Source organism: Dendrobates tinctorius, unplaced genomic scaffold, assembly GCF_039654945.1.
Source record: "Dendrobates tinctorius isolate UK_male_01 unplaced genomic scaffold, ASM3965494v1 ptg000031l, whole genome shotgun sequence".
Taxonomy (NCBI): domain Eukaryota; kingdom Metazoa; phylum Chordata; class Amphibia; order Anura; family Dendrobatidae; genus Dendrobates; species Dendrobates tinctorius.
Window position 1 is genome coordinate 10,280,885 of NW_027361699.1, and position 144,179 is coordinate 10,425,063.

Here is a 144,179-nt window from a genome sequence, read left to right on the forward strand (position 1 = left end):
CAGCAGCAGACTGAGTGAGAATGTTGCTCAGTCAGCTTCCAATTGGTGGAGATGCCTTAAGTACCAGGTACTTCTTGGCAATAGACTGGGGACACATTAGGAATGTGCACAGTCTCTTTAAAACTCAGGGAGTGCAGGTGCCTACACAGCCAGGAAGTATGCACACAGCAAGCAGAAGACACTTGGTCTACAGCATAGAACAGGCAGAGGGCAGAACTCACAACATGGCCTGGAGTGGTACGTTGGTGGTGGAGTACGCAGCATATCATCTGCAACCGCATGCTAATGTGTTTGCGTTCGATAGGCCAATGCTATTTCCAGGTGATTTTTTTTACGCAAGCCACACCTAATGGGCGTGGCTTATGTAAATTCTTGCGTATGCAAATGCAAAGCGTACGCATGTCACTGCGTATGCTTGTATTCCCATAGATAGTAATGCTTTTTTTTTACGCACTTCATCCGCAGTTATCCGCATGCAGATGACTGCGGATATTTGACGCCGCAAAAAATGCAACATTATGCGTTTGCCACGCCCCGCCACACACTGCAAAACGACGCAACCATACGCAAATGCATGTCCATGCGTACACCATGTTAAAGATAGGTACACGTGATGCATGCAGATGAAATGCTGCGGACACAACCGCAAATGTGAAACTGGCCTAAGGAGCGGGTGGAGGGCAGAACAGCATGGCCTGGAGTGATGAGTAAGTCTGTGTATCAACCTGATGGGAGATGGGAAGTCATGCAGTGATGCTGGCAGGGATGTTACAGGAGCTCTGTTGATGAGCTGTGTATAACCCCACCCACACCACAGTTTTCTGTGTTCACTATATAATGACAGGTAGCTGCTAATCAGTGTTGAGGGTGTGGTTGGACTAGGATGCACAAGGCCAGTTGTCCTTTAGTGATAATCTCCTGATGATAAAACACTGATTGTAGAAAAATGCAGCCCAGTAAGTGACACATCACTGGAATCAGGGTCTCTGTTCCTACATTTTGGTGCTCTCAGATTACATAGCAACAACCTGCTGACAGATTCCCTTTAATTAGATCTAGTAACATTGCAAAGTTTCTGCATTAAATGGCAGAGATGGGTGATTGATCCAGTGATGTATTTTCATTTGCATACAATTAAGGATTTTTCTCCTACTATGATACTGTGCTAAAATGTTAACATGAAACTTGTATTCCTGATATTTCTGCAAAGATGCCATTTGGAAGCCTTTTGCATTTTCTATTTCATGACAAATATATTGACACTATCTAATTATGAGCTTTTAGGCTATGGCACATGTTGAGGATTTGTTGCGGATCCGCAGCGTTTTTTCTGTTTTCTGTGCAGAATTGCACCAAATCCGCAAAGGAGTGCTCAAGCAATGTTAATCAGTGGGAATCCAGAATTGTGCACATGCTGCGGAAAATTCCGTCCTCATTCTCAGCGTTTTATTTTCCGCAGCATGTCAATTCTTTTTGCGGATCTGCAGCCTTTCTGCACCCATAGACTTACATTGAGTCAGTCAAATCTGCATCTAAACCGCAGGTGTAAAAAGGTTTGCGGATTGCCGTGCCAAAAATGCTGCAGAAAGGATGGAGGAAGAGTGTGCGGGCGAAGAATGTATGTGGGCGGATAATATGTGTGCGTGGAGAATATGTGTGTGTCTGTCTGGGTTGGTCTGCGGGTGTCTGTGTGTGTAGCCAGGCATCGTCTGATGTGACTACTACTCCCATCCGGCTATGTCTGCTGTTACATATAACAGTGACAGCATGAGCCGATGTAACCGATGCAGTAGTTCCATCATCCGGCGACTGAGTTCCATTGTAAAACAAAAAAATAGAATCTATACTCACCAAACACCTAATCCTCGACTCCCACGTCTCCTGCAGCAAAAATAAAATAATAAACCAACATATACAGTGGGGAAAAAAAGTATTTACTCAGTCACCAATTGTGCAAGTTCTCCCACTTAAAAAGATGATCGAGACTTGTAATTGACATCATAGGTAGACCACAGCTATGAGGCAAAATGAGAAAACAAATCCAGAAAATCACCTTGTCTGATTTGGCAAGATTTATTTTGCAAATTATGGTGCAAAATAAGTGTTTGGTCTCCTAAAAACATGCAAGTTTTTTGGCTCTCACAGACCTGTAACCTCTGTTCTCCACTCATTACCTGTAGTAATGGCACCTGTTTGAACTTGTTATCAATATAAAAGACACCTGTACACAACCTCAAACAGTCACACTCCAAACTCCACAATGGTGAAAACCAAAGAACTGTCGAAGGACACCACAAACAAAATTGTAGCCCTGCACCACGCTAGGAAGACTGAATCTGCAATAGGCAAGCAGCTTGGTGTGATGAAATCAACTGTGGGAGCAATAATAAGAAAATGGAAGACATACAAGACCATTGATAATCTCCCTCGATCTGGGGCTCCATGCAAGATTGACGTGGGATCACAATGATCACAAGAACGGTGAGCGAAAATCCCAGAACCACATGGGGGGACCTAGTGAATGACCTGCATAGAGCTGGGACCACCGTAACAAAGGCTACCATTAGTAACACATTATGCCGCCAGGGACTCAGATCCTGCAGTGCCAGATGTGTCTCCCTGCTTAAGCCAGTACATGTCCGGGCCCGTCTGAAGTTTGCTAGAGAGCATTTGGTTTATCCAGAAGAGTATTGGGAGAATGTTATATGGTCTGATGAAACTAAAGTAGAACTGTTTGGTAGAAAGAAAATGCGTCCGTGTTTGGAGAAGGCATAATGCTGAATTGCATCCAAAGAACACCATACCTACTGTAAAGTATGGGGGTGGCAACATCACGCTTTGGGGCTGTTTCTCTGCAAAGGGACCAGGATGACTGATCCATGTACATGAAACAATGAATGGGGCCATGTATCGTGAGATTTTGAGTGCAAACCTCCATCCATCAGCAAGGGCATTGAAGATGAAACGTGGTTGGGTCATTCAGCATGATAATGATCCCAACCACACTGCCAGGGCAGCGAAGGAGTGGCTTCGTAAGAAGCATATGAAGGTCCTGGAGTGGCCTAGCCAATCTCCAGATCTCAACCCCATAGAAAACCTTTGGAGTTATTTGAGTCTGTGTTGCCCAGCAACAGGCCCAAAACATCACTGCTCTAGAGGAAATCTGCATGGAGGATTGGGTCAACATACCACCAACAGTGTGTGCCAACCTTGTGAAGACTTACAGAAAACTTTTGACTTCTGCCATTGCCAACAAAGGGTATATAACAAAATATTGAGATGAACTTTTGTTAATGATCAAATACTTATTTTTCACCATAATTTGAAAAATAAATCTTGCCAAATCAGGCAAGGTGATTTTCTGGATTTGTTTTCTCATTTTGACTCTCAAAGATGTGGTCTACCTATGATGTCAATTACAGGCCTCTCTCATTTTGACTCTCATAGTTGTGGTCTACCTATGATGTCAATTACAGGACTCTCTTCTTCTTAAGTTGGAGAACTTGCATAATTGGTGGCTGACTAAATACTTTTTTCCCCACTGTACTTACCTTTCCGCCACAGTCCATTTAATAATGAGTGTCCCATGACGATCTCATGTGTAGAACAGTCACATCGGGAGATGTGACTGCTCTACCTGGGCTCCTGTGATCCACTGACAGGAGGTACACCTCCAGTAGTGTATCCCTGCGCCGCCATTAGAGTTCACCGGAGTTCGTGCTGTCACTTGTGGCACCGCTGTGTGAGAAATTTCTCACGCAATGGTGCCGTGAGAGCACGAACTCCGGTGAACTCTACGTGATATACTGCAGGAGCGATGATCTCCTGTCAGGGTATCACCAGAGGCCGGGTAGTCCCTATATAACTGTTCTACACGTGAGATCGTCGTGGGACACTCGGTAAATGGACAACATTGGACAGGGAGTATTTATGTTGGTTTATTATTTTTTTTGCTGCAGGAGATCAAGGGATTCAGGGATTAGGCAATGCAGGAAGTATGGTAAATTAAGATTCAATAAAGGAGTCTGCGTGATTATTTCAATTAAAGGACTTTATTCTGGCTGTGTCTTTACCATATCACTATAGGATTAGTATTGTCTTCTCCATTACTAAGCCGTGGGCTTGATGTCACTGGACAATACAAAGGTGACATCAACCGCACAAATATTACCCACTTGCCACCGCTACAAGGCAAGTGGGAAGAGCAAGGCTAAGTGCCAGAATTGACGCATCTATAAGATGCATCATTTATGGGGCGACTGAGAGCTGATGTTTTTAGCCTGGGAGGGTGCTAATATACATGGCCCCTTCACAGGCTATTAATATCAGCCCGCAGCATTCTGCCTAGCCTTTGCTGGTTCGATTTTAAAGGGGGACCGCATGTAAATTTTTTTTCTGGGGTTCCCCTGTAAACTGGCCAGTAAAGGCTAAGCAAACATCCGTGAGATGATGTTAATAGCCTGGGAACCTTTATGGCTATTGGCTCCTTCCCAGAATATTAACATCAGCCCTCAGCCATCGGCTTTCTTTCTGCTGGTTATGAAAATTACGCGGGAGCCCATGCAATTTTTTTTCAAATTTTTTGAAAAATAACCAGATATTGTGTTTCACGCAAATTTCGTATGTGTGTGTGTCTTTTATTTAACTCTTTATCTACCATTTTATTAATGAGGGTATCTGGCTGACACATATATATGTATACTAGCTGAAGAGCCTGGCGCTGCCCGGGCATAGTAACTAACTGTGGTTAGTTGTAGCAAATTATAATTATCCTCCATCCCATAGTCCCGTGCCCATATACCCATCACACATCCTCCATCCCATAGTCCCATGCCCATATACCCATCACACATCCTCCATCCCATAGTCCCATGCCCATACACCCATCATACATATTCGCCATCCCATAGTCGAGTGCCCATATACCCATCATACATATCCGCCATCCCATAGGCCCGTGCCCATATACCCATCATACATATCCTCCATCCCATAGTCCAGTGCCCATATACCCATCACACATCCTCCATCCCATAGTCCCATGACCATATACCCATCATACATATTCTCCATCCCATAGTCCCATGCGCATATACCCATCATACATATTCTCCATCCCATAGTCCCATGCCCATATACCCATCATACATATTCGCCATCCCATAGTCGAGTGCCCATATACCCATCACACATCCTTCATCTCATAGTCCCATGCCCATATACCCATCATACATATCCTCCATCCCATAGTCCCGTGCCCATATACCCATCATACATATCCACCATCTCATAGTCCCGTGCCCATATACCCATCATACATATCCTCCATCCCATAGTCCCGTGCCCATATACCATACATATCCACCATCTCATAGTCCCGTGCCCATATACCCGTCATACATATCCTCCATCCCATAGTCCAATGCCCATATACCCATCACACATCCTCCATCCCATAGTCCCGTGCCCATATAAATATCCGCCATCCCATAGTCCCGTGCCAATATACCCGTCATACATATCCTCCATCCCATAGTCCAGTGCCCATATACCCATCACACATCCTCCATCCCATAGTCAACCATTATGACATCATAATGAGTGGCGGCGGGGCTTGCGACCTATGATGACATCAGCTTCGCCATGGCAACCGTTGTGACATCATAATGAGGGGCGGGGCTTGATGACACACTGCTTCCCCAGTATGCAAATAGGGGCATTATGACATCACAATAAGGGGCAGGGCTTAACACGCACACACTTTTCCCCCCAGTATGTAGATAGGGGCAAAATTGTTTGGTGAATTGGCACGCGCGGGGTTAAAATTTCGCCTCACAACATAGCTTAGGACACTCGGGGTCCAGACGTGGGACTGTGCCAAATTTTGTGGCTGTAGCTGCGACGGTGCGGATACCTATCCCGGACATACACACATACATACATACACACACACATACATACATACATACACACTTTGAGCTTTATATATTAGATAATATGTATATACTGTACATATATATAATATATTCACTTATATTTGTTTTGTGTGTGTAAACATTATATTTGAACATGGTATGTAATGATATTACGGTCTTCAATGGAGAATGAAAAAGAAGAGGTTGGGCGAGGAAAGGACATCACAATTCTTTTTTTTGTGTTAAATAATATATCTTTATTTTGCAATCAAAACGCATACAAATCCGCATGGAAATCCGCATCAAATCTGCACGGAATTTCAACTACGTTTTCTGCCAAGAAAGGCAGAATCCGCGCAGAATTTTACAAAAGCAAATCTGCAACATGTGCACATACCCTTATACCGCCGTGACTATGCATGCAGGAAAAAAAACATGTGACATGTACTGTACTTAGTGACACTGTGCTTTATTTTGTTAAATACAGATAGAAAACACAAAACAATTCAAAATAGCGTAAAAAGTGGTGGCAGTTTAAAGGTAATGCATAACCCTTTCCCTGACTTATTATGAAACAGATTATTAATATTGCAGTCTTCAATCAAGAACATTATAAATATGGAAAATTCCAAGTCATTTAATAAATAGCACCTGAACGTGTGGAAAAAGAGGGTAGCAAACACATATACAGCTTCTCAAAACTCGTGTACATCATAGTTGTCTTATTTCTGATCTGTTAGAACAATGAAGAAAATATGTGGTCTGTCCAATATGGACATACGTGATAGAGTAATCCTATCTAAAGCAATAATATTCATCGTATTGATGGCTGGAATCATTGCATAGTGGTTGGAAGTCGTCAGGGTTCTGTTGTACGTCATTATACTGGTCAAAATCTGGGGTACAATGTCCAGGGACAATATCTGCTAGTGTATCCAAGTAGCTGCCCACCGATATGTCATCCATGCCATCACTATAGCCATGTAAACTGGTGTAGCTTCCTTGCAATGAACTATCCCGACTCTCGAGTAAACTACAAAGGCTTCCACTTAGGCTGCTGCCCTGGCTGGTGACGATGTCCTTTTCTTCCATCATATACTTGATAGATTCAATGTTTTCATTGATAATGAGCAACTGCCTCATCAATTTCACATCAGTAGCGCGAAGATAGATCTGTAAGGAAAAGGAAACAAAACAAAATTCTGGATAAAATATCATTTGCTCCATGTAAAAAAAGTGCAGAATAAATGCTCAATAAAGATGCAGTTACTGTAAAGAAGAGACAATTCATTATTTACATAGTGGTACCATACTAAGAATATACTCAGACAACAACGGCGCCAAAAATCTTGTAACCATATAATGGGTTTGTATGGTCAATGCCCTGGGCTTATTTAGCAAGAGTTTAGAAACACTTTACAAAAATTGTAATGCTGCCATGTTCTTCAGAGATCACAGATTTTCCCCCAAAAGTCAGCTGTTCACTGGGCAGGGGTTTTCAAAATCAAAATCCCTTTTACTTTTAGAGGTGGTCCACTACTTTTTCATTGATGACCGATACTTAGGATATGTCATCAATGTCTGATTGGTTGGGATCTGACACCTGGCACCCCTGCCAATCAGCTGTTCTCGTTGTCATCTGCCGCCAGCTGGAACTTCTCGACTGCGAAGCTTTTCCGTTTTCTGGCAGGGTACTACACATCCGCCTCCTGTTCAATTCAATAGGAGGCGGATGTGTAGTACCCTTCTGCTGCCACTATCAGAAGATGGAGCAGTTCTGCAAGAGGGCAGTTTTCATCATATTTCCCTTTTAACTGTTGCTGGGGTATTAGCCCCAGTTACAAAGGAAGTGCTGTCTCCTGGCGGCATAGCAGAGCTATTTTTGTTTCCTATGTCCCAGCAGCTCCTGTTCGCTCCTTATACACAGCGATCACATGACCGATGTGTATGGAGGAGGCAGCGCCATCAGTGCTTCCTATTACTGCATACACAATGCTTCTTTAGCGCTGTGTATACAGGAAATGAGACGGCACAGATGGCAAGAAAAGGTCTCTGCCTTCGCTATGTGGACTTGGCTCTCTTTGACATTTGGATACTCACTCCCACAGAGATGCGGCATTTGATACCAGAAGTTTTAACTAATTTCACTAGATCAATATCCTAAACCTTCTCACCGATCTTTAGTACACGCCATCCTTTCCTCCTTCCACTGGTCTACTTACATAGGTGCATGGTTGAGTAAAAGACAACCTTGCAAGTTCTCCTAAATGAAGGAAAATGTAAGAAACTGGAGAAAAACAAAACCAGATACCATTCATCAAAAGAAAAATGAACAACCTCTAGAAAAACCTAGGCCAAGTTGTCCTAAAAGGGAAAAATTCCTTGCTGAGCCGAGTGGTTGAACTACATTTAAGGGAACTTGTCAGATCATCCAATGCTAAAAACCACCACTATGACTTTTTAGAGCCCTCTCTCTGCATGAAAATTATTCTTTTGATATTCACTACAAAAGTAAATTTGTGCCAGTCATTTCATAGAGGTTGCCCGGTGACGCATGCGTCACATCCAGTCCGCGGCTCCACCACTTCCGGTCCGGCGGGTATGTAAACCCCTCAGTTTCTTTTGCCTATCATGCCCCTGATGAAGGACTAGCTCCAAAACGTACGTCGAGTGGACGCCCTGACCCTGACGCCCCTGCATAGGATCCACACTTCAGGTATTACTTATTCCTTCCTAACTATGTATAATATGCTATGAGGTGCCATTGATGTTTAGCATCACCTGATAAATCAGGTTCAATTGATATGGGTCTAAATTTTCTAATCCTCACAATTGTCAGTTTTTTCTTGTTACCGACCATATATGGAGATATTTTTATCAGTACTGGGTCAGATATCCTTGTGTTGTTTTTACAGCGCCTAAGGCTGGTTTCACATTTGCGTTTTTTAGCGCTGGAAAAAAACGCTAACCTGCGCATGCGTTTTTTCCCCTATCTTTAACATGGGTGCGCATACTTGCGCGCTTGTAAGCGCATGTATGCGATTTTCATGCGCTGCGTTTTTTTGGGGTGTGCGATTGGATTTTCCAGACGCATCATGTTGCATTTTTTGGCCCTGCAAAAAAGCGCATGCGCACATATGCGCACGTTTTGCGCTAAAAAGGGCCATTATAGCCTATGGATGCGCATATGTGCGCACTGGCATGCTCATGTAAGCGTTTTTTTGCATATGCGTTTTTTTTTTTTAACCATGGAATTTAGGGGTTTGAGTTAGAGTTAGGGTTAGTTAAGGGGGTTTAGGGTTAGGGTTAGGGTCAGGGTTAGGGTTGGGTTTTGGGTCAGGGTTAGGGTTTAGTATGGTTTGGTTAAGGGTTAGGGTCAGGGTTAGGGTCAGGATTAGGGTTAAGTATGGTTTTGTTAAGGGTTAGGGTCAGGGTTAGGGTTAGGGTCAGGGTTAGGGTCAGGGTTAGGGTTAAGTATGGTTTTGTTAAGGATTAGGGTCAGGGTTAGGGTCAGGATTAGGGTTAAGTATGGTTTTGTTAAGGGTTAGGGTCAGGGTTAGGGTTAGGGTCAGGGTTAGGGTTAGGGTCAGGGTTAGGGTTAGGGTCAGGGTTAGGGTTAAGTATGGTTTTGTTAAGGATTAGGGTCAGGGTTAGGGTCAGGATTAGGGTTAAGTATGGTTTTGTTAAGGGTTAGGGTCAGGGTTAGGGTTAGGGTCAGGGTTAGGGTTAGGGTCAGGGTTAAGTATGGTTTTGTTAAGGATTAGGGTCAGGGTTAGGGTCAGGATTAGGGTTAAGTATGGTTTTGTTAAGGGTTAGGGTCAGGGTTAGGGTTAGGGTTAGGGTTAAGTATGGTTTTGTTAAGGATTAGGGTCAGGGTTAGGGTCAGGATTAGGGTTAAGTATGGTTTTGTTAAGGATTAGGGTCAGGGTTAGGGTTAGGGTCAGGGTTAGGGTTAGGGTCAGGGTTAGGGTTAAGTATGGTTTTGTTAAGGGTTAGGGTCAGGGTTAGGGTTAGGGTCAGGGTTAGGGTCAGGGTTAGGGTCAGGGTTAGGGTTAGTTAGGGTTTAGGGTTTGGGTTAGGGTTAAGTATGATTTGGTTAAGGGTTAGGGTCAGGGTTAGGGTTAGGGTCAGGGTTAGGGTTAGGGTCAGGGTTAGGGTTAGTAAAGTCATGGTTTGGGTAGTGTAAGAGGGGCCACCTAAAAATGTTGGAAAAAAACGCAAACGCGGTAAAAACGCGCTAAAAACGCATACAAACGCATAAAAACGCTGCGTTTTTTTCATGCATGCTCATAAAAATGCTTGAAAAAACGCAGCAGTTGTATGCTTATGTATGCGTTTTTTCAATGCGTTTTTTTGCGGGAAAAACGCGCTGCAAAAAAAAGCAAGTGTGAAACTAGCCTTAGTGCCTAGTGGTTGTACCCACTTTCACCTTTTCCTGTGCATATTTGTTTAATAAAGATTTGTATTTTAATGGACTTCTGGACGTATTTGTGGTCCTTCACAGATCACTCCCCCTTTTGTCTGAGTATTTAGAACCGACTAGTCCACATTTAGTCCCTGATTCGCAGCAATTATTTTCCTTTGATTATGAGTTTTGACTTTATTTCTACTTTATCAGCATTGCTGCCTTTGATCATCGGTTTGTGGTTTCATTGTAGGCAAATTAAGCAGGACTGGCCCATAGGGGTGTCCGACAAGCTAGTCCTGCCTTAATTTCCACAATCACAACCCCCTGATTAATGTTCTCTACTGTCCCATTCTTTTGAGACCCATGAATTTGGTGCTTCTGATGTCTTTGGGGCCTAGGCAAGCTCAGAGGCTTCTAAAGCACAGATGTAGGACTGTAAACCCATCTTATTTGAGCATGTTCAATCAATAAAGATGCCATGCACAAGGGAAAGATTCATGGGTCTGGAAAAATTTGCGAGAACTTAAATAACACCTTTGGGGTAAGACCAATCTGTTGACATGCTAATAGACTAGTCCTTTATTTTAATGCAGGAATAAGGTCCTAACATGTATTAGAGGTTTAAATGTTATGGGGGACCTGGCATGTTCCCTAAAGAAATGGCATATATAATATTTTTATACATGTACATCTATATTTTTGCATATTTACTGATATATTTTTATACATTTACATTTTTTGTAAATAATGTTATTCTTTTTCCATGAAAACAATTAGCAGATGTAGGGTGACATTACAGCTTTCAATGTCCTCCTAGACGAGAAATTGCTTTACATCTTAGGACTGAACTTTTACCCTCTTATCTTCTAAAATGTCTTCAAAATCTTTCCTTGAAACCAGAATTCACCATGCCTCTTATTACAAATATTATTAAACTGATTTACATTAACATTTATCAATACTTCTTTGTTTATAAAGTTAAACAATAATATTAAAACTGAACGATGAGGTAACCCCCATACCAGTGGATCAAAGTATAAATGATTGCCCACAGCTATAGTCTTGGAGTTACTTCAATCCAATATCAAAGTAAATTATCCCCTTTTATGTACAGAAATACTTTAAAATTTCTTTTCACTTTCTCAATCTACTTACAAGTATATCTGTCATTTGAGAGTCTGTAAAGAGTTAAAATGGATGTAAAGAAATAGATGAACTGAGCTCTTTGAGCACTCTGTGATGTAACTATTTGCTTTATATCCATTTGTCTAAACATCATTCTTTCCAAAAATAAGGAATGCAAAGAAAATATTCCCAAATATTCCTCTTCTTCTTTGTACTGGGAAGTAGACTTAAAGATGTTGTCCACTACTTTTACATTGATGATGTATCCTTAGGATAGGTCAATGTCTGACAGGCCGGGGTCCGACACAGCACCCCTGCCGAACAGCTGTTATTGGTGTTGGCGACTGGAAGAACTTACTTGCTGAGTTGCTTCTATTCAAACCAATAGGAGGCGGATATGTAGTTCTGCAGTGGCCAGTAGGAGTAGACGGAGTTGCTTGACAAGTGAGCACTTCCGGCTGGCGGCTGCCGATAACAGCTGATCGGCGGAGGGTGCAGGCCGATCAGACATTGATGACCTATCCTAAGGATAGGCCATCATTGTAAAAGTAGTGGCCAACCACTTTAAGGTGCCTTTATACTCCACAATTATCATGATCGAGCATTCCTAGGAACATTAGTTTCAGGATAATCATATAATATAAACAGGCTGCTGATCACTCGACAAATGAGCAAAATGCTCATTCGTTGGGCAAAATAATCTTATGGTCTACTTAAAAGATCATTGTTCTTGGTAGCACATCATCCTGGGTAAACAAGGCATGTGCTGCCGTGAACAGTGCTGCACACAGAATAACCCATTACTGATCGCTCTGTGTGCATATTAAATGTGGTCAACTTGTCTAAACAGCCCATTAATCAAATAGAAACAAACATGTAGCAGATCGGTTGTTATTTAATGCTGCCGTTCAGGTAGTATAAATCAAGCCTTAGGCCTGGAGTTAGAAAAGGATTCAATGGGCTACTAAAGATTGAAACCACAATACTCTTCCATCATAGATGCCAATTGGATCACCAAAATGGATTCTGAAGAGGGCTGGACTGGCCATCTGGCAAATGCCAAAAGGGCCTGTCTGGTCGTGGCCACCTTGTCTGCTACGTTGTTAATAGAATCGGTGTTCTCATGACACTTATACTATTAAGAGTTGTGACGAAGCACAAAGTTGAAAATTGCAGACTCCATCACTTACCCCAGGAGGTCACAGGTATCATTAGAAATATTGGTCTTGTAGTAAATCTTGCTTTCCTCCATCCAAGGTAATATTAGTAATATATCCCATCTGGTGCTTGGGGACAGAGACAGCATGGGCCGGTGTGATTTCAAATGCCAGGGCTGAATTTCAGTACCAGTCTATACCTGATTCTGAATCACTAGTTTGCAACAACAGTTATATGGACTGAAGAGCCACATGTGGCTCCAAGTCAAAGTTTTGGAAATACAGTTGTGGCCAAAAGTACTGACACCCCTGCAATTCTGTCAGATAATACTTAGTTTCTTCCTGAAAATGATTGCAAACACAAATTCTTTGGTATTACTATCTTCATTTAATTTGTCTTAAATGAAAAAACACAAAAGAGAATGAAGCAAAAAGCAAAACATTGATCATTTCACACAAAACTCCACAAATGGGCCAGACAAAAGTATTGGCACCCTCAGCCTAATACTTGGTTGCACAACCTTTAGCCAAAATAACTGCGACCAACCGCTTCCGGTAACCATCAATGAGTTTCTTACAATGCTCTGCTGGAATTTTAGACCATTCTACTTTGGCAAACTGCTCCAGGTCCCTGATATTTGAAGGGTGCCTTCTCCAAACTGCCATTTTTAGATCTCTCCACAGGTGTTCTATGGGATTCAGGTCTGGACTCATTGCTGGCCACCTTAGAAGTCTCCAGTGCTTTCTCTCAAACCATTTTCTAGTGCTTTTTGAAGTGTGTTTTGGGTCATTGTCCTGCTGGAAGACCCATGACCTCTGAGGGAGACCCAGCTTTCTCACACTGGGCCCTACATTATGCTGCAAAATTTGTTGGTAGTCTTCAGACTTCATAATGCCATGCACACGGTCAAGCAGTCCAGTGCCAGAGGCAGCAAAGCAACCCCAAAACATCAGGGAACCTCCGCCATGTTTGACTGTAGGGACTGTGTTCTTTTCTTTGAATACCTCTTTTTTTCTCCTGTAAACTCTATGTTGATGCCTTTGCCCAAAAAGCTCTACTTTTGTCTCATCTGACCAGAGAACATTCTTCCAAAACGTTTTAGGCTTTTTCAGGTAAGTTTTGGCAAACTCCAGCCTGGCTTTTTTATGTCTCGGGGTAAGAAGTGGGGTCTTCCCGGGTCTCCTACCATACAGTCCCTTTTCATTCAGACGCCGACGGATAGTGTGGGTTGACAATGTTGTTCCCTCGGACTGCAGGGCATCTTGAACTTGTTTGGATGTTAGTCGAGGTTCTTTATCCAACATCCGCACAATCTTGTGTTGAAATCTCTTGTCAATTTTTCTTTTCCGTCCACATCTAGGGAGGTTAGCCACAGTGCCATGGGCTTTAAACATCTTGATGACACTGCGCACGGTAGACACAGGAACATTCAGGTCTTTGGAGATGGACTTGTAGCCTTGAGATTGCTCATGCTTCCTCACAATTTGGTTTCTCAAGTCCTCAGACAGTTCTTTGGTCTTCTTTCTTTTCTCCATGCTCAATGTGGTACACACAAGGACACAGGACAGAGGTTGCGTCAACTTTAATCCATGTCAACTGGCTGCAAGTGTGATTTAGTTATTGCCAACACCTGTTAGGTGCCACAGGTAAGTTACAGGTGCTGTTAATTACACAAATTAGAGAAGCATCACATGATTTTTCGAACAGTGCGAATACTTTTGTCCACCCTATTTTTTATGTTTGGTGTGGAATTATATCCAATTTGGCTTTAGGACAATTCTTTTTGTGTTTTTTCATTTAAGACAAATTAAATGAAGATAATAATACCAAAGAATTTGCGTTTGCAACCATTTTCAGGAAGAAACTGAGTATTATCTGACAGAATTGCAGGGGTGTCAATACTTTTGGCCACAACTGTAGCTTAAATCTACCTAAAAACTGATTGTTATACTAGCTATATTTTAATAGTTAAAGGACTGTAAAACAATGAAAACAAACAAAACACTTTTTATGATTGATTTTCAGATTTGATTAATGTTATAATCTACAGAAAGTCCTTCACCTACCAGCCTTGTAGAATGGATACAAAGCATGGTACTGCAAGCAGCCTACAGAGAAAAGCATCGGTATTCTCCGTATAAACAATTAAATCCAAGCATCAGACAGTATTGTCCTGTACCAGGAAGCATGCGAGTACAAAAATCCCAGTCTGACAAAAGACATTTGTTGCTGGCCTTGTTATGAGTGATTTGTGCTTACCACAGACACATCTGAAGACATTGCTTATACAGAGGGGTTTTTCTGTACAGCTCAGAGTTGTGTCTTTTTTTAATCTTATTATTAAACTTGTTCTTCGAGTAATTTGACACGGAAAATGTTATTTGTATTCAGAAATCAAAACCTGTATCATTGGCTATAAATTCCATTTTTCAGGTCACTGACCTAAATAAGTGACTGGTCTGAAATGTCCCTAATATGTGGGCTCTTAGGCCGGGGTCACACTACCGTAGAATACGGCCACGTGCTATGTGAGAAAACATCGCCTAGTACTCGGCCTAGTGTTATTCTATGGGGCAGCTCACATCAGCGTTTGTTTCTCAGGCGTATTTGGCGTGAGTGTAAAATTGCAGCATGCTACGATTGACACCAAGACTCGCCTATGGATGTAATAAAAAAAAAATCAATCACACAGCACTCAAACCATGTGAATGCTGTCCGATTTTTACTCACCGATCTCCTAAATGTCAGTGACACACACACGCACTCATATATATATATATATATATATATATATATACTACTCCAAAAAATAAAGGGAACACTAAAAAATAGAATTATTGTTTAGTGTTCCCTTTATTTTTTAGAGCAGTATATATACAGGGTGAGCCATTGATATGGATACACCTAAATAAAATAGGAATGGTTGGTGATATCAACTTCCTGTTTGTGGTACATTGGTATATAGGAGGAAGGAAACTTTTCAATATGGGTGGTGACCATGGCGGCCATTTTGAAATCGGCTATTTTGGATTCAACTTTATTTTTTCCAATGGGAAGAGGGTCATGTGACACATCAAACTTATTGAGAATTTCACAAGAAAAACAATGGTGTGCTTGGTTTTAACATAACTTTATTCTTTCATGAGTTATTTACAAGTTTATGACCACGTATAAAATATGTTCAAAGTGCTGCCCATTGTGTTGGATTGTCAATGCAACCCTCTTCTCCCACTCTAGACACACTGATTTTTCATCCAATCATTCTCAAACATGAAAAGGGGAAAACAAGAACCAAGATACCCAACTAAGAAAAATAATTTCAATTGCTTCCTCAGCTGACGTACATTTACGCAGAGTCTGGTACGTTCAACAATTCATTTTTTGTCAGATTAAACCCTATTCTGTAATGTAAACCAAGGTGTAAAAACTCTATTGTTAAAAAGTCTGTCCTGCTGTGGACTTTCACATCTGGAAAAAGATCGAAATTGGTGCCAACTTTGGGCTATAGAGGTTACTTTACAAATGTTTTCAAAAGATCTAGTGAGAATGTATGCCAAAGCCGCTGTCATGCAAACCCTAGCTCATGGACAGGAATTCTGCCCTCTACTGATTAACAGCCTTCTTCAGATTTATCAAATTTCCTGAAATGCATCTGTATTGACATCTACATTACCAGGAATTATTTCACGGCCCATGCTCTTACATGGTTATTGTGTGACTTGTGTGACAGTAAGGGTACTCAGATTCTACTTTAAAACAAATGGGAAGCTAATGGCAATGTGGCCTGTCAGCACTGGCTTCACTTTCCTCTGCTCCAGCTTAGGTTGGGTACAAGTAACGTATAGTCAGAACACAGCAATCCCATCCAATACTTTGAGGTTGTTTCTGAGCACTGCTGTTTATCTCCTATTTAAACTTCTACAGAAGATTTCGGCTGATCCCCACCGATGTTATACTGTTGGCCTATATTAAAGCTGCTGAAACTGGACTTAGTTAGTAGCCATAAGAAATTGTAGCATTACATGTTCCATTAGAAATCATTATAAGTGAATGCACTGGGTCGCCCAGAGCAGAAAACAGAATTTTTCATCGCTCTTTGCACTTATAAAGTGTAGCAACCCATCTAATGGAAGCCTTGAAGCTGAATTCTGTACGGCATATGTTGAGTTTAAAGAAAACAAGTCAAGGGAATGTACCCCTATTATACATTAGATTGCTTTATGAGACCCTAATAACGGTTTAATCATGTCTTTATTACAAGTAACAGTTATTGCCATCTGTGAAATAGCAATGTTTGATCTTGTGTATCACGACATCTTATTCGGCATGACTGACAAACCAGGGAGAGCAGGGACAAGGAGAAGTCATCCAAATTCTCCTCGCCTCTTCTCACGCTGGTTTGTCAGCATTGGCACTAAGGACATGATACAAGTGAGATGTAGGAATGCGCCACAGCGCTCCTGGACTGGTCCGAGTGCATTAGCGTTGGGATTACGGTATATATTGTTTTTTTCACAAACATTTACCTGTATTACAAGCATGATTAAAAATGTTATTAGGAGCCTGATAAAGCACTCCTATTACATTATAGGATTAAATCTCCTTTTAAATGAGGACTCAAGCAAAATGTAGCATTACCATTACTCCTCCTAGATCCCCTTTTCGTCCCATAATGTAATAATATACAAGATAAACACATAAGAAGCCCTCTTCAGTACATGTAACTCTGGAAGCATTAAGCTTCCTAGAGAACTCTGATCGGATCTAAATCTGAGAAAGGTGCAGATTTCTGGAATAGCTGCCTGTTCTGAATTCGCTTTCTGGCCTACCTCTGGTTACTGCTGAAGGTGGTGGAGCTGGTCAGGTTGATGGAGGGGTTGCAAGTTCTCTTTCTGGGCTCCCTCTGGTGGTTACTGGAGGCAATGGAGCTGATCTGATTAACAGAGGCTTGCCACCTGATAATGAGGACGACGATTGGAGATCTGGGGTTTCAGACTGGATTTAAGACAGCCGACTCCATCTATCCCTGCTGGTGATTTTTTCCTGCCTCCTGAGGTCTTAGTTTCCAGCTCAGTCCCTGCATGCTCAGCTAAGTGTTCTTTTTCTATTCTGTTCACATTTGATCTGGTTTTGTCTATTTCAGTTTTGTGTGGTCAGCCAGCTCCGGCTGGGGCTGTGCTGAATCACCATCCATATGTTACTGCTTGTGCCAGTTTGTTTTTTGTCCCTTATTAGATTGGCCTCTTTTTGCTCTGCTTTCAGAATATACCAGAGTTCTGATATAGTGGGCGAAGTCGTGTGACTACAGTATTTTTACATCAGATGTGTTGGACCTTTTCGCAGGGTTTTTTGCGTGATTGCAGACAGTTTGTTTCCTTTCCTGTCCTGTCTAGTCAGTGTGGGCCCCATCGTTTGCTCAGTCTATTTTCCTGTCTGCGTTTGTGTTTTCATCTTGTCTCACCGACAATATATGTTTGGGGGCTATCTATTCCTTTGGGGTTTGCTCTGGGGCAGTTTAGATTTCCCCTTTCTTGCTTTAGGCTTAGCTAGCTCTTAGGCTGTCCCGAGGCATCTAGGATCATTGTAGGCACGCTCCACGGCTACTGCTAGTGTTGTGGATAGGATCAGGGGTCTGCAATCCGCTTAGTTATCAACCTCTCTGGTTTTCTGTGGCTTAGCTTGGGCTTGCTGTCCTCCTCGGTGACCCAATCATAACAGCTGCCCCACAGCCGAGTCTGCAACTGAGAACTAGGAAGGCATAGCCTCAACTTCTTTGGTCAATCATTTGCCATCACAAGGATGACTACTGTTCTCTAAGGAACTCTTGTTTCCACTGGTTACAAAAAATCTTACAGAATGAAAAAAAATATTTTTTTTTTTAAAAATAAGAAAACACTATAGATGCTTTAACTTGAACAGAAGTGTTTTGTCTTCTAAAAACTCTGAACGGTTTAATACTTTGCTTATGTTCTGCTGTTGACCGCGTACATTCCACTTAGTTTGGAAAGTTGCTGATGGGGCTGGTGAAGCCTGACAAGAGGTATGTGAGTCAATGAACAAGATAATGGGAAGAACAAGAGCTGACACCAAGAGCTTATTGTTCAGCTGTTGAAAGGACCTCCCTTCATACGAGACTGTATGTCCATAATTATGCAGATATTTTGTTAGCCGGAGAGTATGTTAGCATCGCCTGGGAAGAGTAACCCGAAAGAATAACACGGACTTTCATTGCAAAATGAAACAAAGATTGAAAGATTGGTGTGCTATCAAAACAAGATCTGGTCTTAAAGTTTGTGTATGTAAGTGATCTTGTTTTAGTGCCGAACCACAATAAAGCTGTTGTGTTTCACAAAGGATACAATAAAAAGACAGACATACCTCTAGGACAGGGAGTCACATCATAAACCATTCAAACAGGCAATCAAAATATAACCCATGAAGAATGTGTTTGCAGTTGTGTGCACGCATAGATCCAAAATGATAGAAGGAGGAAATTATAGAATGAAGCATACAATTATAATAGGACATGTAAGAGACACATAACAGATATTTAGGTTTATGATGCTTTTTGATGTCAAGTTCTAACAAGATATAAACAAGCCACTAATATTCCTCTCAACAGAACAATGCAGCACGTGTCAGAACACAAAAGCCTTGACTCATGGTAGATCTATTCTATCTTTTGTACATATTCCTATTTTCGACACTGCTTAACCCCTTTCCCCCCCAAGCCTGTTTTCACCTTCCTGACTGGCCCAAATGTTACAATTCTGATCACTGTCACGTTATGTGGTAATAACTCTGGAACGCTTCAACGGATCCCACTAATTCTGAGACTGCTTTTGTGACGTATTGTACTTCAATATAGTGGTAAAATGTCATTGATATGACTTGCGTTTATTTGTGAAAAACAAAGAAATTTGTCTATGCCCTTAAATCATAGTTACTGTATGTTACACAAAATAGTTAATAAATAACATTTCTCACATGTCTACTTTACATCAGTACAATTTTGGAAACTTATTTATTTTTTCTTAGGAAGCTATAAGGGCTAAAAGTTGACCAGCGATTTCTATTTTTTTCAACAAAATTTACAATAACATTTTTTTTAGGGACCATCTAACATTTGAAGTGAGTTTGAAGGGTCTATTTGACAGAAAATACCCAAAAGTTTCTAGAATGGTGTCACTTCACCCCTCATGGTGCTTAAAACCACATTCAAGAACTTTATTTTACCCCTTTAGGTGCAGGAATTTTTAGAATGTGGAAGGAAAAAAATGAACCTTTAACTTTTTTTCTAGAAAATGTTAAGTTGGACCTACATTTTTTTATTTTCACAAGGGTAACAGGAAAAAAAAAAATGGATCCAAAAATTTGTTGTGCAATTTATCCTGAACATGCCGATAGCCCATGTGTGGGGGAAAACCTACTGTTTGGATGCATGGCAAGGTTCAGAAAGGTAGGAGCGCCATTTGACTTTATGAATGCACTAGTGGCCAAGCTCCATGGAAACCAGCTGTACACTATGAAAGATAAAAGTTCTCATTGCAGGAGACTAGTAGATAGACAAAGCAAGTCAATTGGAAACTTGAATATTTTCATGCTGTCTAGTTAACGAAAGCAATTTAATAACATGAGAATACCCATTTAACAAGCTTAACGTGTAACCATCATTTTAATTTTTATTACACAAATCAATAGAACATGAGAAAATAAGCATCTTTGCAATCAAACAAAAAATCTGCTTCTTTCTGTGCCAGGTCTGATCATCCATTTTCAAAATTCTAATTCAGATGAACATAGACTTTCCTATTACTGAGATAAGAGATAATAACTGCTATTGATCAGATTCTATGTATATGGGAGGTGGAAGAGGAGGGCGGAGTTTTGCTTCTATCTCCTCCCTTCTCTTTCACCCTCTTCACAACATACAATCTTTCCAGTAGAAATAGATCACCTTGACAATCTGCCTCTAAACCTTATTTCAAATTAAAGTGGACGATGCCATTGTGAGACATGTAGTGACTTACACTTCATTTACATGTCTCACACTGGTAATGCACCGAGCTCATTTACATGTTAAGAAAAATATAGATTTCTATGGAAGAACACATTGAATTGCAGATATCAATGTATCATTTTATTCAACTTCCTAAGACCTACAAGTCCATATAGATGGCTTATGAAGGTTGATCCTACTGACAGAGTCCCTTTAAACCAACAGTGGACAAAACAGTAAACTCTTAGTCTCCGTTTTGGCTGTCTTCAGTCAAAATATTGAAAATAATAAAAGGTAAGAAACAGCACAGTAGACTTCACAATTCCACACAATGGTATCCAGTGAATGGGTTTTGATAGGTGACAGATGCCACTGTATGGCATCCGTAGGAGACATCCTTTTCATTTATGCATAAATCTGATGTAAACAGAGCCTAACAGGGGAATCTGACATTCCCTGGATAATAGATGTCTAGATGTCTAGGAAAATAAGATCCCATGTGTCCGATCCTTTATTCCACCAGGAGACTTGCACTGCCAGAGGTGTGTCTGATGGCGGATTATTTCTTTCACCATTAAAGTAAACTTACATAGTGAAAGGGGGATGAGTTTTCAGAGGGAAAGAGATATGTTAGTTGAGCAGGTGACAGCTACCCAATATAAACGGTTGGCACTAATACCCGGAATTATAACCAGATACTTGGAAACAATCCACTGATTTTACTTCCCTAAAAAGTTATTATGATATAGGTGCACTAACCATATGTATTTAACATAAAATTAAGGCAGGTGACTTTTGTTTTGATTTGTTAGACAAATGCTACAGATATGATGCATCAAACATTAGATTCCACAGAATTTCTCATTTAGCTGAAGGATTTAACTCTCACCCGAATAATAAGGGTTAAATGAAAGTCTGCACCAGTGCCAGGAATGTGACATTCGCTGCACTAACCCTGATGTGTATGTGTAAGGTTGAAGTTACTCAAACTGTTCAATGTTTGCTTTACCAAACAAGTTCCAGGATCAGCATTTACCCGTTACATGCTGCAGAGCTGGAACTTGTTCTGCGCCATCGGATCATCACATTCATACACTACGGTCTCTTCCTCACTGGCATATATTGGTCAGCATTTCACATCAGTATTTGTTAGCTAAAATCAGGAGTGGAACAATCAAAAAGAAAAATAATAATGGAAAGATTTGCACCTCTTCTGAACTTTGTACCTGGCTTTCATTTACAAATACTGATTCAAAATACTGCCAAAAATGGCCAAATGTGAAAGTGGAGGATGTCTCCTTTCTCAACTCAGGTGAACGAAGATGTCCCTTGCATCCTGAGCAGAGCCCCTTTCCAATTGTGCCCTAGCGATGTCTTGTTACATTCGTAATTCTAAGGCGCTCAACACATCATGGACCATCAGTGCTGTTCCTCTAGTTTTCTAGAGTAATTTGCCTCTTTTTCTTGGCATTAATATTTATGCTTTATTACTCACCGTGCAGTCAAAGACCCCGCTCCCAGAGAGTTCTGTAATCACTTTCCCCTAAATAAAAAGATCTACCGATATATCTCTTGAACTGTATGGCAGATATATATATTATAAAAACTTCCTTCTCACCCCCCAATGGGGGTGGTCTTTGTTTTCATTCTCGGGTCCTCTCTACCAGTGGCCTGGGTGTTTGAGGGTACTGCGCAGGATCTTAGCTTTTCCCATTATTGCGCTTTTCTGTAGAGTTCAGATGTTGCTCCTGGGATCTGTTGTAGCCATTTTCCCAACTTAGGGGGTCACTGCTCCAATCACCACTGAAATCACAGTTGCCTTCACCTTCCACATCTTCTCCAGTTCTCCTTTGAGGCCCTGGTATTTCTCCAGCTTCTCATATTTCTTCTTTCTGATCTTGCTGTCACTTGGCACTGCCACATCTATTATCATTGCTGTCTTCTGGTCCTTTTCTATGATCACAATGTCTGGTTGGTTAGCCAACACCTGTTTATCCGTCTGGATCTTGAAGTCCCACAGGATTTTAGCCCTTTCATTCTCCATCACTTTTTCTGGAGTCTCCCAGCTAAACTTAGGGGTATTTAGCCCATACGATGTGCAGATGTTCCTGTATACAATTCCCGCTACTTGGATGTGGCGTTCGTTGCATGGTTTCTGTGGTTTCTTTGCATAGTCTGCACCTTGGGTCTTGTCTTGTGTGGTAGATTCCTGCTTCTATGGATCTGGTACTTAGTGCTTGCTCTTGTGCTGCTATGATTACTGCCTTTGCGCTGTTTCGGAGTCCAGCTTTCTCCAGCCATTGGTAGGATTTCTCTATGTCAGCCACCTCCATTATCTGTCAATGATACATCCCATACAGCGGCTTGTCTTACCATGGCGCATCATGTTCCTGTTCTTCCATCCAGATCTGTTGTTGCTGCTGCCTAAGGATTTCTCTTAGCATCTCATTGTTTGGTGACATTTTTCTGATGTATTCCTGGATACTCCTTGTTTCATCCGTGATGTTGGCTTGGATGCCGATCAAGCCTCTACCACCCTCCTTTCTGTTGGTATACAATCTTTGGGTGTTAGACTTAGGGTTTAGACCTCCATGTGTATTGTGAGGAGCGTTCGTGTCTTCACATCTGCAGCTTCCATCTCTTCTTTTGACCAGCACACAATGCCAGCAGGGTATCTGATACCTGCCAGGGCACATGTATTGATGGCACGGATTATATTCTTCCCATTGAGCTGGCTCTTCAGGACCTGTCTTACCCTTTGATGGTATTTGGAAGATGCTGAATCACAGAAAAAAACCTTTACAAAAAACATTAAAATTCCACAAATGTTATTATATCATGTTAAAATACCTAAATAGGCCAAACACTATATAAATATTGCATCATACCACCACTAAAAAGAGATAAAGCACCATAGGAGGGTTTGCCTGCCCCTACACTGACCTACTTGCCACTACCTAACAGCAGGTTGGAGTCCTATAACCTGCGCCTTGGCCCCCCCGCTCCTCGGCAGCTCTCCCTGCTCACCCTATAGGACCCTTATGATGACAGGGGTGTGAAAAAGGTGTGAACAAGTAGGTGAGAAAGTATAAGAGGTTGCTATGTAATCTTCCACATAGATGGAATCAGATACATCAATGTTGCTTTAGTGGTTCTTGATGTTAAACCTATATAAGCTCCTTTCTGACCAGTTCTTCTTTATCTTGAGATACTACATTAAGTAGATGACAATCAATGCTAGTGTCTAGATGACAATGGGTGCTGATGGTAAAGCTCCTGTCAGTAGGAATAAACCCTTCTTAACAGAGTTATTCTCAAGAAAAGTGTATAATGAGTAAGATAGCCTCCTGGGACCATATAGATAGAGGCTTTGACAATCCCTAGTGGGTTTCTGTGAGACAGAAAGGAGTCTAGAAAATCACATAAATAGCAAACTAAGTCATATTAACTCTTCATAATGTTGTGATGTATAGAACCTCAAGCCTCCTTATATTTAGAACTTAGATGAAATCATGTGATGTAAACTGAAAAATATCAAGTATCATAGGTCTTATTAATCAAATATCCAGGGTATCCCTCAATAGGGACAGATGATATCCCCAAACACTTTAGCAAATCCCAAAAATCAGCATACAGTCATGGCCAAAAGTTTTGAGAATGACACAAATATTAATTTTTACAAAGTCTACTGCTTCATTTTTTCTAATGGCAATTTGCATATACTCCAGAATGTTATAAAGAGTGATCAGCTTAACAGCAATTACTTGCAAAGTCAATATTTGCCTAGAAAATTAACTTTATCCCCCAAAACACATTTCAACATCATTGTAGCCCTGCCTTAAAAGGACCAGCTAACATCGTTTCAGTGATTGCTCCATTAACACAGGTGTGGGTGTTGATGAGGACAGGGCTGGAGATCAATCTGTCATGATTAAGTAAGAATGACACCACTGGACACTTTAAAAGGAGGCTGGTGCTTGGCATCATTGTTTCTCTTCTGTTAACCATGGTTATCTCTAAAGAAACACGTGCAGTCATCATTGCACTGCACAAAAATGGCCTAACAGGGAAGAGTATCGCAGCTAGAAAGATTGCACCTCAGTCAACAATCTATCGCATCATCAAGAACTTCAAGGAGAGAGGTTCCCTTGTTGCCAAAAAGGCTCCAGGGCGCCCAAGAAAGACCAGCAAGCGCCAGGACCATCTTTTAAAAGTGTTTCAGCTGCGGATCGGGCTACCAGCAGTGCAGAGCTTGCTCAGGAATGGCAGCAGGCAGGTGTGAGTGCATCTGCACGCACTATGAGGCGGAGACTCTTGGAGCAAGGCCTGGTCTCAAGGAGGGCAGCAAAGAAGCCACTTCTCTCCAGGAAAAACATCATGGACAGACTGATATTCTGCAAGAGGTACAGGGAGTGGACTGCAGAGGACTGGGGTAAAGTCATTTTCTCTGATGAATCCCCTTTTTGATTGTTTGGGACATCTGGAAAACGGCTTATTCGGAGAAGACCAGGTGAGTGCTACCACCAGTCTTGTCTCATGCCAACTGTCAAGCATCCTGAAACCATTCATGTGTGGGGTTGCTTCTCAACCAAGGGAATGGGCTCTCTCTCAGTCTTGCCTAAAAACACAGCCATGAATAAAGAATGGTACCAGAATGTCCTCCAAGAGCAACTTCTCCCAACCATCCAAGAGCAGTTTGGCGATCAACAATGCTTTTTTCAACATGATAAAGCACCTTGCCATAAAGCAAAGGTGATAACTAAATGGCTCAGGGAACAAAACATAGAGATTTTGGGACCATGGCCTGGAAACTCCCCAGATCTTAATCCCATTGAGAACTTGTGGTCAATCATCAAGAGACGGGTGGACAAACAAAAACCTTCAAATTCAGACAAAATAAAAGCATTGATTTTGCAAGAATGGACTGCTATCAGTCAGGATTTGATCCAGAAGTTGATTGAGAGCATGCCAGGGAGAATTGCTGAGGTCCTGAAGAAGAAGGGTCAACACTGCAAATATTGACTTGCTGCATTAACTCATTCTAACTGTCAATATAACCTTTTGTTACTCATAATATGATTGCAATTATATTTCTGTATGTGATAAAAACATCTGACAAACACACATAAAAACCAGAGGGCAGCAGATCATGTGAAAATATAATATTTGTGTCATTCTCAAAACTTTTGGCCATGACTGTATGTGAGATCATGGTATCAGATAACAAAGGATATACACAAATATTCCCAGCCATAATATTGCTCAAGGGAACCTAAAAAGACAAGCCGATACAACTCCAGGTATCATTGCAACTCAACGCGTTTCCCCTTTTCCAAGGTTCATCAGTAGTAAGGTTAAACCATAGAGCACTTAGCTTAATCGGCCATGTGAGGCAATAGATGAGATCAGATGTCCAGGGACAATCCCCCCTTTTCTATTTGGTATGATGCATGTATTTGGAAGATGCTGCTTTTATTGCCTCATCATGGTTTCCATATTATTGTGGGATGCCGAGGTACTTGTAGTATGTCTGTACACCTGCTATGTACCCTGCTGGTAATTCCACTCCATCAGTCTTGACTACCTTGCCTCTCTTTATTACCAATCGGCAGCACTTCTCCAGTCTGAAGGACATCTCGATGTCTTCACTGTAGATCCTTGTCAGGTGGATCAGAGAATTGATGTCTTGTTCGTTTTTCGCATACAGCTTCATGTAATCCATGTAGAGGAGGTGGCTGATGGTGCTTCCACTCTTGAACTTGTATTCATAGCCAGACTCTGTAATTATCTGACTGAGGGGGTTCAAGCCTATGCAGAACAGCAATGTTGACAGTGCATCAACTTATTACATGTTGCATTTGATGGTCACTTGTGCTAGTTGTCTTGAGTTGACTTCCAATGTTGTTCTCCATAGCCCCACTGAGTTTCTGAGGAAGGTTCTTAATTTCCTGCTGACATTGTAGAGAGCCAAGCATTCACAGATCCATGTATGTGGCATTGAGTCATAGGCTTTCTGTAGTCAATTCAGGCAGTGCTAAGATTGGTCTGATTGGATATTGGTTCTTGAGTGACTGCTCTATCTACTAGGAGCTGGTGGTTAGAGCCTCTGGTGTTATTCCGAATGCCTTTCTGAGCTGGATTTATATACTGGTTCATATGGTTCTGTAGCTTGTTGGCTATGATGTCTGACAGGAGTTTCCATGTTGTTGTAAGGTAGGTTATTGGGTGGTAGTTGGATGGAACTGTTCCTTTGTGAGGATCCTTCATGATCAGCACTGTTCTCCCTTGTGTTAGCCAGGCTAGGTGGTGGCCTGCTTCTAGCAGTTGGTTCATCTATTTTGCCATGCGTTCACGTACCGCTGTTAATTTCTTTAGTATGTGTGGATCCTGTCTGGGCCAGGTGCTGATCTGCTCTTCATGTTCTTGACCCGCTGTTGGATGTCTGCTTCTGAAATGGTGACTGGTTCTTGCTCTAGGTGTTAGGGACGGTGGAACGCACTAAATATTAAATAATAGAAAGTGTGTTCACCGCCCGGTGTCCACCGTGCAGTAGGTGTTAAAACCGCTGCTAGACAATGGCAGACGCGCTATATGGTGGTATAACGCACGCGGGTTATACGTCACCCGATGTGCGCTGGGCGTACTCTGTTAATTCACAGAGTCGCCTAAGGCATGAACATAAATGCCGACCCTGTTGACCTCACAGGACTCAGCGAACTGCACGCACGGTATGTGGTCACAGGACTAACCCCAAGATTCCGTCTAGACAAACGTGCAGCATCGCTACCACGGACGCCAACTAGTGCTGCTACAGCAGCGCGGCGACTGACTCAGCCGCAAAGCGACAGTGCCCAAGAGGGGCGCACTGTCGGACGCTAGCACTGTGGAGGATGTGCCGTGTGGCCAGTAACTTGCCACTGACTGGAGCAGACTCTATAACTAGATCCCTAAATGCACTCGTAATATCAGAAGGAGGGGAATCTTAATGAGTCATTTGCAGTCCATACATCCATCACCATTCACACAGTAGCAATTAGTCTATACTAGCGCATGGCTGAGCGGCCATGCGGGCCTTTTATAGCCGTGCGCTTCCGGGACCTTCCAGATCTCTGAGATGGACCAATCAGATCAGGAGAAGGACCTGAGCATGAGACTCCCGATCTCCAATGGGAGATCGTCTCGTGAGCATGCCCAGTAGCGCGACGAGAGGACTTAGCTTCTGGAGTGGCTTGCTGCAGGGCAGCCTGCACTGCTATTGCTGACCCAGAGGTGGCAGCAACAACCAGCCCTACAGAGCTGGTCTGAGCAGAGCGTCTGGGACACCGAGATTGCTGTGCAGGCTCCTGAGCGGTCGGTGGAGAATGGGAGACCGCTGGATGCAAGGCTCTGGATTCCCGCTGTGCAGTTGCAGGAATCTGACACCTAACATTACCCCCCCAGGGCCCCCTCCCCTCTGAGCGTCGGCATGCTCAAACGCCACAATCAGGAGCGGGGTGTGGATATTCTGCACTAGTTCCCAGGTCCGGGCCTCAGGGCCATGACCCTTCCAGTCCACCAAATAGAATTTTCCTGCGTCCCACAATGGCGTTGACCTCAAACTCATCCGAGGACAGGTCTGATGTCCCGGCAGATGACTCGGAAAACCGAGCCATTTGAACAGGCTTGAGAAGGGACACGTGGAAGACGTCAGAGATGGCCAAGTGTGGTGGAAGAGCCAGACAGTAGACCACTGAGCTGATGCGCTCGAGGACTTTGAAGGGACCAATGTACTTGGAGGACTCGGCCCGCAGCTTGATATTTCGGGCAGAGAGCCACACCAAGTCGTCAGGAGCAAAATTTGGAGTGGGATGCCGATGTGTGTCGGCTGACGCTCTCATTCTCTCTTTAGAGGCTCGAACAGCATCCTGGGTGCGATCCCAAATGTCGCGAGCCTCCACTGCCCAGTCTGCCACCCTGGAATCAGTGGAAGACACTGGCATCGGGACAGGGATGCGCAGATGCTGGCTGTAATTAATAAGGAATGGCGTCTGACCAGTGGAATCAGCCACTGCATTATTCAGGGCAAATTCAGCCCACGGTAGTAAGGATGCCCAGTCATCCTGCCTGGCAGAGACAAAATGTCGCAGGTACGTGACCAGAGTTTGATTGGCTCTCTCAACCAACCCGTTCGTCTCTGTGTGATAGGCGGAGGACAAGTTTAGCTCGATACTGAGTAGACTGCAGAGCTCCCTCCAAAACCGAGATGCAAAGTGGGGACCTCGGTCACTGACTATTTTGTCCGGCATACCGTGCAAATGAAAAACATGCTTTATGAACAGTGCGGCGAGACCGCGAGCGGAAGGCAGATGCGCGAGTGGCACCAGATGCACGATTTTAGAAAAATGATCGGTAACCACCCAGATGACCGTGCTACAACCGGACTTGTGCAGGCCGACCACAAAGTCCATGCTGACCATCTCCCAGGGTCTGTCTGCCAATGGCAAGGGATACAGTAACCCAGCCGGCCTCTGCCTAGAGGACCTGTTCCGAGCATAAGAGACGCATGCATGAATGTACTCTTTTGTGTCCCGAGCCATGTGCGGCCACCAATAAGACATCGCCAGGCGTTCTGTGGTCCGCTTAATGCCAAAGTGACCACCCACCCTGGACGCGTGTGCCCACGCAAGGACCTCCGGCCGCAGGCGAGGAGGGACAAAGGTCTTGCCCTGCGAAACTGCCTCAAGAGCGACCGAAGCCACAGTCCTCAGGCTCTCCGTGGGAACGATTAGCCGAGGCTCAGCCTCCACTTCCTCCGCTGAGACCACCGAGTGAGAGAGAACATCCGCACGGACGTTCTTCTCTCCAGACAGACAGTGCAAGGTGAAGCGGAAGCGGGAGAAGAAGAGCGACCACCTAGCTTGACGAGAGTTCAAGCGCTGGGCCGTCTGCAAATAGACCAGGTTTTTATGGTCAGTGTACACCTGGAAGGGAAACTGGGCTCCCTCCAGGAGATGTCTCCACTCAGAACAGGCCAGTTTCATGGCCAGCAACTCCCTGTCCCCGATGGAGTAATTCCTCTCCGCTGGTGAGAAGGTCTTTGAGAAAAAGAAGCAGGGATGCTTCCGACCTTGAGCATCCTTCTGGAAAAGGACTGCTTCTGCACCGACGGATGATGCATCCACCTCTAGGATAAAGGGTTTATCCACATCGGGACAGTGGAGGATAGGAGTGCCAGCAAAATGGGACTTCAGAGAAGAAAAGGCCATGGAGACCTGCTCTGACCAAACCTTCAACATAAGAGACGCTCTCACAAATCACTTAACCATCTGCTCACTCTTTCTATCCTCCTTCTCCTAGTCACAGGAGACAATGCTCCCAACCCTGGTCCCCCATGTTTTAGAAAGTCAAACCCCCCAACTGCTACACTAAGAAACCCCTATAATCTTATTAATATTCCCTGCATGCAATCTGTCTCTCTTAATTGTGCACTTTGGAATTCTCGCTCAGTGTGTAACAAACTCTCCTTCACTCATGACTTTTTCCTTTCTAATTCTCTTAACCTCCTGGCTCTTACTGAAACCTGGATCCAGCAGCCAGACACTACCGCTGCTGCTGCTCTTTCATACGGGGGACTACACTTCTCTCATACCCCAAGATCAGACAATAGAGCAGGTGGAGGTGTTGGTCTGCTCCTATCACCAAAATGTACCTTTTAGGTTATCCCTCAACTACCCTCACTAGTCTTCCCTTCTTTTGAGGTCCATGCCGTCAGACTCTACACCCCGTTCTCCATGCGAGTGGCGTTGGTGTATCGTCCTCCCGGCCCCTCCCATCTGTTCATGGATCATTTTGCCACTTGGCTTCCACATTTTCTCTCCTGTGACATCCCTACCCTCATCATGGGAGATTTCAACATCCCCATTGCTCTTCCCCTCTCCCCATCTGCTACTCACCTTTTATCTCTAACCTCCTCGTTTGGCCTTTCACAGCTTACTAATTCTCCAACACATGAAGACTATGTCTTCTCTCGGTTTTGTACAGAGTGGATGATTTTGCAAACTCCCCTCTCCCGCTCTCTGACCACAATCTTCTTTCATTCTCTATCAAGAACTGCCAGGCTACTCATGTCACCCCCACTGTCCATATTTATAGAAACATACAGGCCATTAAAACCCAGAAACTTATGAAGAACTTGCAGTCTTCATTGGCCCCTATCTCCTCCCTCTCATGTCCTGATTCCGCATTGAAGCATTACAATCAAACACTTCAAAGTGCCCTGGATGAATTTGCACCCCCTATAAATAGAACACCACAACACAGATGGCGACAACCCTGGCACACCCTGCAAACACGTTTCCTGCAGCGGTGCTCCAGGTGCGCCGAACGTCTGTGGAGAAAATCCAATCTAGATTTCATCCATTATAAGTTTATGCTTAGAACATACAACACTGCCCTTCACCTCTCAAAACAAATCTATTTCAACACCCTCATCACCTCACTGTCCAATAACCCGAAACGTCTCTTTGACACTTTTCATTCTCTACTCAACCCAAGAGTACAGGCCCCAACCACGGAGCTCCGAGCTGACGATCTGGCCAATTACTTCAAAGAAAAAATTGACCAGATTCGACAGGAAATTATCTCCCAATCACCTCATACCATGCACTGTCCTCCCTCCCCCACTGCATCTAGAGCACTCTCTGATTTTGAACCAGTCACAGATGAAGACGTAAGCAGGCTCCTTGCATCTTCTCGCCCAACCACTTGCACCAGTGACCCATTTCCGTCACATCTCCTCCAGTCCCTTTCCCCTGCTGTCACGCCTCACCTAACTAAAATATTTAACCTCTCTCTCTCTTCTGGTATCTTTCCCTCCTCATTTAAGCATGCCATCATACATCCACTACTTAAAAAACCATCTCTCGACCAAAACTGTGCTGCTAACTATAGACCTGTCTCTAATCTTCCCTTCATCTCTAAACTCCTGGAACGCCTGGTCCACTCCCGTCTTATCCGCTATCTCTTTGATAACTCTCTTCTCGACCCTTTCCAATCCGGTTTCCGCTCTTTACACTCTACTGAAACTGCCCTCACTAAAGTCTCTAATGATTTATTAACAGCTAAATCAAATGGTCATTACTCCATGCTAATGCTCTTGGATCTCTCTGCAGCATTCGACACTGTGGATCATCAGCTCCTCCTCACTATGCTCCGTTCCATTGGCCTCAAGGACACCGTCCTCTCCTGGTACTCCTCCTATCTCTCTGACCGCTCCTTTATTGTATCTTTTGCCAGTTCCTCCTCCTCTCACCATCCCCTAACTGTTGGGGTTCCTCAAGGATCGGTTCTAGGCCCCCTCCTCTTCTCCTTGTACACTGCCCCTATTGGTCAAACAATCAGTAGATGTGGTTTCCAGTACCATCTCTATGCTGATGACACCCAATTATACGTGTCTTCTCCTGACATCACGCCAGCCTTTCTAGAAAACACCGGCGATTGTCTAAACGCTGTGTCTAACATCATGTCCTCACTATATTTGAAACTGAACCTGTCAAAGACTGAACTCCTTGTGTTTCCTCCCTCTACAAATGTACCTATACCCGAAATTGCCATTTCTGTGTGTGGTTCCGCTATTACTCCCCAGCAACATGCCCGCTGTCTTGGGGTCATACTTGACTCCGAGCTTTCCTTTGCCCCCCACATTCGATCACTGGCTCGCTCTTGTCATCTGCACCTCAAAAATATTTCTAGAATTCGACCCTTTCTTACTTTTGACTCTGCAAAAACTCTTACTGTTTCTCTTATTCATTCTCGTCTCGACTATTGTAACTCTCTTCTAATCGGTCTCCCTCTTACCAAACTCTCCCCTCTCCAATCTGTCTTGAATGCTGCTGCCAGGATCATATTCCTCACCAATCATTACACCGATGCTTCTACCTTGTGCCAGTCATTACATTGTCTACCCATCCACTCCAGAATTCAGTATAAACTTATTACCCTCACCCACAAAGCCCTCCATGGCTCAGCACCACCCTACATCTCCCTTGTTTCAGTATACCACCCTACTCGCGCCCTCCGTTCTGCTGATGACCTGAGGTTAGCATCCTCAATAATCAGAACCTCCCACCCATGTCTCCAAGACTTTGCTGCGACAATTCTTTGGAATGCACTTCCCAGGTCAATACGATTAGTCCCCAATCCCCACAACTTTAAGCGTGCCCTGAAAACGCATTTATTCAGACTGGCCTATCACCTCAACACATTAACCTAATCTATCCCTGTGTGGCACAGTCAAAAGTTTCACCATAACCAGGTTCCCCACATCATATTCCCACATGCTTTATGCATCCATTAGCCCTCTGTGTCTGTACTGTTACACACTTAACATTATGGTTGGTCCATACAATCAGGGCAACTGTTACCACCCACCTTTCATGTCTACCTCTTTCCTCATAGACATTAAGCTTGTGAGCAGGGCCCTCATTCCTCTTGGTATTTGTTATGATCTATGTGATTATTGTTATGCTGTAATGTCTATTGTCTGTACAAATCCCCTCTGAAATGTAAAAGTGCTGCGGAATATGTCGGCGCTATAGAAATAAAATTTATTATTATTATTATAATAACCTTAGGATTGGCTCCTTTCTTGGTGAGAGCGACCAAAGGAGTGGAGAAATGGGGAATGAACTGACGATAATAATTAACGAACCCCAAAAAGCCCTGCACTGCTTTCAAGGAATGGGGCTCCTGCCAGTTCATTACTGCCTGCAATTTGGCAGGATCCATAGCCAACTCCTGGGCCGAGATGATGTAGCCCAGGAACGGCAAGGACTCCTGCTCAAACTGGCATTAATGCAGCTTGGCGAAGAGAGAATTCACCCACAAACGGTCGAAAACCTTGCAGACGTCTCTCCGGTGAGAGGTCAAATCTGGAGAAAAGATGAGACTGTCATCCAGATAGACCACCACCGAGGTGGAAAGCAAATCGCGAAGTCCGGGAAGACAGCAGGTGCATTACAGAGGCCGAAGGGCATGACCAAATACTCGTAGTGGCCATCCCCGGTATTAAAGACTGTCTTCCACTCGTCTCCTTCGCGTATGCGGATCAGGTTGTGCGCCCCCCGTAGATTCAATTTCGTAAAGATCCGGGCCCCTCGCAACCTGACAAACAACTCAGAGATCAAAGGAAGAGGGTATTTGTTTTTTTACAGTAATGGCGTTGAGACCTCTGTAGTCAATGCAGGGGCGCAACTCTCCACTCTTCTTCTGCACGAAGAAGAACCCCGCACCAGTAGGCGACACCGATTTTCTGATAAAGCCTCTCGCCAGGTTCTCCCAGATATATTATGACATAGCCTTCGTCTCGGGGAGAGATAGAGGATACATGCGGCCTCTAGGAGTTTCCGCGCCTGGCAATAGGTCTATCGGGCAATTGTATGGATGGTGCGGCGGAAGCATCTCCGCAGACTTTTTGGAGAAAATGTCTGCGCACTTCTGGTAGTGTGTAGGAAGCGCGGATAGGTCCGTGGGCACTTCTGTGGAGGCTACTTGGGCACTGCCCCTCATGCACCTCCCCTCACAGTCCTTGCTCCAACCCAGTATATTCCCCAAAGGCCAATCAATATGAGGGGTATGGTAACGGCGCCAGGGAACTCCAAGAAGCACCTGGTCGATGCCATCTGGCAAAACTAACAGGGACAAGGTCTCGTGAGATACAGAGACCAAGAGGTGCCATCTGGTGGGTGACCCGAGATGGTAAAGGCGCACCATTAACCACCCTGATAGTCATGGGATGGGGCAGTAGCACCAGCGGGATAGTGTGCTTTTGGGCGAAGGATGAAGACATGAAATGTCCTTCTGCCCCGGAGTCCACCGTGGCCTCTACCTCCCAGGTGGAAGCACCGCTATCTAACGTCCCTCGGAATACCGGTTTGGGAGAAAAGGGTTTCACATCAGATAGACTGCCTCCTATGACCACGGGGCGTGATCGTTTTTCGACCGCTGTGGACATGTGTTAGCCGAGTGACCAAAATGCCGGCACTGATGACAGCGTGCGGAGCTTCGCTCCGGACGCGGCTTAGAGCTGGTGCGAGACACCTCCGGGGGTTCAAGAGGCACAGAAAAGGCAGGAGCCAACCTAACCCTCTGTCTGGATTGAGCTCTCCCCAACCCGTGCTCAATATAACGGAGATCAATGCGGGTGGAGATAGTAATCAACTCCTCCAGAGTTACGGGAACCTCCCTGGTAGCTAGAGCATCTTTGACATGCTCCGCCAAACCCCTCCAGAACAAAGGGACGAGCACCTTATCAGGCCACTCCAACTCGGAAGCCAGTGTCCGAAAACGAACGGCGTAGTGGCTGACCGAGAGAGAGCCCTGTGTTAAAGCTAATAGCTGGAGAGAGGTGTCGTGAGTGACCCGTGGTCCCAAAAAGACCTTTTCTAGAGAGGTTAGGAACTGAGCATCGCTCAGAACCAGGGGATCACCACGCTCCCACAGCGGCATGGCCCATTCTAACGCCCTGCCCGACAAGAGGGAGATGATAAACCCCACCTTAGCCCGCTCTGTATGGAATCGCGCGGCCAGTAACTCAAGTTGGATAGAGCACTGGCTCACGAAACCCCTGCAGGCGGCGCTGTCACCAGAAAATTTATCGGGCAAAGGGAGGCGGGACATTGTCGGCACTGGCGTGGGTGTGGGCACACGCGAGACAGCCTCTGCGACTGCCTGGGCAGCGGCCACTGTAGCATTCGCAGCTGAGGTGGAGCTCTCAATAGCCGCCAACCTGCTCTCCAGCTACCGAATGTACTGCCGAAGATGCTGCAGGTCCGCAATTACTAGCCTAGACCCTGGCACTAGTATAATGTTAGGGACGGCGGAATGCACTAAATATTAAATAATAGAAAGTGCATTCGCCGCCCGGGGTCCACCATGCAGTAGGTGTTAAAACCGCTGCTAGACAATGGCAGACGCGCTATATGGCGGTATAACGCACGCGGGTTATACGTCACCCGATGTGCGCTGAGCGTACTCTGTTGATTCAGAGTCGCCTAAGGCATGAACATAAATGCCGACCCTGTTGACCTCACAGGACTCAGCGAAATGCACGCACGGTATGTGGTCACAGGTCTAAGCCCAAGATTCAGGGCGGTGTCCGTCTAGACCCACTGTGCGTGCGGCGTCGCTACAGCGGACACCAACTAGTGCTGCTACAGCAGCGCGGCGACTGACTCAGCCGCAAAGCGACAGTGCCTAAGAGGGGCGCAATGTCGGACGCTAGCACTGTGGAGGATGTGCCGTGTGGCCAGTAACTTGACACTGACTGGCACTGACTCTATAACTAGATCTCTAAACGCACTCGTAATATCAGAGGGAGGGGAATCTTAATGAGTCATTTGCAGTCCATACATCCATCACCTTTCACACAGTAGCAATTAGAGTCTATACTAGCGCATGGCCGAGCGGCCATGCGGGCCTTTTATAGCCGTGTGCTTCCGGGACCTTCCAGATCTCTGTGATGGACCAATCAGATCAGGAGAAGGACCTGGGAGATCGTCTCGTGAGCATGCCCAGTAGCGCGACGAGAGGACTTAGCCTCTGGAGTGGCTTGCTGCTATTGCTGACCCAGAGGTGACAGCAACAACCAACCCTACAGAGCTAGTCTGAGCAGAGTGCCTGGGATGCTGAGATTGCTGTGCAGGCTCTGGAGTGGTCAGTGGAGAATGGGAGACCGCTGGATGCAAGACTCTGGATTCCCGCTGTGCAGTTGCAGGAACCGGACGCCTAACACTAGTTGGTTGCTATACTGCATTCTCATATCTTACATCCACATTGCGCAGGTGTTGTGTGTTTTTCTTTCTCACATATGTTCCTCCAGTGTATGCATATATATATATATATATATATATATATGTTCTAAGTCTTCTTTAAAGCTCCACTCCAGCATTTTTTTTCAATCCCTTTCTTAGAGATAATGTGCGTGAGTGTATCGAATGCAGTTACATACTGACCGGTCATCATCTATTTTCAGTCCCGCACCACCTAACGGCTTTAGTTGCCTGTGCGTTCCGGAAGTCACTTTTCTTAATGCAAGTCTATGGGACTCAGAAAGAGGCTTGTTCTGAGTTCCCAAAGATTTGCATTGAGAAGCTCTTTAACCCCTTAGTGACAGAGCCATTTTGCAGCTTAATGACCGGGCCAATTTTTACAATTCTGACCACTGTCTCTTTATGAGGCTATAACTCTGGAACGCTTTAACGGATCATGCTGATTCTGAGACTGTTTTTTCATCACATATTGTACTTCATTGTTAGTGGTAAAATTTCTTTGACATGGCTTGTGTTTATTTATGAAAAAAAAAAAGAAATATGGTGAAAATTTTTAAAAATTTGCAATTTTCAAACTTTATTTATGCCCTTAAATCAGAGATATGTCACACAAATTTCTTAATAAATAACATTTCCCACATGTCTACTTTACATCAGCACAATTTTGGAAACAAATTTTTTTTTGTTAGGAAGTTATAAGGGTTAAAATTTGGGCAGCGTTTTCTCATTTTTACAACAAAATTTACAAAACCATTTTTTTTAGGGACCACATCATATTTAAAGTCATTTTGAGGGGTGTACATGACAGAAAATACCCAAAAGTGACACCATTCTAAAAACTGCACCCCTCAAGGTGCTCAAAACTACATTCAAGAAGTTTATTAACCCTTTTCGTTCTTCACAGGACCTGAAGCAATGTGGAAGGAAAAAATTAGCATTTAACTTTTTTTTTTGCAAAAAAATTAATTTAGAACAATTTTTTTTTATTTTCACAAGTGTTAGAATAGAAAATGAACCAAAAAATTTGTTGTGCAATTTCTCCTGAATACGCCGATACGACATATGTGGGGGTAAACCACTTTTTGGGCGCACGGCAGGGATTGGAACGGAAGGAGCGCTGTTTGACTTTTTCAACGCAGAATTGGCTGGATTTGAGATCTGACGCCATGTTGCGTTTAGAGAGCCTCTGATGTGCTTAAACAGTGGAAACTCGCCACAAGTAACCCTATTTTGGAAACTAGACCCCCTAAAGAACTTATCTAGGTGTGCGGTGAGCACTTGCAACACCCAAGTTCTTCACATAAGTTTATAACGTACAGCCGTAAAAATAAAAAATCATTTTTTTTCACAAAAATGATCTTTTTGCTCCCAATTTTTTAATTTACCAAGGGTAGCAAGAGGAATTGGACCCCAAAAGTTGTTGTTCAATTTGTCCTGAGTATGCTGATGCTCCATATGTGGGGGTAAACCACTTTTTGGGCACACGGCAGGGATTGGAACGGAAGGAGCGCCGTTTGACTTTTTCAACGCAGAATTGGCTGGATTTGCGATTTCACGCCATGTTGCATTTAGAGAGCCTCTGATGTGCCTAAACAGTGGAAACCTCCCATAAGTAACCCCATTGTGGAAACTAGACCCCTTAAGGAACTTATCTAGGTGTGTGGTGAGCACGTTGAACCTCTAAGTGCTTCACAGAGGTTAATAACGTAGAGCCGTGAAAATAAAAAATCATTTTTTTCCCACAAAAATGATTTTTTCGCCCCCAAATTTTTATTTTTCCAAGGATAACAGGAGAAATTAGACCCCAAAGTTGTTGTGCAATTTGTCCTGAGTACGCCCATACCCCATATGTAGGAGTAAACCACTCTTTTGGTGCACAGCAGAGCTCAGAAGGGAAGGAGCACTGTTTGACTTTTTCAATGCAGAATTGGCTGGAATTAAGACTGGACGCCATGTCGCGTTTGGCGATGCCCTGATGTGTCTGAACATTGGAAACCCCCCACAAGTGACCTCATTTTGGAAACTAGACCCCGTAAGGAACTTATCTAGATGTGTGGTGAGCACTTTGAACCCCCAAGTGCTTCACATAAGTTTATAACGCAGAGCAGTGAAAATAAAAAATAATTTTCTTTTTCTCAAAAATGATCTCTTAGCCCGCTATTTTTTATTTTCACAAGGGTACCAGGAGAAATTGGACCACAAAAGTTGTTGTGCAATTTGTCCTGAGTACGCTGATACCCCATATGTGGGGGGGAACCACTGTTTGGGCGCATCGGAGAGCCGAGAAGGGAAGGAGCACCATTTTGGAATGCAGACTTTGATGGAATGTTCTGGGGGCGTCATGTTGCGTTTGCAGAGCCCCTGATGCGCCTAAACAGTAGAAACCCCCCAAAAGTGACCCTATTTTGGAAAACAGACCCCCCCAAGGAGCTTATCTAGATGTGTGGTGAGCACTTTGAACCCCCAAGTGCTTCACAGAAGTTTATAAACGCAGAGCCGTAAAAATAAAAAATCATTCTAAGGCTAGTTTCACACTAGCGTACGGACGAGGTGCGGAGGGCTGCAGACTTTCTATGCAGCTCCGCCCACAGCCACACCTCCTCCCGTAAGCTCCGCCTACTTCGGCATGCGTACCCTATCTTTTGCATTAGGTATGCAGGCTGTGCCAATGTATGCGGATACCTCCGCATGTGTCGTTTTGACGGTGCGGCGACCCGCGTCAAACGCAACATGTTGCATTTTGGTGTGGTCGCCGCACCGTCAAAACGACACATGCGGAGGCATCCGCATACATCGGCGCGGCCTGCATACCCAATGCAAAAGATAGGGTACGCATGCCGAGGTGGGCAGAGCTGATGGGAGGAGCTGCGGCCGTGAACGGAGCTGCACAGAGGAAGTCTGCAGCCCTCCGCACCTCGGGCATACGCTAGTATGAAGCTAGCCTTACCCTAACCCTAATTCTAAGGGTGTGTGCACACGTTGCGGATTCTGCTGCGGATCCGCAGCGGATTTGGCCCTGCGGATCCGCAGCAGTTTCTGCTGCGTTGTACAGTACCTTCATTTTCTATGGGAAATGAAAAATGCAGTGCACACGCTGCAGATTTTTCTGCGCAGATTTGCTGTGGTATGAAATCTGCCAAGTCACTTCCTTATGCGGAATTCACAGCGGTTTGACACCTGCTCCATTACAGCTGTCAAACCGCAGGGGAAAAACGCAGGCTAATCCGCAGGTAAAATGCAGGTTATTTGACCTGCGGATTTACCTGTGGATTTAGCCAAATCTGCGCGGAAAAATCCGCCGCAGAGTCCGCAGTGTGTGCACACACCCTAACCCTAAGGGTGTGTGCACACGCTGCGGAATGCTCTGCGGATCTTTCCCTGCGGATTTGAGAAAAAACGCAGGTCAAAAGACCTGTGGATTATCTGCAGTTTTTCTATGGTTTTGCCTGAGGATTTCCCCTGCGGTTTGACACCTGTCACTGAGCAGGTGCCAAACTGCAGCAGAATCCGCACAAAGAATTGACATGCTGCGGATTTGAAACCGCAGCAAATCTGCAGCATGTGCACTGCGGATTTCATTTTAGATAGATTAGAATGGTACTGTACAATGCAGCAGAAACTGCTGTGGATCCGCAGGACCAAATCCGCTGCGGATCCACAGCAGAATCCGCAACGTGTGCACACACCCTAATTCTAACACTAATTTTAACCCTAGCCCTAATGAAAAATTGGAAAGAAAATTTTTTTTTATTATGTATTAGTGTGTGTGTGTGTGTGTGTGTGTGTTTTTTAACTTTTTTTTAATTTTGATCACTGTGATACTTTATCAGTGATCAAATAGAAGATTCCAGGTGGGCGCACTGCGCCCGACATTTTCCAAGATGGCGGCGCCCACCGGAGCCCAGGACCACCGGTGAGTATAAGGGGGGATCGGGGACCCTATTTCTCTCTCCTCTGATGTGCGATCACATCAGAGGAGAGAGAAATTTAATTGAAAAATTGCGTTGTTTTTTTTTTTGCGGTTGCCGTTAGGGTTAATAACGGCGATCGCAAAAAAGGGGTCGGTAAAATCCGACCCGATTCATGCGCTCTGGGGTCTCGACTACCCCTGGCAGCCGAGACCCTGGAGAAAATCCGACATTGGGGGGCGCTATTTACTTTCTCCACAGCGCCGTGAATTCACGGCGCTGTGGTTTAAGTGGCCTTAATTACAGCCGTTGAAAGGCGTATCGGCGGTCGTTAAGGGGTTAAAAGTGACCTCCACTTCACGCAGCAACCACTGTGTGATTTGTTAGTCACAGCTGAAATCATGTGATGCAGGAGCGGGCCTGAAAACGCATGAAGAAGGATAATAGCAAGTATGTGACAGTGTGCATTACACTCACATACATCATTCCTAACAAAGGGATAAAAATAAATGAATAGCTGGAGATGAGCTTAAACGTGTGAATAGATTTTTGAGACTTTCGGATGCTTTACTGTATACATAAAGTGCAGGGGTCTTGAAGAGCAAATCACACTGGCCATTAATGCCTCCTGTATGCACAAGAGGTTCTCAGGATTGAAATGACTTGGATCCTGAATAGACCGTGCTTATCTCCGCTAGATTAAGTCATGCTCATTCACAAATCTTTGTTCCACACTACCTTGTGCTCTGTATAAATAATAGTGTTTTGGGTAACTATGAATGCAGCACTGATATTGATGAAAATCACATTGCATCCACACATTGGGTGCTGGTGTGGGACATTTTAGTCTGCATGCTCTATACAGTGGTGTGCCCATTTTATGCATGCCATGCAGTTGTAAGGAGATATTGTTATGATGTATAATGTGAATTGTGCTATGCATTAATGGAGTTAATTATGTGTGTTGTTTGACAGTAGGGAAAGCAGCAGTCAATGGTTGGGCCTAACCCAGAGTGGGAAGGGGCTATGCTAAAGGGAAAGCGACAGATTCCTAATAGCGTGTCAGATAGGGCCTGGAGTGCATAGAGAAAGAACCTAAGGTAATTCCGAAAAGGTGACGGGCTAAGAGAGAGGACTGGGTACGCAAGATTAATAGCGTGCCCGGGGCGTGAGTTCCAGAGCGTCAGCATTAGAGAAGATAAGTACTGGCCAAATTGGCACCATAGCTCCTGTAAGGGAAAAAGAAGACGCGGAACAGCAGGTTGAGTAAAGGACTTATGTTCGTTGAACTGTAGTGTCAGGCTTGGTTGTGGTAAAGTAGTGAGGAATAGTGAAGAAAGAAAGAGAGAAAGGGATCGAATTTGTGAAGAAAATGATGTATAGTATCAAGGAAACATTTGAGAAGATGTGTACCCAATATCTACTGTATATAACCCTCCCCAAGTTAATGTTCAGAAAACGTTTATTTTGAACTGGTGGTTTCCCTCCTTGAACTGTAAAACATCTGGTCCTGGCCAACCCGCAACATTGGTTAGGGCAGTTTCACACGTCCAGATAATTCCGGTACCGGAAAAACCGATACCGGAGCCATCCTTGTCCGTGTGCATACGTATGCCATCCGTGTGCTGTCCGTATGCTGTCCGTGTCTTTGAAAAATTATTTTCAATGTTAACCCTTTGACTTTTAAAAACGCACATGGACAGCACACGGACAGCATCCGTGTGCGGTACGTGTTTACACGGACCCATTGACTTGTATGGGTCCGTGTGATCCGTGTTGATGCACAAAAACAGACATATCAGCGTGTTTTTCACACGGACACACGGTCCATGAAAACACGCTGACATCTGCATAGACACATTCATTTGAATGTGTCTGTGTGTGTCAGTGTCTTCGGTACGTGAGAAAACTGTCACTACACGTACCGGAGACACTGACGTGTGAAACTGCCCTTACATGCAGTCTGTACGGGCGTAGTGCCTTCACAGCACAAGTCCACACACCCAGCCAGGGCTCCCACCTTCATGTAAAAAAGTGCCGGGGCGTAAGAGACCACCTCGTGCTATGTTCCACAGTCATGTGTTACATTATACGGCTCTGGCAAAAATTAAGAGACCACTGCAAAATTTTCACTTTGCTTGATTTTTCTCTTTATAGATATATTTTTGAGTAAAATGTAAATTGCTCTTATATTCTATAAACTTCTGACAACATGTCTTTGAATTTCCAAGCACTAAATTTTGTATTTATTTTCAGAAAATGAGAAATGGTCAAAATAACAAAAAAAGGCAGTGTCTGCAGACCTCAATGCTAAGAAAACAAGTTAATAATCATTTAGAAACAACAATACTCATGTTTTAACTCAAGAAGAGTTCAGAAATCAATATTTTGTGGAATAACCATGATTTTTAGTGACAGCTTTCATGCGTCTTGGCATGCTTGCCACCAGTCTTTCACACTGCTTCTGGGTGACCTTATGCCACTCCTGGCACAAAAATTTCAGCAGTTCTTCTTTGTTTGATGGCTTGTGACTATCCATCTTCCTCTTGATTACATTCCAGAGGTTTTCAGTGGGGGTCAGGTCTGGAGATTGGGCTGGCCCTGACAGGGATTTGATATGGTGATCCTTCATCCACACATTGATTGACCTAGTTGTGTGGCATGGCGCATTGTCCTGCTGGAAAAACAAGTCCTCAGAGTTGGGGAATATTGCTTGAGAAGAAGGAATCAACCGTTTTTCCAGGATAACCTTGAATGCGGCTTGATTCATACGTCCTTCGCAAAGGTTAACCTGCCCAATTCCAGCCTTGCTGAAGCATTCCCAGATCATCACTGAGCCTCCACCAAATTTTACAGTGAGTGCAAAACACTGAGGCTTGTACGCCTCTCCAGGTCTCCGTCTAACCATTAGAAGACCAGGTGTTGGGCAAAGCTGAAAATCAGACTCAGAGAAAACTGCCTTACTACAGTCCTCTATGATCCAATCCTTATGGTCTTTGGCAAACTTCAGCCTGGTTCTCTTTTGCTTCTCATTGATGATAGGCTTTTTTCTAGCTTCACATGACTTGAGCCATGCCTCTAGGAGCCTGTTACGAACTGTTCTTGCCATGCACTTCACCCCAGCTGCCATTTGCCATTCCTTATGTAGGTCACTTGATGTCATCCTGCGGTTGCTGAGTGACATTTGAATGAGATGCCGGTCATCCCGGTCAGTGACGGAGTAATTTTCGCCCTCTGCCGGTCTGTAGCTTTGTTGTCTCCAATGTCTGCTGCTTGACCTTGTTGTAATGAACTGCTGTCTTAGACATTTTAAGGATGGAGGCAACATGATGCTCACTGTATCCCTCTGCTAGTAAAGCCAGAATTGATTCCTTCCTTTCCTCACTCAAGACTTTTCTTTTCAACTCCTTTGGCAAGGTTAAAAGTTATTTTTTTCATTCCTATTACTTTTGGGATATTACTAGCACTTGTTTTGCCATCTAGCTTGTCCTATTGCAAGAGGATTGTGAACACCACAGCAGGGTTTTTTTATACTTTCCTTCATTGAATAAGATTTGGTTCAGGTGATCACCTAATCAGAAGCACATTAAGTAGAATGAGGTGTACTCTGGTTGGAATTCAACTGACACTGGAATGGAATGGCTGTCAGACATGTAGAGAAGCTGATTTTTATAAAACTGTGCAGTGGTCTCTTAATTTTTGCCAGAGCTGTATATAAAGAACACTTCCAGGCAATTTTTTTTTTTTTTTTTTAAGGGGGGATTACTGTAGATATGAACAGCATACTGCACAAAAAAAAAAAAAATCTGAGGAGCGGAGCCAAGATCCATGTTTACTTCAGTGTTGCTGGTGAGAAGGCCTGCTTAATGTTCTCTTACAGTAATCGTGTCCCGTATAACCATCTCTACACAGGAATCATCCGGAGGTTGATACGTAGACCGGAATGCTGAAGTCTTCTGATTAGAGGCCCAGTGCGGCACCTCAAATAAATAACTTGATCTGGGCAACCTTCAAATAATCAGTCCATGTGTTCTGTAAATAAGATTGTGGTCAGTCCTCCTCAACCTCGAATTCCTACAATGTGGAGGCATGTCTGGATCCTAAATCACAATCACAGCATCGTTACATTATTATGTTCTGTATATGCTATCAATTATGTTACAGCTCGACAAATACACATGCTACAGACTAGAATCCTTGTCTCTGTGCAGTAAAGGAAGTATGCCCTCATAAAAAGCTTAATCTTAAAAAATGGATTATAAGTAATAGGGGTTTTCTTTATTTTTGTAAGCCCTATTGCCCCCTGCCATTCTAGTTACAGTGGATGTGTCAGAGTGATGTATGTTATCTTATAAACTATAAACCAAACTTTTCTGGCGTCCTACATCCTAATATCCTGGCACATCAGTAATAATATGCTAGCCTAAGCTAGTGTCACCGATGTAAGTCATGTAAGGCTAGTTTCACACTAGCATTTATTCGACGCAGCGCACGGCGCCGCTAAGCCCCGCCCCCTGCCGGCTCCCTGCCCGCCCCATCTTGTCATCGCCGCCTACTATCGCACATGGACGCTTGCGATCTGCGTACCCTATCTTTAGCATAGGGTGCGCAGATCGTGCGCTAGTAGGATTTTGGCGTGCGCTGCGCACTTTTGAAGGTGCGCCGTGCGTGCCGAAATGCTACATGCTGCGTTCGGCGCGCACGGGCGCACCTTCAAAAGTGTGCAGCGCATGCCAAAATCCTACAAGCGCACGGCCAGCGCACGATCTGCGCACCCTATGCTAAAGATAGGGTGCGCAGATCGCAAGCGTCCATGTGCGATAGTAGGCGGCGATGACCGGATGGGGCGGGCAGGGAGCCGGCAGGGGGCGGGGCTTAGCGTCACCGTGCGCTGCGTCGAATAAACGCTAGTGTGAAACTAGCCTTACCGAGACCTCACCAGTGAGCGATGTAGGTCATGTTACCGAGACCCCACCAATGAGTGGGTATTGAGGGGCAATCCAGCAGGGTACCTTTCTGCAGTTTGAAATGTAGCGTCACGTGACCTTGAGGCTAAGTTCACAAGAGCATAGAAAAAAATTGATTTTCATCCAGAAAACTCAACCTATTTTTTTCTCATTTATCTTCCATATGCAATCTGTGTGACATCTACTTTTATACAGCAGAAGTTACTAAAAATGTAGATGACCACATACAGCTTCCTATGCTACAGAACTGCAATGTACCCATAAACATCACATACTATACTGTGGCTCCGTATAGAATCTGATTTTTTACGTGCCCATAGACTTCCAATGCATGCAAGAAACTAGTGTATGCTACAATTTTTTCACTCAGATTCGGTGCGCGAAAAAATATCGGCCAACTGCATAGTCCCATTGTATAACATTGGTCTGAGTGCTGTCTGTTTTTTCACAGCCAGTAAATATAGCGTGACCTTAAATGAAATATGTCAGCAGGCATTGCTATGTTGTCTGAAAGCAGCATAATGTAGTAGTGGCTGAGAGCCTGATTCCAGGGATGTATCACTTACTGGACTGCTTCTTGTAGTTTTCATAGAAAGCCTGTTTTTGTCAGCTGAAGATGTAGAAGAGCTAAGTCTTCTGCTCTGTGTATAACCCACCCCACACCCCTGACTGCCAGCTTCCTGTGTGCATTGGGAGCAAGCTGTGGTGGGGCGGGGTTACACAGATTAGCTGGACTGGGCTGCACATGAGCTGTAGTCCGGCCAGTGATAATCTCCTGCTGATAAAATACTTATTGTATTGCAACGACAGCACACAGCCTAATAAGTAACACATCCGTAGAATCAAGTTCTCCTCCTCTATATTATGCTGCTCTTAGATTAAATTACAAAAAACCTGATGGTAAATTCCCTTTAAAGTGGTTACCTGGAAATCAGCATACTGATTAGCTGATGTCATGTCTAGCAGAACATTTGGAATAATGCATGGCAGTTATTCAAAGAATGGCGACTCATGTAACACATGGGCAGGTCAGGCTGAGCAGACGATAGAGAGGTACTCTGCAAGAAAATCTATTTCTGCTAATACAAGGAGGTTACTATCTGTGAATTTTTTCTTTTGTTATGATTCTTTGAAGACTAGATATGAAGACATCTTTTGAATAAAAGCCAACCCAGATGCTACCTACACACGGTGGAACTACAGGGTTAAATAAAGCATTATATGGCAGACATACAAATGGGGTCTGGCAGAGTGGCTCTGCGTTTCGGACAAGGAGGGGTAACCCAAGAAGTGGCCAGCGTAACAATTCTGTGTGCACAAAACCTTTACAGGAAGGCGCTTCATGGGTCTGAATTCCTACACCCATTGTCAGTGTTGCTGTATGACGCCCACTTAAGACCCCATATTCTCCTATAAAAGTAATATTTAAGGAGGACCTGACAGAAGGAAAAAAAGAGGTCAGATTTTGCTCTTTTTTATTCTCTCTGCTTCCAAGTATTATGTTTCTTTGTGTGCTTTATTTAAATCCGCCATATGGTTCCAGAGATATTGGTCTTTTTATATAGTGATAGGTTTTACGGTCTTTCCAAGTGAGTGTGGCTGAAAAGATTCTCTGGGGGGGGTCTTCAGGCTGTTCTGCATGTTCATGTTAGAGTAGGACTGACAAGTGTAAGGAACTTTGACGCAGTTTGTCAGCTTCCGTATTATGGCCTTAATATCAACCAATACCTTACATATATTGATATGTTTTTTTGTGCACTTTTTATATTTCTTTCAGGGTGCAGTTGGGCCCAAATGGTTCTGCAAACTTGCGGCCTCTGTTCACACGGGATGCATTCTAGTTGGCACTGGGCAGCTCCCCTATATGGTGTTACTAAGAGGTTGTGAGCCAGAAGCCCTGCATTCCCTGTGTGAACACTGCCACATGCGGATTATTTCTTCTGCACTGGTGTACCACACAGCCAATCCCTGACTGTAGGCTGGCTGTTTCATTTGGTATTTATGCACCTGTGCAGCTGCCATTTTACTTGGGTCCGCTGCACCCTGTATTAGTGCAGATGCATTTAGGCCTGATCTGCATCATTTCCCTGCGAGTCCTATCCTTTTCATAAACACCAAAGTAAAAACTCCTATATCTCTAGAACTGTAAGATGAAGTTTAAAAATATAAAAACTAGAATACTCAGGGAGGTCTGTGGGAATAAAATAAGAGCAACTTCTCTGCTAGTTGTTTCCTGTCATGGATCACACTCTGTGGATATCTGCAGGCTGTTTATTACATGTGGTGCAATCCTCCATTACAAGATGTCTCATAACAACAACTAACCAACAAGTTCCAAAAACGACTATAAAGGCCACATCATCATATAACATAGTGCTACAGCAACAACTGGACATTTTTGACCTATTGACAGGTCCTCCTGAAGCAAAATACAGAATAGCCTTGAATATTTTATTCTGCTACATTTCTTTTCACATACAGTGGCTTGCAAAATTATTCACCTCCCTTGGCTTTTTGCCTATTTTGTTAGATTACAACCTGTGTTTATTGTACTCTGATTTTTGTGTGAGGCATCACCACTAAATAATCTAAGTTGTTGAAGTGAAGTGATGAAAATATAGGCAAAAATTAAATTCATGGGATCCAATAACTAAAAATTGGCATTTGCATATGTAGACCGGGTATAAATCAGAGAGGCAGCACAGAGACCAAAGATAACCCTGAAGGATCTGCAGAGTTCCCAAGCAGAGACTGGAGAATCTGTCCATACGACCACAATAGGCAGTACACTCCATAGACGTGGCCTTTATGAAAGAGTGGGCAGAAAAAAGCTTTAATTTTCACACAAAAATTGTAAAGTTCGTTTTGAATTTGCCAAAAGACATATGGAGACTCCCCAAATGTATGGAGGAAGGTGCTGTGGTCAGTTGAGACCAAAATGGAACTTTCTTGCCTACCAACCAACACAGCTCATCACACCAAGAAAACCATACACAGAGATAAAAAGAAAAAAGTGAAATTCCAGGTTGTGAGAAAATAAACCACATAAAACGTCAAAGGGGTGAAAACTTTCACAAGCCATCATCCCGCGAGAACGGATGCCATTGCGGTCATTCTCGCAAAGGATTACTGGGACCGGGAGCGTGGAGAACGGCGGGAAGGCTGCGCGGGACGCCGGAAGGTGAGAATAACAATATTTTTTATTTTAATTGTATATTTTACAGGGATATGGTGCCCAGAGCCCGGAGGACAGTCTCCTCTCCTCCGGACCGTGGGTACCATCCGCAAATGTTCTGCTTACTTTTCGCATGGTGTGCACAGCCACATGCGGAAAGTAAGCAGAACAATGCATTCCTATGGGTGCGGGATCGCCGCGATTCCGCGAAATTAATGAGCATGCTGCGCTTTTTACCACGAAGCGATTCCGTCGCGGAAAAAAAACGCAGCATTAGCACAGCATTGCGGAATCCCATAGGAATGCATGGGATGCTTATTTTTCGCGGCAAAATTGCGCGTTTAAAACCAACACGAAAAAAAACGCCATGTGTGAACTCAGCCTTACACATACATGTTCTTTCAATATTGATGAACAGAACACGTACTCATTGTGGGTGTTTTTTTTGCAGATCCCATATTTTCTATCCAAGTCGTACATCAAATTCACAAATACAAATCTATGGGTCTGTGAAAATCCTACCCATGTGCTGTCCACTGTTAACATGGTCATGGGTAGGAGAAATATGGATTTATTTTTTTTAATTTTCGTATGAGAAAATCACTGCTATTAAAAAGTGACATTCTGATGGAAATCGGTCAGTGTTTGTCACGTACGGGGAATATATCTGAATGACATAAGATTATGTATGTGTAATTGCAGCAGGTTCCTTCTTCAGATGTGGATTCTATCACACCCATATTATTTAGTACACCCAAAGCAGCCATGTGGGAGCTTATATAAACAGGCGTGAGGAATATAAGGACAGGCAAATATTTTGTCAGAATGCTAAGCCAAGTACTTAAAGAGACTATACACCAGAAAGACACTGTCTCATCTACTGGTCCACACCCAAAGGGTTGGTTCAACTTCTTAAATGGGCAAAATTGCTAAATGCCTGTAAATACCTAGCAATTGTCCTCTCATTAAAAATGTCCTCAGTTCTTTACTTTTATTGTTTTCTGCTCATTGCTTAGTTTACTACAGTCTATCAGAGGTGGCCTGTCTCGTAGACAACAAGCACAGCACTTACAGGCTCTATGCTATAGAACGGTGGTCCCCAACCTGTAGCTCGGGAGCCACATGTGGCTCGTGGTCCCATGAATTGTGGCTCGCGGGTGTCTGCCAGCTTGGTGCATTAGCTTCAGGTCTAGGAAACAGGTATGAAGAGCACATCTGAAAATGGTGAATTTTGTGAGTAGCCCTGCACAAAAGAGCAGATCTGGATGCACATATGCTGATCATAGGGGTTTAGAGACAATTTAGGTAAGGTACGCTGAAGACAGGATGATACTACCGTAGCTTAATTTTTTCACATGACATTCTCCCATGCTTCCACTGGATCATCCAGATGGTCATTGGCAAACTTCAAAGGGCCTGGACATGTGCTGGCGTGTGCAGTGGAACCTTGCTTGCCCTGCAGGACTTTAATCCATGACAGTGTGTTTCTTCCATTTTCTAATAATTGTGCATATAGTTGTTGCCTTTTCACAAAGAAACTTGCCTATTGTCCTGTAGCACATCCCAGCATTCTGCAGGTCTATAAATTGTCCCTGGTGTCCTTAGACAGCTCTTGGTCATGGTGGAGAGGTTGGAGTGAAAATGATTGACTGTGCGGACAGGTGTTTTTTATACATGTAATGAGAGTGCAGAGTAGAAGGACTTCTTAAAGAAAAACTAACAGGTCTGTGAGAGCCAGAATTATTGCTAGTTGGTAGGTGATCAAATACTTATTTCATGCAATAAAACGTGATTTTCTGGTTATTATTTTTAGATTCTGTCTCTCACAGTTGAAGTGTACCTACGATAATAAATACAGACCTCTCCATTCTTTGTAGGTCCAAAATCAACACTGTATCAATACTTATTTTCCCCACTCTATGTCATAGCTTGCATGAAAGGCGTTATCGGTGGGCCACATGACACCCTTTCAGCTAATCTGTTAGGAGAGAAGTGCTTTATTTTCCACAGGACAGAGCCGCTATTTGAACCCCAGTCTCCCATATCATGGGCTATGCACTTAGCCGTTACACTATACCAGCCACATATTGAAGACCTGGAAGAACAACATGTGCAACCCCTTGAAGATCCTGACCCAATTCTGCAATTAGAGAGCACTGTAGCTGGTCTGAAACAGAAGATTTTAGATAAACTAAATACCATCAACCACAAAGATCAACTGCCAAGGCTCAGCAAAGAAACACCACCAGACAGTATGCAAGAAGATGCCAATAGCACACTTGCATCAATACCTACCACCACCATAACTCAAACTAATGAACTGATCAATGCTACTGCCTCAGCAATCATGGAAATGCTTGGCTATACAACCAGCAAGAACAACTGAAGTACATGCCCCCCTTGGAAAAGAAGACTGGAGACAAAGATGAAGGTGACACGAAGGGAAGTCAGCCAACTAGCAGAAATACAGAAAGGTGTAAAGATCAAGAATAAGACCAAACTGGACAAGTACAAAGGCCTGACCCCAACTGAAGCTCTAGAGACTGCTAAACAAAGGCTTACAGCACTCGCTGCAAGGCTAGAGAAGCTGAGGCCAAGAAGATAAATGCAATGTTCTCCAAAGAACAATCCAAAGTGTACTCCCAACTACAGAGTAACAGTACAAAGGCAGCAACTCCTCCAATAGCAGAGACTGAACAATTCTCGAGGAACATATGGGAGAAGGAAAAAACGCACAAAACCAGTGCAATGTGGCTGCAAGATCTGAGAATGAAACACAGTAACCACCTAGAGCAAGGACCAGTCACCATTACAGAAGCAAACATCCAACAGCGGGTCAAGAACATAAAGAGCTGGACAGCACCTGGCCCAGACATTATCCACACCTACTGGCTGAGGAAATTAACAGCAGTACATGAACGCATGGCACAGCAGTTGAACCAACTGCTAGAAGCAGGCCACCACCCTGCCTGGCTAACACAAGGAAGAACAGTGCTGATCATGAAGGATCCTCACAAAGGAACAGTTCCATCCAACTACCACCCAATAACTTGCCTTACAACAACATGGAAACTCCTGTCAGGTATCACAGCCACCAAGCTACAGAACCATATAAACCAGTACATGAATCCAGCTCAGAAAAGGCATTGGGACCAACACCAGAGGCTCTAAGCACCAGTTCCTAGTATATAGAGCAGTCACTCAAGACTCAAGACCCAGACAGACCAATCTCAGAACAGCCTGGAGTGACTACAGGAAATCCAAAGACTCAATGCCACACACATGGATTTGTGAATGCTTGGCTCTCTATAAAGTCAACAGGAAATTAAGAACCTTCCTCAGAAACTCAATGGGGAACAACATTGGAAGTCAACTGAAGACAACTAGCACAAGTGACCATCAAATGCGGCATATACCAAGGTGATGCACTGTCCCCATTGCTGTTCTGCACAGGCTCAGATAATTACAGAGTCTGGCTATGGATACAAGTTCAAGAGTGGAAGCACCATCAGCCACCTCCTCTACATGGATGACATCAAGCTGTATGTGAAAAACGAACAAGACATCATTTCACTGATCCACCTGACAAGGAACTATAGTGAAGACATCGGGATGTCTTTCGGACTGGAGAAGTGTGGATGGTTGGTGATAAAGAGAGGCAAGGTAGTCAAGACTGATGTGGAATTACCAGCAGGACACATAGCAGATGTACAGACATGCTACAAGTACCTCAGCATCCCACAGGGAATAAATCTGCACCATCAATACATATGCCAGCCAGTTATCAGATACCCTGCTCACATAGTGTGCTGGCCAAAAGGGAAGATGGAAGCTGCATATGTGAAGACACAAAATCTCCACACAATACATGTAGGTCTCCACCCTAATTCTAGCACCCATAGATTGTATACTAACAGAAAGAAGGGTGGTCAGGGCTTGATAAGCATCCAATCAACCATCACGGATGAAACATGGAGTATCCAGGAACACATCAGAAAAATGGCACCAAAAGATGAGATGCTGAGAGAAAGCCTAAGGCAGCAAAACAACAGATCTGGAAGGAAGAACAGGAACATGAAGCACCATTGCAAGACAAGCCACTGCATGGGATGTACCATCGACAGATAATGGAGATGGCTGACATGGAGAAATCCTACCAATGGCTGGAGAAAGCTGGACTCCTAGACAGCACAGAGGCACTAATCATAGCAGCACAAGAGCAAGCACTAAGTACAAGATGCATAGAAGCATGAATCTACCACATAAGACAAGACCCAAGAGGCAGGCTATGCAAAGAAACCTCAGAAACCGTTCAACACATAGTGGCAGGATGCAACATGCAAGCAGGAACAGCATATACCGAACACCACAACCAAGTAGCATTGTATACAGGAACATCTATGCAGCATATGGGCTAAGTCCAGGTGGGAGACTCCAAAAAAAAGTGTTGAAGAATGAAAAGGCTAAAATCCTGTGGGACTTCAAGATCCAGATGGATAAGCAGGTGTTGGCTAACCAACCAGACATTGTGACAGTAGATAAGAATCAGAAGACAGCAATGATAATAGATGTGGCAGTGCTATGTGACAGCAACATCAGAAAGAAGAAATATGAGAAGCTGGAGAAATACCAGGGCCTCAAAAGGAGAACTGGATAAGATGTGGAAGGTGAAGGCAACAGTGATTCCACTGGTGATAGGAGCACTTGGGGCAATGACCCATAAGTTGGAAGAATGGCTGCAACAGATCCCAGGAGCAACATCTGAACACTATGTCCAGAAAAGCGCAATGCTGAGAACAACTAAGATCCTGTGCAGAACCCTCAAACTCTAAACTTCATGTTATATGGAGTCATTACAAACAGAGTGATCTATTTCAAGTGTTTATTTCTATTAATGTTGATGATTATGGCTTACAGCCAATGAAAACACAAAAGTCACTATCTCAGTAAATTACAATAATTAACAAAAACCACCTGCAAAGGCTTCCTAAGCATTTAAAAAGGTCCCTTATTCTGTTTCAGTAGGCTCCACAACCATGGGGAAGACTGCTGACTTGACAGATGTCCAGAAGGCAGTCATTGGTACCCTCCTTGTGGAGTGTAAGCCACGAAAGGTCACTTCTTGCTGACTTCAACTCAAAAATATTTCACGAATCCGTACATTCCTCAACCAAGAATCTGCAAAAACCCTAGTCCATGCCCTTATCATCTCCCGCCTTGACTACTGCAACCTCCTGCTCTGTGGCCTCCTGTTATGATTGGGTCACCGAGGAGGAGAGCAAGCCCAAGTTAAGCCACAGAAAACCAGAGAGGTTGGTAACTAAGCGGATTGCAGACCCCTGATCCTATCCACACAACTAGCAGTAGCCGTGGAGCGTGCCTACGATGATCCTAGATGCCTCAGCACAGCCGGAGAGCTAACTAAGCCTAAAGCAAGAAAGGGGAAATCTAAACTGCCCCAGAGCAGACCTCAAAGGAATAGATAGCCCCCAAACATATATTGTCAGTGAGACAAGATGAAAACACAAACACAGGTAGGAAAATAGACTGAACAAACGATGAGGCCCACACTGACTAGACGCAAAAAACCCTAAAAAAAAGTCCAACACGTCTGATGCAAAAAATACTGAAGTCGTACAACTTGAGCACTCTGGTATATTCAGAAAGCAGAGCAAAAAGAGGCCACTCTAATAAGGGACAAAAACAAACTGGCACAAGCAGTAACATAGGGATGGTGATTCAGCACAGCCCCAGCGAGAGCTGGCTGACCCACACAAAACTGAAATAGACAAAACCAGATCAAATGTAAACAGAATAGCAAATGAACACTTAGCTGAACATGCAGGGACTGAGATGGAAACAGACCTCAGGAGGCAGGAAGAAAATTACCAGCAGGGATAGAGGGAGTCAGCTGTCTTAAATCCCAGTCTGAAACCCCAGATCTCCAATCGTCATCCTCATTATCAGGTGGCAAGCCTCTGTTAATCAGATCAGCTCCATTACCTCCAGTAACCACCAGAGGGAGCCCAGAAAGAGAACTCGCAACCCCTCTGTCAATTTGACCAACTCCACTACCTTCAGTAGTAACCAAAGGTAGGCCAGAAAGCGAATTCACAACAGCCTCCCCTCTAACACTCTCGTACCCCTCCAATCTATTCTAAACTCTGCTACCCGACTAATCCACCTGTCCCCCCGCTATTCCCCGACCTCTCCCCTCTGTCAATCCCTGCACTGTCTCCCCATCACCCAAAGACTCCAGTTCAAAACCCTAACCATGACATACAAAGCCATCCACAACCTGAGTCCTCCATACATCTGTGACCTCGTCTCCCGGTACTTACCTGCACGAAACCTCCGATCCTCACAAGATCTCCTTCTCTACTCCCCTCTTATCTCCTCTTCACACAATCGCATACAAGACTTCCCACGTGCACCCCCCTACTCTGGAACTCTCTACCACAACATATCAGACTCTCGCCTACCATGGAAACCTTCAAAAAGAACCTGAAGACCTACCTCTTCCGACAAGCCTACAACCTGCAGTAACCACCGATCCACCAAACCGGTGCACGACCAGCTCTACTCTCGCCTACTGTATCCTCACCCATCCCTTGTAGATTGTAAGCCCTCGCAGGCAGGGTCCTCTCTCATCCTATACCAGTTGTGACTTGTATTGTTTAAGATTATTGTACTTATATGTATTATGTATACCTCTCCTCACATGTAAAGCGCCATGGAATAAATGGTGCTATAATAAATAATAATATAATTGCTAAAGAAGGTGGCTGTTCACAGAGTGCTGTATCCAAGCATGTTAATGGAACGTTGAGTGGAAGGAAAAAGTGTGGAGGAGATTCACAAGGAGTGGATTGCTGCTGGAGTCATTGCTTCAAGAGCCACCACCCACAGATGTATCCAGGACATGGGCTACAAGTGTCATGACCTATAGAAAATGCCAGAAGCCTCTTACTTCGGCCAATGAGAAAAGAACTGGACTGTTGCTCAGTGGTCCAAGGTGTTATTTTCAGATGAAAGTAAATTTTGCATTTCATTTGGAAATCAAGGTCCCAGAGTCTGGAGGAAGAGCGGAGAGGCCACAATCCAAGCTGCTTGAGGTCTAGAGTGAAGTTTCCACAATCAGTGATGGTTTGGGGAGCCATAATCATCAACATTAACAGAAAGAAACACTTGAAATAGATCACTCTGTTTGTAATGATTCTATAGAATATGAGTTTCACTTTTTGTACTGAAGAACTGAAATGACTTTGATGATATTCTGATTTTGTGAGAAGCACCTGTGTGTATACATATATTTTATTTTCATTACCACAAGGTGGTAGGATGGTGTTAAAGATTAGAACAATTAAATATTGGAACCACTGATGTAATGTGATCATTGCAATCATGGGGCCAGAGGAGGAGACAAAACGATTGTTAGGAACGGTGGAACACACTAAAATAAAAATAATAATAAAGTGCGTTCGCCGCTCGGGGTCCACCGTGCAGTAGGTGATATAACCGCTGCTAAGTGGTGGCAGGAGCAATATGGCAGTATGATGCACACGGGTTAAACTTCACCCGGAGTGCGCAGAGCAATCTCAGTTAAACTCACGGAGATGCCAAAAGTACAAACACAAATAACTGAGCCTGTTATAGTCATAGTACTCAGTAAAAAATGCACACACGGTATACGGTCACAGGAGTAGCCCAAGATGGCAGCACTACGTCTGTCTAGACCTACCGTGTGCACAGTGTCGCAACTGCGGACGCATGGAGGCTGCTACTGCAGCGCGGCGTGGACACTGCCACCAAACGACAAAGGCAAGGCGCAAGCGCAATGTCGGACGCTAGCAGCTGTGGAAGTTGAAGCAGAGGAGCGCTGACGCTGAAAATAACTCAGTCCCTATTCACATGCATAATATCAGAGGGAAGGGGTTTCAAATGAGTCAGTCACCAGAATCACACATCCGTCCTCATACACACAGCAGCAAGTATGACTATACTAGCGCATGGCGGAACAGCCATACACGCCTTTTATAGAAGCCAGGACCTTCTGCACGCTTCCAGATCTCTGAGATGGACCAATGAGAACCGGAGCAGGACCTGAGCACATGACTCCCGATCTCCAATGGGAGATCGTCCCATGAGCATGCCCAGTGAGAGGACAGAAGGACAGGAGAGATTTGCTGCAAGGCAATCTCCTCTGCAATCTCCTCTGCAGTGGAAAAATAGGAGGAGAGTGCAGAATGTGAGGATCTGGATCCCTGCTGAGTAAATGCAGGAATCTGACTCCTAACAACTATTTTCCATCGACACTAAAAGCTACAGAGCACATAGGAGTGGTGTGCCATATGTTTCAGCATTTCAGGCATATTTTGGAAAACCTCATTGTCACTTTTAGATTTTGACTTACGGTACTTTAGTACATGATCTACTCCCAAGGTCAGATCAGCTTAGCATAGAGGATGGATCTTCTTAAAGAGTCTGAATGGACAGGCCCTCACTCCCTATGCCCCAATCCGTCACTCGTAGCCATGTTTACAGCACTTGTTTTTATCTTTTGTTACATTTATGTACTATAAACCTTGTTTTCATCTCTTTCATATCTACTGTACTTTAAAATAAATAATAAGAGAATCAGAACATTGATTTTTATTCTCCACTTGCCGATTTATGCCAGAAAGTTGAGTCAAGATAAACGCACAGATTAGGTACGTCATGTGCCATATGTAAGAATGGTTTGGCAGCTTTGATGGGAATAAGAACACTTCCTCAGACAGATGTCACAGCACCATAATTCTGGCAATTGGAAGGGGTCACAGAGCACATATTCAGAATTTGGTCTGATGTGTCACATTAGTAGATCAGATTTATACACATGAACCCTCCTATATGGATATATTTCCACAGGCTATGAAAGATTCTTCTTAAAGGGTATGTGTCACCAGGGTTTTCCCACCTAATCTGAGGGCAGTATAATGTGGAGATTCCAGTGATGTGCCACTTACTGGGATGCTTGCTGTAGTTTTGATAAAATCACTGATTTATCAGCAGGATATTATCACTAGAGGACTAGTAAACCCACTTTCAGGCAGTCCAAACATGCCCCACCAACGATTTGTTCTTTTTTTGCCTATGTCTCTGCCCCTACATTATGCTGCTCTTACATGTGGCAACAAAAACCTGGTTACAGACTCCCTTTTTCATCAGGAACAACACTGTTGATTGAAAGAATGAACCATGATCAGCCATAACACAAGAAACACCTGCCCAATATTGTTCCGGATTTCCTTGTGCTGCCAAAACATCTCTGGCCAGACAAGGCATGGACTGAAGAAAACCTCTGATGGTGTCCGGCGCTATATTGCCCAAACATCTGAAGGGGATGTCCAATCCTTGGCAACATCTTATCAATGATCCAAGAAGGGTAAAAAAAAAAAAATCATCCTTACCTCCCGTACGGGGGCTACTCTGCAGATCTCTACACTATGATCCCCACCGGTCTTCTGACATAAACAATGTCACATACCAAAAAGTGGTTTGTGAGGGCTATAGCAGTCATATGACATTATGTCAGGAGACCCTCAGGAAACACAGAGCTAAGAGCAGCATGGTCCAGGTGGTAAGTACAGATTTCTGTTTGTACAGCACCCTTAATAAGGAATTGTCCAGTAGTTTACAACTCCTTTAAGATAGTTACATACTGTACGATAAGTACTAACATTCTGCCTAAAGTTATCGTCCATGACTTCCCCATACACATGAATATTGAGAAAGACAGAGAAACTGGGGCCACACAGCCCTAAATGATCGGCTGTTTGCATTGAATCTCCCAGCCATCATTTCCCCTAACATCATCTGTGGGGAAGTCAGAAGGCCCCCATAAAGTTTAGATGATCAATCAATCACGTCGATTTTGGCAAAAACGTAATTATTTGTCTGATTACTCACACCACTCCTTAATAATTTTTGCAACATAGCAAGACGCATTATAATGTTTAAAGCATCTATTGTAATTAAAGGACTTGTCCACTAGTTGGACAACCTCTTCTCAGTCACTATGTAAAATAATAACACCCATACTCACATCCGGTGCTGGCGCCTTTCCAGCAGCGTAGACACTGGCTCTCCTGGGGCCAATGGTTCCTGCGGCCAATCAGCGGTCACTTCACTGACACCTTCTCTCAAGTCTTCCGGATGTCAATTATGTCCGAATGAAGGGTCAGTGAAGCGGCTGATTGACTACATGTGAATGTAGGTGCTATCATTTCACTTGGTGGAAATGCCAGGCCTTCACTGCGGTGGTTTTCAGTTGCTGTTTGTTTGTGGGCCTTTCAGTCTGAAGTTTAGTCTTTAACAAGTGAAATGCATGCTCAATTGGGTTGAGATCAGGTGACTGACTTGGCCATTCAAGAATATTCCACTTCTTTGCTTTAATAAACTCCTGGGTTGCTTTGGCTTTATGTTTTGGGTCATTGTCCATCTGTAGTATGAAACGACGACCAATCAGTTTGGCTGCATTTGGCTGGATCTGAGCACACAGTATGGCTCTGAATAACTCAGAATTCATTCGGCTGCTTCTGTCCTGTGTCACATCATCAATAAACACTAGTGACCCAGTGCCACTGGCAGCCATGCATGCCCAAGCCATCACACTGCCTCCGCCGTGTTTTACAGATGATGTGGTATGCTTTGGATCATGAGCTGTACCACGCCTTCGCCATACTTTTCTCTTTCCATCATTCTGGTAGAGGTTGATCTTGGTTTCATCTGTCCAAAGAATGTTCTTACAGAACTGTGCTGGCTTTTTTAGATGTTTTTTAGCAAAGTCCAGTCTAGCCTTTTTATTCTTGATGCTTATGAGTGGCTTGCACCTTGCAGTGAACCCTCTGTATTTACTTTCATGCAGTCTTCTCTTTATGGTAGATTTGGATATTGATACGCCTACCTCCTGGAGAGTGTTGTTCACTTGGTTGGCAGTTGTGAAGGGGTTTCTCTTCACCATGGAGATTATTCTGCGATCATCCACCACTGTTGTCTTCCGTGGGTGCCCAGGTCTTTTTGCATTGATGAGTTCACCAGGGCTTGCTTTCTTTCTCAGGATGTACCAAACTGTAGATTTTGCCACTCCTAATGTTGTAGCAATTTCTCAGATGTTTTTTTTCTGTTTTTGCAGCTTAAGGATGGCTTGTTTCACCTGCATGGAGAGCTCCTTTGACCGCTGGTTTCCTTCACAGCAAAACCTTCCAAATGCAAGCGCCACACCTCAAATCAACTCCAGGCCTTTTATCTGCTTAATTGAGAATGACATAACGAAGGGATTGCCCACACCTGTCCATGAAATAGCCTTGGAGTCAATTGTCCAATTACTTTTGGTCCCTTTAAAAACAGGGTGGCTCATGTTAAGGAGCTGAAACTCCTAAACCCTTCATCCAATTTTAATGTGGATACCCTCAAATGAAAGCTGAAAGTCTGAACTTCAACTGCATCTGAATTGTTTTGTTTAAAATTCACTGTGGTAATGTCTAGAACCAAAATTAGAAAAATGTTGTCTCTGTCCAATTATATATTGACCTAAATGTATCTATAAGGTTGTTAGGCTCGGATCATGAGAGCCCTTAGATTCACCTTTAAACTCATGTTAAATTGAAGTCAATAAACAGCTACTGTCATATAAAGTGATTCTGATTAAAATGGTTGTCCATTACTCACACAATCCTGTCTCAAGCACGCAGGCCCCGGGAAACTCAATGCCAAGGCCGTTTTTATTTTGCTTGAGTAGTGGACCTACTTCTTTAATTTCATATAAAGTTTAGTGGTTCTAATAGGATTTTCCTGACAATTTCTTAAGGCCCCGTTACATTTAGCGATGCACCAGCGATCCCGACCACGATACGACCCAGTCAGGATCGCTGGTGCATCGCTAAATGGTCGCTAGTGAGCTGCACACAGGCAGATCTCACAGTGATGTAGCGATGCAGCAGCGGCCGTTACTTACCTTTCAGACGAGGCGATCCTGACGTCCTCCCACCCGCTTCCACGCATCCCTCGTCAGCGCCAGCAGGAAGCCCAGCAGGAAGCGCCCGACGAGAAATGGAGCGGTGATCAGCGACAGACAGCGGGGGAGCCGGTCGGAGGTACTGTAAGTATCACACATAGCGATATCGCTGCTGCGTCACCAAATCGGTGATGCTTTAGCGATATTGCTAGCGATATCGCTATGTGTAAAACCCCCTTTAGTTGCATTTTACAACACAAGCCATGGTCCGTAAACAGCTTACAACACAGCAAAGGCATCGGATGGATAAAAGTTATCGGTCAAGAGAAAGGTACAAAAATTTTCCAAAACATTAGCTATATCAAGGAGCAATGTGAAGACAGTCATCAATGAACGACTTATATTTGGCACAACAGTAACATCACCTAGAACAGAACATCCCTGAAAAATTTATTAAAAGACAAGAAGGAAATTGGTACGGAATGCTTCCTAGGGACTTATCGCAACATTAAATCAGCTGCAGGAATTTCTGACAAGTACTAGTTGTGTACCACATAGGTCAACAATCATCATATGTCTGGCATGTGGGATATGGTTTTTACATGACAAAAACCTGGCATTTTAACAGAGGTGCGTAGCCTTTTTTATATACACTATATTTGGTGTACAGTAGTGATGAGCGAGTATGCTCGTTGCTTGGGTGTACTCCGAGTATTTTGGCGTGCTTGGAGATTTAGTTTCTGTCAATGCAGCTGCATGATTTGCGACTGCTGGACAGCCTGTATACATGTGAGGAATGCCTGCTTGTTAGGGAATTCCCACATGTATTCAGGCTGTCTAGGAGCTGTAAATCATGCAGCTGCATTGACAGAAACTAAATCTCCGAGCACATCCAAATTCTCGGAGGACACCCGAGCATGCTTGGGAAAACCCCGAGTATACTCGCTCATCACTAGTGTACAGCAATATCAGTGTCAAAGTAACATCCCAAAGAATTCTAGGACCCAACATTTCCCAGAATATTGCTCAGAGCATCACGTGTCTCCACACTGCATCCTGATGCCATGCTTTCTCTAGGTAAGCAATGCACAGTCACAAGACTATACCTTGTAGTTTAAGAAAATAGGATTCATTAGCCCAGGCTTTCTTAATGCTCTGTAGTCCACTTCTGATGGCCACTTCTGGTGCTTTTGGAGATGATAAGGGTCAGTATGGGCAGTGACTTTTCAAAGCCTTTTTCACAATAGCTATATGCCTCTAGCTCTTTTGTATCATTGGACCTTTTGGGATAGATCTTACTTCCCAATAGTTAACAGAGAGCCATGGTGTCCATGACATGACACCAGTTGTCCTGCTTTGGCCTAGTGTCCTTCCCATCTTTCCTACTTTCACCACATTACCTATGAGGATGGACTGATCACTTGCTGTGTAACATATCACACACACTAGCACTCTATTAATGGAACACACAGGAGAAGTGACTGAACACCTGCCCGCAGCCATGCTTCTCCTCTGAGGTCACGCCTGATAAATGGCGGCAATTCATCTATTTCTCATGAAAAGTATTATCTTTCTGCCATTACAGACATATTCAAAGCACAGAGTGAGAACGGCTACGTGTGCCGTCACCACTACGTTACGTGCTATAGTGTTACCTATGTATTTGGTACAGGTGCGTCTCCTGAAACTGAAGCTCTCTATTCCTCCTTTTTGTTAAATTGACAATTGTTATTCGGTGTTTCATAGAAAAAAAAGAGGAGGCACAGAGAACTACAGTCCACAGATAAAGTGGCCTGTGTAGACTAGGTCTTGTGTCTGTCTGGAAGGATGTACACAGTCAGAAAAGAAAGTCCATTGGTACTCTGTCATTGCCCATTAGGACTCTGTTTTTCCTTAGGATGCACTCCATAAGCACACTGTGAACAGGGCCTAGTACCTCGTTACCCAGACTGGCAAACGAAGCAAACTGTCCACTTTATGCACTCTGCCAAATTTGTAGGGATTCCCGACTGCAGCACCCCATCTGTAGGTGCTACATACGACGTGCCCCATCTGTAGGTGCTACATACAACGTGCCCCCATCTGTAGGTGCTACATACAACGTGCTCCCATCTGTAGGTGCTACATACAACGTGCTCCCATCTGTAGGTGCTACATACAACGTGCTCCCATCTGTAGGTGCTACATACGACGTGCCCCCATCTGTAGGTGCTACATACGACGTGCCCCCATCTGTAGGTGCTACATACAACGTGCCCCCATCTGTAGGTGCTACATACAACGTGCTCCCATCTGTAGGTGCTACATACAACGTGCTCCCATCTGTAGGTGCTACATACAACGTGCTCCCATCTGTAGGTGCTACATACGACGTGCCCCCATCTGTAGGTGCTACATACAACGTGCCCCCATCTGTAGGTGCTACATACAACGTGCCCCCATCTGTAGGTGCTACATACAACGTGCTCCCATCTGTAGGTGCTACATACAACGTGCTCCCATCTGTAGGTGCTACATACGACGTGCTCCCATCTGTAGGTGCTACATACGTGCTCCCATCTGTAGGTGCTACATACAACGTGCCCCCATCTGTAGGTGCTACATACAACGTGCTCCCATCTGTAGGTGCTACATACGACGTGCTCCCATCTGTAGGTGCTACATACGACGTGCTCCCATCTGTAGGTGCTACATACGACGTGTCCCCATCTGTAGGTGCTACATACGACGTGCCCCTATCTGTAGGGGCTACATACAAAGTGCCCCCATCTGTAGGTGCTACATACAACTTGCTCCCATCTGTAGGTGCTACATACCACGTGCCCCCATCTGTAGGTGCTACATACAACGTGCCCCCATCTGTAGGTGCTACATACAACGTGCCCCCATCTGTAGGTGCTACATACAACGTGCCCCCATCTGTAGGTGCTACATACAACGTGCCCCCATCTGTAGGTGCTACATACAACGTGCCCCCATCTGTAGGTGCTACATACAACGTGCCCCCATCTGTAGGTGCTACATACCATGTGCCCCCATCTGTAGGGGCTACATACAAAGTGCCCCCATCTGTAGGTGCTACATACAACGTGCTCCCATCTGTAGGTGCTACATACCACGTGCCCCCATCTGTAGGTGCTACATACAACGTGCCCCCATCTGTAGGTGCTACATACGACGTGCCCCCATCTGTAGGTGCTACATACCACGTGCCCCCATCTGTAGGTGCTACATACAACGTGCCCCCATCTGTAGGTGCTACATACGACGTGCCCCCATCTGTAGGTGCTACATACCACGTGCTCCCATCTGTAGGTGCTACATACAACGTGCCCCCATCTGTAGGTGCTACATACAACGTGCTCCCATCTGTAGGTGCTACATACAACGTGCCCCCATCTGTAGGTGCTACATACAACGTGCCCCCATCTGTAGGTGCTACATACGACGTGCCCCCATCTGTAGGTGCTACACACAACGTGCCCCCATCTGTAGGTGCTACATACAACGTGCCCCTATCTGTAGGTGCTACACACAACGTGCCCCCATCTGTAGGTGCTACATACAACGTGCCCCTATCTGTAGGTGCTACACACAACGTGCCCCCATCTGTAGGTGCTACATACAACGTGCCCCTATCTGTAGGTGCTACACACAACGTGCCCCCATCTGTAGGTGCTACATACAACGTGCCCCTATCTGTAGGTGCTACACACAACGTGCCCCCATCTGTAGGTGCTACATACAACGTGCCCCTATCTGTAGGTGCTACACACAACGTGCCCCCATCTGTAGGTGCTACATACCACGTGCCCCCATCTGTAGGTGCTACATACAAAGTGCCCCCATCTGTAGGTGCTACATACCACGTGCTCCCATCTGTAGGTGCTACATACAAAGTGCCCCCATCTGTAGGTGCTACATACAACGTGCTCCCATCTGTAGGTGCTACATACCACGTGCCCCCATCTGTAGGTGCTACATACAACGTGCCCCCATCTGTAGGTGCTACATACCACGTGCTCCCATCTGTAGGTGCTACATACAAAGTGCCCCCATCTGTAGGTGCTACATACAACGTGCTCCCATCTGTAGGTGCTACATACCACGTGCCCCCATCTGTAGGTGCTACATACAACGTGCCCCCATCTGTAGGTGCTACATACCACGTGCCCCCATCTGTAGGTGCTACATACAACGTGCCCCCATCTGTAGGTGCTACATACGACGTGCCCCCATCTGTAGGTGCTACACACAACGTGCCCCCATCTGTAGGTGCTACATACGACGTGCCCCCATCTGTAGGTGCTACATACAACGTGCCCCCATCTGTAGGTGCTACATACAACGTGCCCCCATCTGTAGGTGCTACATACAACGTGCTCCCATCTGTAGGTGCTACATACGACGTGCTCCCATCTGTAGGTGCTACATACGACGTGCTCCCATCTGTAGGTGCTACATACGTGCTCCCATCTGTAGGTGCTACATACAACGTGCCCCCATCTGTAGGTGCTACATACAACGTGCTCCCATCTGTAGGTGCTACATACGACGTGCTCCCATCTGTAGGTGCTACATACAACGTGCTCCCATCTGTAGGTGCTACATACGACGTGCTCCCATCTGTAGGTGCTACATACGACGTGTCCCCATCTGTAGGTGCTACATACGACGTGCCCCCATCTGTAGGGGCTACATACAAAGTGCCCCCATCTGTAGGTGCTACATACAACTTGCTCCCATCTGTAGGTGCTACATACCACGTGCCCCCATCTGTAGGTGCTACATACAACGTGCCCCCATCTGTAGGTGCTACATACAACGTGCCCCCATCTGTAGGTGCTACATACAACGTGCCCCCATCTGTAGGTGCTACATACAACGTGCCCCCATCTGTAGGTGCTACATACAACGTGCCCCCATCTGTAGGTGCTACATACCATGTGCCCCCATCTGTAGGGGCTACATACAAAGTGCCCCTATCTGTAGGTGCTACATACAACGTGCTCCCATCTGTAGGTGCTACATACCACGTGCCCCCATCTGTAGGTGCTACATACAACGTGCCCCCATCTGTAGGTGCTACATACGACGTGCCCCCATCTGTAGGTGCTACATACCACGTGCCCCCATCTGTAGGTCCTACATACAACGTGCCCCCATCTGTAGGTGCTACATACGACGTGCCCCCATCTGTAGGTGCTACATACCACGTGCTCCCATCTGTAGGTGCTACATACAACGTGCCCCCATCTGTAGGTGCTACATACAACGTGCTCCCATCTGTAGGTGCTACATACGACGTGCTCCCATCTGTAGGTGCTACATACAACGTGCCCCCATCTGTAGGTGCTACATACGACGTGCCCCCATCTGTAGGTGCTACACACAACGTGCCCCCATCTGTAGGTGCTACATACAACGTGCCCCTATCTGTAGGTGCTACACACAACGTGCCCCCATCTGTAGGTGCTACATACAACGTGCCCCTATCTGTAGGTGCTACACACAACGTGCCCCCATCTGTAGGTGCTACATACAACGTGCCCCTATCTGTAGGTGCTACACACAACGTGCCCCCATCTGTAGGTGCTACATACAACGTGCCCCTATCTGTAGGTGCTACACACAACGTGCCCCCATCTGTAGGTGCTACATACAACGTGCCCCTATCTGTAGGTGCTACACACAACGTGCCCCCATCTGTAGGTGCTACATACCACGTGCCCCCATCTGTAGGTGCTACATACAAAGTGCCCCCATCTGTAGGTGCTACATACCACGTGCTCCCATCTGTAGGTGCTACATACAAAGTGCCCCCATCTGTAGGTGCTACATACAACGTGCTCCCATCTGTAGGTGCTACATACCACGTGCCCCCATCTGTAGGTGCTACATACAACGTGCCCCCATCTGTAGGTGCTACATACGACGTGCCCCCATCTGTAGGTGCTACACACAACGTGCCCCCATCTGTAGGTGCTACATACAACGTGCCCCTATCTGTAGGTGCTACACACAACGTGCCCCCATCTGTAGGTGCTACATACCACGTGCCCCCATCTGTAGGTGCTACATACAACGTGCCCCCATCTGTAGGTGCAACATACAACCTAGCCCCCCCAAGAATGGTGTCATTCTAGTTCCCATGCACTGCTCTTGTGTAATGGTGTACAGCGGCCTGGCATAGACTATTTTACACACAGTAGCAGACCCCTCAGGGCTGGCATAGGCTATCCCACACGCAGTAGCAGACCCCCCAGGGCTGGCATAGGCTATCCCACACACAGTAGCAGACCCCTCAGGGCTGGCATAGGCTATCCCACACACAGTAGCAGACCCCCAGGGCTGGCATAGGCTATCCCACACGCAGTAGCAGACCCCCAGGGCTGGCATAGGCTATCCCACACACTGTAGTAGACCCCCAGGGCTGGCATAGGCTATCCCACACGCAGTAGCAGACCCCCAGGGCTGGCACAGGCTATCCCACACACAGTAGCAGACCCCCAGGGCTGGCATAGGCTATCCCACACACTGTAGTAGACCCCCAGGGCTGGCATAGGCTATCCCACACGCAGTAGCAGACCCCCAGGGCTGGCACAGGCTATCCCACACGCAGTAGCAGACCCCCAGGGCTGGCATAGGCTATCCCACACACTGTAGTAGACCCCCCAGGGCTGGCATAGGCTATCCCACACGCAGTAGCAGACCCCCAGGGCTGGCACAGGCTATCCCACACGCAGTAGCAGACCCCCAGGGCTGGCATAGGCTATCCCACACACTGTAGTAGACCCCCAGGGCTGGCATAGGCTATCCCACACGCAGTAGCAGACCCCCAGGGCTGGCACAGGCTATCCCACACACAGTAGCAGACCCCCAGGGCTGGCATAGGCTATCCCACACACTGTAGTAGACCCCCAGGGCTGGCATAGGCTATCCCACACACTGTAGTAGACCCCCAGGGCTGGCATAGGCTATCCCACACGCAGTAGCAGACCCCCAGGGCTGGCACAGGCTATCCCACACACAGTAGCAGACCCCCAGGGCTGGCATAGGCTATCCCACACACTGTAGTAGACCCCCAGGGCTGGCACAAGCTATCCCACACACAGTAGCAGACCCCCAGGGCTGGCACAGGCTATCCCACACGCAGTAGCAGACCCCCAGGGCTGGCACAGGCTATCCCACACACAGTAGCAGACCCCCAGGGCTGGCACAGGCTATCCCACACGCAGTAGCAGACCCCCAGGGCTGGCACAGGCTATCCCACACACAGTAGCAGACCCCCAGGGCTGGCACAGGCTATCCCACACACAGTAGCAGACCCCCAGGGCTGGCACAAGCTATCCCACACACAGTAGCAGACCCCTGGCACTGCTGCTCCTCACCATGTCTTGCCTGAGAAGCTGTAGCTTGGTTTCCAGTCTCTCCAGGGTGCTGGGCTGAGCAGAGCTGAGCGGGCACGGCGAGTCTGGGGCACCCTTCTGCCAGTCACCGTGCTCCTCCCGCAGGGACCGTGCCAGGCTCTCGGGCACCTTGCGCCCCAGCTTGAGTTCTATATCTCTGAGGTCCGGCGAGGAGGAATCAGCCATGATCGTGGTGGGAGGAAGCAGAGGACTGAGCCAGCCAGATGCCAAGGTGATTAAAGCAGGGCAGAGCAAGAACAAGTCATCGCTTCCTGGGTGACAAGTCAGAGCGTCTTCATTAGGGTGTGCGCTGCGCCTAGGTCAGGAGGAGCACATGCAGCCAGATGACTGCCCCTCTCAGTGGTGCCCTGGCACACTGGCACTCTGCTGCCTCTACCATTCACTTTCCACAGCTGCTGAAACTTTAAACCTCAGAGCCAAGAGGCGCCGCTGTGACCCCGCCCTGGTACCGTATATCTCCTGATAGCAGGGTCTGCTGGCGTCTCCTCTGCGCTGCCAGGCTGCCACAGAGCTGCAGGCGATCCTCGGCCAATGGCGCGCAGTGCAATGGCGGGGTGTCGGAGGTGTGCACGGGAGACAGTGCTGGCTGCTTCCCGGGAGCCTGCTGCTCGGACACAGCAGTGGGGGCTGCTACTGAAGGAGATGCCCCCCACACATGGGCACACAGATGCTGAAGTTGCTTTCTTAGGCTACTTCCACACATCAGGTTTTTGGCGTCAGGCGCGATCCGGCGTCGTGCCGGAACGCCGGATCCGGCAAATGTTTCGTAAAACCTGATGTGCCGGATCCGGTTTTCTGCCGGATCCGTCTTTTTCTTGACAGACAAAACCGGATCCGTCTCATCCGGTTCATCCGTTTTTCTATCCGTTTTTCGACGGATTACGCCGGATCCGGTTTTTAAAATTGACCCTTGTGGCCTTCCGAACGGGATTGGCTACTGGAAAACTATATATAGCATGTTCCTACAGCCCTTCTTTGACAGGTTGTAGAGGAGAAAGTGCAGGTTGGAGAGAAGAGCAAGTTACTGGCGAAGATGGATGTTGTCACTGGAAATATTTTGAAGAATTTGGCGGATTTTATAGCGGAGGCAAATCGTTTGAGGGTGATTGTTCTGGAGAAGGAGAGAGCGAGACAGCAGCACATCAGGCATCGTAGACGACATTTGTGGATCCACCCCATCACAGCCAAGAGAATGACGCGTGGGGTCTATTCTACACTATGCATGGACCTTCGACGAAACCCGGAGAAATTTTTTGGATATGTTCGGATGAAAATGGAGAATTTTGATTACTTGGTGGAGCGCATTGCACACCTCACAAGAAAAGCGGACACCTATTGCCGCTTCTCCGTTTCACCCGCAGAGCGTCTGATGGTGACTTTAAGGTAAGCCACATTTATTGGATGTGAGCGCATCAGAGCACACTTTCACTGCAATCTTGTTGGTGGTAGTTTGTATCTCCAAGTGTTATAGCTGAGTTTTGGTATGTAATGCTGTGATTTAAAACTAATTGATTGTTTTTTAATTCCCCACAGATTTCTTGCAACTGGAGAATCCCTTTCGTCACTGCATTTCCAGTACAGACTCGGGATTTCCACCATATCTGGAATAGTGAAGTACACATGCCGTGCACTGTGGGACTCCTTAGCTGAAGAGTTTTTACCAGAGCCCACAACAGAGAGGTGGATTGAAATTGCTGACAAGTTTCAACAGATATGTCAGTTTCCCAACTGCTTGGGCGCTGTGGACGGGAAACATATCCGCATTGTAAAGCCAGCCGGATCGGGATCGGAATATTTCAATTATAAGAAATATTTTTCAATTGTCCTCATGGCCATCGCTGACGCGGAATACAAATTTATTGCGGTTGATATTGGGGCCTATGGCCGCTCCAATGACTCTCAAGTTTTCAAACTGTCTGCCATGGGGCGTAAACTGTATGGAAACACCTTCCAGTTCCCACCACCTAGACCGCTGCCGCAAACATCTGGTCCACCTATGCCATTTGTCTGTGTAGGGGATGAAGCCTTCCAGCTGTCAGAACACCTTTTGAAACCGTACTCTAGCAGAGGATTGACAAGAACAAAACGCATTTTTAATTACTGCCTCACAAGAGCAAGAAGAATGGTTGAATGTACCTTTGGTATTCTGACAGCCAAATGGCGGGTCCTATTGACTGCGATCAACCTCAAGACAGAAACTGTGGACGAGGTGATCAAAGCTTGCGTGGTACTCCACAATTTTGTTATCTGCAAGGAACCCATTTCCATTGAGGACACCTCTGAAGAAACCACCTTGCAAGATTACCATGACATTACCACTAGAAGTTCTGTGACGGTTTCAGTAATGAGGGACAATTTTGCACTATACTTTATGTCACCTCAAGGCAGAGTACACTGGCAGGATGACAGAGTGTGAAAGATTTGTGCCCTAACCAAACTTGTGTACCTTCTGTACCAACAGTATATACCTTTGCCAACCAAAGTTGGCTATCTTGTCATGGTCTTACTATTTTTAGCTTTAGGCCACAGGTGTGTACCTGGTTGTGTTTTATGCAAAGTATTTCACCTTTTAACAAAAGTTGTGTACATTGTTAGGAAATCACCAACAATAAACACAACTTTTTAGGTGAAATACTTTACTTCAAACACAACCAGGAACACAACTGTGGCAAAAAGCTAAAATTTACCCACAGTTATATACCTGGTTTTGAATACCTTTTTACCTTTTAAATACCCTGTATTTAACCTTTTTTTTAAACATATTTCGCCGCAGAAAGAAATGACAGACAACCAGTGTAAACAATAATTTAACTTTTATTTAAAATATTTTTTTTTTGTAAACTGTTTTTAAAGTTAAAAAAACTTTTTTAATAATGGTTTGAAACCAACTGGGCATTTTTATTACAAAACACATCATAAACCTGTGTAGTGTGGGGTGGAAATACTGCTGGAGGGGCTGCGGGACACTTCGACAATGGGAGTGTGGAGAGAGGATTGGGATCGTGGTGGGGAAGGAACAGTTAGAGGTGATGGTGTGGAAAAAGCTACAGAATGGGTGGACATGTGGGAGGCAGAAGAGGTGGTGGGCGGTGGAGTGGAGGGTTGGGCAGGGACTGTAGGAGCAGATGATGTTGATGGCAAGTTGTATGGGGAAGGCGTTTGGTACGGGGAAGGAGTTTGGTACGGGGCAGGTTGCTGGAAGTGGGGAGATGTCTGGTACTGGGGAGGTTGCTGGTACTGGGGAGGTTGCTGGTACTGGGGAGGTTGCTGGTATGTAATAGGAGGGGGAGGATGGAAAGTGGCTGGAGGGGGTGCAGGTGGAGGAACTACAGTGGTGGGAGGTGGAGGTTGGGAGGTAACCTGCTGTAGAGCACTGTGGCACGAATGCATTACATGCATCTGCTGGGTAGGAGGTAGTGTTGCCATGCTCTCCACAACAGACCTGAAAAAGGTGTGGTTTGGCGAAGATCTTGCTTCTGAATGCATGGTTTGCAGAAGTGTCTTCACCTCCAGAATGCTGGAGTTGATCTGCTGAAAGCCTGCGGAGATTTGCTCTGACAAGACTTTTAGACAGTTCTGGAAAGATGCATTTAGATGCAAGAACTCTGGCGCATAAGTCTTTTCCTGACCCCTCTGCCGCTGCCGCCCAGTACCCGCAGGTGTACTAGAGGTGGCAGGGGCAGAAGGGTGGGGTAAAGGGAAAGCGATCTCCTCACCAGCAGCTTCATGTAATGTAGGCAGCCACGATGCTCCTGTGCTGGTGGATGGGACAGATGGGTCGAATGTGTGGGAAGGCTGGGAAGGTGCAGATGTACCGGGGTGGTCGAAGTGTCCCTCGGTGCCGGTCTCCTCAGGGATCGCCTCAGAAGGGTCCAATCGTGCAGGCTCCCGAGTGCTGCTCACCGTGCTGTGGAATAAAGAGAAAAAAAAACAATTAAAATAGTGACATGGTATGGCCCTGGCTGAAAAAAAAAAGTTACATCTAAACATTTTTTTGTCACATGTGGTGTGTAATATTTACCTTCTGGTGAGCATTGTTTCCCGGAGGAACGACAGGGCTCGTGCGTACTTGTACTTGCTCCTGCGTCCTCCAGATCCACTCGGGGCCCGCATCTCTTTATTGAACTCCTTCTTGAAACGATCCCTCACAGACCGCCACCGCTTCACAATTCTCTCCCCTGAAACGAGAAAGGACAAAGTGGTTAGTATACAACATCAGTGTTTCCCAAACTCCAGTCCTCATGGTCCCCAGGGGTCATGTTTTCAGGATTTCCAAAGTAAATAGAAATCCTGAACACATGATCCGTGGGGACCACGAGGACTGGAGTTCGGGAAACACTGGTTTAAATCAAGCAACCGGTACTGTATATACTTACGCTCTTTAATCTGGGCCCGAGCTTCGAGGTCCTCCCAGCGGTCCACAAGGAGCGAACAGATTTCCTCCCAGAGTCGTCGGGTAACGATAAGGTCAGCATGGCGGCGGTCAGCCATATTCCAAAGCGGCTCCCTTTCTCTGACGAGATCGATGAGGCGGTCCACATCAATCCCTCCATCCTCACCGTCAGAGTCGGGAGCATGCTGTGAAGGCTGTTAAAGAAAAAGACAAAAATAACATAATTAGCCTCCACAAAAGAAATGAAATAAAAAGTGCAAAAAAACAAAGCAAAAATATTTATACTTACACGCTGGTGACCGCCGCGTTGCTGTCACCGACGACCCTGGGAGGCACTGCGAGGACCTCTTGGCCGAGCACCAGATTGGGAAGACTAGAGAAGAAAACAAAAAATGTTATGTCTTTGGATGTAGGCATTTGTTTGCTGTGTGTGGTCTGCAGAACATTGTTTTCTATGTGTTGTGTGTAGTGTGATGTTGTGTTTCTGCGTTTGATGCAAAAAACTTACCAATTGTGAGCCCACTCCAAGTGTCTGTCCACCCCTTCCCTCTTCTTCTGGGAGCTCCTCTTCAGCTTGTGATTCCTGTTTTGAAATAAAAGGCAATGAATAGACATATATTACAGAGATGATGGATTTTGGAAATAAAAACTTAGCGTCAAGCGCTGACGATGCGAGGGAGGGCTCCCAGAAGAAGATGTGCTGTCTTCCTGATGGCCAGACTCCATGGCTGTGGGTGGTGTTCCTGCTGCTGCCATTGCTGCTGCTGCTGCTGCTGCATCTATTGGGCGGCTGTTGAATAAAGAGAAACAAAGGGCCAATGAATATCTTGATATTCCATAGCCCTAGTTTGGAGGAATGGGGGATTTGATAATTACCGTCTCTCATCTGCTGCTGGACTCCCCTCCCGTTGTTCAGCATGCTGCTCCATTTGGGGTGGTGCTGATGGTGCTGCTGCAGATGTCTGCTGCCTTCTCCTGCTCCTGGTTCTTGGCTTGGGTGGCATGTTGGGTGTGGCTGAGGGTCCCACTGTCTTGCTTTTATATATGTCTTGTGGGCAGAGCTACTGAGCATGCTCAGACCAAAAAAAATGGATCCGGCCACCGGATCCGGCTGTCGCTGGATCAGGCGCATTGCGGCGCTCATAGGCTTTCATTGTATGAAAAAGCCGGACACGCCGGATCCGGCGTGTCCGGCTTTTTCGCCGGAGACAAAAAACGTTACAGTAGCCGTTTTTTCCAGACGCCGGATCGCGTCACATTGCCGGATCCGGCGAAAATCGGATGAAACGCATGGCCATCCGGCTCGATCCGGCTCTAATGCAAGTCAATGGGGGGGAAACCGGATCCGGCATTGCATTTCGCCGGATCCGGTTTCTGTCAAAAGCGCCGGATCGCGCCTGATGGCGAAAACCTGATGTGTGAAAGAGGCCTTACTTGTCCAGTTCCTTATTCGGTAGTTTTATTTTATTTTTTTACAGGTTTAAATGGCAAAAAAAAAAAATTGCAGTAGTAAAATACACATTATGCCCTGATGTGAGCACACCTAGAAACAGCAAAAGTATAAAACTAGCACAAATAATGGGCATCACAGCGGGCATTACTGAAAGGGTTAAATGACTTTGGGCCACTGATCACACACTGCAGACACACAGGTAGTGACGCCCCACATCAATCTGGGCATCAGAACTGGCATCAGAGTGTCACGGATTGGAATAACTGGTGATTGTCCGGCTTTAGGCCACAAGTCTGCAGTCTCTCTGTGTGACTGTATGTGAGTGCAGACTTACGATTACTCACATCGCACTGCACGCTGGGAGGATTCTACGGTGCCGGCGCCAGGAGCGGTGGGCGTGTGACCGCAGGTATGTGACGTGTGTACTTCCGGCCACATTCCCACTAGACTGTGTCCAGCCACGCTCAACATACTTGCATTGAGCAAACGGGCACCCATCTAGTGGGAATGTGGCCTGAAGTACGCACATCACATACCTGCGGTCACACGCCCACCGCTCCTGGCGCCGGAACGGGAGGTTCCTCATATCGTGCAGTGCGATGTGAGTAATCGCAAGTCTGCACTCACATACAGTCACATAGAGAGACTGCAGACTTGTGGCCTAAAGCTGGACAATCACTTCAACTCCTTATTAGAAATGGGCGGACACCTGGATGTTCGGGGCCGGCGGATTTGGCCGAACAGTTACAAAAAGTTTGGGTACCAGAACAGTACCCGGACTTGCGCAAGTTTCTCGCATTGCACTCGCAAGTGTGACCCCGGCCTATGAGGTAATATCTCTGGAACGCTTCAACATATCCTGATGATTCTTAGGTTGCTTTCTCATTGTATTTCAATTTAGTGGTAAATTTAGGTTGATATGATTTGCATTTATTTATGAAAAAGTTGGAACTTTGTTGAAAAGCTTGAAAAATTTTTGAACTTTGAATTTTTATTAGTTTAAGGGTGGTTTCACATTAGCGCTTTTTAAGCGCACGCACGGCCGGGGGTAGCTCCGCCCCCGAGCCGGCTCTCTGCCCGGCGTGCCCGCCCCTTGCTTGTAGCGCCGCCTCCTAGCGCACAGCGGCGCCTGCGATCGGCGCACCCTATCTTTAGCATAGGGTGCTCAGATCGTGCGCAGGCCGTGCGCTAGTTGCGCTTTGACCTGCGCTGCGCACTTTTGACGGTGCGCCGTGCGCGCCAAAATCCGAAAAGTTTGATTTTGGCGCGCACGGCGCACCGTCAAAAGTGCGCAGCGCAGGTCAAAGCGCAACTAGCGCACGGCCTGCGCACGATCTGCGCACCCTATGCTAAAGATAGGGTGCGCCGATCGCAGGCGCCGCTGTGCGCTAGGAGGCGGCGCTACAAGCAAGGGGCGGGCACGCCGGGCAGAGAGCCGGCTCGGGGGCGGAGCTACCCCCGGCCGTGCGTGCGCTTAAAAAGCGCTAATGTGAAACCACCCTAAAACAGATGGCCACATCACTAAAATAATTAACAAATCACATTTACCACATGTCTACTTTACATCGCATTAATTTTTCCAACAACATTTTCAAAACCAATTTCTTTGAAGAACTCATTACACTTGAAGTGACTTTGGAGGGGACTATGTAACAGAAAATACTTAAAAGTGACAGCATTTTAAAAGCTACACCCCTAAAAGTGCCCCAAACCACATTAAGGCTGTGTGCCCACGATGCGGTTTTTAAGCATTTTTGCCGCTGCGAAAACGTTTAAAAATCGTGTACAGAACGCCCCCCATGCATTCCTATGGCATTCCGCACATGCTGCGCTTTTTTCCGCGGCGGAAACGCATCGCGGAAAAAATCGCAGCATGGTCATTCTTTTGTGCGGAATCGCAAAGAATTGCCGCGATTCCGCACCCATAGGAATGCATGAGAATCGCTGACTTCCCGCATGTGGCTATGCCCACCATGCACGAAGTTAAGCGTCTCATGTGCGGTTGGTACCCACGGTGTGGAGGAGAGGAGGCTGTCCTCCAGGCCCTGGGTACCATACCCCTGTAAAAAAGAATAAAAAATAAAAAATCGGGGTATATTTACCTTCCGACGTCCCGCTCTGCATTCCCGGCCTAAGCGTTCCCAGTAATGCCTTGCTGCAAGGTCCTGTGATGACGTAGTCTCGCGTGACTCTAGTGGTCTCGCAAGATCGCTATAGTAACGCGAGACCAGTGTCATCACAGGTCTTGCAAGGCATCGCTGGGAACGCTGAGGCCCGGGAATGCAGCGCGGGACGTCGGAAGGTAAATATACCCCGATTTTTTATTTTTTTTATCATTTTTAACATTTTATCTTTTACTATTGATGCTGCATAGGCGGCCTCAATAGTAAAAACCTGGTCACACTTGTCAAACACTGTGTTTGACGAGTGTGACCAACCTGTCAATCACTTTCCAAGCGATGCTTCAAATCGCTTGGAAAGTGCTTGAGAAAATCGCGGCAAAATCACCAACAGAATTGCGGTAAAATCGCTGTGAAATCGCGCGGAAAAAAACGCGAAGGGAAGGAGTCCGGTTTTTAGTGTGCGTTTTAACACGCAACGTGGGCACATAGCCTCAAAAAGTTTATTGACCTTTTAGGTGATTTACAGAAATTAAAACATTATGGATGGAAAAAAATTAATATTTTAACTTTTCCCATAAAAATATTGCTTTAGCAATTCATCTTCACAACTTTAAGGATGAGTTCACACATAGCTTTTTTTTGCGTTTCCGCGGCAGTTTTAAACGTGCGATTTTGCCGCGAAGATGCGAAAAATAAGCATCCCATGCATTCCTATGGGATTCCACAATGCTATGCTAATGCTGCGTTTTTTTCCGCGGCGGAATCGCTTTGCGGTAAAAAACGCAGCATGCTCATTAATTTAGCAGAATCGCGGTGATCCCGTGTGGGGAGGAGGACTCCCATAGAGTGAAGGACCCCCATAAAGTGACTGGGCCGGAACCAAGGGGACCGCCATCAGGGTTCCTGAAGGAACGACACCGGGGGGGCAACAAAGAGAAGCCGTAGGTAGCTGTAGGTGACAGGGCAGCAAGGGGCGGGATGAGGATAAAAGGAGCAGGGAGCGCCCTCAGAATTCAGTTGGCAGAGAGGCGCACAGGAGACAAGAAACCGTGTGATATAGAGAGGGACGGTGTAACGGGCGTTGGAGAGTTGAGAGACATTCAGGGGTCTGTGAGGGTCAAGCGACGTATTCACCGATCAGTGACTGGTGCTTTACCCTTACCGGGGGGCCGTTCTCCGCACACGGTCAGTCGCAGTTGTGCCCGCTGTTCCCCGCCCTGCTGCAGCTGGTCCGCTACCCCTAGCCGCCGTCACTATACACCAACCTGCTGCAGCGGCCTGGACACTGCCTCCCTGGCTTCGCCCACGGCTGCGGTCCTCCCATCACCAGCCTCAGTGGACGCCACCTCGCCATAGGCGGCAGTAGAGGCCTGCGTCCCGTCTACAGAGGCACCCTTAGTAGAGGCTGACCCGACCAACCGTCACTTTAAAGACTGCGACACAACTGCGCTTTGAGGCGGGAGCCGGCTAAGACGTTCTGAAAGCCCTACCCCGCTGTGTCTTCAGGGGGTCATCTACACCCAGGATTACCCCAGCTCCAGGATTCCTTCAGGTCCTGTTGCGCCCCAACGGCACAGATCCTCCAGGGCCTGTTGCTCCCCAACGGCACAGATCCTCCAGGGCCTGTTGCGCCCCAACGGCACAGATCCATCTGGCCCTGTTGCACCCACAGCACAGATCCTTCAGGGCCTGTTGCGCCCCAACGGCACAGATCCTTCAGGGCCTGTTGTGCCTCCATCGTCAGGGTTACTCCAGGGCCTGGTGCGCCCCAACGGCAAAGATCCTTAAGGGCCTGTCGAGCCCCAGCTTCCCCTGCAAATCGGTGCGCAAAAACAACCGCATCAGCGACCTCGAAGCAGCCACGCCTGTGATCCTGAAGGACGCCTGGAAGGATAAGTTGACTTTAGGAAATAAGGACCATTGTTGGCCGTACGTGGCCCATTACACCCGGTCTAGCCGGATTAGTCGCATTCTCGATAAGAAAAGTGTTGTTATTGTTAAGTCCCTGCGTGGACAGATTGGTGTTATACCTTTTGTTCGTTCAGCATAGCCCCAGTGGCTCCAATTCATAAAAGTTGATATAAAAAACCACGCACAGTCTCGTGTCTCGTCACTGCATCCTGAGAACCTGCTGAACCCTACACCCGCACCCATAGGAATGCATTGTTCTGCTTACTTTCCACATGTGGCTGTGCACACCATGCGAAAAGTAAGCAGAACATTTGCAGATGGTACCCACGGTCCGGAGGAGAGGAGACGGTCCGGAGGAGAGGAGACTGTCCTCCGGGCTCTGGGCACCATATCCCTGTAAAAAATAGAATTTAAAATAAAAAATATTGTTATTCTTACCTTCCGGCGTCCTGCGCATCCTTCCCGCCTCTCTTCACGCTCCCGGTCCCAGTAATCCTTTGCGAGAATGACCGCGATGGCGTCCGTTCTCGCGGCATCACGACGTCTCGTGGTCATTCGCGATGACGTTGAAGCGCGACGTCATTGTGAATGACCGCGAGACGTCGCGATCCTGCGAGAATGGACACCATCGCGGTCATTCTCGCAAAGGATTACTGGGACCAGCAGCGTGGAGAGAGGCGGGAAGGATGCGCGGGATGCCGGAAGGTAAGAATAACAATATTTTTTATTTTTTTATTTTTTACATGCTATCTTTTACTACTGATGCTGCATAGGCAGCATCAGTAGTAAAAAGTTGGTCACACTCGTCAAACACTATGTTTGACGAGTGTGACCAACCTGTCAGTCAGTTCTCCAAGCGACGCTACAGATCACTTGGAAAACGCTAACATTCTGCAAGCTAATTATGCTTGCAAAACGCTAGTTTTTTCACGGGAAAATCGCGGGAATTTAAAATGCGATATTCCCGGAATTCTCGCAGTAATTTCCAAGAGAGTTCCGCTACGTGTGAACGTAGCCTTCCAGGAGAAAATAGACCTCAAAATAAGTTGGGCAATTTCTCCTGAGTACACTAATACTCCATATGTGGTTGAAAACTGTTTGGTGCATTTCAGGGCTCAGAAGGGAAGGAGTGCAATATTAATTTATTTGTAAGGGGATTGAATAATGTTGCTGCTTTACCTTTCCTCCTTAGGTTGTCCCAATATCGTATGTTCTAGTGTAATATAAATTAATGTGTATTTGTTCATATATAGTGGTACTGCTACATAATAATACAGTGGGGCAAAAAAGTATTTAGTCAGTCAGCAATAGTGCAAGTTCCACCACTTATAAAGATGAGAGGCGTCTGTAATTTACATCATAGGTAGACCTCAAGTATGGGAGACAAACTGAGAAAAAAAAATCCAGAAAATCACATTGTCTGTTTTTTTTTCATTTTATTTGCATATTATGGTGGAAAATAAGTATTTGGTCAGAAACAAGCAATCAAGGTTTCTGGCTCTCACAGACCTGTAACTTCTTCTTTAAGAGTCTCCTCTTTCCTCCACTCACCTGTAGTAATGGCACCTGTTTAAACTTGTTATCAGTATAAAAAGACACCTGTGCACACCCTCAAACAGTCTGACTCCAAACTCCACTATGATGAAGACCACAGAGCTGTCAAAGGACACCAGAAACAAAATTGTAGCCCTGCACCAGGCTGGGAAGACTGAATCTGCAATAGCCAACCAGCTTGGAGTGAAGAAATCAACTGTGGGAGCAATAATTAGAAAATGGAAGACATACAAGACCACTGATAATCTCCCTCAATCTGGTGCTCCACGCAAAATCCCACCCCGTGGGGTCAGAATGATCACAAGAATGGTGAGCAAAAATCCCAGAACCACGCGGGGGGACCTAGTGAATGAACTGCAGAGAGCTGGGACCAATGTAACAAGGCCTACCATAAGTAACACACTACGCCACCATGGACTCAGATCCTGCAGTGCCAGACGTGTCCCACTGCTTAAGCCTGTACATGTCCGGGCCCATCTGAAGTTTGCTAGAGAGCATTTGGATGATCCAGAGGAGTTTTGGGAGAATGTCCTATGGTCTGATGAAACCAAACTGGAACTGTTTGGTAGAAACACAACTTGTCGTGTTTGGAGGAAAAAGAATACTGAGTTGCATCCATCAAACACCATACCTACTGTAAAGCATGGTGGTGGAAACATCATGCTTTGGGGCTGTTTCTCTGCAAAGGGGCCAGGACGACTGATCCGGGTACATGAAAGAATGAATGGGGCCATGTATCGTGAGATTTTGAGTGCAAACCTCCTTCCATCAGCAAGGGCATTGATGATCAAACGTGGCTGGGTCTTTCAACATGACAATGATCCAAAGCACACCGCCAGGGCAACGAAGGAGTGGCTTCGTAAGAAGCATTTCAAGGTCCTGGAGTGGCCTAGCCAGTCTCCAGATCTCAACCCTATAGAAAACCTTTGGAGGGAGTTGAAAGTCCGTGTTGCCAAGCGAAAAGCCAAAAACATCACTGCTCTAGAGGAGATCTTCATGGAGGAATGGGCCAACATACCAACAACAGTGTGTGGCAACCTTGTGAAGACTTACAGAAAACGTTTGACCTCTGTCATTGCCAACAAAGGATATACCACAAAGTATTGAGATGAAATTTTGTTTCTGACCAAATACTTATTTTCCACCATAATATGCAAATGAAATGAAAAAAAAACAGACAATGTGATTTTCTGGTTTTTTTTTACTCAGTTTGTCTCCCATAGTTGAGGTCTACCTATGATGTAAATTACAGACGCCTCTCATCTTTTTAAGTGGTGGAACTTGCACTATTGCTGACTGACTAAATACTTTTTTGCCCCACTGTATGTATTACCACCTATCAGTAATGGCACTGCTACACTATTACATGTATTGCTGTTTCCTGTAAACTGTACATATCATTGTATAGTGTATTTATGTTAATATAGGGAGTGTGTAGTTCCCACTTTTGGCCACTAGATGGGGGACATTTTAGTCTTAGTGCCACAGTTCTTAGATAGTGCAGGTTGATGGTTAATAGTAGGAGGGGCTGCTGCGTGGTAAGCGAGTGTAGGCATTAGGTCAAGGCAGAGAGCGAGGGATGCCCGAACCGTCCACAAGGGCTATAGGCCCCGGACACCACAGCAGCCACGCAACGTTAAAGGAGTAAAGCCCAGTCATCCAACACAACAGGACACCACAGCAGCGGGCAGATAGAGATGGGGAGCCAATAGTGGTTCCAGTATGTGGTAACTCATCATATGGGCAGATACCCTCAGTGCCGGGGCAAAACGGCTAGAGGAACCTACAGATGCAGTGAGTCTGGACAGAAAGCATGTGGTGCAAGTGCAGGGAACAGCTCAGAAGGGAAGGTCACTCTCCCAGTGGCTTCTGACTTCTTGAAATAAAGATCTTGTGTCTGGGGCGAAACAGACCAAGGGATGCATATCCGTAGTAGAGCTGTGTAGAGAGGATGCTGAGGAATCGTCAAGGACGGTCCGACCTGGCCCGTGCCTTGTGATCATAAGAGTAGCGCAGGGAAAGAAAAGGAACATTGTTTTGCAAAGCCTATTGTAAAAGCTGTGAAGACTTTGTATGCGCTGTGTAGCGAACCCAGTGAAGATGTTCTTGCTAAAGTTGAAATGGACTGTGTCTCAGTTAATGTAAATCCGCCTGGAGAGGGTTCCCTGCAACATAGGGAAGATCCAGAAGGACCTGGAGACACAGGTATACTGACCAGTGGGCATTGTTTTTCTGTGAGGGGAGGCCAGGACACTAAAGCCCAGGTGTCCTCGGCTACGACTACTGTCCTGGCCGACCCTTACATATGCAGCGCAAAATTGGCTGGAATAGCTGTCGTACACCATGTCACGTTTGCAAAGCCTCTGGTGTACGACTACTCGACTACCATCGACAACCCGTGATTATGTTGCAGGTGTGCCAATGGGTGAGAAAATGAGCCCCCTCCCTCTCCTCACCTTCTAAATACTGCGATTGCTATCAATTGCAGCATTTAAGGGGTTAGACACCGAGGGGTATCTCAGCTTACGTATTCGCACAATTGCCATGACATAACTTTGCGTCAATTTGTGGGAAGCTCTTCTCATTCATGGGCATATGTCGTGAAGGGGTTAAAGTTCTGAAAATCCTCTGATCTGTGCAAAGGTCATTGTGAAGGGAGGGGGAGGAAGTGCTCTGTGACATCACTTATTGTACAACTCCATATTCAAGAAAAGTTGGAACCCTGTGTAAAATGTACAGACAGCAATGATTTGGAAATCTGCTATAGCCATATTTTATTCACAACACAACACTGAACACATTAGAAGGTGATAGACATTTTTCCTATTTCAACTGAAATAATTAACTTATTTAGAAATTGATGGCAACATCACATCTCATAAAATTTGGGACAGGGCAATGTCTATCAATGTGTAGCACCTCCTCTTCTTTTTACAACGACTTGTAAATGTCTAAGGCTACTTTCACACATCAGGTTTTCGGCGTCAGGCGCGATCCGGCGTCGTGCCGGAATGCCGGATCCGGCAAATGTTTTGTAAAACCTGATGTGCCGGATCCGGTTTTCTGCCGGATCCGTCTTGTTCTTGACAGACAAAACCGGATCCGTCTCATCCAGTTCATCCGTTTTTCTATCCGTTTTTCGACGGATTACGCTGGATCCGGTTTTTAAAATTGACCCTCAAGGCAGAGTACACTGGCAGGATGACAGAGTGTGAAAGATTTGTGCCCTAACCAAACTTGTGTACCTTCTGGACCAACAGTATATACCTTTGCCAACCAAAGTTGGCTATCTTGTCATGGTCTTACTATTTTTAGCTTTAGGCCACAGGTGTGTACCTGGTTGTGTTTTATGCAAAGTATTTCACCTTTTAACAAAAGTTGTGTACATTGTTAGGAAATCACCAATAATAAACACAACTTTTTAGGTGAAATACTTTGCTTCAAACACAACCAGGAACACAACTGTGGCAAAAAGCTAAAATTTACCCACAGTTATATACCTGGTTTTGAATACCTTTTTACCTTTGAAATACCCTGTATTTAACCTTTTTTTTAAACATAGTTCGCTGCAGAAAGAAAAGACAGACAACCATTGTGAAACGATAATTTAACTTTTATTTAAAATTTTTTTTTTTTTGTAAAATGTTTTTAAAGTGCAAAAAACTTTTTTAATAAAGGTTTTAAACCCAATGGGCATTTTTATTAAAAAAAAAAAAAATTACAAATCTGTGTAGTGTGGGGTGGAAATACTGCTGGAGGGGCAGCGGGACACTTCGACACTGGGTGTGTGGAGAGAGGACTGGGATCGTGGTGGGGAAGGAACAGTTAGAGGTGAAGGTGTGGAAAAAGCTACAGAATGGGTGGACATGTTGGAGGCAGAAGAGGTGGTGGGCGGTGGAGTGGAGGGTTGGGCAGGGACTGTAGGAGCAGATGATGTTGATGGAAAGTTGTATGGGGAAGGAGTTTGGTACGGGGAAGCAGTTTGGTACGGGGAAGGAGTTTGGTACGGGGCAGGTTGCTGGAAGTAGGGAGATGTCTGGTACTGGGGAGGTTGCTGGTACTGGTGAGGTTGCTGGTACTGGTGAGGTTGCTGGTATGTAATAGGAGGGGGAGGATGGAAAGTGGCTGGAGGGGGTGCAGATGTAATAGGAGGGGGAGGATGGAAAGTGGCTGGAGGGGGTGCAGATGTAATAGGAGGGGGAGGATGGAAAGTGGCTGGAGGGGGTGCAGGTGGAGGAACTACAGTGGTGGGAGGTGGAGGTTGGGAGGTAACCTGCTGTAGAGCACCGTGGCACGAATGCATTACATGCATCTGCTGGGTAGGAGATAGTGTTGCCATGCGCTCCACAACAGACCTGAAAAAGGTGTGGTTTGGCGAAGATCTTGCTTCTGAATGCATGGTTTGCAGAAGTGTCTTCACCTCCAGAATGCTGGAGTTGATCTGCTGAAAGCCTGCGGAGATTTGCTCTGACAAGACTTTTAGACAGTTCTGGAAAGATGCATTCAGATGCAAGAACTCTTGCGCATAACTCTTTTCCTGACCCCTCTGCCGCTGCCGCCCAGTACCCGCAGGTGTACTAGAGGTGGCAGGGCAGAAGGGTGGGGTAAAGGGAAAGCGATCTCCTCACCAGCAGCTTCATGTAATGTAGGCGGCCACGATGCTCCTGTGCTGGTGGATGGGACAGATGGGTCGAATGTGTGGGAAGCCTGGGAAGGTGCAGATGTACCGGGGTGGTCGAAGTGTCCCTCGGTGCCGGTCTCCTCAGGGATCGCCTCAGAAGGGTCCAATCGTGCAGGCTCCCGAGTGCTGCTCACCGTGCTGTGGAATAAAGAGAAAAAAAAACAATTAAAATACTGACATGGTATGGCCCTGGCTGAAAAAAAAAAGTTACATCTAACATTTTTTTTCACATGTGGTGTGTAATATTTACCTTCTGGTGAGCATTGTTTCCCGGAGGAACGACAGGGCTTGTGCTTACTTGTACTTGCTCCTGCGTCCTCCAGATCCACTCGGGGCCCGCATCTCTTTATTGAACTCCTTCTTGAAACGATCCCTCACAGACCGCCACCGATTCACAATTCTGTTCCCTGAAACGAGAAAGGAGTGGTTAGTATACAACATCAGCGTTTCACAAACTCCAGTCCTCATGGTCCCCAGGGGTCATGTTTTCAGGATTTCCATAGTAAATAGAAATCCTGAACACATGATCCGTGGGGACCACGAGGACTGGAGTTCGGGAAACACTGGTTTACATCAAGCAACCGGTACTGTATATACTTAAGCTCTTTAATCTGGGCCCGAACATCGAGGTCCTCCCAGCGGCCCACAAGGAGCGAACAGATTTCCTCCCAGAGTCGTCGGGTAACGATAAGGTCAGCGTGGCGGCGGTCAGGCATATTCCAGAGCGGCTCCCTTTGTCTGACGAGATCGATGAGGTGGTCCACATCGAGTCCTCCATCCTCACCATCAGAGTCGGGAGCACGCTGTGAAGGCTGTTAAAGAAAAAGACAAAAATAACATTAGCCTCCACAAAAGAAATGAAATAAAAAGTGCAAAAAAACAAAGCAAAAATATTTATACTTACACGCTGGTGACCGCCGCGTTGCTGTCGCCGACGACCCTGGGAGGCACTGCGAGGACCTCTTGGCCGAGCACCAGATTGGGAAGAGTAGAGAAAAAAACAAAAAATGTTATGTCTTTGGATGTAGGCATTTGTTTGCTGTGTGTGGTCTGCAGAACATTGTTTTCTATGTGTTGTGTGTAGTGTGATGTTGTGTTTCTGCGTTTGATGCAAAAAACTTACCAATTGTGAGCCCACTCCAGGTGTCTGTCCACCCCTTCCTTCTTCTTCTGGGAGCTCCTCTTCATCTTGTGATTCCTGTTTTGAAATAAAAGGCAATGAATAGACATATATTACAGAGATGATGGATTTTGGAAATAAAAACTTACCGTCAAACGCTGACGATGCGAGGGAGGGCTCCCAGAAGAAGATGTGCTGTCCTGTTGATGGCCAGACTCCATGGCTGTGGGTATTGCTGCTGCTGTTGCTGCTGCCAGTGATGCCATTTCTGCTGCTGCTGCTGCTGCTGCATCTCTTTGGCGGCTGTTGAATAAAGAGAAACAAAGGGCCAATGAATATCTTGATATTCCATGACCCTAGTTTGGAGGAATGGGGGATTTGATAATTACCGTCTCTCATCTGCTGCTGGACTCCCCTCCTCAGCATGTTCCATTTGCTGCTCCATTTGGGGTGTTGCTGATGGTGCTGCTGCTGCAGATGTCTGCTGCCTTCTCCTGCTCCTGGTTCTTGGCTTGGGTGGCATGTTGGGTGTGGCTGAGGGTCCCATTGTCTTGCTTTTATATATCTCCTGTGGGCAGAGCTACTGAGCATGCTCAGACCAAAAAACCGGATCCGGCGCATTGCGGCGCTCATAGGCTTTCATTGTGTGAAAAAGCCGGATGCGCCGGATCCGGCGTGTCTGGCTTTTTCGCCGGAGACAAAAAACGTTACAGTAGCCGTTTTTTCCAGACGCCGGATCGCGACACATTGCCGGATCCGGCGAAAACTGGATGAAACGCATGGCCATCCGGCGCAATCCGGCGCAAATGCAAGTCAATGGGGGGGAAACCGGATCCGGCATTGCATTTCGCCGGATCCGGTTTCTGTCAAAAGCGCCGGATCGTGCCTGACGGCAAAAACCTGATGTGTGAAAGAGGCCTAAGACGTGAGCAGACCAATTGCTGAGATTTTGGGAGAGTAATGTTATCTCATTCTTGTCTGAAGTAGGATTCTAGCTTCTCAATGAACCTTGGTCTCCTTACCCTTATTATTCATTTCATAATGCACCAAATGTTTTCTTTTCATGATATGTGTTGATTGCAGGTGACAAGTTCATCACACAATTTCTTCTTCTGCAAAGACAAAGCCATGATCTTGTAGTGCTTTAGCATTGCCTGCTTATAATGGTATTGCTAAATATGTAAAGTATGTTTTATTTGCATTAGAATTAGAGAAAGTGTAGTGCACCTGTTTGCCACTAGATGGGGGGCACTTTAGTGCACATAGTTTCTAGTTAGAACGTAAAGTAAGGACATGGTTGATTGTAGGAGGGGCTGCTGCATGGTAAAGTATTGCATAGTGATACGATTAGTCATAGGGCTAGGGACACCTGAACAGTCCACACTGGCTATAGGCCCAGGATGTCACAACAGTCACGCAATATTAGAGAAGTGAATCTCAGCCATCTACACCTACGGTACAGATAATCAGTGGGATAGAACAGTTTGAAGACTCAGTATGTGGCAACTCATTGTTTGGGCAGAAACCCGTAGAACCGGGGTGAAACGGTCAAGGGACCCCACAGAAGCAGTGAGTACGTACAGTAAAGATGTGGTTCAAAGGCAGAACAGAAGGGCAGTACTCTTTCAGTGGCTTTATACTCCGTAGATAAATGATCTTGAGTCTGGGGCGAAACAGACCAAGGGAAGCATACCTGTAGTAAAGCTGCACAGACAAAATGCTGATGAACCGTCAGGGATGGTCCAACCTGGGCCCGTGCTTTGTGATCACAAGAGTAACACAGGGAAAGAAAAGGAACATTGTTTTGTGAACTCCGTTGTATAGAATGTGAAGTCTATGGATGTGCTGTGTAACGAAACCAATAAAGATGTTATTGTTAAAGTTGATTTGGACTGTGCCTCAGTTTGTCCTGACTCATCTGAAAAGGATTTCTCACAGCAAAAGAAGAAATTCGAAGGAGCTGGACCAGAAGGCAGAGGTATGCTGCCGAATGCAGGATATGTTTCTGTGAGGGGAGGCCAGGACACTGAAGCCCAGGTGTCCTCGGCCATGACTGTGGTCCTGGCCAAACCTTACACAGTCAATGCAAGTCTTTCCCCAAATTTGGATGCAACCCAATACCCCTTTGAAGAGCTGTACAGGATGGCCACCTGAAAGAAATCTTCCCATTATTAGGAAGTTGGTACTCCTATACTGTTTGCCTATGCATTGAATGCAAGGCCTGCCATGCACCCAATTTAGACGCACCACAATACCCCTTTGAAGAGCCGTACAGGAGGGCCATCTGAAATCAATGTTCCCATTATTAGGAAGTTATTACTCTCATACTGTTTGCCTATGCAGTGAATGCAACACATTCCCCAAATTTGGACGCACCTCAATACTCCTTTGAAGAGCCGTACAGGAGGGCCACCTGAAAGCAATATTCCTATTATAAGACAGCTGGTAGTCCCATACTGTTTGCCTATGCAGTGAATGCAAGGCCTGCCCCAAATTTGGATGCACCCCAATAACCCTTGAAAAGGCATAAAGGAGGGCCACCTGAAAGCAATGTTCCCAATATTAGGAAATTGGTACTCCCATATTGTTTGCCTATGCAGTGAATGCAAGGCCTGCCCCAAATTTGGACAAACCCTAATAACCCTTTGAACAGACGTACAGGAGGGCCACCTGAAAGCAAAGTTCCAATTATTAGGAAATTGGTGCTCCCATACTGTTTTCCTAAGCAGTGAATTGCTGTGTTGAGGCTGAAGAATTGGCAGTGGAGAATTGCAATGTTGAGCCCCACAAATTCGGGTGCTTTGCTGCCATGTGCCTAATCATGCAGGTGGTGGTCAGGCTGGTAGTTTTGCTACCCCTGCTGATGCTGGCCTGGCAGGAGGTGCAAATTATCTTTTTTGGGTTATCGGCAGAGTCTTTAAAAAACATCCAGACTTGGGAAGACCTAACAGTTGTACTGGCAACTTCCGTCATGTTGGTGTTACGGGGAACGGTTGCCCGCCTTCTGTCTGCGGCCACAATGCTGCTTCTTCCTGCCTGTTGGGGTGCTACACCTCCCTCCCCCTATGTGCTGCTGTCCTTGCCATATATGTCCTCCTACAAGCTTGGGTCAGTTACTATATCCATCACCACCTTCTCCACTTCCTCCTGACTTTCTGGCAATTGAGTCTCATCAACGTCCACCTCTTGTGACACTTTCCCACCGTTGCCGTCATGTGACTGTGGCTGCTTAAATATTTGGGCATCGCTATATGCGATCTCCTCTTACCCCGCTTCAAGTGGACAAGGCGAGAGGCCCGAATCTATAAATAGAAAACTGAACAGCTCTTCGGAGTGTCCAAGTGTGGGATCAGTCATCTCCGGGCTCTCGGCATAGAGGGAGGAAGGAGGATCAGGGTGAGGAATATGCGGTGCAGACTCACGCCTACTCAGACTTGACCGTGTGGAAGACAGGGTGGTGGTGCCGACAAAGTGACTGGTAGCATTATCCACTATTGAACCAACAACCTTTTGATACTGCTCTGGTTTCAATAGTGGTGTGCTACTGCGGTCCCCTAGTAAATGGGACAAGAAGGTCGGGTGAAAAGATGTGGGTGTTTGTTGTGGCACAATTTCAGCTTGCCCACAGCCTCGGCCTCTGCATGCACCATCACCATCATGTCCACTTCCCTGTCCCTTGCCGCGCGCCTTTATCATTTTAAATGGAGAACAATATTTTCCACGTTCACTATAAATGGCTGAATTTGGAGTAAACTTATATGTGATCCGTTTGAGGGAAAACCCCATTGTAAAATATCTTGCCTGTAGGTAACTATTTTTTTTTCAGCAAACTGGTGTCAAGAACTTGCCTAAGACACTGCAACAAAATTGAAATTGAGGCCTGAAATGGCACAATTTTGACCGCACTGATATGCAATCCATGTGACGGACAAACCCCAGTTTAAAATAGCTGTTTTTTTTACCAATTTAATATGGAAAGGATCTGGCTGTATTGTGCAGTGTCAACAAGCAAATGGATAAGAAAACCGGTGTCCTCTTGATTGCTTTTAAAGCAAATAATCAGGATTAAGATCCCCAAAAAATTATTCCTGGCCCCTGATACCTGGGGCTGTGTCTATAAATATCTTTGATAGGCAGCAACAGATGCAGACAGAACTGGAATGGACCCTATTGCTATATGCACTGTAGTCTCCACATCGACTGCCTACCTGTCTAGCACTGATATCTATGCAGCTATTAGTCCTCAAAAGGACTGTTAGTTGAGATGGATATGTGTATTATATGTGGGATACCCACACAAACTACGAAGCAAACATATCTCTCCCCAGCTCAGCAGCAACTCCCTCTACACTGCGTGATTCTGGAGCTGACTGTGACAAGCAGGGCGGCGCCAGGTCTGATGTAGACCTGATGATGCTGTGCAGCCAGCCAGTCATTGTAATGCCACAACCAACATGGCTGCGGCATTGCAGTGTGTAGTAAATGATCTCTGCATGTTCATTGGCTTTGTAAAAAGCACCAAACATGCAGGGCGGGGGACCCGAGCTCCCGCCGAACAACCTCGGAAATACTCGGCGATATCCAAGCATTGCGAGCCCCTGGGAGTAGTGACGAGCAAGCTCGCTCATCACTAAAGATAATACTTGTTGTTAGAAATTACTTATAACCCATTGGGTAAATTTAAGGTTGAACTGAAGTGATGAGCGAGCATGCTTGGAAGTGCTCGGTGCTCGCCTGAGCATCTCACTGCTCGAGATGCTCGACGAGCCCCATGGATTTCCGGGGTTGCTCGGCCGGAGCTCGGGTCCCGGCCCTGCATATTTGGTGCTCTTTAGAGCGCTAATCAACATGCAGGGATTGTCTGCCACACACTGTAATGCCGCAGCCATGTTGGTTGTGGCATTACAGTGATTTGCTGGCCGCACAGCATCATCAGGTCTATATTAAACCTGGCACCGCCCTACTCATCACAGTCAGCTCCGGAATCATGCAGTGTAGGGAGAGTTTCTGCACAGATAGGGACAGATTTGGTGGTGTATAAATTAGTGTGGGTAGACCATATTGAATACACATCCATCTAAACCAACAGTCCTTCTGAGGACTAATTATGGTGTATATAGGTATCAATACTAGGTAGGCAGGCATTGTATGTGGTATGCTTCATTGCATACAGCAAGTGGGTCCATTCCATTACTGTCTGCTGCTGCTTATTACAGATATTTACCGTATATACATAGCCCCAGGTATCAGTGGCCAGGAATAATTTTTTTTGCGTCATAATCCTGATTATTTTCTTCAAAAGCAATCCAGAGCACACTTTTTTTGCTCCATTTGCTTGTTGGCACTGCAGAATACAGCCAGATCCTTTCTATATTAGAGCGTTAAAATCTAGCTATTTTAAACAGGGGTTTGGCTGTCACTGCGATCACATCTGATTACGCAGAAAATTCTGCCATTTCTGGGCAACTGTAAAATTTAGTTGGAGTGTCTTATACAAATTATTGACACCAGTTTGCTGAAAAAAAAAATAGTTACCCACAGGCCAGCTACTTTAAACAGGGGTTTGGCCGTCACTGGGTTCACATCTGAGTGCGCAGAAAATTATGCCATTTCTGAGCTACTGTAAAGTTTTGTTGAAGTGTCTTATGCAAGTTATTGACACCAGTTTCCTGAAAAAAAAAATAGTTACCTTCAGGGCATTTATTTTAAAAAGGGGTTTGTCCGTAACAGAGATCACTTCTCAATGCGCAGTTACCAACAGGCCAGTTATTTTAAACTCAACTATTTCTACTGACCATGCAAAATATTGTCCTCCATTTAAAATGGGCAAGGCGCATGGCAAGGGACGGGGAACTGGATGTGATGGTGATGGTTCATGCAGAGGCCGAGGCCGTGGGCAAGCTGAAATTGTGCCACAACAAACACCCACATCTTCTTGCCCGACCTTCCTGTCCCATTTACTAGGGGACCGCAGCAGCACACCACTATTGAACCCAGAGCAGTGTCAAAAGGTTGCTGGTTGGATAGCGGAAAATGCTTCCAGTCACTTTGCCACCACCACCCTGTCTTCCACATGGTCAAGTCTGAGTGGCTGTGAATCTGGACTGCATATTCCTCACCCCAATCCTCCTTCTTCCCACCATGCCGAGTGTCTGGAGACAACTGATCCCACACTTGGACACTCCAAAGAGCTCTTCACTTTTCTATTTATAGATTCGGGCCTCTTGCACGGTCCACTTGAAGTGAAGCAAGAGGAGATCGCATGTAGTGATGCTCAAATATTTGAGCAGCCACGGTCACACAAAGGCGACGATTGTAACGTGTGACAAGAGGTGAAGGATGATGAGATACAATTGCCAGAAAGTCAGGAGGAGGACCAGGGTGCAAAAGTTGAAGACGAGGTGGTGGATGATATAGTAACTAACCCATCCTGGCAGGAGGACATGCAGAGCAAGAACAGCACACAGGGGAAGGGAGGTGTAGCACCCCAAAAGGCAGGAAGAAGCAGTGTGGAGGCTGCAGACAGAAGATGGGCAACCTTCCCTGTAACACCAACATGACAGAAGTTGCAAGAACAAATGTTAGGTCTTCCTGAGTCTGGTTGTTTTTTTAAAGACGCTGCCCATAACCCCAAAAAGACAATTTGCACCACCTGCCAGGCCAGCATGCATCAGCAGGGGTAGAAAAACTACCAGCCTGACCACCACCAGCATGATCAGGCACATGGCAACAAAGCACCCGACTTTGTGAGCCGAAAACCAGCGTCCAGGAACAGTGTCTGCAGGTGACACCACTGCTTCTTATGCTGCTGTACGTGCAAGCCATTCCCCTGTCCATGGTGCATGCGAAGATGCCCCCTGCCCTGCACCTGTCGTTGCCTACACTGAACTAGCACCATCAGCAAGCACGTCCACGTCCTTGTCCCATCTCAGCGTTCAGTTGTTCATACCTCAGTTCTTGGAACGCAAGCGCAAATACGCAGCCAATGACCAACAGGCCATGCTATTAAATTCACACATTTTGCGACTGCTTGCACTCGAAATGTGGTTTTTCGGCTCTTGTAGATGGAAGATTTCCACAACCTGATGGCGGTGGCCATCCCTCAGTGCTTGATCCCCAGCCACCACTATTTCTCCCGGTGTGCCATCCCCGCATTACACAAGCACGTGTCCCACAACATTATCCATACCTTCAACAATGCAGTTACTGGTAAAGTACACCTAACCACGAACACGTGGACAAGTGCTTGTGGGCAGGGATGGTACATCTCGCTGATGGCACACTGGGATAACATAGTGGAAGCCCGGACCCTGTTGGACTTTGGGAAGGAACACATCCTCTCGACGCTGAGGATTGCGGGCCCTAGGTCAATCAGGGTAGCACCCACAGTGTACAGCTCCTGCATCTCCTCCTCCTCAGCCTCCATCTCTGAAATGATCACATCAGTCACAAGCTGGAAGAACTGCAGCAATGCCTCAGCCAAGCGGCAACAGGCTGTGCTGAAGCTAATATGCTTAGATGTATGTAAGTACCTGGATAAGAATGAAGTGAGTCAGCATGGGTTTGTAACTAATAAGTCATGTTAGATTAACTTAATTTCCTTCTATGACAGAATCACTGATTGGGTGGATCAGGGAAATGCTGTAGATATAGTATATCTTGACTTCAGCAAAGCATTTGACAAAGTATCTCACACCATCCTTATTGAAAAAATGACTAAGTATGGAATAGACAAGGCAAGTGTTAGGAGGATTCATAACTGGCTTAATAGTCAGACCCAAAGAGTGTTCGTAAATGGCTGCAAATCCGGTTGGAAGAAAGATTCAAGTGGAGTACCACAGGGTTCTGTCCTGGGCCCTGTATTGTTCAACAATCTTTATCAATGATTTAGATGAAGGAATTAAGGGTACAATGATTCAATTTGCTGATGACACAAAGCTAGGAGGTATAGATAATACTAGTGAAAAGAGAGAGGACTCAGAGATATAAACAAACTGGAGCAGTGGGCAGCAACTAACAGAATGGTTTTTAACAAGGAAAAATGCAAAGTACTACATCTGGGCAATAAAAATGTAAAAAAAAAACTTACAGAATGGGAGGAATAGGGCAAAGCAACAGCACATATGAAAAAGACTTGGGTATACCAATAGATCATAAACTGAACATGAGTCAACAGTGTGATGCAGCAGCAAAAAAGGCAAATGCAATTCTGGGATGTATTAACAGAAGCATACAGTCTAGATCATGTGAAGTCATTATTGCCCTCTACTCCTTTTTGGTCAGACCTCATCTGGAAAACTATATCCAGTTTTGGGCATCACATTTTAAAAAAGACATCAACAAACTGGAGCAAGTTCAGAGACGAGCGACCAGAATGGTGACCGGTCTGCAAATCATGTCTTATGAGGAACTGTTACAGGATTTGGGAATGTTTAGCTTGCAAAAAAGAAGACTGAGAGGAGTCTATAAATATCACAAGGGCTGTCACATTGTAGAAGGATCATCTTTATTCTCATTTGCACAGGGACTAGATGCAATGGGATGAAACTGAATGGGAGGAGACACAGATTAGATATTGGAAAAAACTTTTTGCCAGGGTGATCAATGAGTGGAACAGGCTGCCTCGAGAGGGGGTGAGTTCTCCTTCAAAGGAAGTCTTCAAACAGAGGCTGAACAGACAACTGTCTGGGATGACTTAGTGAATCCTGCTTTGAGCAGGGGGTTGGACCAGATGACCCAGGAGATCCCTTCCAACTCTACCATTCTATGATTCAATGATAGGTGACAAACCACACAATGCTGAAGAGTTGTGGACAGCTCTGAAAGAGCAGGCAAATCTGTGGCTGACACTGCTGAACCTACAGCAAGGCATGGTCTTGCGTGACAATAGCCAGAACCTGGTGGCAGCTTTGAGGTGAGGAGACTTCACTACACACGTACCATGCCTCACCCATGTGCTTAACCTCGGTTTCTCAAATCATACCCAGAGCTGCTGGATCTGCTTGTCAAAGTATGCCACCTGTGTGCCCATTTTAGAAAGTCAGCTACTGCTTCCACCGCCCTTGCCGTGCTTTAGCAGCGTTTGTAGCTTCCGGCTCACCGACTGGTGTGTGATGTCCCCACGCATTGGAACTCTACACTGCAGATGTTGGGAAGTATTTGTGAGCAGACGAGGGCAGTTATTGACTACCAGCATCAACAAGGACGTCGGTATTCAGTTCAGACTACACACATAAGACCAAAAGAGTGGACACGGATGTCAGACATATGTATCATCCTCCAAAACTTTGAGGACTCCACCAAGATGGTGAGCGGCGATAATGCCATAATTAGCATCACCATCCCGCTTCTCTGTTTTCTGAAATGCTCTCTGCTCACAATCAAAGAGCAGAGAGCAGGCGGAGCCCAATGAGATGGAGCAAGGAACCACACAGGGTGATTACACACAGCCCAGCCTCATCTCATGCCAACGTGCATTGGGTGACAATGAGGAAACGGAGGAGGAGGAAGAAAAGGAGCTAGTTTCATGCACTATAGATGGTACTAGACAGGAAAGAAGGAAAGTTCCAGCTTCCAGGATAATAAATTTTCATTCCAAAATATAGATATAAAATTCCATACATAGCTTTCTCCCCATATGCAAATGGATGCCTGACACGCATTCATTTACATATGGGGAGAAAGCTGTGTATGGAATTTTATATCTATATTCTGGAATAAAAATTTATTATCCTGAAAGCTGGAACTTTTCTTCTTTCCTATCTACAATCAACTTTCGTCTCGATCCAGACGAGGTTCCATCCTCCGGCTGTGGTTGGTGAGCTGGCTAGGGTTTTTTTTTCAGCCCGCTCTTTTAATATGTGTATAGACGGTACTACCTGCACAACTGTCATACCGTCTGTTCAGCGTGGTTGGCCTGAGGACAGGGACGAGGAGGAGGAAGAGGAGGAGGAAAGCATGGTGTTAGGAACAGCGGAACGCACTAAATAAAAATAATAAAGTGCATTTGCCGCTCAGGGTCCACCGTGCAGTAGGTGATATAACCGCTGCTAAGTGGCGGCAAGAGCAATATGGCGGAAATGCGCACAGGGTAAAACTTCACCCAGGTGCGCAGAGCAATCTCAGTTAATTCACAGAGATGCCAAATAAGTACAAACACAAAAGACTGAGCCTGTTGAGGTCACAGTACTCCGTAAAAACGCACACACGGTATCTGGTCACAGGAGTAGCCCAAGACGGCGGCACTACATTCGTCTAGACCTACCGTGTGCGCGGCGTCACAACTGCGGACGCAAAGGGGGCTGCTACTGCAACGCGGCGTGGACACTGCCACTAAACGAAAAGGCTAAGGCGCAAGCGCAATGTCGGACGCTAGCAGCTGTGGATGTTGCAGCAGAGGAGCGCTGGCGCTGATTCTAAACTCAGTCCCTAACCACATACATAATGTCAGAGGGAAGGGGTTTTATAATGAGTCATTCACCAGAATCATACATCCCTCCTCATACACACAGCAGCAAGTAAGTCTATACTAGCGCATGGCGGAACAGCCATGCGTGCCTTTTATAGCAGCCGGGACCTTCCGCACGCTTCCAGATCTCTGAGATGGACCAATGAGATCTGGAGCGGGACCTGAGCACATGACTCCCGATCTCCAGTGGGAGATCGTCCCATGAGCATGCTCAGTAGGAGGACAGAATGACAGCCTCAGGAGAGATTTGCTGCAAGGCAATCTCCTCTGCAATCTCCTCTGCAGTAGATAAACAGCAGGAGACTGCAGAATGTGAGGGTCTGGATCCCTGCGGAGTAAACGCAGAAATCCGATGCCTAACACATGGTCAGTCATCCTCTTTGTGAGGACACAGAAGTTTTGCCTGTTAACAGTCTGGCACGCATGGCTGAGTTTATGTTATGCTGCCTTGACCGTGACCCTTGCGTTCTCCATATTTTGGGTGACAGTCATTACTGGATAGTGACACTTCTGGACCCACGGTACAAGGAGAACTTTGTGTCTCTTATTCCAAAGGTGGACAGGTCGATTAAAATGGTGCAGTACCAGAAGGCCCTTGTTGCGGAATTATTAAAAAAATTCCCATCTGAAAACGCTGGCTGCAGAGGTCACAGTTCCTTAGACAACCAAGGAGTACAGGCGAGAGAGACAGAACTCCAATCCAGCAGAGGCAGGGCAACACTGTCAAAGTTTTGGGAGAGTTTTCTCAGTCCTTCCCATCGCACAGGCCCTGAGGCATGGGGTTCTCACAAGGAGTGCAAAGTTTGGGAAGATGCTGAGGGATTTCCTTGCTGACCGTACCAACGTCCTCCGTGATACCTCTGTGCCTTATAATTATTGGGTATCCAAGCTGGACATGTGACAGGAACTGGCTCTCTACGCCTTGAAAGTCTTGGCCTGCCCGGCCGCTAGCGTTTTGTCAGAGCAGGTTTTTACTGCTGCTGGTGGAATTATAACTGATAAGTGCATCTGCCTGTCAACTGAAAATGCTGACAGGCTGACTCTTTTAAAAATTAACAAGGGCTGGATTGAGACAGACTTCTTAACACCACTGAATGATAGCAGCGTAACATAAACTCAAAGTGTTTTTTTTTCGGAGGTCTATTCCCATGCACCTCCTCACACCCACACATGGGTATACGATTCCTGATTTTGCCTATTTGCTGTTGTCCTCCTCCTTCTCCACATCCTCATCATCCACGCGACTATATCACCAGGGTGACGGTGGTCCATGATGCAACACCCACATAATGTTGTTTAAAGGGTGTTTATGATGTCCATAACCAAAATTTTTATACAGTATGTTGATGTATACCTCCCAGGGGGAAATGTTTGTCAGCACATACACTTACTGCATGGGCATTACAAGCTAGGAGACCCGCTCCATTGTAAAGGGAAGAAACAGATGTTTCTGAGGCCCTTCTCCATGTCTCTTCATCCACCACCACTATACCACCATGGTGATCGTGGTCCATGATGCAACACCAACATTGTTTTAAAAGATGTTTGATGCCTGTAACCAAAAATTTTATACTGTATGTTGATGTATACACCCAGGGGGAAATGTTTGTCAGTGCTTACACTTACTGCATGGGTGTTACAAGTATAGGAGACCATATCCTTTATAATGGTAAGGAACAGATGTTTATGAAGCCCTCCTCCACATCTCTTCATCCACCACCACTATACCACCGGGGTGATGTGGTCTGTGATGCAACACCAACATTATTGTTTTAAAGGGTGTTTATGATGCCCATAAACAAAATTTAAATAAATTTAAATACAGTATGTTGATGTATACCCCCCATGGGGAAATGTTTGTCAGTCCGTACATTTACTGCATGGGCATTACAAGTATAGGGAAGGAACAGATGTTTATGAGGCCCTCCTCTACATCTCTTCCAAGGGGTATTGGGGTGCATCCAAATTTGGGGCAAGCCTTGCATTCACTGCATAGGCAAACAGTATGGGAGACCCACTTCCTAATAATAGGAACTATAGGGGTTGGTCAGCTTCAACACTGCAATTTTACACTGCCGGGTGTTCAGCCTCAACATTGAAATGCTCCAATGCAGGTTCTTCAGGCTCAACATAGAAATGCTCCACTGCAGAGTGTTCAGCCTCAACACTGAAATGCTCCACTGCTGGGTGTTCAGCCTCAACACTGCAATGCTCCACTGTCGGGTCTTCAGCCTCAAGACTGCAATGCTCCAATGTAGGTTCTTCAGGCTCAACACTGCAATGCTCCACTGCTGGGTTTTCAGCGGCAACACTGCAATGCTCCAATGCTGGGTCTTCAGCCTCAACACTGCAATGCTCCAATGCTGGGTCTTCAGCCTCAACACTGCAATGCTCCAATGTCGAGTCTTCAGCCTCAATACTGAAATGCTCCACTGCTGGGTGTTCAGCCTCAACACTGCAATGCTTCACTGCTGAGTCTTCAGCCTCAATACTGCAATTCTTCAATGTAGGTTCTTCAGGCTCAACATTGCAATGCTCTACTGCAGGGTCTTCAGTCCAACACTGCAATGCTCCAATACTGCAGGTTCTTCAAGCTCAACATTTCAATGCTCCAATATCGCATCTTCAGCCTCAACACTGCAATGTTCAAATGCAGGTTCTTCAGGCTCAACAGTTAAATTCTCCACTGCCGGGTCTTCAGCATCAACACTGCAATGCTCCAATGCCAGATCTTAAACATCAGAACTGCAATGGTCCAATGCCGGGTCTTCAGTCTCAGCACTGCAATGCTCCAATGCCGGGTCTTCAGCCTCAACACTGCAGTGGTACAATGCCGGGTCTTCAGCCTCAACACTGCAATGCTCTACGGTGGGGTCTTCAGCCTCAACACTGCAATGCTCCAATGCATGTTCTTCAGGCTCAAAACAGAAATGCTCCACTGCTGGGTGTTCAGTGGAGTGGGTGGTGTTGGGTGTTCAGCCTCAACACTGCAATGCTCCAATGCTGGGTCTTCAGCTTCAACACTGCAATGCTCCAATGCCAAGTCTTCAGCCTCAAAACTGCAATGCTCAATGCCGAGTCTCCAGCCTCAACACTGCAATGCTCCAGTGGAGGTTAATGAGGCTCAACACTGAAATGCTCCACTGCTGGGTCTTCAACCTCAACACTGCAATGCTCCAATACCGTATCTTCAGCCTCAGCACTGTAATTCTCCAATGCTGGGTCTTTAGCCTCAACACTGCAATGCTCCACTGCCGAGTCTTTAGCCTCAACACTGCAATGCTCCACTGCCGAGTCTTCAGGCTCAACACTGAAATGCTCCACTGCCAGGTCTTCAGCCCAACACTGCAATGCTCCAATGCCGTATCTTCATCCTCCACACTGCAATGCTCCAATGCCGGATCTTCAGCATCAAAACTGCAATGCTCCATTGCCGGGTCTTCAGCCTCAACACTGCAATGCTCCAATGCTGGATTTTCAGCCTCAGCACTGCAACGTTCCAATGCCGGGTTTTCAGCCTCAACACTGCAATGCTCCAATGTCGGTTCTTCAGCTTCAACACTGCAATGCTTCAGTGCCGGGTCTTCAGCCTCAACACTGTAATGCTCTACAGCGGGGTCTTCAGCCTCAACATTGCAATGCTCCAATGCATGTTTTTCAGGCTCAAAACAGAAATGCTCCACTGCCGGGTGTTCAGCCTCAACACTGCAATGCTCCGATGCTGGGTCTTCAGCTTCAACACTGCAATGCTCCAATGCTGGATCTTCAGCCTTAACACTACAGTGCTCCAATGCAGGTTCATCAGGCTCAACACTGAAATGCTCCATTGCCGGGTGTTCAGCAATAACACTGAAATGCTCTAATGCCGGGTCTTCAGCCTCAACACTGCAATGCTCCAATGCAGGTTCTTCAGTCTCAACACTGAAATGCTCCACTGCCAGGTGTTCAGCTTCTACATTGCAATGCTCCAATGCCGAGTCTTAAGGCTCAACACTTAATTGCTCCAATGCCGGGTCAGGCCTTGCATTCAGTGCATAGACAAACATTATGGGAGTACCAAATTCCTAATAATGGGAACATGGATCTCAGGAGTCCCTCCTGTACGTCTCTTCAAATTGGTATTGGTGTGCATCCACATTTGGGAAAGGCCTTGCATTCACTTCATGGGCAAGCAGTATGGGAGTACCAAATTCCTAATAATGGGAACATTGCTTTCAGGTGGCATTCATAAGCATAAGTCCAAAGGGTTATTGTGGTGCGTCTAAATTTGGTGCAGGGCAGGCCTTGCACTCAATGCATAGACAAACCGTACAGGAGTGCCAACTTGCTAATAATTGGAATGTTGCTTTTAGGTGGCCTTCCTATACATCTGTTCAAAGGGTAATTGGAGTGCATCTGAATTTGGGGCATGGCATAGGCAAACTGTATGGGAGTACCAAATTACTAATAATGGAAACAATGCTTTCAGGTGGCCATCCAGTACGTTTGTTCAAAGGGTTATTGGGGTGTGTATAAATTTGGGCCAGGGCAGGCCTTGCATTCAATGCATGGGCAAACAGTATGGGAGTAATTGGAATGTTGCTTTTAGGTGGCTTTCCTATACGTCTGTTCAAAGGGTAATTGGAGTGCATCTGAATTTGGGGCATGGCATAGGCAAACTGTATGGAAGTACCAACTTCCTAATAATGGGATCATTGCGTTTATCCTTTACGTCTCTTTAAAGGGTTATTGGGGTGCATCCACATTTGGGGAATTGTTGCATTCTCTTCATGAGCAAACAGTATGGGAGTACCAACTTCCTAATAATGGGAATATTGCTTTCACGTGGCATCCATTTACGTATGTTCAAAGGGTTATTGGGGTGCATCTAAATTTTGGACATTGCAGGGCTTGGATTCAATTCATAGATAAACAGTATGGGAGTACCAACTTCCTAATAATGGGAACATTGCTTTCAGGTGGCCCTCCTGTACAGCTCTTCAAAATGGTATTGTGTGCGTCCGCATTTGGGGAGGCCTTGCATTCACTTCATGGGCAAACAGTATGGGAGTACCAAATTCCTAATAATGGGAACATTGCTTTCAGCTACCACTCATATACGTATGTCCAAAGGCTTATTGGGGTGCATCTAAATTTGGTGCAGGGGAGGCCTTGCATTCAATGCTTAGACAAACAGTATGGGGGAATATTGCTTTCAGGTGGCCCTCTTGTACCACTCATATACGTATGCACAACATAAAGAAGGATTTTTCCAGCGTCTCCAGAAGATAAAATAATAATTGCTTTATTGAGAATATAAAATCTTCATACCATCAGGTAAAAACGACATAAAGAGGCGTATGGAGGGGAGCAATTTCCTACGTGTTTCACCCTGAAAGGGCTTAATCATGGAATCATACGTATGTTCAAAGGGTTATTGGAGTGCATCTGAATTTGGTGCAGGGGAGGCCTTGCATTCAATGCTTAGACAAACAGTATGGGGGAATATTGCTTTCAGGTGGCCCTCTTGTACCACTCATATACGTATGCACAACATAAAGAAGGATTTTTCCAGCGTCTCCAGGAGATAAAATAATAATTGCTTTATTGAGAATATAAAATCTTCATACCATCAGGTAAAAACGACATAAAGAGGCGTATGGAGGGGAGCAATTTCCTACGTGTTTCACCCTGAAAGGGCTTAATCATGGAATCATACGTATGTTCAAAGGGTTATTGGAGTGCATCTGAATTTGAGGCATGGCAGGCCTTGCATTCAATGCATAGGCAAACAGTATGAGAGTACCAAATTACTAATAATGGGAACAATGCTTTCAGGTGGCCATCCAGTAAGTCTATTCAAAGGGTTATTGGGGTGCGTCTAAATTTGTGTGAAGTGAGGCCTTGCATTCAAGGCATGGGCAAACAGTATTGGAGTATCAACTTCCTAATAATGGGAACATTGCTTTCAGGTGGCCATCCAGTACGTCTGTTCAAAGGGTTATTTTGGTGCGTCAATATTTGGGGCAGGTGTTGCATTCACTGCTGTTATGATCCAAGCCGACTTTTGTATCCTGTCTCTCTTTACCGATCTGATCATGTCTAGGGTTAACTTTTCTCTGCCTCTTTCTGGCTCCAGGCTGGCTATTTCTCTTCCCTGCATCCTGCAGGGGATGTCAGTTATGGTTTCTGCCTACGGTGTGAGTAGCTGACTCCATATATACCCTGATTTGTCCTTCTGTTGTTTCTGACTTTGCCCGTGTCTGTTTTTTCCCCTCTTCCCATCCATCCCAACTCTGTGTTCCCCTTTCATGTTTTGTACTCTCTGGTATTTGACTTGGCTTGGACCCTGACCTGCTAGGGCTTGGAAAAGATCTTGTATGATCGAAACGTCGCCACAGAAGGAAGAATAAAAGAGATGTAAAATCCACCAACCTGGGAAGCGCTGTCTGTACTCTATTTGTGATGCCTGCCCTGCTATTTGTCTCTTGTTTTAGGCATATCTGCTCCTGACTGGTACAGACCCATTTTCTTGCTTCTGACTCTGTGTTTGTTTATTACTTTGGTGCTGCGTTACAGACTAATATCGACCTGGCTTGTTTGACTATTCTGCTGCTACCTGCTGGTAGACTCGCTGCTGCGCTGCAGGTATGCTCTTGCTGTATGTAGTCCTCCCTCCACTCTATTGCCATCTGGTAAATCCTAACAATGGGAACATTGCTTTCAGGTGGCCATCCTGTATGTCTGTTCAAAGGGTTATTGGGGAATGTCTAAATTTAGGGCAGGGCAGGTGTTGTATTCACTGCAAAGGCAAACAGTATGGGAGTACCAACTTCCTAATAATGGGAACATTGCTTTCAGTTGGCCATCCTGTAGGTCTGTTGAAATAGTTATTAGGGTGTGTCTGAATTTGGGGCAGGGCAGGCCTTGCATTCAATGCATAGGTAACAGTATAGGAGTACCAACTTCTTAATAATGGGAACATTGCTTTCAGGTGGCCATCCTGTATATCTCTTCAAAGGGTTATTGGAGTGTGTCCACATTTGTGGAAGGCCTTGCATTCTCTTCATGGGCAAACAGTATTGGAGTACCAACTCCTTAATAATGGGAACATTGCTTTCAGGTGGCACTCATTTACGTATGCTCAAAGGGTTACTTGGGTGCATCCACATTTGGGGCAGGTGTTGCAATCACTGCATAGGCAAACAGTATGGGAGTATCAACTTCATAACAATGGGAACAATGCTTTAAGGTGGCCATCCTGTACGTCTGTTCAAAGGGTTATTGTGGAGCGTCTAAATTTGGGGCAGGGCAGGCCTTGCACTCAATACATAGGCAAACAGTATGGGAGTACCCACTTCCTAATAATGGGAACATTGCTTCAGATGGCACTCGTTTACGTCTTTTCAAAGGGTTATTTGGGGCGCGTCTAAATTTGGTGCAGGGCAGGCCTTGCATTCAATGCATAGAGAAACAGTATGGGAGTGCCAAATTCCTAATAATGGCAACATTGATTTCATGAGTCCCTCCTGTACATCTCTTCAAAGAGGTATTGGTGCGCATCCAAATTTTGGGCAGCACTGCCGCTCACTGCAACAACAGTATAGGAGACTCACTGTTTAATAATGGGAACAACAAAGCATAGCCGACTGATGGTTCTCGAAGAATAGTGAGGGCTGACAGCTAGCCATTTAAGAATAGTAAAGGCCGCCTTATGGCCCTATAAAATAGGCTTTGTGACTTTCAGAGTCCCTCCTTCATAAATGAAACAGGATGTGTCTGATGATGTGTCACACATCACATGACCAGATAAGGTTGTAAAATGACATTTCCCAGTGAATGAATTTGTCTCGGCTGGGGTGACCGCATTAAAAATGCTCGAGTTTCCCATAGACTTACATTGGGCTCATTGCTCGGGTCGAGTACCCAAGCATTCCAATTTGCTCGACCCGAGCGACGAACGCCAGAACATTTTAGTGCTCGCCCATCACTACTAAAGGACTATTTGCAGCCCTTCAGGTTTGTGAACCCTCCATTCCAACCCTTTATCTGTTACCTAAGATTCACAAAAACCAAACAACACCTCCAGGTAGGCCCATTATTTCCAGATGTGGAAATTACCTTGAAAATGTCAATAAATTTGTGGACTCTGAAATACAACCTTTGGTGGAAGAACTACTATCTTTCATTAAGGACACAAATGAATTCCTCAAAAAAGTGGATGGGCTACACATTAGTGCTGATACTCTCTTGATCATATGTGATGTAGAGTCTCTATATATGAATATATGTCATAAAGATGGCATACAGGCTGCTCAGTACTTTTTACAATCTTCCTCTATATACAGTATACATCCTTGAGCCAATTTGTGGTACAGTTTCTACAATTTACATTATTGCAAAATTTCTTTTTGTTCAAGGGGTCCTTCTACCTGCAGCTCCTTTTCACCTGCATACACTAATCTGTTCCTGGGGCTGTGGGAGAGACCTATTCCTGTCAGATCATGTGCCATCAATGGATCGCATCCTTCTTTTTTTGATCTGGCAGGGGTCAGCCGAGTCTCTCCATGAATTTATGTCTTCTTTAAATCAAAATTCATACAATATACATCTGACTTATCAATTTGATAAGGATTTGACTGATTTTTTGGATGTTATTGTTCGATGGGATGTGGATAACTGTTTACAAACTGACCTCTTCCATAATTCCACTGCGGTTAATTCACTCTTACATGCAACCTCTTCACATCCTCCAGCATGGGCGGACATACCGCATGAGCAGCCTGTGCGGCTGCACCGGAGCCCAGAGGTGGAGGGGGGCCCTTGCAGGGTGGCTAATAACGAGGGAAATCTGGCCTGTTTATCCAGCCCCGCGGTTCTGGGGGTCCCCTGGCCAGATTGCCCTTATGTGCGGCAGGCAGGGAGTGATCCCTGCAACTCCGCTGCCTACAAGAGAAAATAGCGGAGTGGAGCTGCAGGGATCCATCTTGCTTCCTGCCTGCGCTTCTTCTCACATAGACAGCAGCGCCGCTGGATGACGTAAACATTCAGCGGCCGGCTGTGCCAGAGAGAGGAAGCTGCCGGCGACGGTGATGCTTCAGCTGCGGGAGAGCGTGCGGAGAGGTGAGAGGTGCTGTGTGTGTGTGTTTTGTTTCATGTATGTGTTGTGTGTGTAGAGATGAGTGGTGATGTGTGTGTGCGTGCATGCGTAGTGCTGCGGGGGAATGTGCAGAGAGGTGAATGGTACTGTTAGGAGTCAGGTTCCTGCGTCTGCTCTGCAGGAATCCAGACCCTTACATTCTGCTGTCTCTTGCTCTTTATCTATCGCAGAGGAGATTGCCTTGCAGCAAATCTCTCCTGGGGCTAAGTCCCTCTGTCCTCCTACTGAGCATGCTCATGAGACGTTTTCCCTTTGGAGATCGGGAGTTATGTGCTCAGGTCCTGCTCCAGATCTCATTGGTCCATCTCGGAGATCTGGAAGCTTCCGTAAGGTCCCGGCTGCTATAAAAAACCCCTTCCCTCTGATATGAACTTTTGTTAATGACCAAATACTCATTTTCCACCATAATTTGCAAAATAAATCTTGCAAAATCAGACAAGGTGATTTTCTGGATTTGTTTTCTCATTTTGACTCTCATAGTTGTGGTTTACCAATGATGTCAATTACAGGCCTCTCTCATCTTTTTAAGTAGGAGAACCTGCACAATTGGTGGCTGACTAAATACATTTTTCCCCACTGTAGGTCAGCAATATGAGATTGGTAGTCCAGCACCCACACCAATCTGCTGAAATCTGCTCCAGAAGCAGATATAAGAAATGTATGTATTTGTGAAACCCCGCGATCCTGCACATGGCTTAGGTAAAGCTGCCAAATACGGCACTTTATCCTAATTTTGGAGAACATAAGAGCCATAGTAGGGGGTAAGAAGTAGAACAAAAGCTTTTATTTAAATATGAACAGAGGAATAAGCAGCTAGAACCTTTCCATACAGTGGTTTATCTCCAGAATTCATGGGGTAGAAGAACCAACAAGCAAGCTTACACATTCAAAATACTGTCATTATTGCACTTAACTCTTCTTTTTCATTAATAACAGACATATGTAACAAACTGGGTCTAGAAGCTGCACTTGTCCGCTTGGGTCTGCTACATACAGGTGATGATCAGATCGCCTGTATGTAGCAGAAATGCTCATTTGCTATGAGCGCCGACCACCGGGCGGCATTCTTAGCAATCTGGCTATGATAACCCTAGAGGTCTGTTGGAGACCTCTTGTTGTCATGCCGACCCATCGGTGACCTACGATCACTGATGGGTGGATTTCCAGCTCGATTGCCGTAAGTGATTCCACCCGTGGCTGTTCAGAGCATATGTCGGCTGTTCAAAACAGCTAACATCTGCTGGGAAAGATGTGGGCTCACAGCCGGAGCGCACATCAAAGGGAGGGAGTACGACATCGGCGTAAATTTACGATAAAAAATGCTATTATGCTATTATGTTGTCCATCAGCATGTCCTTTCCTATTCCACACACTTCACACTTGCACACAAGAGAAAATCTTACAAAAATTTCATTACATGTTATAATGTGTAAATCTACTATATAATCGTCTAATTCTGTCTGTCTATCTGTAACGGAAATCCTATGTCGCTGATTGGTCGTGCCCGGCCGGCTGCGACCAATCAGCAACAGACTCAGTCCGGCCACGAATTGGCGTGGAATTCAAACGACGCACACCACCGCTAACGTCAGGAGATATGTGGCACTAGCCGCTGATCTCCCGACGGGTGCTTGGCCTTTAAAATGAAAAAAATAAAATAAAATTGTTCTTTGGTGTCAGATTGCAAACTAAGATAGAAAACCACAATCCTTCCAGAAGCGGTGAGTCATTTCACTAATCCACGTGCAGCATTTTATTATATGGAGGCTTTTTAGGATATCCATTTTTTTTTTTTTTAGTTGTGTATAAAAAATATACGCCAGGGTCCAACATAAACATGCCTGTTTTGGTACAGTGCTGTGCAACCATAGCTTCAGCTAAGTCAGGCGTTTTTTAAATCCTGCAGAAGCAAGTCTCACTGCTCTAACAGTAAAGCATCCCTGTCTATAATGATGCCTCAGAATTTTTTTAAATTTTTTTTTTTTATCAAGCTCGGTCAAGTTTCTTGGTTCAATCACTGGCATATAATGGAGACCGTCTATTGTAATTTTATGCATTCATGTGTTTTGTAATGTGGGAATTGTATGAGTGCAGGTTATTTGGTCTGTAGAGGGATTTCTAGATAATCGGGGCACTGTGTGTCCTATTGTATATGGCAGCCTTTTGTATGTTTTTGTGTGAACAGAGCCCGCTCTGCGCACTTCGGGTGAAGTTGAACCTGTGCGCATTATATTGCCATATTGCTCGTCTGCCATTACTCATCAGCGGTTGTAACACCTACTGCACGGTGGACCCTGAGCGGCGAACGCACTTTATTATTATTTTTATTTAGTGCGTTCTGCCATTCCTAACAGGTACTGTGTGTCTGTGTGTGTAGGTGGAGGAGAGGGAAATGGGGAGAAGGCAATGATGGGGTGAAGGAGAGGGCAATGATGGGGATGGTGAGGGAGGAGGAAATGTTGGACTTGGTGGATTGGGCAACGATGGTGGTGGGTGAGAAGGCAATGATGGAGGTGGTGGAAAGGGCAATAATGAGGTGGAGGGGGAGGAAATGATGGAAGGTGGAGGAATGGGCAAGGATGGTGGTGGTGGAAAGGGCAATGATGGGGATGGTGGGGGAGGAGGAAATGATGGAGGTGGTGGAAAGGGCAATGATGGAGATGGTGGGGAGGAGGAAATGATGGAGGTGGTGGGAAGGGCAATTATGGGGTGTGGGAGAAGGCAATGATGGGGGTGGTGGGAGAAAGCAATGTTGGTGGTAGTGGAAAAGACAATGATGGGAGTGGTGAGGAAGAAGGCAATGATGGAGGTGGTGGAGGTGAAGGCAATGATGGAGGCAGCTGAAAGGGCAATGATGGGAGTGATGGAGAGGGCAATGATGGGGTGGTAGGGGAGGAAGCAATGATGGAGGTGGTGGAAAGGGCAATGATAGAGTGATGGGGGAAAAACAATGATATAGGTGGTGGAAAGAACAATGATGGGGGTGGTGGGGAGAATGCAGTGATGTGGTGGTGGAAAGGACAATGATGGTGGTGGTGGAAAGGACAAAAATGGGAGTGGTGGGGTGGGATGAAATAATGGAGGTGGTGGAACGGGCAATGAAGGTGTAGGGGAGAGGACAATAATGGGATGTGGGGGGAGGAGGACAATGAGGGGTGTGGGGGATTGGGATAGGAGGAAGGGGACTTATAATGGATTTAGGAACAGGGGGAGGTGGAGGAAGACATTATTATCGCTTATTATGTCTAACACAGTCCCTTAGTATATAGTTTACATACTTATTATGTATCACACAGTCCCTTAGTATATAGTGTACTCACTAATTCTGTATAACACGATCCTTAGTTAGATAGTTTCTTCTTTTATTATGTATAATACCATCCCTTATTATGTACCATCCTCTCTAGTTATATATGGTGTTGTCCTTTATTATATAGCTTCCTATGCTGTTTTGTACAGTGCTGTCTCTTATATAGTGTATTCTTGTTAACTTTGTTATTCAAAGTGCCCTCTTTTATTACATAGTCCCCTCTCTTTTTAGATATAAAATGACTGCTGATGGAGGAGCCGGTGACCAGACGACCAGTCCATCAGCTCCTCCTTTACAAAAGAAGCTTTCCCACGCTCCATCAGCCATCATTGCATTATACATCTAACAATACAGGACGATATGTAATAAAAAACAGGGCTCTATGTAATCCAATATGTAAGGGATGGTACTGTAACTGTACATAACAAGTGAGGGCACTGTATAATAAGGGACAGCAATAGACATAATAAAGGAGACTATGTAACATATATACATGTATGTGTGTGTGGCTCTCTCTCGCTCTCTCTCTCTCTATATATATATATATATATACTAGCTGAAGAGCCCAGCACTGCCCGGGCATAGTAACTAACTGTGGTTGGTTAGCAAATTATAATTATCCTCCATCCCATAATCCTGTGCCCATATACCCATCATACATATCCACAATCCCATAGGACTGTGCCCATATACCCATCATACATATCCTCCATCCCATAGTCGAGTGCCCATATACCCATCACACATCCTCCATCCCATAGTCCCATGCCCATATACCCATCATACATATTCGCCATCCCATAGTCGAGTGCCCATTTACCCATCACACATCCTTCATCTCATAGTCCCATGCCATATACCCATCATACATATCCTCCATCCCATAGTCCCTTGCTCATATACCCATCATACATATCCGCCATCCCATAGTCCCGTGCCCATATACCCGTCATACATATCCGCCATCCCATAGTCCCGTGCCCATATACCGTCATACATATCCTCCATCCCATAGTCCAGTGCCCTTATACCCATCACACATCCTCCATCCCATAGTCCAGTGCCCATATACCCGTCTTACATATCCGCCATCCCATAGTCCCGTGCCCATGTACCGTCATACATATCCTCCATCCCATAGTCCAGTGCCCATATACCCATCACACATCCCCATCCCATAGTCAACCATTATGACATCATAATGAGGGGCGGGGCTTGACACACACACACACACGCACACACTTCTTCCCCATTATGTAGATAGGGGCAAAATTGTTTGGTGAATTGGAACGCGTGGGGTTAAAATTTCACCTCACAACATAGCTTAGGACACTCTCGGGGTCCAGATGTGTGACTGTGCCAAAATTTGTGGCTGTAGCTGCGACGGTGCGGATGCCTATCCAAGTACACACACTTGAGCTTTATATATTAGATATATAGCTTTGTCACTTTGTCACCATAAAAGGAAGGGAGCCCAGACACATTTCCTGCACAGGGGCCCCAAGCTGTCAGGGTCCACCCCTGTCCTCCAGCCATGATACAGACCATTCCCATTGGCCAATTCCAGCATTTACGCAGGATTTGTTCCAATGATAATTTCAAAAACAGGCTGAGGATTTGAGATTAAGATTCCTGGACCGTGGCTATAGTCGTCGCTCGATTAAAAGGGCCTATAACCGAGCCAAACATACTACTCGAAATCAAGCATTATATTTTACTAAATCAACAACTCCAAACAAATTGGTCAGATACATCACTCAATATCATGGACAGACTAAGATGATGCGGTATTATCTTGAGAAATCTTGGTCGATTCTACAGGCGGATCCCATCATATCTCAGTATATACCAATGACCCTATTTCTTTTTTGTCTGGCTCCAGACCTCCCTGGGGTTGTAGACCTTGCGGGAAGTGTGTTGCCTGCCCCGATATTGTTAGGGCCCAAACTTTCTCTAATTCTGAAGGCACGAATGTATACAAGATTACACATTCAATAACATGTACAACTAAAGCTGTGGTATATTATGCCACTTGTCCGTGCTCTTTGATTTATGTGGGTCTGACAACCCGTCAACTAAAAGTTTGAGTTCATGAACACGTTCTGGGCATTAATGCTGCAAAGGAAATTGAAGATGTTTCTACACTTAAAACTATCCCTAAACATGTTAAAATTCACCATAACTGTGACGCCTCCCTTTTACAAGTAATCAGAATTGACATGATTGAACCCAATGTTAGAGTTTAAATGGATATGAACCCTGAAAACAGTTTCCCCTCGTGGTTTCAATGAGAATCTTAGTTTTGCTCTATTTTTGTAAACCACTGTTTGAGTCCTAGTTGATTCATTGGTTTTAATGTATTTTTAATTTGCAATTTTATGTATTTATTTCTTTCATTCTTGGTTTGAATATCTTAGTTTTTCTTTTTTCTTTTTCCTTTTAGTACATTTTGTATTGTGTGGCTTACCTTTGGGAGATCCTTGTCCAATGGTTCCGGGATATTCTCATCTGTTGCTTTTCAATTGGTTCTCTCTGTTGCTTTGATCATTTTCTGGATGTGCTGGACTGATGACTGTGCAAGGAGATGGCCAGTCCCCTCAGTTGCGCCTTCTCCACCCTCCGTGTGGTCACCGTGCACTTCTTGTACATATGTTAGTTTCTGTATGTTTTATATGTCATTATGCTGTACTTATATTGTAATGTGAAGATGTAATGTTTGCTGTGCTGAGTTTACCCTGTAACCTTGTGCTTTGCCAGTAATGTTTCATATGGTTTGCTGTTGTTAGGTTAGGGGAAGCAATAGTTAAAAATAGGGGCTGTCCCAGCAGCAGCAGATAGGCTGGATTTGCAGCCACAAGGGGACAGTAAGCTACAGTTTCCCTCCAGAGCTGCCCAGATCATTGAATAGGGCAGACGTATATGACCAGAGCACTGCCAGGCCTCTGGACAGGAGAGAATTGTTGCCCTGGATTCTGAAGGACTATAAAATAAGAACTAAAGGGCTGCACCACTGGTCCCCAGGACTTCAGGAGGGCCCCATGCTGAAGGGGTCTCAGGTGCCCAGATTCCAGCATGTGGATTTTTTGGATCTCCGGCTTCTGCAGCCGTTGTGGGTATGGATGTAGCCAATGTCAGGGAAAAATCAGGACTTCAGTGATGTAGTTTTGTCGCTTTATTCTTTATCACCATTTACATTAAACATGTTGTTTTCCCTGTTGGACAATGGTTGCCTCTTCTGTCTCTGCTTTGCCCGGACTACTGCGGCTAGCGCAAGAGCAAGGTGTATTGTGAGGAAGGTTGTGTTGATCCCAACTGTCTATGTGCAAGGGACCAGTGGAGTGCAATTGGCTCAGTGGGCTCTATTCAAGTACTGTGTCTTTAAGAACCCAGCTCTGACTACCCTCCCCTGGTCGCCCTTTTTACACTTGGCATAGTGTGGCAGCACGGACCTAAGCAGCTTGCAACCCGGGAACTGATCAGGACTGATTTGTGATTCTAAAATGGCCACAATAGAAGAAATGGAGGTGGCGACGGACCGTGATCACAAGTCTGGGATTTGGGATGTGATGCCCGAACTGGAAGAAATGGAGCTGTCGGCTGACAGCAATCCCGAGAACTTTGACTGTGAATTTGGAGTTTGTGTGCTGTTGCCCGCTGTTGTGGTGCTGCAAGTGGCTGTTGGTGCGAAAACTGAAAATGGCACCGAAGAGGTAAAAATGGCAGCTGTTGGCGTGAAAATTGAAGATGGTGCTGCCTTTCTTGGGCGTCATATGGGAAATTTGGTGCCAAAAGAGAGAAGGCCGCACCCTGTTGTAACAGATGCCTGCCCAGAATGGGTGCCGATGAAGACAGAGCTCCTGTCCTCACAGTTTAACTTAGGGAAACGGGTGGAGGCACAGGAAGTGACTCCAGCCACGAATGAGTGGGACCCAGGAAAGAGAGACTACCTGAGGTTGGACGAGGCACCATTATCTGCTGACAGAGAGAGACACAACATGTCACACCACGGTGGTATGGGTCGCCAAGACTGGAGGTGACCCATGGTCCAGGTGGAGGCAGGCCTGCAGTACGAGGCCTGGTGGACAGAAGACCTAGAGGAGCGCCCTTAATCCCGACTGCTGCCTTTACCACCCGCAGAGACTGAGGACTATGGGAAGGAAGGAGCAGCAGTACCCCGACAGAAGCCCGCAGGTGAACAGGAGATACTGGAGGCAGTTCTGCGAGGCATCGTGTCGGCTGCAATTGCTGGACCCGGCGGCCGCGCCAGCCAGCTAACTTCAGGCATGGTGGTGAGTAAAAACTCCCCATCGGACTGTCCTGTTGTCTTGTCGGTCGCTTACCTGCTTCCGTTGTCTTGATGTCTTCACTGGAGCTGTTCCGTGGGTCCTCATCATCGACTTCTGCAGCACAGGCCCCAGCGCTTCCTCAGGCCGCACCTGTTTCGGCCGACACCAGTGGCAAAAGTTTGGAGGAACCCCGTGCAGCTGCGGAGGAGCCCTATGTGCCTATGGAAGCCGAGTGGAAACACGAAGTGATCTGGAAGAAAAGGCGATGGGAGCACCGCATCCACGAGGAACTACAGCCTCCGGGCGGAGGAACAGTGGCAGGCCTGATAACCCACGGCTTCGTTAGGTATCTTTGTCTTTAAGAACCCGGCTCTAACTACCCTCCTCTGGTCGCCCTTGTTACAATTGCATGTGCTGCGTTGGTGCAAGGGCAATGGAGTAATTATGCTGTTGGTGGACTTTATCTTGAGAAGAAATGTTGCATAATAAATTATTCTTTTTTTATTTAGTATTTTTCTATGTGTATCTTACATACACATATATATTATATATATATTTTTTTTTTTTTATTTCAGTACTTTAGCACATTACGCACAATTCCTTCTTGGGTTTATACCAGCGCCGATGCGTTTGTGTCTGGATGCATACCTTCATGTGCGCACATGCATTGGCTTTATTATCACTGTATTGGTTATTTATTTATTATATTATTTATTACTGTTTATATTTTATTTTTTACTTTAAACTATTCATTAGCTCCTTTTCCCACTATATATTTTTTTCCATATATAACATGCATATTTTTCACTTCTTGTTATTTTGTCATTAATTTTTATTATGTTTATTTTCTTTATTCTTCTCCCCTTATATTTTCCTGATTTGTCCTACCGTTATTTGTAACTATTGTGCTTCCTCATTTGCTCCCAGCTATCGATTTTTAACACCACCCTCCTTGCCCTTATACTGTATATCAATATTTCATCATATATTAGTTATACCTCATTACGCCTTATCATTTGTTCTACCAGCCATCCATTCTGACCATCACTAACTTTACTGAGAAATCCTCATTCCAATTTACATGCTGCCCATATGATTTGGCCGGAGATGTGCGCGTGCGCTGCCTGTGTCCTGGTCTCTCTGCGTCTCGCATCTAGATGTCCCTGGCAATGCCAGGTGTTTGACTCCGTGCTGACAGTCATATGACGCGTGCACTGTGGACTTCCAGGTCCTCCTGGCAGCACATGCGCCATTCCTGCGCATCCTATCCTATCGGTGCCACACAATTCCCTATTTAAACCGCCCGGTTTTGACATGACTTCACCCCACTGATGAAGGAATTCATTCTGAAACATGTGTCTGGGTGTGCACTGTACTTGGACCAGTGGACTGTAAAGGTACAGGCCCCCTTTCATTGCTCCTGCACTATTGCTTTTGCACATAAGCACTTTATTGTGCCTTATTGCCCCTGCACCATTGCTTTTGTACATAAGCACTTCATCCACAACTACACTTTTGTTGTGTTAGCACCACTTTTTTGCATTTAATATTGCTCTCTTGTTTTGCGCATATGCCCTCTTTTATAATTACTTTTAGTGCATTTACCTGAGTATTTCTTAGGGATATGACACTTTTTTATGATATACACAATCCCTTTCCCATGTCCCTCTCTTTTAACTTCTTTGAGGCCTTATTCATGTGGCCATAACTGATTTGTGATCATTCATCTTTTTATACTTTTTGGTCCGCCATCCTTCCTTTCTGCTATGTTTTTAATTACCGTATATATATTTTTTGTGTTATTGATTTTATATTCTGAGTACAGGCACATTATTTTTGATGTAGTACTACAGTTTAAGATTTCTGTTTAATAAAGATATTTTTATTCAAATATTTGTTAGTCCTGGTATTTCATTTTAAACCATAAGTTCGAGGTTTTCTTGTTCGGTTTCAATTTAGGGTCATGTAGCAGTTCTCTGTATCTTGGAAGGTAGGAAAACCAAATAAAAGAGAATTAAACAAAGTGGCATCAGAAGGTTTTGAATGTTAATATTTTGATGTAACATTGTTATATGTAAAACCTTCATCCGCCCACTTTATTAAGTTTCACAGTTTAAAAGAAATGAGATCTTCACAGACTATAATTTCTCACAGCACTTATTCATTTCAGCTGAACTCCACATCACCTATGGGTGCCTCGCTGAAAATAAGATGTATGCTGTGACTGACTAAAATGATTTGATAGAAGAACTGAAGTTGGATATATGCTGTTTGCTGATTGGCCAGTCAATTGAATTCATTGCGCAATAGGGGTTTTTGAAACTACTGAGCTTTCAATCTACAATGCATCTTAAAACACCTCACTTGATGTCACATCTGGAGATCGGCTCTACTTCTGATGACTCTGTGTGTGTTTGTTGTGCTCCTGCAGCAGGCACAGTTTCATTTTGCCAATGGCCTTGGCCTCTGCACCCACCATCAGCATCATTTCCACTTCCCTGTCCCTTACCAAGCGCCTTGTCCATTTTAAATTAGATATGATATATCCCTGTTGAGAAAAGTTTGCAGGTTTAGTATTGCCGGAAAATTTGCCCACCTGATATGGATTTGTTACACTGCAGTAGAAAGTAGCAATATAGCAATGCCTTTGCTAACCAACCAAGTCTGGCTGTATCCTTTTGACGCACAACTGGCACAGTATAAATGCTATAAAATATATCCCTGTTGAGAAAACTTTGCAGGATTAGTATCGCAGGAAAACTTGACCACCTCAGATGGACTTGATTTACTGCTTGCGCTATATAACAATGCTATTGCAACCAACCAAGACTGGCTGTATGCTTTTGACACACTACTGGTGCAGTATAAATACCGTATAATATTTCCATGCTAAAAAAAACTTTGCAGGAGTACTATATCATGGAAAGTTTTCCCACCTCAGATGGACTTGATACACTGCAGTAGCGATATAGCGATGCTATTGTTAACCAACCAAGTCTGTCTGTATGCTTTTGTCACACAACTGGCACACTATAAATGCTATATAATATTTCCCTGCTAAAAAACTTTGCAGGATTAGTATCGCAGGAAAACTTCCTCACCTCAGATGGACTTGTCACACAGCAGTAGCAAAATAGCAATGCTGTTGCTAACCAACCAAGTCTGGCTATATGTTTTTGACACACAACTGGCGCAATATAAATGCCATATATTACCCTGCTGAAAAAACTTTGCAAAATTAGCAGAAAAATTTGCATACCTCATATTCATTCCGTTGCTTCTCCTGTTTCCATGTGCAAATGAGAATAACAATGATCGCTCTACACATGACATCCCTTCAGATATTTGGCGACAGCTAGTAAGTCACCTCTTAGCTTTCTTTTTTGCAAGCTAAACATTCCCAGATCCTTTAACTGTCCCTTGTAGGACATACTTTGCAGTCTGCTGATAGTGCTTCTTTGAACTTGCTCGTTTTTCAATTTTTTTTAAATGTGGGCACAGTATTCCAGATGAGGCCTGGAAAAGTAGAGGTGGATAATTAATTCACAAGATCTAGACACTATGCTTCTCTTAATACATCCTAGATCTATTTTTTCCTTTTTTGCTGCTGCATCTCGCTGTTGACTCATGTGCAGTCTGTGATCTATTAGTATACTCTAGTCTTTTTCACATTTGCTGTTTCTTAGTTGCAATCCTCCCATAGTGTAGATGTATTTTTAATTTTTCTTGCCTAGATGTAGAATCTTGCATTTCTCCCTTATATCCCCTTTCTGACATCAGGCGCAAACGTAGGCCAATGTTGGACACCTTTGCTTTCATGAGGGCTCCGGCAGTGAGCCCACATCTTTCCAGGCACTTGTCAGCTGCTTTGAACAGCTGACATGTGCCGGGAATAGCTGCATGTAGACCACAGACAAGAGAAGAACAGCATCCAATCCAGGTGAAAAAATAAATAAATACATTTTTTCACCCGGATTGGAAGCTGTTCTTCTCTTCTTGTCTATGGTATGTACTCTTCCAATTGGGTCCAGTGGAACTAGAAAGTGCATTGTTATGTCTGTAGTGCTGTAGGACGTTGCTTTTTTATTTGTAGCCACCTGTACAATCACAATCCACCCGCGGCTATCAACCCATTAGAAGCCACTGTCAAACTGGTCGGCACTCAAAGCAAGTGAAGGATTCTGCTACATGCAGGTGATCTGATCATTGCCTGTATGTAGCAGAGCTGATCACATTATGGCAGCTTCTAATCTCCCATGGAGATACATTATGAAATGCTTTGCTGAAGTCAAGATATACTATAGCTACCGCATTTCCCTGATTCACACAGTCAGTGATTCCATCATAGAAGGAAATTAGATTAGTTTGGCATGACTTGTTTGCTACAAACCCATGATGGCTCTAGTTATTTACTGTATTCTTATCCAAGTACTTACATATAAGCTATTTAATATTTTTTTCAAATATCTTTCCAGGTATAGAAGTAAGGCTCACTGGCCTGTAATTTCCAGGCTCCATCTTCTTTCCTTTTTTGAAGATAGGGACAACATTAGCCCATCTCCAATCTTGTGAGACTTCTCGTGTTGCCCAGGATTTTTAAAAGATTACAGCCAGTGGTTCTGCAATTTCCTCTGTTAACTCTTTCATTACCCTAGTGTGATGCACAATAACAAATTATATTGTGGTACCGTGTTATCCAGAAAAATCGGAGTGAATACTTTTCTGCCCAGAGTAATTCCTTTGTAATATGCCTGAAGAAGGAGCCTCTGTTCTCTGAAAGCTTGCAAACATATACAGTCATATGTAAAAGTTTGGGCACCCCTATTAATGTTAACCTTTTTTCTTTATAACAATTTTGGTTTTTGCAACAGGTATTTCAGTTTCATATATCTAATAACTGATGGACTCAGTTATATTTCTGGATTCAAATGAGGTTTATTGTACTAACAGAAAATGTGCAATCTGCATTTAAACAAAATTTGACCGGTGCAAAAGTATGGGCACCCTTATCATTTTCTTGATTTGAACACTCCTAACTACTTTTTACTGACTTCCTGAAGCACTAAATTGGTTTTGTAACCTCATTGAGCTTTGAACTTCATAGCCAGGTGTATCAAATCATGAGAAAAGGTATTTAAAGTGGCCACATGCAAGTAGTTCTCCTATTTGATTCTCCTATGAAGAGTGGCATCATGGGCTCCTCAAAACAACTCTCAAATGATCTGAAAACAAAGATTATTCAACATAGCTTTTCAGGGGAAGGATACAAAAAGTTGTCTCAGAGATTTAACCTGTCAGTTTCCACTGTGAGGAACATAGTAAGGAAATGGAAGAACACAGGTACAGTTCTTGTTAAGCCCAGAAGTGGCAGGCCAAGAAAAATATCAGAAAGACAGAGAAGAAGAATGGTGAGAACAGTCAAGGACAATCCACAGACCACCTCCAAAGACCTGCAGCATCATCTTGCTGCAGATGGTGTCACTGTGCATCGGTCAACAATACAGCGCATGCATAACGCCTTTTTGTATGACCAAACAACTCAATCTTTGTTTCACCAGTCCACAGGACCTTCTTCCAAAATGTAACTGGCTTTTCCAAATGTGCTTTTGCATACCTCAGGCGACTCTGTTTGTGGTGTGCTTGCAGAAACGGCTTCTTTCGCATCACTCTCCTATACAGCTTCTCCTTGTGCAAAGTGCGCTGTATTGTTGACCGATGCACAGTGACACCATCTGCAGCAAGATGATGCTGCAGGTCTTTGGAGGTGGTCTGTGGATTGTCCTTGACTGTTCTCACCATTCTTCTTCTCTGCCTTTCTGATATTTTTCTTGGCCTGCCACTTCTGGGCTTAACAAGAACTGTACCTGTGTTCTTCCATTTCCTTACTATGTTCCTCACAGTGGAAACTGACAGGTTAAATCTCTGAGACAACTTTTTGTATCCTTCCCCTGAAAAGCTATGTTGAATAATCTTTGTTTTCAGATCATTTGAGAGTTGTTTTGAGGAGCCCATGATGCCACTCTTCATAGGAGAATCAAATAGGAGAACTACTTGCAAGTGGCCACCTTAAATACCTTTCCTCATGATTTGATACACCTGGCTATGAAGTTCAAAGCTCAATGAGGTTACAAAACCAATTTAGTGCTTCAGGAAGTCAGTAAAAAGTAGTTAGGAGTGTTCAAATCAAGAAAATGATAAGGGTGCCCATACTTTTGCACCGGTCAAATTTTGTTTAAATGCAGATTGCACATTTTCTGTCAGTACAATAAACCTCATTTGAATCCAGAAATATAACTGAGTCCATCAGTTATTAGATATATGAAACTGAAATAGCTGTTGCAAAAACCAAAATTGTAATAAAGAAAAAAGGTTAACATTAATAGGGGTGCCCAAACTTTTACATATGACTGTATTATTTTCTGGTTAGCCAATAAAAGTATCACTCCGAGAATACTGTTGTCATCATTGGGCAGAAAAGTATTCACATCGAGTACCCTAGTGTGTAATTCATCTGGACCAGGAGATTTAAATTAAATTAGCTAAGTGTTCCCACACCATCTCATTAGATGATTATATTTATACATAATAATTATATTTATTGTATGATTATCTTAGATTATATTTAGTGATGGGCGAGCACTAAAATGCACGGGTGATCGTTGCCCGGGTCGAGCAATTTGTAACACTCGGGTACTCGGACAGAACAATGAGCCCAATGTAAGTCTATGGGAGACCCGAGCATTTTTACCGTGATCCCCCGGGGGTCTTTTTAAGGTCTAAAAACGTCTGAAAATGATGGAAACATTGCTCAAATGACACGGGAACATCATGGAAAATGTCCCTGGAAGCATTTCTGACTCCTAAGTGACAGCTGTAAACAATGTTGTCAGAGTTTCATGCCATTTTTACGCCGACACTTCAAGGAAGCGCTGCGGCCAGAATGGGGCCCGTAATTAAACTCACAGCAACCACTTACCCATCCCGGTTGCAGGAGTGGTATGGATGAACATAGATGTCTGCAGTAAGGATGTAGGGAGAAGAGGAGTAGTGCCGGTGAATGGAGAAGCAGCTAAAGACCATACCATAACCTTGGGCATGAATGTGCTTAAAGATCTCGGGAGCCTCCTCTTCAATGAGTCCCCAGAACAGTTCCTGCAACAATGAAGTGACCAAACCCCTCAAAAGGAGGGTCTTTGATATGGACAGTTCAGGTCCAGGAAACATACAGCGACAGGAAGGCGCTCGGCAAAGTAATCATACCCACCTCTGTCAACCGAGTGTTGCCCCCTGAACAGACCATGCTTCCCTTGCCTGTCTGAGCTGTTATTCTCCTGGAGGGGGTGGAGGTACAAGTTGAACCCAGCAAGGCTTACTAGACCAGCTGCCATCAGGATGAATAATAGTCGCACGAACCCTGGCTATGGTGCAGGATGGATCTGTCCTCGTGCGCTGTGTAAATTTGGGGGAGAATGACGTGACCTTGCCCACCAGGAGTGAAGTAGCCCACATCCTAGGCATGCCCAACAAGCATGTCCCATCTGAAACAGTACAGCTAACTGCGAAGCCAGAAGATCCATGGCTTGTGATCGCAAATACAGGACGGGAAAGAGCGTGTCAAGGCGTCCGCCATTCGGTCACTACATGACTAGGAGAAGAACCCAGATAACTACAGTTCATTCAAGCTGGAGTTGTTGGCGCTGGTGTGGGCAATCAATGAGAAATTTGCAGAGTATTTGGCCGGCTCAGAAGCTCACATGCATACAGATAACAATCCATTGACTAATCTAGAGACAGCGAAGCTAGGGGCCCTGGAACAACGTTGGGTAGCTCGAAGGGCAAAGTTCCGGTATAAGATCACTTACAAGAGAGGAGCGGAGAATACCCATGCTGATGCCCTTTCCCGAGTGAATTACCATAAGCCAGGGCCTAATCAGGATGAAGAGCTGGAGGCTGTGGAGGTCTTGGAATTTGGAGAGACTGCCAGGACGGTGGTGGCTACGCGGGAGACGGACCAGGAAAAGACTCGTGTGAGTTTACTGGAGCAACCCCTCGATGATTGGGTCTGAGTGCAGCAGGAGGATCAGGAGATGGCCCAGTTGAGATGGTGGATCACCTCTAAACAGGTACCCAGCCATCATGAGAGGAAGACTGCATCATCTGGAAATCTGCGGATGCTTCAACAATGGGAAAGGCTTCGGTTGCAAGATGGCATCCTGTATTGGAAGATGTTCTTACAGTCGGAACTCAGCCTTGTCTGGCAGACAGTGATTCCCAGTCCTTGGTGGACCAGGCGGTTACTGAAGCTCATGAAAAGGGAGCCCATTTTGGTCCTGAAAAGACCTTCCAATGGCTGCAGTGCCTGTTTTACCATCCCAATCTGAGGAGTGTCGTGGAAAGAGTCTGCCGGAGTAGTGAACTGGTCAAACCACCCGAACAGCGGGCTCCCACGCAAACGGTGAAGTCATCTGGACCTTTGGATCTGCTGGCGATAGACTATCTATCGGGCCAGCACATCAAGGCTATGAGCACTGCTTAGTAATGGTGGACCACTTCACGAAGTTTGCTGTTGTGACGCCAACACCGGGATCAAACTGCAGAGTCTGCTGCTCATGCCATCTGCAAGCACTTCATTCAGGTGTACGGGTGTCCTAAACGTATCCATTCCGACCAGGGGGCCTGCTTTCTTGGAAGGGTGATGGAGGAGCTTCACCAGTTGTATAAAATCAGTAAATCTCAGAAAACACCCTATCATCCACAGGGGAATGCAGCTTTTGAGAGATTTAACCACACCCTGATCCAAATGCTGCGAACCATGGAAGAGGAGCAAAAGGCACGATGGCCTGAATTTGTCCCTGAATTGGTATTGGTGTACAACAACCAGAAGCACAGCACCACCGGCTTCACACCCTACTCTCTATTCTTCGAACGGCCCGGAAAAAAGTTGACTGAGTTGGAGTTAGAGCCCGAGGAGGACTACACAGGGATGGGGTTGTATTACTGGGTTCGAGAACACCATCATCAGCTATTGACTCTCCATCGATTAGTGCAGGACAGGCTACAGGAGTTGGAGAATCCTTAAGTCACCCCTCAAAAGGGGACAGCTCTATGGTCTGGAGACCGAGTCTTGGTGATAGAAAAACACCCACACAACAAATTGGAGTACCGGTGGGAGAAAGGCCCGTACAGGGTGAAGCGTTGACTTAGTGCCAAATGCCCCGTCTATGAGGTTCAGCCAGAAACAGAGGAAGGAGCCCCCACTTGTACGCTGCATCAAAATATGTTGCGGCCATGTTTGCCTCGAGATCCTGAACAAGTACAGGAGGTGCCTGCGCCCCCACAGGCCATACCAGTGGTAGATGTTGATTTTGAAGATGAGGAAGACACCCTACTTCCCCCAGGGGATACGGAGACAGGGCTGGTGCCTGAAACTACCAACACCGTGGGAACCACCCCGACCCACGTTCCTCCCGCAACAGCTGACACCGCTGCTCCTTCTGATTTGCGATGCTCCGAACGTTCAACGACTGGTGTACCCCCCACTCGCTATAACCAAGAACAGTTCGTCTGGCAGCAAATTGTACAGGGATTGGGAGACTGTCAACGAGAACTACAGAAACTCTCACCGGTGGAATGGCGAGCAAAAAGAGAGGAGGAATGTAAGGGAGTGAAGAGAAGAGTCAGAAAGGGTTACTTCTCCTGCTTCGTGTCCGGAACCAAATAGCCGGGCAGCAGGGTTGCCAGGGGGAAGACTTCTTGACTTGGACCGACTGCACCATGTGGGGGCAGTGACGGAAGAGAAAGGGTGGTGGACCAGAAGCTGTGCAGGCTGAGGGTGCAAAAAGCAGAGCGTGCCAGAGGCAGAGCAGCACACATCAAGGAAGGAAGCAGGCTGCAGTACCGCGCTCCAGGAGAGAGTGACTCCCCATCAGAGGACTGAGACAGTACAGAGACAGTGACCCGTGCGCCCAGCCCCAGTGCTTGCAGTGACAGGCCAGAGCCTCTGAGTGTGGCAGAGAGACTTTTCAGTGTGCGCAGTATCGTTCCTGCGGAGAGACTGTTAGTTTGACACACAGAGACTTAGAGTATGGGAGACTCAGTTTCTCAGCGTCACCCTGCCTTCTGCTTTAACCCCAGAGATCCCGGTTCCCAAGAGGAGAGAGACTACAGAGACTTCAAGTGCCGCTGTTAATGGTGCCAACATTGGAGAGAAAGACCCTTCAATCAAGACTTCACTGGACTGAAAAATTGCAAGAATACCCGTTTAAGGCTAGTTTCACACTTGCTTTTTTTTGCAGCGCGTTTTTCCCGCAAAAAAACGCATTGAAAAAACGCATACAAAAGCATACAACTGCTGCGTTTTTTTCAAGCATTTTTATGAGCATGCATGAAAAAAACGCAGCGTTTTTATGCGTTTGTATGCGTTTTTAGTGCGTTTTTACCGCGTTTGCGTTTTTTTCCAACATTAGGTGGCCCCTCACACTAACCCAAACCATGACTTTACTAACCCTAACCCTGACCCTAACCCTAACCCTAACCCTGACCCTAACCCTTAACCAAATCATACTTAACCCTAACCCAAACCCTAAACCCTAACTAACCCTAACCCTAACCCTGACCCTAACCCTAACCCTAACCCTAACCCTGACCCTAACCCTAACCCTAACCCTGACCCTAACCCTAACCCTGACCCTAACCCTTAACCAAATCATACTTAACCCTAACCCAAACCCTAAACCCTAACTAACCCTAACCCTAACCCTAACCCTGACCCTAACCCTAACCCTAACCCTGACCCTAACCCTAACCCTAACCCTGACCCTAACCCTAACCCTAACCCTGACCCTAACCCTTAACAAAACCATACTTAACCCTAACCCTGACCCTAACCCTAACCCTAACCCTGACCCTAACCCTAACCCTAACCCTGACCCTAACCCTTAACCAAACCATACTTAACCCTAATCCTGACCCTAACCCTGACCCTAACCCTTAACCAAACCATACTTAACCCTAACCCTGACCCAAACCCCAACCCTAACCCTGACCCTAACCCTAACCCTAAACCCCTTAACTAACCCTAACTCTAACCCAAACCCCTAAATTCCATGGTTAAAAAAAAAAAACGCATATGCAAAAAAACGCATACATGAGCATGCCAGTGCGCACATATGCGCATCCATAGGCTATAATGGCCATTTTTAGCGCAAAACGTGCGCATATGTGCGCATGCGCTTTTTTGCAGGGCCAAAAAATGCAACATGCTGCGTCTGGAAAATACAAACGCACACCCCAAAAAACCGCAGCGCATGAAAATCGCATACATGCGCTTACCAGCGCGCAGGTATGCGCACCCATGTTAAATATAGGGGAAAAAACGCATGCGCACATATGCGTTTTTTTCCAGCGCTAAAAAACGCAAATGTGAAACCAGCCTAACCATTTATACTCTACTTAACTGTTTTACAGCTTTGCCTAGCTTATTGTGTACCGTTAAATCATTTTACCTTATCAGTTTTAACCCCCACTGCTTCTCCCTGCGTGGAGACTTTACTCCCTATAAATAAACCCTTTTATCTCTTGGTCTGTCTCTGAGCCGTGGTGACATCATCAGCACCTGTACTTTATTACACTTATGCACTAAATGCAAGGCCTGGCCTGCCCCAAAGTTACATGCACCACAATAACTGTTTCAGCAGATGTACTTGAGGGCCTCATGACAAAATTGTTCCCATTAGAAGAAAGTGTGTCTCCCAAACTGTTTGCTTATGCATTGAATGCAAGTGCTGGCCTGCCCAAAGTTACATGTACCCCAATAACTGTTTCAGCAGATGTACTTGAGGGCCTCATGACAAAATTGTTCCCATTAGAAGAAAGTGTGTCTCCCATATTGTTTGCTTATGCATTGAATGCAAGGCCTGACCTACCTCAAAGTTACATGCACCCCAATAACTTTCAGTCGATGTACTTGAGGACCCAGGACAAAATTATCCCCACTAGAAGAAAGTGTGTCTTCCATACTGTTTGCTTATGCACTGAATGCAAGTCCTGCCCTGCACCAATGTTATATGCACCCCATTAACCGTTTCAGCAGGCGTACTTGAGGGCCTTATGACAAAATTGTTCCCATTAGAAGAAAGTATGTCTCCCATACTGTTTTCTTATGCATTGAATGCAAGGCCTGGCCTGCCCCAAAGATACTTGCACCCCAATAACTGTTTCAGCAGACGTACTTGAGGGCCTCATGACAAAATTGTTCCCAATAGAAGAAAATGTGTCTCCCATAGTGTTTGCTTATGCATTGAATGCAAGGCCTGCCCTGCACCAATGTTACATGCACCCCAATAACCGTTTCAGCAGACCTACTTGAGGGCCTCATGACAAAACTGTTCCCATTAGAAGAAAGTGTGTCTCCTATACTGTTTGCTTATGCACTGAATGCAAGGCCTACCCTGCACCAATGTTACATGCACCCCAATAACCATTTCAGCAGACCTACTTGAGGGCCTCATGACAGCATCCTGACGAAGACACGGCGAAACGCACGTAGGGACGGCAGGTTGGGACCCACTCCTCCATTATTATGTGAGTTTAGTCTGGCATAATCACTTTAATATTGTTACATGGCACCTTAGTATTCTTTGAATTGATCACTGCGCTTAAAGTTCCACCTCACTTGAGCATGATGTTCATTTAGCACAATTAGAGCATTTAGGCAAAGGTGATCTTATTATGTTCAGTTTAAAATTTTTCATGATGCTTGATTCACTGAATTTTATACTTTGATATTTGTACTATTGGCTTTTTTGTGCGCTTAAGCTCCTTCTCACTTGAGCATGTTGTTCATATAGCACAATTGGAGCGCCTATGCTAATGTGATTGTTTATGGGGCCTTAATCATTGAATTTTATACATAGATATTTCTATCATTGGCCTCTTTTTCTTCTGGGTATAATTGCCATTTAGACATGATGCTACACCTCGGCTATACTCATGTTAATTATTTCCCATTTTTACCCGCTATGGTAGTGTTACTCTGAATTGATACGTGTTTTTGATTCGTTTAATTTAATAAACTTTATATACTTACTAGCTGTAGAGCCCGGCGTTGCCTGGGCATAGTAACCAACTGTGACTAGTTATAACAAATTTTAATGATTATATTGCACATAAAAACCGTGCATCTAATCATATCCTGTGTGATACTGACTGCTGAGCCGTGTATCTAATCCTCTCCTGTGTGATACTGACTGCTGAGCCGTGTATCTAATCCTATCCTGTGTGATACTCTCTGCTGAGCTGTGTATCTAACCCTATCCTGTGTGATACTGACTGCTGAGCTGTGTATCTAATCCTATCCTATGTGATACTGACTGCTGAGCCGTGTATCTAATCCTATTCTGTGTGATACTGTCTGCTGAGCTGTGTATCTAATACTATTCTGTGTGATACTGTGTGCTTAGCTGCGTAACTAATCCTATCCTGTGTGATACTGACTGCTGAGCCATGTATCTAATCCTATTCTGTGTGATACTGTCTGCTGAGCAGTGTATCTAATACTATTCTGTGTGATACTGTGTGCTGAGCTGCGTATCTAATCCTATCCTGTGTGATACTGACTGCTGAGCCGTGTATCTAATCCTATCCTGTGTGATACTGCCTGCTGAGCCATGTGTCAAATCCTCTCCTGTGTGATACTGACTGCTGAGCTGTGTATCTAATACGATCCTGTGTGAAACTGACTGCTGAGCCGTGTATCTAATCCTTTTCCTGGGTGATACTGACTGCTGAGCCATGTATCTAATCCTATCCTGTGTGATACTGTCTGCTGAGCTGTGTATCTAATCCTATCCTGTGTGATACTGTCTGCTGAGCCGTGTATCTAATCCTATCCTGTGTGATACTGTCTGCTGAGCCGTGTATCTATTCCTATCCTGTGTGATACTGACTGCTGAACTGTGTATCTAATCCTATCCTGTGTGATACTGTCTGCTGAGCCGTGTATCTAATCCTATCCTGTGTGATACTAACTGCTGAGCTGTGTATCTATTCCTATCCTGTGTGATACTGTCTGCTGAGCTGTTTATCTATTCCTATCCTGTGTGATATTGACTGCTGAGCTGTGTATCTAATCCTATCCTGTGTGATACTGACTGCTGAGCTGTGTATCTAATCCTATCCTGTGTGATACTGACTGCTGAGCTGTGTATCTAATCCTCTCCTGTGTGATACTGACTGATGAGCTGTGTATCTAATCCTATCCTGTGTGATACTGTCTGCTGAGCCGTGTATCTAATCCTCCCCTGTGTGATACTGACTGCTGAGCTGTGTATTTAATCCTATCCTGTGTGATACTGTCTGCTGAGCCGTGTATCTAATCCTCCCCTGTGTGATACTGACTGCTGAGCCATGTATCTAATCCTATCCTGTGTGATACTGACTGCTCAGCCGTGTATCTAATCCTATCCTGTGTGATACTGACTGCTGAGCTGTGTATCTAATCCTATCCTGTGTGATACTGTCTGCTGAGCCGTGTATCTAATCCTATCCTGTGTGATACTGACTGCTGAGCTGTGTATCTAATCCTATCCTGTGTGATACTGACTGCTGAGCTGTGTATCTATTCCTATCCTGTGTGATACTGACTGCTGAGTTGTGTATCTAATCCTATCCTGTGTGATACTGACTGCTGAGCCGTGTATCTAATCCTATCCTGGGTGATACTGCCTGCTGAGCCGTGTATCTAATCCTATCCTGTGTGATACTGACTGCTGAGCCGTGTATCTATTCCTATCCTGTGTGATACTGACTGCTGAGTTGTGTATCTAATCCTATCCTGTGTGATACTGACTGCTGAGCTGTGTATCTATTCCTCTCCTGTGTGATACTGACTGCTGAGCTGTGTATCTAATCCTATCCTGTGTGATACTGTCTGCTGAGCCGTGTATCTATTCCTCTCCTGTGTGATACTGACTGCTGAGCCGTGTATCTAATCCTATCCTGGGTGATACTGTGTGCTGAGCTGCGTGTCTATTCCTATCTTGTGTGATACTGACTGCTGAGCTGTGTATCTAATCCTATCCTGTGTGATACTGACTGCTGAGCTGTGTATCTAATCCTATCCTGTGTGATACTGCCTGCTGAGCCATGTATCTAATCCTATCCTGTGTGATACTGGGCTCCCCCTGCAGTCTGTGTCAGAGGGTGGTCTGTGTTGGCACGGTAATAAATTGTGTTATTTCCAGCTTTACAGAAGGACGATAACACCATAGTAATGATAAGAATAATAGGCCTCAGTTACCACAACTGTCTACAAAGAAAACTGTTGCTGATAGCAACCAATCACAGCTCATTTTTCATCTTTTAAACAGCTCTGGGACAGCGTGGCGAGTTTTGAGTGGCGACTTTTATGCGGCGAGGTTGGTGTATGTGTGGTGAAATGCGTGCTGAGGGTGGTATATGTGTTGAAGCACGTGGTAGTGTGTGGCGCATTTTGTGTGTGTGTCCATATCCCCGTGTGTGGTGAGTATCCCATGTCAGGGCCCCACCTTAGCAACTGTACGGTATATTCTCTTTGGCCCCATCGCTCTCATTCTTTAAGTCCCCCTTGTTCACATCTGGCAGCTGTCAATTTGCCTCCAACACTTTTCCTTTCCCTTTTTCCCCATTATGTAGATAGGGGCAAAATTGTTTGGTGAATTGGTATGCGCGGGGTTAAAATTTTGCCTCACAACATAGCCTATGACGCTGTCGGGGTCCAGACGTGTGACAGTGCCAAATTTTGTGGCTGTAGCTGCGACGGTGCGGATGCCAATCCCAGACATACGTACATACACACTCACATTGAGCTTTGTATATTAGATTTGAATATACTCCTTGACCTTTTCTGTTTTTTTAACATTCAGTGAGGTGTTTTGTGTTATTCGATTTTTTTGGAGTTTTTTTTTTTTCTATTTTTTGATTGACATCCAATTGTGGGAAATATCTGTGTTTAATCAGATATCTGAGCATGTAGACACTGTTAACTGTCACCTTAAATAAGTCACCCAAATAGTACATTACTTAGCATCTCCAAAGTAAATGTATAAAGTACAACTCTGAATTTAGCTTGTTATATCAAATGCAATGTTATGCTGACATCTGGAGGTAAGAAATAGACAGTGCATTTGAAAAACAATTTTTTTTAACAGCGTGCAATTACAAACTTGACTGAATAGTCACTATAGGTACAACTCTTACATTTGTTTTTTTCATTCCTCTTTAAAAATATGCAATAGCACAATTCTGATTATTAAATGTTACCTTAAATTTTTTTTCTAGATTTATAGAGCATTGCCCAAATGACAGCGAGTGACCAACGGGATATACATCACATGACAGAGTAATCTATGGTATCCCCCAAACAGAGGGACATGTCACTCATTGTGCCACACACAAAGGAAGTAATATTGGCATCTCTGAACATGGCTACCACCAGGAATTTCAGGGCCAAAATTTTCAGGCCCCCTTGAGACTCTACGTAGGTTCCATCTCAGGAACCCCTCGAACCTACCACAGTCCCACCGCCAACACTTGGAAAAACTCCACTTCTGCACCATGTCCTCACTAATCACACATTCACAATTTCCATTGAACTCCAGATCACATACACAAGTGCTTCTCACAAAATTAAAATATCATCAAAAAGTTAATTTATTTCAGTTCTTCAACGCAAAAAATGAAACTCATATATTTTATAGAGTCATTACAGAGTGATCTATTTCATGTGTTTATTTCTGTTAATGTTGATGATTATGCCTTACAGCCAATGAAAACCCAAAAGTCAATTTTTCAGTAAATTAGAATAATTTAGCAAAAAACACCTGCAAAGACTTCCTAAGCGTTTGAAAAGGTCCCTTAGTCTGTTTCAGTAAGCTCCACAATCACGAGGAAGACGCTCCGCTCCGGAGTGCCGGGTATTAAGATACGAGACTCGTCCAAGTTTCTCGCATGTGTGATCCCGGCCTTAGTGACTGGCTAGCACTAAAATGCTCGGGTGTTCATTCCAAGTAATGAACATAACGGAAGTCAATGGGAGACACTAGCATTTTTCCTGGAGACCATACTAAAAGGTCTGGGGGACAGAAAAAAACAAAAACAAATAAAATGCTGAAATAGATTGAAACACCACAAAATAGAATGGGAACAGCATGGGAAAGACCCCTGGATGCATCTGATTCAGAGGTCACTGCTGGGAACTTGATTTTACAGGAAAAAATGTTAGGACTTATGGCTTCCTGTGTAATGACTTGTGTAGATGGCTAAATTAAAAAAAGCCTGCATCTCACTGTATTTCCTTGTCCTTTTTAGCACCTCTTTTTAATTCAAAGCAGACAGCTGCTGGCTGATATTATTACGCTGGTAAGGGCCATGGACAAATGCCCTCGTTCTCTCATTTAAAAAGAGAAAAAAAAAAACAATGCAATTCTGAACTAGTTCAATGATCCTGCGATGTCTCACATCGTGTGAAGCTCCATAATGACGCTTCATAGGCTTTTGCAGCAGCTGGGCATACTGCTCCGTGAGACCGTCCTGCTATGCATTGATGCAACCCAAGCTACATCAATTCACAACCGCCTGACCACTGTGACCAGCTGTTCACATGACATGGCAGAATCAATGTAGTATGTCGGACTGCACTGCCACTGTATTGCGCTGAGCGCAGTCCGACATACTACAGCGATTCCGCCGGGTCGCAGACTGCACTCTGCATGACCCAGCAACTGTGAGACCCGTAATCTTAAGGGAGCCTTTAAGGTTACTGGACATTCTATAGTTAATGAAACACCTGGAGGTTGTGAACTCTGGTCACTTTAGTTCACAGCCTCCATGTGCCCCAGCGCTGGGAACTCCAGTAAACTTAAAGTCTTCCGGCTGTGTGTGCGCGCATGTGGCGCCCCTGAGGCTCAGTCGCCACAGAGGTACTGCACCTTCACCTAAGGTGTAGTGCCCCACCTTCCGGGTAGGGTGGGAACTCCTTTCCATGCTCCAACACTCGCACCCCACACAACAGGGTAGTTCAGCATAACCACCTTGCTGCTCCTTGCTCAGAGGGTAGCAGAGCACCTTTGGTGGCTCCCTGCTTGGAACACTGGATGTGCTGGGAGGTGGGTGGAGTTAAGATACATAAAAGAGTGGGACAGTGTAGGATGAGAGGTTCAGTCTGACAGAAGGTCAGTCGGGTAGGAAGTCACTCAGACAGGAGTGAGGATCCCTGGAAGAAGGGATGGAGGAAGGAGTGCTGCAGCTGCCTCAGTGATCTGAGCCAGCTGGCACGGGAAAGGAAAAGAAGGAGAAAGATGTAGAACAGAAACCTAAGCTTCCATAAGAAAGAAAGACAAGTACGGAACGAAGGAGCAGCGCAAGGCCGGGGCCCGGTCCCCGAGGTTGTATGGACACTTATGGTTCTGCAGCAGACACCAGTGGAGTAGTGGGCTATAAATGCACTACTCCCATCTAAGACTTGGGGCACAACAGCATTTGGATAGAGAGCCGGGACTCAGGAGAAGGGAGTCCCCGAAGCAGGCTACAGCTGTCTGCCGTACAAGTAGAGTTCTTGGGAGCATCAGTCAGGAGGAACTCCAACGTAACTCAGTACTAGGAGATCTTCACACCTTAAGGCGCTATAGAGGAGACGTTCAGAAAAGGCACATAAGTTGGCGGAGCGTGGAAGGGAGCATCCCATCTTGTTTGGAGGTTGACTGGGTCCCTGACCCGGAGGACACAGCACAGAAGCGGGCACTACAGACTGTGAGTAAAGCTTTGGAACTACATGCCCTGGTGTCCTCCATTCCTTCCTGCGTCCGTCCGCCTAGCACTGCTACATCCCCTGCGCCAGACACTACACCATCTCAGTGTCTCCACATCTACACTGCCCTGGGACAACAGCCCTGCCTGTGGAGGGCTATACCTCCATTGCTGCACCGCACCACCTGTCCCAGAGGATCTGTCTGCAGCGTCGGCTTAACACCTCCCTTGCCGAACACCACAGGTGGCGTCACGAACTATTCATCATTACAACATTTTCCCCATTGATTTGGGCGCCCAGGGACACGTTCCCCCTGACACCGGCCCGGTACTGAGTACCCCACGGCCCTGGGAGGGCGACCCATGCACACACACTCTGCATTTTTTACCTGCATTTTTGTACAGCAATAAATGCTGTTTAAAGCTAGTTGACGGTGGGGGTTGGGGAGAAAAAGGCTTAAAGGGATAGATATAGGGATGGATAGATCAAGAAATAGCTGGCAGATATCTGGCAGCTTTCTAGGAATAGAATGATGTGGGGGTCCCCCTATTTTTAAATATCCAGCTATTGGATCTTTCCCAGCCTAAAAATACCAGCCCTCAGCCAATCCAAAACTGGCACATCACATTAAATGTGCCAATTTTGGTGCCCTGACTCAGCTCTTCCCACCACACCAGGGCAATCGAAATATTAAGATTAGGGGCTTATGTAAACAGCCGGCACCAAACCCTGGGTTTAACAATGGATGTGGCTGAAAGCCCCAATGTGGCGCCCCCAGGAGTATGTGTAGGGTTGGTATGCCGGGCTGGGGGGGTGGTCCCTCTGTATACCACGCAGTGACGCACAGACACAAGATGGAGGCACGTTTCGGGTGCAACAGGTCCAAGTTTATTCTTTCTTTCACCGTCTGCCTGATGGTCCCACAACACACCGCGATTCTCTTCACAGCTCTCGGGTTACAGAACACATTGAGACAGCTTACTTTCAACAGGGACGTATATATACGTACCGTCCCTTTTCACTCTGTGACGCTCTGACAGCTCTGTCACTGTGGCTGCCGTAGGCCTGTACACCAACAGTAATTTTACTGGTCATACGTCGTTCCAAATACGGTGTCCTACACCCAGAGCCTCGTCTATACTGCGGTACTTCGTGTCAGGACCACTCCCCTTGATTTCCTTTCTCCTCAGTCCCCTAGTTAGGTTTTCCTCACAGTGCACCAACTGTCACAGTCTTTTTTTCACTTGAGCTCCCCCTGGGGACTGGAATCTTCTGGAACCCTCCTGTCAAATTTATAGCTTTCCCGGTTCCCTGTAACTGCGCCCCCCATGACCAACAGTTTCTTAGCCCTAAGCTGATGTCAAGTCCTATGCTCACACTCCTCCCTGCCCTCTAATGTCAATTCCAGGTACTGCACGTCACCTACACTTTCCTAGCTGTTTTCCCTTCTGTCATAACTGACATCCTGCCTGACAAGTGCAAACCCCTTTGAAACCTGACCAGTCAGTCCGTCCGTCAGGTAACCTTCCCTACACTCCCCCTTCCTTTGTCTATTATCATCCCCGACAATCATCTTCCCCTACCAGATCATTGCCAGCAACCTCCTTCTTTCTGGGATGTCCGTGGTGTCGGGGACCTGACCTGGGACTACTGTCTGCTTCACATCTTCCATCTCTCTGCCTCTCTCTCTTGGTTACCAGTCATGGTCAGCGTCTCGGTCTCCCAGACCTTCTCAACTCATCGACCCCTTCGGTCTCACGTTTCCTTCGGTCACACAGACCTTCCCTTACCCGGACCTTTTGCATTTTCTCATGCCAAGTATACTTCAAAACAACTTTATACCAGCACGAGTACCCCTTTTTTTTATATATTTTTTTCTTTCCTATTGCTTTAAAACCATTACACAACAAAAACAATAAAACATAACAGATTTTTCTCCCCCTTCCTTTGACATGGACACATCCTTTCTCATTACATCCCCGCTTTGCCAGGCTTAATACAACAAAAACTTCGACTTTTATGTTAAACTTTTTTTTCATTAACTTGGACGCAAACTGTCCTTGTAATCTGCACAATGGGGCAACGAAGTCTCAAAAGTTCAAGCCACTTCCTGGTGGCCGGCAGCGAGGGACCCCAAAGCCGTGGAGCTCCCAGGATGTAGGGAGTGTCTTATGAGTCTTTGCTACGGGGGCTCGCGGTCCTCTGGTTCGGTGAGCACGGCTACCGCATAATAGCCACGGGGGCAGTACTCCTTATAGCAGGACACCAAGTCCCCCTCGTGTAGAGCCTGGCCGTGGCGAATAGAGGCCACGTTGATATAAACTTTCTGGCCGGTAGTCAGATCACGTATGAACCCATATCCTTTTGGTATATTGGTGTACACGAGCCGTCCCAAGGATCGTTTAGCCGCCATGCCAGCCTCCCCCTTTGCATGGAGCAGGTTACATACTTTCTGCTCCCTGGCCTTCATCTTCTTCACAACTTCTGCGACCCAAACCGAGGGTCCGATGTAAGCCCGGGAGTCCAGTGGGCGGGATTTAGCCAGGGGTGAAAACAGGGCAGAGGCGGCGGATGATGTCAGCGGCCCAGCAGCCGCTGGGGCTGGGTGGCAGATAGGGGCAGTCAGGTCCTCCAAAGGTTGGGCCACAGGGCCCGACAAACAGGCCGCAGCCAGTTCCAACGCCGGCATGGCCGCGGCCACAGGGTGAACTCCATCCGGAGCCGGCATAACCGGAGTAACGGCTGGTTTCGGGGAGAATGTCGCCACTTGCAGGGGGAACGCAACAGCGTCTTCTGGAGACAGGCTCCGCATCGGCGACACCGGGCGTGGCGTCATCGGGCGGGGTGGCTTGGGGCTAGGAGTGGAGACCCCACTCAGCTCCACGTAGACAGTGGGGGTTTCCTTGGCCAGACTTTCGGGATCACAGGAGGCCGCGTGCTGCGGCTGAGTGGTGGGGGCTGCTTGCGGAGCCGCTGGTAGGGCCGGGGAACTCTCACCTTCCCCGGCGCCACGGTCTCCGTCACATCTTTCCGCGGCTGCTCCTGCAGTCTCCGCTTTTCACTCCACCGTCCGGTGGGGCTGGCCTCCAGGCTCAGAGGTTCCGCGGAGAGGCTCTCTGCTGGTATCTTTGGCGGCCGCTCCCGTGGGATCCGCCATGGCTCCGCTCCTCCACCCGAGATCAGACTGGCTGCTCGTGACTCCGAGATATAGATCTTCTGGCGAAGCTCGACCTCCCACTGCCATCTCCACTCCAGGCGGCCAATACCTCGACAACCACAGCCAATCTTTTCCTCGGTGCCACTCCCTCTGCTGGGTGGGGCGACGGCAGGCCTTTCCATCCACCTGCCAGGGTCCAGTATGTGGGAGCGTCGGCCTCCTGGTACATATCACTGTCCCCAGGGGTACGTAGGAGGGGGTCCCTGTCCATTCAGAACGACTGCAAACACCCGGACCTCTCCTCTGCACTGAAGCAGCACCGCCATCTTGCTCCAAACCTGGTACCGCCCTGGATCCTCTGCTGGCAATGCAGATACGCCACAGCGCTCCCAATTTGTAATCCACAGGTTGGTAATTTGTAATCCACAGGTGTTTATAATCCAAACAGTGCAGTCCAAGTCCGTTTCCATTCCTCAGAGGCAGGCCTGCCACAGAAGATATTGTATTAGTGGCGTTGATCCTGCCGACTACGCCAAATGTAGGGTCAGTAGGCTGGGTTGTGGGGGTGGTCCCTCTGTATACCACACAGTGACGCACAGATTCAAGATGCAGGCACGTTTCGGGTGCAACAGGTCCAAGTTTATTCTTTCTTTCACCGGCCGCCTGACTGTCCCACAACACACCGCGATTTTCTTCACAGCTCTCGGGTTACAGAACACATTGAGACAGCTTACTTTCAACAGGGACGTCGTTCCAAATGCCATGTCCTACACCTGGAGCCTTGTCTATTCTGCGGTACTTCGTGTCAGGACCACCCCCCTTGACTTCCTTTCTCCTCAGTCCCCTAGTTAGGTTTTCCTCACAGTGCACCAACTGTCACAGTCTTCTTGTCACTTGAGCTCCCCCTGTGGACTGGAATCTTCTGGAACCCTCCTGTTAAATTTATAGCTTTCCCGGTTCCCTGTAACTCCGCCCCCATGACCAACGGTTTCTTAGCCCTAAGCCGATGTCAAGTCCTATGCTCACACTTCTCCCTGCCCTCTAATGTCAATTCCAGGTACTGCACATCACCTACACTTTCCTAGCTGTTTTCCCTTCTGTCATAACTGACATCCTGCCTGACAAGTGCAAACCCCTTTGAAACCTGACCTGTCAGTCCATCCGTCAGGACACCTTCCCTACATATGTTTGCCACAGTGGCTTTGCCTTCCTCCAGGAGAGGGTAATGCCAGGCTTGGAGGCAATGATGGGTTTCTCTCGCAGTCAATCTATGCATGCAACACAGTTCCACTCCAGGCCAGCAGGGGGAAATCTTAACTGGGATTAAGAGGAGGAGTGCTCTCTGAGGGCCAAGGGGAAGGAGTGGGTAGTTAGTCTGCGGAGGGTGAAGTGTGCAGATGTGTAGAGAGAAGCTGGAGGTTGAGCTAGGAAAGGAGAGCTCCCTCACAGTGAGAGCGCATGAACTGGAGCCTGTTCTCCACGGTTGTACGGATACTAATGGTCCTGCAACAGACACCAGAGGAGTAGGAGGCTGTAAATGCCCTACTCCCATCTAAGCCTTGAGGGCACAACAGCAGCTTGGATAGTGAGCCAGGACTCAAGAGAGAGGAGTCCCTGAGAAAGGCTACAGCTGTCTGCCGTGCAAGTAAGGTTCTCAGGAACATCTGACAGGAGGAACTTCAGTGTAACGCAGTACTTGGAGTACTTAATTCAAACAAGCGCTAGGAAGGAGACTGCACAGCCCATCTGCTGAGAGAGAATCCCTGAATTGCTTCCAGGCTAGCCTGCTCCAATACCATCTGTATCAGGACCCTGGACTTCTGTTATCAAGTAATGGTACAGAAATTGCACCCCGCTGTGTCTTGTCTGCTTCCTACCCTTACGGCACTGCTACAACCCCGTGCCAACCACCCCTACACTGCCCTGGGACTACAGCTTCACCTGTGGGGAGCTTTTACACCTTTGCTGTGCACCCTACCATCATTCCCAGTGGCTCTGCATGCAGCGTCGGCTTAACATTTCACTTGCCGAGCACCACAGGTGGTGTTACGAACTGTTCATTTAAACCATTACATTCCCCCATTACTTGGGCGCCCAGGGCCACGGTCCAGGTCACCGCTGCTGTGACACATCCCACTGACACCGGCCCGGTACAGAGTACCCCACAGCCCTGGGAGGGCGACCCACCATTACTTACCCTGTAAAAAAAAAAAAAAAAAAAAAACAAACAAAAAAAACACAGAAAAGACTTAAAGATAAAAAACAAAATTCAGACTCCCTCTATCACCAATCCCCCCCCCCACAAATCCCACGCCAGTCTGCCGTAATTCAATGCATCTGCCGTAATCCACATCGATGTTCCACAATGAACCCCGTCCGAAGTTCAAGCGTGTGTAGCCCCATTGAATGGGGCTTCATAGGCCATCAAACACTGCTGGATCTCTCAGTGCTCCGCTATAGACAGCAGTGTCTAATATCAGTAATGTTACCTCTGGTCACAGATGCCATTTCTCATGCTTTCACACAATGTCTGACCGGTGGTAACTTTCCTTAAGTAAATGCTAGTCACAGTGGCCGGCTCTCACGCCACCCTCAGCACGAGAATGAGCAGCGGCTGCTACAGCATATAAAAGCCATGTTCTTTGAATGAGGCTTTACATGCTGCAATGGACTGTCAGACCGGCACCAGTCTTTATAAAAAAAAAAATTAAAAAAAAATATATATATGATAGTTTTTTTTCCTCAGATTTCATGGGTCAGTGAGCTGAACATTGGGTCTTAGATATTGGCCGGCTGCATCTAGTCTCACAGTAATGCCGGTAACCAACACGGCTACTGCATTACTGTGTATGGCAGGCAATCCCTGCATGTTGCTTGGTCGTCTAGCAGCCACAAAATATGTGGGACATGGACTCAAGCACCCTATTGCTTGACTGAGTTACGAGTAGTACCAAGTACGTTTGCTCATCACTTCTAATAGTCTTCTTTTGGCCACCAGACTGCATGTAGGTCATTTGCCTAGCTGATAGGTTTGTTTCAGATCTTGCAAAATCAGAGTTGGTTTTGAGAAGCTCTGCTCTCACCCTCTAAACAGTCAAAAAAGGTCAGCACTTGCAATAAAATCCTTGTGGCGCACACATTAACTGATGTTATTCCTTGAGCATATTTTAATTAATCTGATGAGCACCACCCCATGTTGGATATGGAGGGCGTCGTTGAACATCAGTCTGTAGTATACAGGCGAGAAATAGTTTTATTGAGTGAGGGGATTTAAAACAAAAAGTGAGGAAAGCACAAGGCCATAAGTGCAGTACTGCAGCCCGAGACAGACCGGGCCCAGAACCTGTCTGTATTACTGGGAGAAACAAGGTAAAAGGTATGTGGGTGTTGCAGAAACTATTAGAGGGTCTAAAAATGACATTTCCAACTTGCAAAAAGGAGGAATGCAGCAGCACACTGTAGAGACCAATACACATGCGAACACAAAACCTGGTTACGGTTAATAAAGCTGCACTATTAACCAGGGGCAGATATCATTGATTCAACTTCAGCCACACAGGGGCCAAAGCAGTAAGGTGGCCATTTCCAACTCCAAAGCAGGTGAACTCATTGCAAAGAACCATTTGACTGCAGACTAGCTGTATATTAATCTTTCATAGGGGTCCCAGCTTCTGTTTGCCTGTTTTATTACCAATTATAAATAATTCCCATTTCCTTAAAAAAAAAAAAAAAAAGGAAGTGTCCATAGACATTTGACTGCAGTGGCAAAAACAAAAGAAAAACACACAAAAGCCTAACAAACAGCAAATTTCAAAACACATCGTTTGTATTTTTTATTCATGGTCAGTTTGTTTGACATGTGACTTATGAAGATTCACTCAGAAGGACTTTCAACAATTAACAGCATCCAGATAGTGGGTTCATACAGTGATTGCAGGATCCTGTGCATATTAAGATTTTCTAGCAGCATCACATAGGAATTTACATAAAGCCAACTCCTTGTTGGAATATTCTTAGCAATAAAATTGCACATACAGTATGATCTAAAGAATTCTACCTCACAGCTCGAAACTCGAGTCAAGTAAAATTACTAAGCATTTTAGAACTGGAACAAGTTTAGATATTTTACACAGATTGTGTATTTTCCTTGTCTTCAGCATATCGTGGATAGGATTCACCAAGGAGTGGCTGAAGCACCTCGCCCTTTCTGCTCCTGCGTCGAACAGCAAATGTGACCCCAGTAAAGGTTATAGCCACAAGAACCAGAGCGGCTATAACTGCTACTGTGATTATTTCTGTACTGCTAAGTGCACGACCTAAAGAGGAAATAGAAACACACTGTTAAAAACAATGTTCCTGCATAGCCCTAGATGAAAATGGTTTGGTAAACAGAATAGGTGAAGAGCATAGCATATATTAGTCATTAAAGAGCTTTTCTACTTTTGATATTTTTAATAAAACACAAGAGGCACCCCAATGTATCCTACATTGAATTTAGTGGTCATGCAATGCTCAGGTGTTAAAGAGAAACTATTTAGTAGCTGTTTCTTTCTAGTGTTTGAAAGCCTTTGAATGCTTTTGCCATCTATAGTGATTTGCCTTAGCTTTGAAGAATACTTTTTATGAAACAAGACCTTTAAAACAAATAACTTTACCCAGGACTGAAACATTGATTACCTATCCATTCAAAAAGTCACCAATATGAGATTGGTGGAGTCCCAACAACCACTGGGGAGCAGAAATCTGTTCCACCTACCGGAACAGCAGTCAGTTGACTAGTGGAGGTGCCATGTATCCTATGAATAGGCCATTACACAGGTTCTTTTTCCCTGTCTGGTGCCAAGCATTTAACATTCCCAAAACTTCTTCCACAATGTTTGCCATTGTTCCCAATATGTAGGTGGCAGCAGTAAGACCAATTTGTCAGCTCATCTACTTACCAGGCCACTGGACATCATATGCATATCCCAGATGGTCTGGAGCCAAAACAAACATCTCACTGTTGGTCACGGGTGGCCAGAACGGAACCATGTTGTATTGTCGGTTATGACCAATAGGTGCATCTTCCAGTGGGTACTGATTAAAATCTTAAGATTAGAGAAATAAAAAAAGATACACATTAAGCCATAGACCAAGTATGGCTAGAATTATGATTGTGTCCCCCACTAAAGAGCAAAAAAAAAAAAAAAAAAAAAAAAAAAAAAAAACTATGAAAGTGATCAAACACAATTTAAAATCAAATCTACAAAAAAGGAGAATGAGGGATGGGGAGAAGTTTAAAGAATACACTGAAGCCACCCCCACAATAACATCATTTTGGGGCGCATTTCCACCCTTCCTATTGGTGCTATTTTAGGATGCATACTTTTATGGAATGGATGAATTTTCTCAGTTTAATCCCTGCTTGGGGTGTGGGGGGGGGACCTGGAGACTGTAAACTAAGGCAGGGCCGCCATCAGGGGATGACAGCCCTTACTGCTGTATGGGGCCCTGTGAACAGCAGTACAGAAGGGGGCCCCGCAGATCAGGGGCCCCGCTCCTGTGCTTCCAGTCATCATGCCCCAAGTGATGCGTGTCATGGGGCACCAGGTGGGCACCAAGTGTGCTCTGCGCCGAGCCTGCAGCGCACACATCACCTGAGCCGCCATAGCGGCCGACATCAGAGCTACAGAAGAGCTGAAGGACCTGTGGTGAGGTCATCATTACCACAGGCCTTCACCATTGATCAGCCCGCCCCCTGATCACATGATGATGTCACCACTGGTCCTTTCAGCTCACACAGCTGCAGCTCCATCTTCAGCACAGGAGCATGGCCAGGTAAGATAAAACAAAAAAATTGAAAGGGGCAAAAAATGTTTCCCTGGCAGAATGGGGACAGGATTGGAGACAGGGGCAAATATGGAGAAATGGGGGCAGAATGCAAGACATTGGGGGCAGAATGTGCCAGTAAGACAGGATGGGGGCAGAATGGACATGGGGCAGAATGCGACAGTGAGACACAGGAGGGAGAATGTGAGAAACAGGGAGCAGGATGGGAGACACATGGTGCAGGATCATGGGGCATGATGGATGCGATGTAGATGGGGCAGGATGGATACTCATGAGGGCAGGATGAGAGAACATATGGATGGAGGCAGGAATAAGACACATAGGGATATTACTGCAGTGATGTATTCATTTTATTTTTTTTGAGGATACGGTTTTAAATGCGGGGGCAATCCTGTTACTGGGCAGAATGACACTACGTCGCCTTTTTTTCTTCATCTGGTGTAGTGTAGAAGTTGGGAAAAAATAAGTAATGTGTTCTGCAAGCGGAGCTCTAGATAACTGTTATTTCCTGCAGAGACGAGCCCTGGCTGGAAGATGTGATGGCGATGTGTGCTGGATGAAAGATGAAAAACAAAGATGAAGGACTTCACCTAGAGACGTCAATGGTGAGTCAGTGTGTTACCTGTACACTGACACTATACACTATATACAGAGTGCCCTTGTACAATGTCACTAGTGATCACTGTATTACCTGTACATTGGCACTATATACAGAGGTCCTGTGCATAATGTCACCGGTGATCACTGTATTACCTGTACACAGACACTACATGCTAAGTACAGCTCTCCTGGGTATAATAGCATTTATGGTGATAGTATTATGTTTTTTTATTAATGATCAGTATTGTAGTATTCAGTCACCATGTGGTGGTAATATGTGGTCTGGGCATGGTGCCGTGGTATTTGTTCCTTGTATGTGATATTATTCGGTCACCATGGTAGTAATATGTGGTCTGGTCATGGTGTGGCTGTATTTGTTCCTTGTATATGGTATTCTAGGTCACTATGTGGTGGTAATATGGTGAGGTGGTATTTGTCCCTTTGGATGTGATATTGGTAATTTTAAAAATTCAAAAATAAAAAAAATTCTCTAAATTGTATTGGATATTTTAGCAAATGTTTAATAGGTTAGAGTAAAGTAGGGCCCGGCCAAAAGAGTCTACCTTGTCGTGGTGGCAGATTTAAAAAAAAAAAAAAAAAAAAAAAAAAAAAAAAAAAAAAAGAAAAGCGTCACCGAGTTATGTATAAAGTATAGGGAAAAAAGCCTTTACTTGTACTTTTTATGCTTGCCACTTGACTGAGTCTTTACAGGACTTGTGATCCTTTTCTCTTAAAATATACTGCAATACTTCTGTATTAGATTACATCTAGTGTAAGAGTGACAGGGCCTAAGAAGCATCCTTACATGGCAGACCTGGAGGCACTCAATCCATTTGCAACCCCTTGAGGGTGTTTGTGTCATCCTTTACAAGACTGCTCAATCACCATTGCCCCCAGCAGCATGTAAGATTTAAAACTGCCATTACAGTAGACTGATGAATGTATAGTACAGCAGACACTAGCAAGAGAGGCCAGTGCCATCACTGCATTACAGTGTATGCAAATTCAAGTGTGGAGCTTTGGTAACCATTTTCCCACTGTATTGTAATACCAAGATGCGGTTCAGGAAGGTGTGAAAAGGTTTCCAAAACCTCTAATAAAATGCATCTCCATGGAATCCTATGGGATTCCGCAGTTGCTGTGAGGAATCACGGCAATTCTGCTGCCATAGGATTGCACTGAAACGCTCACTTTACGCATGTGGCTATGCCCACCATGCGTAAAGTGAGCGCTTCATGTGCAGATTGTACCCAAGGTCTGGAGGAGGAGACTCCTCCATGCCCTGGGTACCACCATAATCCTGTAAAAAAAGATAGAATATAAAAAAAAAAAAAAGTTAGTGCTTGACAAGTATGATGAACCTGTCACTTTTCCAAGCAATGCGTCAAATCGCTCGGAAAGCGCAAGCTTTCTGCAAGCTAAAAACGCTCGCGTTTTGCAGGAAGACGCATGCGAATTCCATATGAGTTTTACCTACGGCAGGGAGTTGCGAAGATGCTGCGGACATTTCTGCAACATGGGCACTTAGCCTTAGAGATGCTTTCCAGATATGGAGATGAGGAATCCCAGTTCATCAAAAAGCTTTTACCTGTAGTATGCCTCTTTAGCCATTCATCAAAAACTGCATCAGTAAAGGTATGTAGAAGCACAAATATTGGATCATTTGGTGACACGTGAGTTTGTCCCCCAGTACCATTTAGGAACAGATGAGCTAGATTATGAAGGGTTCTTACTATTGGATTATATTGCCCGGAAGGTTCACTGTAACCTATGTAAAGAAAATAATTTGTTAATTTTTATTTCCCCAACACAAAACATTATTACATTCTTGTAGTTTCATTACCTTCAATGGCATTTCGGAAGCTTTCTGTAGAATTTGAGAAGAATGGTGGAGTATCAAACAAATTGATTTCTAAACAAAGTAGTACATCTTCTGGCTCAGGAAGCCTTTGTACCATTGGGCGATCAATGTTTCCAGCAGGATTTCTTCTGATTGGGCTACTTGCTGTGTCTGTTGTAAGGCAAGAAATTACATAGATCAACCACAAATCAAAAAACTAAACTACATGCATCCACATCGTTCTGTGCTAAATAAAAGCCCATTTACAATCTTTAGCAAATACTTACTGTTACAGATCGTCCCCAAGCTTTCATAATCCTCCACAAATTCACATACAACTTGCCAACGAGAAAACAAAGAGTTTGGACTTAAAAGATTTTGTTCAAAATTGCTTTTGGCACCCATGAGGTCATCAGTGCAAATGTCACATTCGTTTCCACCAATAGCAAAGTTCCAATAAGGAAGTGCAAAAGAAGGATCCTGCAAAAGGTTCTGAAGAAACACATGTTATGCATTTATTATACTTGGAATCACAACAGAACACCACATTGGTAACAGTGCATTACATTCTTCCAGAACTAGGCAAACAGCAGCCCTCTCACTACTTTGGCTGTTACTATCTGGTCTCGTGACATTGGAGACTCAAGGGAACGGCAAGAAGAACGTGAAGAGTGGGATTGTGACAAGGATAAAGACCATAGTTTGCATCAGTTGATCAAAACTACAGCTAAACACGTTATACTTCGAGAAGCAGTTTGCCAGAATAAAAGAGAAGCCAGTTTTTGTGTATATAATAAGAGCAATAATTTGGCCACAAGTTCTCTTTAAAACAAATACAGAAGCAGTAAGTTATATGGATTTGATTAGCGAATGCATGCAAGAACACATTAATATAAGCCTTATTGGAACATATTAACATACAAATCAGTAAATTCTGAGTTCGAGATACAGCAATATTGGGTTCAACCCTCCACGACGGTTTTTCATGTGAATCCTCAGGAACGTTTGGCCACCCGTGTTTCCAACCATTTTCTTCAAGGTTTCTCCCACTTCCTGCCCTACCTCACCACCTACTCATTAACCTGGGAAATATTTTTTTTCTGTGTGTATCACACACACAAATTTCTGAGCTGAACCAACAGCCTCACATACAGCTATAAGGCTATCAGTTTAGGTTAACCAACCCAATGCCAGTTAGAAAAGTTTACAGTTTGTGCACATACATGTGAACTCCCCCAATTTGTACGTTAAGACTTCATAGTCACTGCTATAACATGTACAAGATGTCAGGGGCTAGAAATAATTGTACTATCAACAGTATTCAGGTGACAACTTAGGACTCTGACAAGTTAAAGATCATAAATACGGTACAGAAAAAAAACCCTCACTATACCTGCATGTCCCTTTCCAGTTGCATCAAGTGGAATCTGTGCCAGGTAAGGAAAGCAGGACCCTCATGAGAGAAATCTATGCCACCAGCACTCCCCTGGCCTGGGCCAAGAAAAGTTTTGCTAACACTGTAGTAATGGGTCCAAACAAAGAAATCATAAACTGAAATATTTTGAAAGTTCGTAGCATTTGTTTCTTGGTCAATGAGCTCGTTGCGATGACGTGTTGCGATGACGTAGTCTGGATGCAGAGT

At 45.5% G+C, this 144,179-nt stretch overlaps 2 protein-coding genes across 3 annotated transcripts in view; both read right to left on the reverse strand.

Moving 5' to 3' along the window:
• Nucleotides 1-6,363: 6,363 nt before the first annotated feature.
• On the reverse strand, nt 6,364-68,292 carry LURAP1L (leucine rich adaptor protein 1 like). Its single transcript, XM_073572181.1, has 2 exons — nt 67,851-68,292; nt 6,364-7,088 (listed from the first exon to the last, which is right to left on the reverse strand). Exons 1-2 carry the CDS (start codon nt 68,052-68,054, stop codon nt 6,711-6,713), a joined length of 582 nt encoding a protein of 193 aa, XP_073428282.1. The 5' UTR covers nt 68,055-68,292; the 3' UTR covers nt 6,364-6,710.
• A 69,796-nt stretch (nt 68,293-138,088) lies between these two features.
• The window catches only part of TYRP1 (tyrosinase related protein 1), an 8,696-nt gene continuing 2,605 nt past the window's right edge, over nt 138,089-144,179 (reverse strand). For both annotated transcript variants that reach the window (XM_073572182.1, XM_073572183.1), the window contains exons 3-8: nt 143,931-144,179; nt 142,825-143,029; nt 142,541-142,708; nt 142,286-142,465; nt 139,209-139,355; nt 138,089-138,584 (exon numbers count right to left, since the gene is read on the reverse strand). The exon at nt 143,931-144,179 is cut by the window's right edge and continues 74 nt beyond it. In XM_073572182.1, the coding sequence (XP_073428283.1) occupies nt 138,394-138,584; nt 139,209-139,355; nt 142,286-142,465; nt 142,541-142,708; nt 142,825-143,029; nt 143,931-144,179 (1,140 nt within the window). In that variant the 3' untranslated portion in view covers nt 138,089-138,393. The remainder of the gene's footprint in view (nt 138,585-139,208; nt 139,356-142,285; nt 142,466-142,540; nt 142,709-142,824; nt 143,030-143,930) is intronic.

Excerpts from the sequence above, each read along its gene's own strand:
- LURAP1L (XM_073572181.1), bottom strand. The coding sequence starts at position 68,054 with ATGGCTGATTCCTCCTCGCCGGACCTCAGAGATATAGAACTCAAGCTG. Across the intron at positions 7,089-67,850 it reads AGCTTCTCAGGCAAGACATG|ATCTATCTTCGCGCTACTGA; the intron begins GTGAGGAGCAGC and ends TTTTCCTTACAG.